This window comes from Pararge aegeria, chromosome 15, assembly GCF_905163445.1.
Source record: "Pararge aegeria chromosome 15, ilParAegt1.1, whole genome shotgun sequence".
Classification (NCBI taxonomy): domain Eukaryota; kingdom Metazoa; phylum Arthropoda; class Insecta; order Lepidoptera; family Nymphalidae; genus Pararge; species Pararge aegeria.
The window spans coordinates 14,142,057-14,247,428 of record NC_053194.1 but is presented as its reverse complement, the minus strand read 5'-3'; the positions used below and the strand labels follow the sequence as shown (position 1 = coordinate 14,247,428).

Here is a 105,372-nt window from a genome sequence, read left to right as displayed (position 1 = left end):
ACTTTTCTATAAGCTTACGTTTAATACAAACTTTGAACTTTTTAAGAGACATCTCCAAGATGTCAATTGGTAGTTTATTGTAGAATTGTATGCAATTTCCTTTAAACGAATTATGAATTTTATGTAACCTAGTATATTGCACTGTAAGTTTATTCTTACTTCTAATGTTTAAATTATTGCAGTCACATTTTTTCTTAAATTTAGAAATGTTTTTATGAACGTACATTAAATTTTCAAATATGTACTGACTATACACTGTCATTATTTTAAAATCTTTAAATTTATCTCTCAATGACTCTCTCGGACCCATTTTGTAGATAGAACGAACAACCCTCTTCTGCAGCACGAAAATAGTGCTAATATCAGCAGCATTCATCATCATCATCACATCAACCGATAGACGTCCACTGCTGGACATAGGTCTTTTGTAGGGAGTTCCAAGTTCCACGATTCTGAGCCGCTTGGATCCAACGGCTACCTGCGACGCGCTTAATGTCGTCTGTCCACCTCGTTGGGGGTCGACCAACGCTGCGCTTACCAGTACGGGGCTGCCATTCCAGCACCTTGGGACCCCAACGTCCATCCTTTCTCCGAACTATGTGCCCGGCCCATTCCCACTTAAGCTTCGCGACTCGTTGAGCTATGTCGGTAACTTTGGTTCTTCTACGAATCTCCACATTTCTGATTCGATCGCGTAGAGATACTCCGAGCATAGCTCTCTCCATCGCCCGCTGAGTGACTCTAAGCCTTCTTATGAGGCCCATAGTTAACGACCATGTTTCAGAGCCATAGGTCATCACTGGCAACACGCACTGTTCGAAGACTTTCGTCTTCAGGCACTGAGGGATTTCTGACGAAAAGATGGCACGGAGTTTCCCGAACGCTGCCCATCCGAGTTGGATTCGGCGGTTCACCTCCTTCTCGAAATTGGACCTACCTAACTGGATCGTGTGTCCTAGGTATACGTATTCGTCAACAATTTCGAGTGCAGTGTTCTCAACGATTACTGGTTGAAGCGGAACATGAGCATTAGACATAATCTTCGTCTTGCTCATGTTCATTCGTAGGCCAACCTGTTGAGAAGCTCTGCTGAGGCCATCGAGCATCGTATTTAGGTCTCCCTCTCTCAGCAGCATTACCCCAAAGTAAAATTCCATATGACATAATGCTGTGAAAGTATGCCTGTGCTAGCCATGCTGGAGATTTTCTTAATTTTATATCATCGTTATACCCTGTGCACAAGATATCCTCTATTCACGGCACTGCTATCAAGACCATATCGGCATATATTGTATCCCTTCGCTATAGTAATGCTATTTACCTATTTAGGACCTCTGATCAAGGCAAAAAGGCTAGCAACTAGATAAAAGAGGCTTCAGTGCGCCACTACTACATTACATCCACTACCTACTTTCTCTCGGCAAAAACTTTTAGCATTTGTTGTTATTTTCGTTCGACACAAACGAAGTAGATTTATATTTTGAAGCCACATTTTTGCCGCGTTTGTTGCTTGTCTTCTGTAAATTTCTGTGGTCAGGTTTGAGCATTTCATATTTTGAAGTGTCGCCATTCACAGGCAAGGATTTCTGGAGATAGAGGACAAAACTTACATTTTATGTTTTTATTAAAAGCAAAAGATCCAGCAAAATTCCTCGACGGAAACAAGCAAATCACTAATTATCTAAAAATAAACTGTAATAAAAAGAAATGTGAATCCTACGTATGAACTCTCGTAAAGTTATGTGACATTAGAATGTGTAGTTGACTCGTTAGTTTTGGATTCCGGTCCCAAGAGTACAATTTTGCGTGAGCGAAAAATAAACATACCGAAATGGCACATAAAAGCGACATTCAATTTTATAGGTAAACTACCCTACAAAAACCCTCTCTAAGGACCAACAAAACAAACTGGACCCGTTATGGACTCAGGTATTTAATATTAGTACGGCAAGTTTGCTCAAAGGTTTCGTGCCGGTTTTTGCCGTTCAAATGTGTACATTCCTTGAGTTATTAATATTGTCTGTTCTGCGTGCCAGACCAAGGTATCCTCCTGGGAATTTTGGCCGCAGTTGTTTGCCGACCAATTAAAAACACTCTAAACGCCGATAGCTCATTGGTGGCCCTATCAGCTTCGTTGGTTTCGTAGAATTGATTGTGAGAAGGTCTTGATGCAGATTCTGTTGTTCCCAAATTTCCAAAATAAATTACAGGTCATATACCTAACAGTTCTACGCTTTTCCACGAAAAACAAAGTGGAAGCTACGTCACAGGTCACTACTGTGTTTTTAACATTGTCATTTGTTATTACTATTGATTTAAAATCATGCTGTGTGTTTTGCATGCTATGATATTATGTTATCGTTGAAATAACTTTTTTTTTAATAACAGCCAGGTATTTCGTCGATAGAGTGGCCTATCGCGCGAGTCTTTTCCAATTTTGGCGGATAGCAGCGTGGCGGAAACATGCCACCACAGTTGTTAGGTATAACGATTTTTCTGTATCATTTCATCGAGTAGGTCACCATACTCTTCACGTACGTTTTCCTTCAACCTTTGTCCTTATACTGTAACTAATACTTAACTAAGCAGCATTAAATTATGTTTGGGAAACACTAACCAAGCGGGCGAATAGAAATACTGGGTGGGCGAATAAAGTGTTCCAACAAGTGTGGATGTGGTCTCGTTGTCCCCTTGCTATTTCTAATATCGAAAGTTAAATTGGGGAGGTAGTTTAAAACACAAATAAATACTCATGTGCCCAGTCTGCCTTAAGTTTTTAAGATTTGTAGTCGCCACAATACATTCGCTCACATAGTATTTAAGTAAGTCATGTTCGGTAGGTAATTATGATAGCTTTAATACAGGCCATTCGTTTACTACCACGGTAAATTTACTTTAGTTTCATTGAGCGCCCACATAGCAATTTTAAGAAACAACGAAGTATATACCTAATATCGATATTTTTTTTCAAGGAAGTAAGTTATAATATATTGATAGAATAAAAGAGGTTTTGATTATTTATGGCCACTGGAAATAAAAGAGTCGCGGTAAATCAGAAAGTCGATTATTATTGCCATTGTGACTCATTTCGTGTGGGTATCTAAGTATTTATTTTAATGGAGGACTTGGCTGGTGGAAATGTTACATTATTTTTTTTATTTAAATAAATTAACTGAGTCTGAACTTAAAAAAGGGTTATTTTTCGGCTAGAATTAACAAGCATAAAGCTTTCAAAGGTTCATTGCTGATTTCTTAAAAAAACTGCTAGGTAAATCCTAAGACCCGAAATTAATAAACAATCCACTCCCTAATCTTCGGATCGCAGTTTAAATGTAATAGTGTTATCCTTTATCTTTTTCCCTGACGATAAAATTAAGTAATTATTTCTTTATCTTTGCCCACTGAGAAGAAGGGAAATATATGGTTTATTCATTTGACTATAAATATGTACCTGTTTTAGAATCTGCGAGTAGAACCATTTTAAAACATAACCATCTTCTTTTCTTACACGCATGGCTTGGATTTAGAACGCCCTCCCAAATTATGTGTTCATATAATACAGGAAAGCGCGTCCTATCCTAGGCCACATCTGCACATTCCATCAGGTGAGATTGTGGTCAAGCGCTAATCTATACCAATAAAAAAAAAAATCAACTAGATTCACATAAATAACTTTAACTTATTAATTGTCCTTGTTTCTATATTAAGGCTATCCTTAATATACTCCCATAATTAAACAGCAAATCGTACCCGGAATCGTATTTGTGCAACCTTTTTACAATTTATAAAACAACGATCGTTTTTTTATACAAACAACGATCAAAATACTATTTTAGACTCGTTTCAAATGCTCTGCTGTATCAAATTGTTGGAAAGCAATAATTACTTTAAGTGTATAAAGCAATTTACTATGTACACACGCAAACGAGTTTTCTGAACAGTAAGTAATGACTCGTGACAGCGTAGTAATTCTGCTGAAAGAAAACAGTATGGCGCTTCATTTCATATGTAAGACATGAGACATTAAACACACGAATAAGTCCCCCTACCTATTATATTAGTTAAATAAGAAAGATTAATACAACACACTAGTTTTAACAAAAGTTTTACCGCGCAAGTCCGAATTTGTATTTTATAGTTTGTACCGTCAAAGTGTGACTTAGGTTCGGAGCGATCGCACGCCGGTCTTCGAATACACTTTCGTAATTTGTTCTTGAAGTTTCATGTAAGAAAAATGCCTTCATGGTGGGACTACTTGCATTTTAACCGACAGTACAATAATAAGAGAAACTTGGAGGAGGGTTTGTTTCAAATCGCGTCGCAGACTTGCAATATACTTGTAAAGGTCAACAACACGAACAATATTAATTTGACTAGGAACAACCGGAGCGACGAGTATGGTTGCGCCGGACCCCCCAAAGGGAAAAGTTCCATGCAGATTTGCGTGCCGAAGTTCAGGAAGAACTCTATTACTTCGGGCTGTAATCCCGGACTATCCGTGAGTAGTTTTATTTTTATTGTTATTTTAAAGAGTTGTGCGAATGTATTTGAATCGAAAACTCGTTTATTTTATGTAGGCTTAAATATATAGTTTCAATTAGAAACACGTAATAATAATTACAAAGTAACATTAAAATTTACAAAAAATATAACTGTTCAATTATTGGAATGGTACCCGAAATGCTGGCTCTATTGCCCAACATCGAAAACTTAATTCTGACTGACTTAAACATTGATAAATAATGTTAAATATTTTTTCCTTGGTTGGTGAGCAGATCGGTTTTTGAACATTAGTTACGCGTTACCGACGCGCAATGCACACTACGAAACGTTTTTACCGCGAATAAAATAAAGAACATGCATTTAGTATAATTAATGAGGGTCCTCCAGTTCGAGGGAAGCCAGTTGCTAAGGTCCAAGCTGGTATAAGTTGGCGGCCTCAATCAAATGAGATTCGAAAAGAATTTATGCTCTCCATGCTCAGTCCACCTAACTTCATAGCTTATTATTTAGGCTGTGAGTAGATGATAACAAAAAAAACCCGGATATGTTTACAGTGTGTTTTTCTTAGACCGGCACGTTTGGAACCTTCCTAGCTTTAGGTTTAACGACGTCAACTCAACATTATAAGAACATAATATATATATATCTTAATATATATAAATCTCCTGTCACGATGTTTGTCCGCGATGGACTCCTAAACTACTTAACCGATTTTAAATTAAATTGGCACACCGTGAGCAGTCTGGTCCAACTTAAGAGATAGGATAGCTTAGATCTTTAATTATAGTCGCAATTTTATTTTATTGCAAATTATTTGTCTTTAATTAATTGACAGTCACATGTTATATATATATATATATATATATATACTACTATACTCATTTAAGGCTTAGCAATACTGAATACTTTTAAAAATAAAATCAAACGCAGACGAAGTCGCGGGCAACAGCTAGTATATATATATATATATATATGAACGCTTCATAAGTGTCTGCGATGGACCTAAATAAAGACTTTTTGAGTTTGAGTTTGAATAAATATTCAAACTCAAACTTAAAAGTAACTAAATATATAAACATATAAAAACTGAAACGCTTTTTGTTAGCCGCCTACCGATACATTCTACTAATTATCTACCGATACGTTCAAATGAAATAGGTAGGAATTTGTAGTTAATGAAATACGCTTAATAACATTGGGTATGCACATTCAAAGAATGCTTGTAACATGAATGTTTTAAAGTTTAATAGTTTTACGATCAAGTCAAAGTTTGAACAGCGCTGCTTAGTGATATAGGTACTACATTTTAATTTGTAAATTAGTTCTTGATTCCTATAAAACTGTAGACAGTAGCTTTAAAAAAATTGTAGGATTTCTTTGTTTTCCTGATATGTTTCATGAAGCCGTGTATGATAAATATTTTTTTAAATCCCGCATGAACTCAACAGCTCTTGAATAAAAAAAAAGTACAATAGTGACGTTGACAGCAAGGATCGCCAAATTTACGCCTGTCACATGTCTGTCGTGAGATACGTAATCACCTTCCCGATGTTTTTCTCTACGATGTATGCTATCTCAGTGCCAAATGAATGGTTGAGCCAAAGATAGTAACACACATTCACATTTATAATATTAGTATGCCTAATTCAAATGACGTAAAAACATTAACTTAGTGTGGTTGTATTGTATGCAAAACGCAAACAAATGCATCACACTGTAGAGGTACAAAAACATACAGTGTAGAGGGTCTACAATGATAGCGTAAACCTCGTAGCACCACCTCATGGCTGTTGTAGTGTTGCTATGAGGTTAACGCTATCATTGTAGACCCTCTACACTCTTCAGCCATAATCGTAACTTCAATCATAAGTTGCAAAAACATGTCAAATTATAGATGTTAAACAAAAAATCATAAATGATTTTTAGCAATACACAAAATATGCCAGTTTTAACATTAAACTAATTAAACAATATTAATTATATATTAATAAGATAACAATTCAAATGGCAATTATGTACATTTTTACTTCTTTATAATGTCCAATTCTCTATAGCCATATTAAATTTAATTTTAGAATCTATCTTATACTAATATGAGTGATGATCTCAGGAACTACCGGTCCGATTAGAAAAATTATTTTAGTGTTGGATAGCTCATTTATTGAGAAAGGCTTTAGGCTATATATATATATCACGCTACGGACCAATAGGAGAATAAATAAAATAAACATACTACGAAAATACACACATCGCTACCTAGCCCCAAAGTAAGCGTAGCTTGTGTTATGGATACTAAGATGACTGATGAATATTTTTATGAATAATATACATAAATACTTAGAATAAACATATAAACACCCAGACCCTGAAAAACATTTATGCTCATCACACAAACATTTTCCGGTAGTGGGAATCGAACCCATGGCCTTGGGCTCAGAAAGCAGGGTCGTTGCAAACTGCGCTAATCGGCCGTCATGTTTCAATATCGGGGTTTTTTTTTCTTTTGAGAGTTGCACTGCGTGCGCTGTGTAAACGGTTAAATTTTCGATAAAATACTTTTACCGTTCTGTCCGTTTCAGTTAACGTATCCCTTTAAAAGTTGTAAAAAAAGTTGGCGATAGCATATATCTATAGATATCTATCTTCAAAGGTTGACTTATACGCGGACGAAGTCGCGAGGGACAGTTAGTGTATTTCCATACATAAAGGAGTTTTTGTATAATGACATGGTTTTTGTACTAGTATCGATGTTTGAATGATTAGTGGTTTAGAGTTCGGCGCTTTTGTTGGACCGATTTAGATCCCCGGTACGTAATTTGCACGATTTTAATGAATTTTAGGTTTACTTGTATTAACGGTGAATGAAGACATACTTAGGAGACTTGCGTCCGATTTTGAACGGTTATGTTAAAGTTAACATAACCGTTCCTCCAAATTAGACTTATAATGACGACGGAGTTTTTGTACACGGTTTGTGTATTAGCATCGATATTTGAATGATTAGTGGTTTAGATTCGGCGCTTTTGTGGGACCGAGTTAGATCACCGGTACGTAATGTGCACGATTTTATGAATTTTAGGTTTACTTGTATTAATGACGAATGAAGACATAGTCTTGCGTCCGATTTTGAGGTTTCTCCAAATTATACTAAATTCATGTTCATTAGTAATAACGATTACCACACGAATTAGCATGCCGTGCAAGATGAGGTTATTGACTTCCCCCTCTGGTACGGCAAGGAACAAACATCGTTAATTCTATGGGAGTTTTCTTACGACAAAACTCCGAAATTTGTGATTGACTCAACGCCTACACGCAATCGTTAGGTAAGCTTAGCGAGGGGATATTGGATAGAAGGGGCCGTTACTTTGCGGAAGTCCGTTGATATACAGTGAACATCTAGGTTCATTATCCGCGGTCCATTAACGTCCAACTGCAGGCCTCCTCTTTAATAGTAAATACGGTTTTAGAGCTTAGACCCACCACGCTGCTCCAATGCGGGTTGGTGTGCTTAAACGAATACGGTCACAAGTTAGTGATAATAACCGGGCCCGACGGCTTAACGTGCTCTCCGAAGCACGGGGGCTGAAACCGCCCACTTCCTAACTCTGGGCTGGTACGTTACATTATTTGGCATGACACCCAGCTGATCTGTAGTTCAACATGCAAACCGCTAAATCCTCGCGGCAGTCAATCATCAAGGTTACATTCTTATCATCATCATCATCATCAACCCATTACGGGCCCACTACTGGGCACGGGTCTCCTCTCACATTGAGAAGGGTTTAGGCCGTAGCTGCTGGCCAAGTGCGGATTGGTAGACTTCACACGCCGTTTAGAAAATCATGGAGATTTCTCAGGCATGCAAGTTTCCTCACGATGTTTTCCTTCATCGTTTAAAGTATGTGATGTTGCAATTGCTTGAATTGAAAACGCACATAACTCAGAAAAGTCAGTAGTGCGTGCCGGGGCTCGAACTAGGTCTCCACGAAATGAAAGCCGAAGCCTTACCCACTAGGCTATCACCGCTTCTTACAATACCCAAAAACCAAGCAAATCGGTACCGTGCAATTTGCTATTCATATTTCTTACTCTACGAGGGAAAGAATAGAAAAAACATGGTAAAAAGTCAGAACAATCAAGTTAATAGCAGTGTGAAAATGCCATTTGGACACTCCATGACAGCTCACAAAGACTCACTTTGGGGCTGATTTTCATCTTTACTAGATAAAGATATTTCTTCCCTCTAGAAGATAATGAGAGGAACAGAGAATGTGTAAAAAGAATAAAAAATGTGCAGAAAGCTCAGACCCTCACAGGGTTGTAGCGCAGGAAGAATAAGAAAGGGAAATTACAAAGCATTAAGAAAAATAGACCTTGCTTATGGTTTTGGGTTATAAAAACACTTTATTAATAAATTAGCAAATTCTGCTAGCTGCAAGTTCGTAAGGTTTCGTTTCAACTCTTGAAAAAATCGTTCCATCACTGGGAATGAAAGGAAGGCGTTAAAAACACGAATTTATGTTAATTAATTTCGTACGGACCTGAAATAACACGAAAAGGTTATGTTATTACTAAAATATATTTACGCAGTGCATCTCGAACACACCCAGGAAAACCGTAAGGATTCTTCCAACCACACAGCAAAAAAAAAACGACCTGGATTACAAAATTTATGAGCTCGCCGATAGCAAACATAACCTGAGGCCAGGTGCTGAACGTCCTTGTAAAAGATGCAACACCGCGCGTAAGTAAGTCCAGTACACTTTGAATGTCCATCGACAATAAACGATACACCGGATACGAATATAAAAGATAAGATACGTCGCGAGTGATAATCTGAAGGCTGTATGCTGCTTCTCTAGTGTTGTGTGTTGGTGTATGAATTGTTGCAAGCTGCTTCGACTAGAGGTGAACGACCTGCTTAATATTTTTTGAAGTTTAGAACTGTTTTTTGTCATAGCGTGCCGCGGTACCGTTGCCGGTGTATCGATTTTATACGTGGAGTAAGACATCGCGGTCGCTGCATACACTTCGGCCCCAGCCGTTTGACCTTGTTCCAATTATTTTCGTATTAGGCCTTTTGTGTTCGTTTTTCGGGAATACCATGATGCTCCACCCACTACTTAGTGCCATTGATACACGAAACCAGTTTTTGGGCTACTGAAGCCGTTGTATGTCTGTTCATCCGTCTCTGTGTATGACAGTCCTTTATCTCAGAGATGGCTTGAAGTACCAATTCGAAACGAATACCTCCAGTAGCAGAAAATTTCCAACCTACAGTTAAACGCAATGAAAGATAAACCGAATAAAATTATGTGCTTAAACCGTCCGCGTATTGTTGAGAATTAAGATTCTATTTATAGCGCAAGAACTAATTGTGCTTCTAATGGCAGCTGGCATTTGTTGATCGGTTGTTGACCATTGCTAAGTTTTTTACCAACACATGTCTAGGTAGGTATACAAAAGAACTGTATTTCAAAAACTATAAGAGAAGAAGATAACTTCTTATGGGAGGATAAACCGCTTCCTTACGTAACGGGTTACGGCCTATCTGTGTGGTTTCCCTTTCTCTCCCGCATACGGCATGGGCAGTGGTAGGCAGATGGTAACTAAGATTAAGTTATTAAGTTAATACATAATTTCTCAAGTTAATCAATTTCTATATTACATAGATTTACAGACTAAAAAAATACATAAATAATTGAATAAAATATAAATATATATTTACATAAATACACATACATAGACATACATACACATATAGTATTAACATATTTATAGTGACAAATAGTGCCTCCTTACACGACTTTTGAAAATTGCAAGAGACTTGGAGCGTCGAATGTCATCATGTGCATTCCACAGCGTTGCCGCTTTTTCAGTTAAGGTCTCAGAATATTTACCATTACGTACGTGCTATAAAAATTTCGCCTCTGTTTTCATAGACTCCTTTGTAAATTGCATTATACTTCATAGTTACAGCTTCCATACCTTTGTATTGTGGTACAAAATATGGATTTATTTTAGTAATTACGTTTCTATGAAACTGTGTTTCTTCGGTAGCTTATATCAATAACGTATAGCTGTCAAAAATCCGATACTTTACCGTGCGAATGTAAATTGGCTTTTCTTCTTGCTTATGGCTCACACTTTGTTGTTGTATGTTCCACGAACGTATACAATTGATTGCTTGCTTGCATGAAACTTGGTGCTTAGGAAACTAATTACGAGCTACGATTTCTTGCTCCTGGAATTTGCCTCAAGTATTTGGGCTATTTTGTTAGCTAACGAGTATTTTGGCAGGTAATGTAAAGAAGTGATGGCCTAGTGGTTAAGGCTTCGGATTTCCTTTCGTGGAGACCGAGTTCGAGCTCTGGCACGCACCCTTGACTTTTTATTATTATTAAACTCTTTACTTGTATACCACAACATTAACATATATAAAATAAAATAAAAACAGAAACACATCGAAAGAAGTAGAATACAAAAGGCGGCGTTATCGCTTAATAGCGATCTCTGCCAGGCAACCTTTGAATTAGGAAAAAAAGAAGAGGAGAACAGACTGATGGTGGAACAAATTTTAAAATACATACATGCGAATAACTACAGACTAATACATAAACTAGTGTACACAAATAGTGTACATCAAAGTATATAATATAATTAATAAATAAAAATAAACTAATATATATAACTTTTCGGAGTTATGTGCGTTTTTTAATTTAGGCAATTTAAATATCACTCGCTTTAAACGGTGAAGGTAAATTATCGTGAGGAAACCTGCATGCCTGTTCTCCACAATATTCTCAAGGGCGTCTGAAGTCTACCAATCCGCACTTGGCCAGCGTGGTAGACTACGGCCTAAACCTTTCTTACGCTGAGAGGAGACCCGTGTAGGAGGCCGGTTAATCATTGGTTGATGATGATGAAAGTGACTTGGTGAACCCCGAAAGTGAAGCCGAAGTCCTAACCACACTGATTAGGACTTCGGCTTGACGGTGGCACAGAGTTCGAACCTTTAACTTTTCAGGAGTTATGGTAATTAGACCCTAGCAATGCGGGTTTTTACGTTAATTTTTTCTTACATACTGTGAGCTAGCGGGGTTTGAGAGGTTGAATGAATAAATGGATATACTTTTATTGCACTCCAAAAAAAGTACATAATAAAAAAGAAAAGTATCACAAAACAACGTATACAATTCGGTGGCCTAAGCGTTCCATAGCGATTTATTCCAGGCAACCAATGGCAAAGAAAACAAATACTGAAAATAGGTAGGTAGGGCATTTATACATACACGTAAAAAAGATTTAATTACTTAAATAAATATTAATTATGTATATACAACAATACTTGTAACTAAATTCAAATAAATAAATAACTACTAATATGAATCAAATAAATAAATGACTAAAATATGAAACTAATATATTATATAAAAATGTATGATATTTACTTAAAAATAATATAATAAATTAAATATGAAATTCCCTGTTTCACTTCTTTAAAGTTGGTACGGATTTAAAAAAAATCAAAAAAAAGACTTTACGGAGTTCATTAAACCTTGGCCCTCTAAATAATAATATGAGCACGATCTAAAGCCTTTTATACCAGAATTCAATTTGATGAGTGGACAATAAATATTTTTATTCACGTGCGCGATTTAATATATGCTTCAACGTGAACACGTAAATACATCATTTGGCGTTTCGTAGAAATCAAATTTGGAAAATATACTTTGACCTTTCTACTCGATGAAGAGTTGAAATGCTATTAAAGTAGTATTATGTAGATACTGTCTGAGCTGTCGCCCGCGTTCTTTGCCGCGTTTATTACGGTTATTTTAAAATGCCCGCGGGAACCGTTTGTTTTCCTGGGATAAACAGCCTATGGTACTCTCCGTTTATGCCTAAAACCAAGTTGATTGGTGTCTTAGTTAGGGTGAAAAGAAGGCCAAACAAACAAATGAACAAACTTTCGCATTTATAATATAAATAAGGACATAAAGATTACTTGAGTGTTCTACTATGTGTTGTTCTAATGGTAAGCGGGTGCAACTTCGGATCACGAGGTTGTTGGTTCAAAATTTTCGTTACCTGGAGTTAGGTTATGGCGTTGTACAACCCTGTGCCTCGAAAAACACATGGAATTATCAGTTCCGGTTAATTGTTTTTTTGTTTGAAATCTTTATTGCACACACACATTTATTACAAAGTAAACACATATACAGAACATCACATCATATATCATATACATCATACATCATACTGTTGTTTTTCACACTAACATGTGACAGTAAGAGTTTAATTACCCGCCAACCCGCATTGGAGAAGCGTGGTGGCTCTTGGCTCGTCTCTGTCCATCTGAAAGGGAGGCCGAAGATTTAAATACTAAAGACCAAAATGAAAAAAAAAACGCGGCTGGAGTCGGCGGCAACGTATCTGTACTAAGTATAAAGTGAAAGAAAGAATAAATAAATAAATATACTACGATAATACATCGCAATCTAGCCCCAAAGTAAGCGTAGCTTATGTTATGGGTACTATGATAGCTGATGAATATTTTTTTATTAATATAATACACATAAATACTTATAATATACAGATATTCACCCAGACACTGACAAACATTCATGTTCATCACACAATCATTTTTCCAGTTTTGGGAATCGAACCCACGGCCTTGGTCACAGAAAGCAGAGTCGCCGCCCACTGCGCCAACCGGCTGTCAACTCTTAGTGTGTCTTTAAATTTGATTTGTTTGTTATCTATGGTCGGCTCAACCGATGCAATCCCGGGCAATAGCTAGTTCATTATAAATTTCAAGAGGGAAGAATCGTTGACAAAAGCTAGTGATAATTTTAAACTATATACTGCTTGTTCTAAAGTCTAGGCTAATAGGACTTGTCATTATAAATTTCAAGAGCTTTTGTCTCCACAAGAGCACGTGTAGTACCATGGAAGCTTAGAACAAGGCTTTAAATTAAAATACCTTAGATCCGAGCCACGAATTAAAACCTTTTTTGAAATTATCATGTCAACCGTAGGACGTTCACTGCTGGAAATACTTGTAGATATTTTTAAGGAGTTCCAAATTCCACGGTTTTGTACCGCTTTCGTTTAGCGGCTTCCTGCGCTGTCTTCCATATTTAAATTATAAATTCGAATGTGTGTCTCTTTGATTGTTGGCTACCTGTGTTCAACCACTTTGGAAATGATCTTGTTTAAAACTTTTTCATACTTTCCAGTGGCTAGGTTTGCAATTATCTAAGCTACAATGAAGCGGTGATATCCCGGTGGGTAGAACTTTAACTTCACTTTCGGGGGCTTTAACTTTTCTTAGTTATGTGCGTTTTAAGCAATTCAAATATCACTTGCTTCAACGATGATGGAAAACATCGTGAGGTTTTCTCACGATCCAGCATAACAGAGAGCTCTCCACAATGTTCTCAAAGCTGTGTGAAGTCCACCAAAATTGACCAGCGTAGACCAGTGGACTACGGCCTTAAACCCTTCTCAGTGTGGGAAGAGACCCGTGCCCTTTAGTGGGCTTATAATTTTTTACAAAATATTGCTTGTCCCGATGCCTAAGCGTTGATGGTTGACAGCGACTCGTAAAATGTCGTCTGTCCCCCTCGTTGGGGAACGACTAACGCTGCGTTTTCCATCGCCGGGTTGCCATTCCAGCATGTTAGGGCCCCAACGTCCATCGGTTCTCCGAGCTATGTCCCCGCCATTGCGTCTTCAGTTTCGCGACTCGTTGAGCTATGTGTTGTTCTACGGATTTCCTAACATAACTGTCTCGAACGCCCGCCGAGTGACTCTGAGTCTTCTTATGCTGCCAAAAGTAAGTAACTTACGGATCTGAAACGTAGTCGTTTCAAATCCGTAAGTCACTGGCAACACGCACTGTTCGATGATTTTGGTCGTGTCGTAAAGTTTCGAATCCAAGTTTCAATCCGAGTTAGCCAATTTTTTATTAGCTGCTTCCAAATGTCGAAATGCAAAAGTTTATGTTTTAGTTTTTTATAACTGGTGTAGTAAAATAATTTTAAATATTTCTGTAGATTGCATAGATTAAAGAGGATTCTTCATATTATAGACAAACAACTATATACATTATTTATTAATAGTTTAAATTTCTTTCAACCTCATTCAACAGCACAAAGCACCTAAATGCAGTGTTCATTGTAACCTACATTTCTAAAGCAATTTGTAAAGTCTTTAGCGTTTTAGTTGTCTGACCTACTTAACTGAGAGCATCACGATTCACCCTGTTGCTACGAAATGTACCTCTAGGTAATTTGCTGGTATAATTTCGTACCGGATATCTCCCACGACGCTAAATGCCTCGTATACAGGCAATCCGCCGCAGCATTACATCGCCTTTAAGTACATCCATATACCTACATTCGGATATAAACTTGCAAATCGTAGCTTGCATGCGCCAGGGAGATCGCAAAAAAAAGATAATCATGAATGGTTGAAAATATATTATACAAACCAAAGGGAAGTTAAGTAGAGCATCATCAGCATTCAGTTGTAACTTGTATGATGAGGAATGCCAATCCTTCTCATGCCAGTTGAACCTGTTCGTGGCACAACCGAGCAAAGCGATTATATTTCTTAAGCCTAAAATTTTAAAAACGTTTGCGTAAAATGTTATAAAGTTAAGTAAGTCTATATAGCCTTTGTCCAGATTGTAAAAAGATTTGCGAAATCCCACTGGAGTAAAACATTCAAACAAAAAAACAAATAAGTAACAACACAAACCCTGTATCTTTGTTATTTGTAAATAAAGATATAGATATTATTTGTAGATAGATAGATAGATGAGATATGAGGCCTTTGCCCAGTGAAACATGAAAAGGCTGATGATGATGATCTTATATCGACGGCCGATTGGCGTCAGTTTGCAGCGACCCTGCTTTCTGAGTCCAAGGCCGCGGGTTCGATTCCCACAACTGGAAAATGTTTGTGTGATGAGCATGAATGTTTTTCAGTGTCTGGGTGTTTATATATTTATTCTAAGTATTTATGTATATAATAATTGTTTTATAAATATAACCTAAAATAAACTATTTAAAACTAAATAAAATCTAAAACGTCCTCGAAACCACCGCAGCGAGGCACAGTTCCTAAGATGCTGGCAGCATTGCCCCTTTGGATGGCCAAACTGATTCGTTCATTCATACTAATTTTTATGCATATTATTCATAAAAATATTCATCAGTCATCTTAGTACCCACAACACAAGCTACGCTTACTTTGGGGCTAGGTGGCGATGTGTGTATTGTCGTAGTATATTTATTTATTTATTAAAATTTTAATATTACTCGTAAGTCATTTCAAATTTGCTTCCGAGCTAGTGAACTCATAACCTTTTAGATTTCAGTCTCAGCCCTAAGAATTTAAGGTCGTAGCTCACTGATACAATACTGCAAGCGCACAGCAACCGCGATAGATGACACGGTGATAGTGCATTGGGTATTAGCTCGACTTCACATTCGGGGGGCCGAGTTCGAATCCCAGCACGCACCTCTAGCTTTACGGAGCTATGTGCGTTTTTTAAGTAATTAAAATATCACTTGCTTCAGCGGTTAAGGTAAAAATCGTGAGGAAACAAACCTGCATGGCTGAGAGTTCTATATAATATTCTCAAAGGTCGCACTGGGCGAGCGTGGTGGACTACGGCCTTAACCCTTTCTTATTGTGGGATGTGAGGAGGTCTGTAGTGGGCCGGTAATGCGTCGATGATGATAATAAAAGCAACCGCACAGCTCCACCTAAAATTGCTATGACTGCAATCTGTCCATGCGCTGACAGCTAGCAGATATGTTGTAGCGGCGATGGTTAGCAAGCTGTCCACGGAGCGTCGTGGGCACTGAGGCTGCTGGTAACTCAACGCGTCAATTTACTGCGAATGCACATCCGTGAGTATACAGTTCGCGGACCGCGTGCTTGAAGCTTGTGGTTATCAAGACGTAAACTATCAAGAAAGATTTCAAGCTCGCTTACCGAGTACTGTTTCCATTTTAACCATCAATAGCCTGTAATCGTCCACTACTGGACTGCTGGCTTCCAATGGGAAGTTTTGCCAAAATTAACACTGGGTGGATGGTTTGTGTTTAAAATTAAACAGATTTTCGTTTGCATTATATATGCTGTCGAAAGTGGTTAATCAGACAGCGGTTATAATTGCATACAATGCGTATGTCACAGCAAGTTTAAGATATGGTATAATATTTTGGGGTAATTCGTCTGATAGAGAGCGAATATTTAAATGTCAAAAGAAGTGTCTAAGAGCTATATGTCACTTGCGTCCCACAGATACGTGGAAACCGTATTTTGAGAAAATGAAAATACTAACTTGTCCTTGTTTGTATATTTATGAAGTTCTGATATTTATCAAAAAAAACAATCACTTGTTTACATATAGTGATAGCGAACGCAGGAAAAATAAATTATTGTATAAGCCACATTCCACAGCGTTATTTGGGAATAGTATTTTCATTATGGCGCCTAAAATATACAACAAATTGCCAGCGTCGCTGGCCAACAGAAGCATGAATCTTGTGGATTTTAAAGATAAGATAAAAAAATTACTTATTGGGAAATGTTATTATACCATCCAAGAATATTTAACAGACACAATATTATAGGTTTGACATTTACAGTGATTATAATTTGACATGAATAATAATATTTGTACTTTTGATATCACTCTTAAATTTTATTCTTATTTTAATAATATCGATTGATTTAAGATAGTATTATTATTGTATAATTATTGTACGATCATATATATTTTTTGCATGCCATCTAAGGCGGATTGTTTGTCCCTTTGTTTTGTGTACCTACCAACAATGTAATACCAATCTGCAAATAAACGATTTGATTTGATTTGATTTGAGGGTCGGCGACAACTGTATTCTGTACTTCCATCAACATACGGCACATTTGCTTGTTTTTGCTACCTGCACTTAAATATATTCAAAAAGCATATGTGACTGTTTGCGTGCTCACTTAGTGATGTGCAAACAGTGACGTGCATAGAGGGTATGCACAGGGTATGCAAATGGTATAAAATGAAGAAAATCTGCAGTAATAGTTACAAAGTACTATTTAAAAGTAAGCTTTTTATAACTCTTACAAAGCCTATATGCTATAGCTTTTATAACTCGTACTGGAGATTTTCTTCACCTTATATCATCTGCACGCCACAGTGTGCACAGCGGTGAGGTATAAATGAGCAACCGCTTTTATGTTTTATGGGGGAGTTTGAGTCGGCGGCGAGTTGGTATTTCTTGCCAGCAAATTGCGTGACTGTTAAAAGCTTATCTTCACAGAAGATTTTATCCGTCTACTTAAATATGTTAATGGTTTATTGTTACGTGAAATTCCTGAAACAGGTTATTCGACTATGTGGTACCTAATTATGCGGATTCTAAGTGGAATTCTGGATTCAATTCATTCCAATGCTTACTAGTATTATAAAAGCCGAATACCAAAGTGTGTTGTGTTTGTTTGTTGTTACGAATGTTCAGCTCAACCTCTCAACCGAACTTGGCAAAATTTTGCATGAAGATAGCTTGCATCCTTAAGATGGATATAGGATTCATAAACCTGGAAAAATTAACGATTTCCGCGGGATTTTTAGAAAACCAGCGCACGTCTTAAAGGACAACGGCTAGTCATATTATAAATCTAAAAGTTGTCTTTCTTCCAGTTTGTTACCAGTGCTATAAGTATATATACACTCAAAAAAATGCATAAATAGCTTGAGTCCTTGAGATGGGCATAGGAATCTTTGTAAACTGAAAAAACACACGGTAGGTAATTGCTTCCACGGGGCATAATAAATACCTGGTAAATAGATTTCGACTAACTTTTGGACAGGTATAGAGAACATAGAAATCGAATACTTATCAGTCTTGGAAAATAAACAATTCAATGAAATCATAATTTTCATATCAACCTAATATCGCCCCACTAAGGCCGTAATCCACCACGCTGTTCCAGTGCGGATTGGTTGACTCCACACACCTTTGAGTGCATTATGTAGAACTCTCAGGCATGCCAGTTTCTTCACAACGTTGTCCTTCCCTGTTGAAGCAAGTGATATTTTAATAGCTTAAACACGCACTAAATCCTAAATAATCCTAAATTGCCCCAACAGAGACATACTTATAAAAAACAAATCGACAAAGTTAGCACTACTTACTGTCTATTTCGTACTAACACGGCAGTACGAAATAGACAGTAAATGTTTTCCCAGTAGCTGCGCTAATAACCTGCAATTCTAAAGCCACGGGTACTTAGTAACGATGTCTCGTGCGGCCGTAAGTGTTGTGACCTATATTAGGTATGTGAGTGTCTTGTCTTAGTACTGTAATGTAGCAGAATCATTATACCATATGCGTCAGATAAGAATAGGTATATAGTTGTCACCATCACTTCAGCACAAATAGCGTAGGCCGCATGCAAAAATTATATCCCCCTATTATATCAACCGTGGGGCCGAGACCCTAACATTAAGTGATATCCTGTTGTTTAGGCTTCGCTACACCTCTCGGGGAGACGGATTTCGATCCCCGGATCGCACGTCTGACTTTCAACTGACGACTGACGCAATTCGGGTCCCGACAGTTACTACCCTACCGAAAAAGACGTCCCGCTAAGCTATTTAGTGTAGAAACCAATAACGGGTATGACCAAACCATGATACTATACTCCCTAACAGGTTAGCCTGCTACCAGCTTAGACTGCGCTTCCCGCCAGGTGAGTTCGCGGTCATTTGTAGTGGAATAAAAAAAAGGAAAACTACATGCCCCAGGTCTCCATAACGTTCTCAAAGTCGAGTGAAATCTACCAATCCGCACTTAGCCTGCATGGTGAACTAGACCTAAACCCTTCGCGTTCTGAGAGATGTTTGATAATGATGATTATATTCTCTGACAAGGGATAAAACCTGCCAAAGCACAGCAACAGGGAATAATAGAAGTTTACCCCAGTTATTATTTCCACTTGTGCGCCAATGCTCGGAGAGTTCATAAAGCTGTGGGAGAAACACTCTGTCTTCTGCCCACGTTAGCAGTGTTGGTGAGTGTCGATGGACGCGACTCTCTAGAGTACTCTATGCTACTGATAAAATCTACAAGGATCACCAAACTATCGCGGCAAACGCTCCCATTGGGAGAGGCCTTAAATCCAGCAGTGGATTGATGATGGTACCGTATGATAATCATCATATTAACCCATTACCGGCCCACTACAGGCCACGGGTCTCCTCTCGCAATGAGAAGGGTTAGGCCGTAGTATACCATAATGGCCCAGTGCGGATTGGTAAACTGCACACGCCTTTGAGAACATTATGGAGAACTCTCAGGCATGCATATTCCCTCACAATGATATCCTTCCCTCACAGTGATATTTACTTAAAACGCACATGATAACTTAGAAAAGTTAGAGATGCGTGCTGGGATTCGAACGTGGTTCCCCGAAAGTGAAGCCGGTTTCCTAACCGCTACCAGAGGTAGGTACCGTCAAGATAGCAAGAAAGCCGTCTAGATAGGGCAATCGTACCTACTTTAGGTCCGGGCGAAGGACCTCTACACCTTTTTTACTACTGCAAGTTATTATGAAAATTAAGCTTAATTTTCTATATGCCGTGAAAAGCAGGAGAATCTGTGGGGTGTAATTTATAATTTCTTCAATCCTTGTACTTGTACACCAAACAGGTCTTCGGCAATGTACCCTCTACGCACGCTTTGCTTCGACACCGGAGCAGCCTCAGGAGATGTTTACTTTACAATTAATAATTATTAATTGTAAAGTCAACATCTCCTCCGAATATATCATGGAATTCCGTAAAATATCGCCTGCTTCTATCCAAGACTGCTTGAATGTGTTTTCACCTGGTTTAAGTGATGTTGCAGTGTTACGGTAGCTGATCCGTGAGACAGAGGTGAATTAAAGCCATGCCCATAATTGGTTTTTCCGCAATATGTTACCGCTTGGCGTGTCGTCTTTGTCCGTAGGATGGTACTAGGTAGTAGAACTAGATGGTGTCTAGACAGCGTCGTAAGCATTTACCACGATCCCCAATTTCTGACATCATCCGGTCTTATTCGCAGTCATAGGGATGTACTGAAAATCTTAGTCCAGGAAAGCAAAACTGTCTGAATGTCATCCTACTTCGAAGTTCGAGCCTCAGAGGAGGCGCTTTCGGTTTGCCATATTCCCTCTCTCCCTACTGGAAACTCGGGGGTTTATACTGTATCCATAAGTTAATGGTCTCTCATTGCTGTTACAATATATAGTTTTTGTTAAACACAAAACAAATAACTGAATCCCATTCAGTGATTGCAATAAAAATCTATATTTCCCGTTGACCTATCTTTGAATTCGGTATGTAGGTCTATTGACACATGTGAAAAATTGTATTCCTTAAAGGAACCAACATCCAAGGCACGGATTCCTCAGTCCGCGAATCCGAATCGCACTTGGCTGGTTGTCTTTAAATCGTATTATGGAAATTGTAATCCATTTGTAAAGAATATTAACTCTAAGTAGTCGATTATACGTTCACATTTTTATAAGGTCTCCTTCGTAAAGGCCACCAGAGCCTGTAGGTCGAGGTCAAGGCTTGCGACCTGAGGCTTTTAGCTGTGTGGGTACTATATATCTGCTTGATAGTTCGTTTTATTAATCCATTATTTAAAGTGTCGATTTAATACCTCACCTATTTAATCTAGGAAAGATTGGCTGGTTTGGTAGGCTGTTTTAATTAGCAATTTTCTAAAGATAATTCTCTTATTCTCTCTTAACATTGTGTTAAGGTTCAAGGCTCTATTTACTATTTCATCATCATAGAAACATAAAAAAATTGCCAATCTTTGTATAAAGAGCATTGAAATTTCACTTTCCAAATTCGAACACAGAATCAAAGCAAAATTATTATAAAGGTGTCGAAATTGGCACGACCAAAATCGGAACCAAAATGTATAAAAATGTGTCGAAGTCTATGGTACAAAATTTATAGGAATATATCTTTAATGCTTTTACGCTACAGGTGTTGGTGTAGTAGAGCTTTTTGTGACAGATCTCATTCGAGGGAGTACTTCCGCCATGCTTACTTCTGCCGTCAAGCAGCATGGCTTAGTTCCGGTTCCGGTGAAGCGGTGCTATTGCGGGTACATGAGGCTTAAAACCTACGCCTCAGGAGATGCCACTGGGCGGCAGTTTGTAGGACCTGTTCCTTGTATGCCCTGCTCCATTTACAGGCTATGGTATTCCACTAACTGAAGATAGCCATCTCTTAGTCCATCAATTATTATTATAAAAAAAAACTCTATCATCCCTAAAAAGATAAAGCAATACTTACAAATGAAATAAACGTAAGTACATATCCATTCCACTGTAGTAGTTCAGCTCTTATCCAATTTGTTTCACTCCGATCTCGACGTTTGCTCGTATTTTCTCTGAACTCCCCGAGCCAATACATTTAACGTCAACGTGGGATTATATTTTTACAAGATCGCAAAAGAGACGAGATCCCGAAGCGATTGAAGTTTATTATCTTTGAGAAACATACCTGTCTTATGTTTAACCCCCGACCCGAAGACGAAGACGACGAAAGTTTAACTTTTATATTTCCATCGTAGCTCCTAAAGGAATGGATTGATTCTGATGCGGTTTTTTTCTATTTGCATCCTGACTTGTGAGAAATGGTTCCTAACATTAATTTATGTAGATACTAAACTATATAAATTGTACCTAGGTACCACGTGATATGAAGCGTTTGAAGATAAAGCTAATTTCGTACTTGACAAAAGAGTTGACCCATCTTTGAATACCTGGGTCGAAATATCGACAAATCCAAAATATTATCGTGATCGGTATGTACCCGTTGAAATTATACTTAAGAAATGTTGATTTACCACGAAAATCTTAGTTTAAAATCTTTAATTGACAAAAGAATGTTAGCAACTTTTATATGTACGATATATTTAAAATTTGGGGCACTGTTTTTACAGTGCTATTTACATGACATGGTAACATTGAGTTGATTTGATGCTACAGGAACGAGTGTTCTGTGTGGTGCCTAACTCCTTGGCAACTTGCAATAAATAACTTAAAAATATAGCGTGTTTGGGCTCATAAGCATCATTGAGACCATCTTAATGAGAACTTTGGCGTTGCGGTCTGAAGAGCGTGGTTGCAGTTGCAGTTGTTAGGTTGATGGACACGGGGCGGCACTTTGTAGGACGTATTTCTTGCCTGCAAAGTGTTGCTCTGTCGTGATGCGATGGTATTTTACTTGTCATTAAGTGCACCATCTGTTTCGGTCCGTCAATTATTATTATGAAAAAACTATGTTCCTTAAAGAGAATTGAGAATGGAATTTATACGTTTCTAGCGCTCCCGGCGAACTTCGTACAGCACATATTTTTTTTTTTCTTAATATTTACTATCCTATTCCGGTCTAAGAGGAATCCAAAAAATCCAATATAATAAAAATTAGTCCAGCCGTTCTTGAGTTATAAATGGTGTAACTAACATAACTTTCTTTTATATATATAAGATTTGAAATTGTGATATTTATAAATTTAGTATTAGGGATAGAGACTATTTTTGGGGGGGTGTCACAGCTATCCCGCTCCGACTAGCCTTGGAGGTACAGATAGTGTGATATGCAACTAATACTAATTACCCAATAGGTAGATTAGTGAATAGGTCTGGGTATTGTATGGCGATAATAAAAGGGGTTGGGTTATGTGGTGCCACGGTAGTCGCCCTTGACCGCTTTGGCATAACCTACTTATGTACATTTCCATATAAAATATAAACAACTGGTATTTCCCTAAAGTCCTTTGAACGCAGTATCTAATTACTGACTCACTACCTCTACTAAGTACAAAAATACTTGGCATCTTCCACACAGTTTTTCCGTCACCGCCATCATCTTGATAATATTTTGGATATATAATAAGGATTGCGATTTGATTCGTTAGTGTTTATTATATTCGATTTTAAATCACGAGGTCTTGCTTCCGATTCTCGGTTCGGGACAATTAATAGCTTTCGATTCCACGATCAAGAAATTCTTAGTGCAATCGCGGACACAGGAATTTCGAGCTGACTTCGGAGAACACGTTAAGCGCGTCTGTTCTTTGCGCCTGATCTTTTCCCGGTCTTCACAGATTTGCCGTCACATTGACAGATTACAAATCTTAAGGGATCCATCTTTGCTGTCAAACGTCACATTTGTATTTGTATGCAAAAGTGACGTTTGACAGCAAATATTGCGAGATTTACGCACGTTGCAAACCTGTTGTGGGATACGTAATTTTTCAGTGGACTAGTGTCAAGTGTGAACCTGTGTTTACGCACACACTTGTGACTATAATTTCGATAATCTCTGTGGAGACGGACCGGACCGGAAATCGGTCAGGGAAACTGTTTATTGATTCGAAGTGAAGTGGTTATAAAATTTCCCAGATTGTCCTTACCAGGAATATAACCCAGGACCTTAAGACTTATAAGACGTGAAATGACACAATCACTGGCACACCTGACTTGATAATATAGAATTCAAGTCTAATAAAATAATAAAATCAATCGATCTTTGTGTAAATGCAGCGTCAGACGACGAGGTCCCGCTGCCAAACTATTAATAGAATGTCATTTGAAGTTTTATAACTTTGCTGAATAAGTTGAAAAGTTTAATAAATACGTGAAAGTTTCTGAATACAAGCAGGCAACAACAATAAACTAATAAAGAAAACTTCAGAATGTGCAACGGGGAAGGTTATTTCAGAAAACATATAAAGTAATATATTTATTTGTTTGTTTTGAAGCAGCGTACGTTAATTCGTTTTGTACAGAATTGCACTCTCGCCGCTTCAAACCATTAAGGAAGGAGGAATATAACTATGGGAAAATTGGCCTTTAGAATATGCACACAAATACGAGTAAATATACCTGACAATTCATTTGTCAGTTGTAAATAAACAGCTAGGATGATACTGGGAAAGCTTACGAACTTTAATTAATCATATTATTATTTATTATTTAATTGACTTGAAACTAGAAGTAGTTTTAATTCCTTTAAATATCCTTTAAATTCTTTTGGTCATAAATTAGTGATCTGCATATCGTCTGCGAAAGGTGCAGAAGTCATTTGTGGGATTGAGTATACGCTTTTATAAGATGATTCCTAAAGTAATTTTGGACCTACCAATGCATAAGTTTAAAGAATGTGTTAAAACACATTTATTACAGCGAGGTTACTATACAATTGATGAATTTCTGAATGACAAGGTTGCTTGGAAGCATCAGGCTCCGCTTTCATCGCTCTCAATATAGAAAAATTAAGAAGAAGAAGAAGAAATACTTTATTGCACACAAACATCAGAAAATACATAAAATATAGAATAAACAACAACAAGAATTGTAGGCATGCAAAGGCGGCCTTATTGCTGCAAGCAATCTCTTACAGGCAACCTCTGACAGAAGGAAAAGCTGCAAGAGAGCGGGATAGTGCAATTATACTACATATAATATACATATATATTCGGCAATAAATAGACATACATATAATATAAATAAATATATAAATACATATATAATAAATATATATATATAAATACATACATAATTAAATAATGAAAAAAGAAAAATACAAAAAAAAAACACATTAATTACGATATTTGTTCAAATTACTTCACTCAAAGACAGATAGTAGTCTTTAAGACGACATTTAAATATGGGAAGGGATTGACTTTTACGGATGTCAGCAGGCAAATTATTCCAAAGAACAACAGCCTTAAAAGTGGAAGAGTTACCGAAGAACTTGGTTTTGCAAAATGGGAGTACCAGGCGGTTATCGTGCCGAGATCGGAGGTCAGTATGTGAGGCAGAATCAGAAATATAGCGAAAACGGTATTTAAGGTACGAGGGTGTAACTGGATTATTTAGGATAGAGTACAAGAATGAGAGGAGATGAAGTTCACGACGCAATCTGATCGGCAGCCATTTAAGTCTAACCCGGTACTCCGAAATGTGGTCAAATTTACTTATTTAATAAATTTAATTTAATGTTAAAGTGTAAAATGTAAATTGTTGATATTGCAAAAGAGCAACTGCTTAGTTTCTTGCCGGCTTCTTCTCGGTAGAATCTGCCTTCCGAACCGGTGGTAGAGTTACTACACACAGAGAGACTTGAAGTTTCAAAAGTGCTTATATTAGGCCTACATGAAATAAATTAATTTTGAATGTTTTTTTAAATTTTTAAATTTTTCGCCCTTCAAGTGCCTGTCTTTGGACGAAAACCAAACACGTGCGCACACTCGTGCTCTCCATTTTACTTCATGCGGCCGAAATATGCTTCTTAATGTATGCACAATGCTACGAATACCATGGACAGCATTTCAGTCCAATGCATCTATACTTCCCAAACTAAAAATAAAACAAGGCTCGATATTATTTGCCTCAGGTGAATTCTAGAGTACTTCAGATACAGTACTAGGTAAGATGGAGATCACCTCGAAAAAGTATTCTTAAGAGGGAAAGAAGAAGGAAAAAGATTACGTAGGCGCAGTCGGATGTGTTGGTCTGACCAGATTTGCTGCCGACTCGAACTACTATATACGATGCTTTCAAAGTTGCTGGAGATAGAAGGAAAAATCCGTTTCACCTGTGTTCTACTGAAAATAGAGCCTCATTTCACCTTCTTCGAGCCACTTTTGTAAGGTCGTATGAATTCTGTGGGCAGTCGTCCGAGACAGCTCTTACCGGTATTCGGTCTCCACTCCGGAACACGCCAGCCCCAACTTCCAATGATTCTATGACATAATTGGCATGCTGGATGGACTTCGATCTTTCGAATCTTGTGTAGCTCAAAATTTTCAAAGAAAGGTATAGGCTTAAAAAGCTAATGACAAATAATGAATGATCGTCCGACGTCCGAGTTTAATCGTATATCGCTAAACAGGCATCCGATTTTTAAGTCATTTGCCTGCACGTAGTATTCTTCCATGATCCTCCCATTAGTTTCAACGTACGTTAAGTTTTTAATGAGCCTTAGAGCTCAACCTCTCGCAGATCTTCCATACACGACTCACCCCCGGTGGCGCGCAATTGTTTTATAAAGGTTTCCAAGTTTCATCACTATATTTCTCGTTCAGCGGAAAATAACAGAACCGTAACTAACTAATTATATTGATTTACTTAAGTTGTTCGTTCTAAAAACCTAGATTTAACCTTCAAACGTGAAATTCAGTCAGGTTAACTTTAACAGTAGTCCAATAAAATGGGTCAAGCGATCAAGGTCAATCGACATTTAAACATTTTCCTATTCCGCTCCGAGTACATTTGTGCCGGCGAAACGTTGAAAACAAGTCTATTTACATCTCAACATCTAAATGACGTGGGTGTAATATAGCCACCGATTGTTTACGTCATCCTGACGTATTTTCAAGTTTTACTCACGGATACATGTATACTAGTCCTAGTATCCCATTTAGCCTCAAGATCATTGCCTAACAAAAGGCGCTCTTAATAAGACGTTCGCAGTCATTTATCTGCATGTTTCCTCACGAAGTTTTCCTTTACCGTTAAAGCAAGTGATATTTTAATTGGCTGAATTAAAATATCAATGATGCAATTTGAATAAAGGACTGTAACATTAACGTTTGTTTGTTGACTTATCATCCTTTCAATCTACGCTGCCATCGTTGTTGACAACGCCACAGTATCGAGCCTCCGTGAGGGTATCGCGTGCCGAGACCCGATAGGATGACAATCACGCAGTGGCACGTGCGAATGCCACAGGTACCCATATTGAAGTACAAGCTTTTGCCCGCGTAATTCGTTTACGTTTATTACGGTTTTAAACTCACAACACTTCCGACTAATTAACTCTTCAAACAAATTTAAAACGGTGTAACCGTTCGAGTGCTTTGATGCCAAAGTCAGATACAAATTTGCACCCATAGAAGCAGAAACACACGCACACACACAAACACACTCTCACATGTACACACACGCACAACGAGAGCAACATACACAGACAAAAACTCTGTCCCTCTCTTTCACACACACCCAGACACAGACACACACTTACTTAGACGCACAGACTAACTAACACCCACCCTCGCAAGCATACACACATGCACAAGACGCAAAATATAGCACCCCGTCGTTTTTTGTGTCGGGGGTTAAACTATCCATTAGGAATTCGAATTGCCTAGCACAGTTTTTCATATAGCATTTTAATACAGTGTTTCAACTATGTGACCTTTCATTTTAGAGGCCGGCTAATGAGTGATCGTAAAAAGAACAGCTATTCGTAGCGCTGTTAGGTTTTATGGCTAAAGTACCACCAGATTTCGCAATTGCCGTTGCTACGATATTACCATGAAACATAATGCCATGCATATTTAAGGGCAACATTATAATAAGGGTAGGTAATTACTGGCCCACTACAGGGCAGGGGTCTCCTCCCACAACGAGAAGGGGTTAATGCCGCAGTCCACCACGCTGGCCCAGTGCGGATTGGTGGACTCCACACACCTTTAAGAACATTATGAAGAAGCTTCATGCATGTTGGTTTCCTAACGATATTTCCTTCCGTTCAAGCAGAGATAATTATTTAATGGTTAAAAAAAAGCATAACTTAGTAATTCAGAGAAAAGTGAAGTTGAAGCTACCCACTGGGCTATCACCGTATCAATCGCTGACGGCCGATTGGTGCAGTGGGCAGCGACCCTGCTTTCCAAGTCCAAGGCCGTGGGTTCGATTCCCACAACTGGAAAATGTTTGTGTGATGACCATGAATGTTTTTTAGTGTCTGGGTGTTTATATGTATACTAGCTGACCCGCGCAACTTCGTCTGCACCTAGACAAAAACCTAGAAACTAATTGCAGCGCTACCTACCAGGTGGGCCTCTTTTATTTCCAAACTATGTTATTCGCGGCCTTACGTGTTATTCTATACCCTTCGCAACATCTAAGCGATAGGTTCAATCAGAATATTTTAAAACTGAATTTGCAGGTATATAATCAAGCTTAATATTTATATTACTTTATTTCTTTCGCATTTATAATATTAGTATTTAGTAGGATGATACACATGCATTCGATCGTTGTCCCATATGCCTCGCGACTTGACCTCTGTGAAGAGTTATGTCCTTTATCTCCGATAATATTTATAAGAACTTCATTAAAATTAGACAGAACATGCTTAATAATATACACTTTCGAATAAAAAAATAATTATAAAAATGGGTCGAAATTTAACGGAGCTATGAAGTAAAATTGATAAAAAGTTTCATCCTATTTCCCGGAGGAAACTTATTGTTTATCGGGATAAAAATAATTTTATATGTTGACCCGGTATATCAGCTACCCGTATACCAAATTTTATTTAAATCCGTTCAGTAGTTTTCACGTGATGCCCGGACAGACAGACGGACAAAAATTAAATAAAAATCTGTTTTGGACTCTGTGTCGATTATAAAGCATCCCCCGGTCAAAATTTTCAAAATATATTAAATATACAGAAATCTTCCAGTTACAGTTTTATTATAAGTATACATTATAAGTATTTATGTATGTTATTCATAAAATATTCATCAGTCATCTTGGTACCCATAACACAAGCTACGCTTACTTTGGGGCTAGATAGCAATGTGTGTATCGTCGTAGTATATTATTATATTAATCGCTATCAATGGCAAGTACGGTTACATGAAAATATTACATAATTTAAAAAGAAAATGGACTTTAACAATATTAATATTAGAAGCAAAAATAAACTAGTTGTGCAGTTTACTAGGCTACATAAAATTGCTAATTCATTAAAGGGCAAACGTATATTATTTTATAAGAAATTACCTGACTGAAATCTTTGAGATGTCTCTCAATAAGTTCAAAGCTTATATAAAACGTAAGCTTGCAGGAAAAATCCTATTATAATTTCAAGGATTACTTAAAGTATATATATATATATATATAATAGCTTGGGTGTGAATTGCTCTAACTTTATAGCTTAATATAAATTTACTGTGAGATGGTGATAAAAAAATAAGATTTCGGTCTGGGTCGGGGTGTTTGTCTGTATTTTATAAGTATTTATGTATATTATTCAAATTTAACATATTCATCAGCTCTCTTGTACCCATTACACGCTTACTTTGGGGCTAGATGGCGATGTGTGCATTGTAGTAATACAATTATTTCTTTATTTATTTTAGTTCAGCAGTAGACTGTTATAGGCTATTGCTAGGGAATTTTATAAAAATTGCATGTATCCGTTCAATTAAAAAATATATAAGTTTTGTAAATAGTTTATGTTTCAGTATAAGCGCCATAATACAATGTAAGCTCACCTCACACCTCAATGTGTAAATTATTCATCAAGGTGTCGCCTACAGTGTTGAATGTTTTTCATACATTTGTTATATACCACATTTCAGGCTTAACGCTCTTTTCTGACATATAAATATAATATATAATATATCCCCTTTCAAATTGTATGCTATCCAAAGGGCAATTTGCCTGAGAAACTTGCAGTTTAGTCTCTTTGGATCGCGAGGCCTAACGGATTCCGGTAAGCTAAAAGGCCGTCAGTTTTTGAGGCTTAGACAATATCATAACTTACCATCAGGTGAGATTGGAGTCTAGGACTGACTTGTAGTTACATATATCTATCATAGTATATATAAATTTATATTGCTATTTGTGTAGTTAATATGTAAATGTAGTATGTATGTTCATGTAAGTTTATATTACATTTCTTTTTGTTTTTTTGTTTTTTTTTGTAACTTACTTTATGCACCATCCATTTTCCACTCTTTTATCGGCTTCGTACGCTCAGGTTGCCTTTAAAAGATCACTTTTAATGATAAGGCCGCCTTTGCACCCTAGCACTAAGTACTATTACTGTTTTCCTTGTATTTTCCTTTTTTTGTTGTGTTGCAATAAAGTTTTTCTATTCTATTCTATTCTATATATTGGTTGTATTGAATGAATTAATTAATGAATATACTTTTATTGCACACCACAAAAATTACATAAGAAAATTACAATACAAAATACAATTAACGGCCTTATCGCTTCATAGCGATTTCTTTCAAGCAACCAATAGCGAAGAAAACAAATACAGAAAATAGTTAGGGGGTGCATATAGACATATACCCATAAAAAAAACATTAGAGCTAAAAGAACATCGTTTTTATATTGTAGGAGGATATAAGAAATAGTAAATGAATTATGTTCGCTAGAGCCTAAAAAGCCTAAAAAATCTTTGCTACAAAGTTCAATTCAATTCTTTTTTCAAGAATGATGTGCGTCTCATGTAAATAATAATCACTTGACTCATCAGTGAAGGGAAACATCTTGAATTGAATTTCAAAATGAATTTAGAATTTTGTTCTTCAAGGAAGTGTGAAGTCTTTCCCTTCTTATTCTGACATGAGACCCGCATGAATAGTAGTGTAATGGTAATGAGTTCCTAACACTGACCTCTATATATTTTTTATTAAAAAATTGGACTGGCTGGTCTTTTGGTCCTATGCAATTAATTACTGCTTTAATTTCGCCGCCATTTGAAGCACCACATACGAGTTTCTTCGGAACTAATAATACAGTTTTTTAAGTTTTTCTATTTTAGTTCGTAATTCTCCACTCTACTTCACCACTTACAACGCCAACATTTATTAATACATGTATAAGACAAAAAACGCATGCAGTACAGGCCTGAAACTCAGTTTTAGCAAAAAGTCAAAAGGCACCTAGTTTTTAATCACGGCAGTATTATGTATTTTGACATCTATATTATTTACTTTACTACTTTTTTTTCTGTATTATTATACTTTTACAGAAAAAAAAGTTGTTACAAAGATATAAATACATATAAAGAGAGTACAATTTGGTGGCCTTATCGCTACATAGGATTTCTTCCAGGCAACCAATGGCGTAAAAGGAAATAACATAGAAAAGAGGTAGGTGGTGCAATAAATAAGATTTGAAATTATACAAATATATAAATAAAATATATATATAATATATATATAAAGTATATAATGTAATATATAAAGTATTATAATAGATAATACTTATAGTATATAAGTTACTACCGTACAGATTTGTTTGGCTGACACACATTATAATAAATTGTAGGTAGATCGTATTAAATTAATTTTGAGCTGAAAATAATTGAAACTAAATTTACAACTAACTAAGTTACAATAACCAACGGGCTTAAGGTAGAAGTTGCAAGTTTCATGCCATAAATTTAACGGAAAACGTATAGGTAGCTCCCACGGGAAACTAAAATACACTGAAACTTTATCATCCCGGCTGATTTCCGAAGTAATTAAAACAGTTAGACTGCAGAGTTTTCTTTGCAGTTTAAAAATTTATAAAGATACCGAGAGCCCCTTTGGGTATTCTAAAGCGAATTCAATCTATACTTCCAGATATATATAAATATATATCTCTCAAAAAGTGGCAGCAGCTGACAAATCTGCTCAAATTTGTAATGACTACGTTTTTGCGGCGCTTGCGTTTGAGACTCTGGGCCCATGGTCTTCGGTCACGAAAAATCTTATTAACATCGTGTCCCAAAAATTGGTCTTGACAACTGGTAACCCACGAGCTGGCGCTTATTTAGATCAACGGCTAAGTTTACCAATTCAAAGGGCCAATAGCGCCAGCATTTTGGGTACCATGGGCATAAGTGAACAGTTACACGGCTTAATTTTTTTTGTAAATATTAATGATGATTATTATATATCTATACTAATATTACAATGAAGAATATTTTTTTTTGTTTGTACCCATTTGTGCAGAAAATTAAGGGGCTATTTAAAGCAAAAGTTCTATAGTACCATTACAGCATCGATCAACAAACAATTGAAGACCTAGGTAAATACTAACATTATTTATGTCATTCAAGCAATTGAACCGCAATTATGCTAGAATGTCATAGACAACTGTAGTAAATAAATAAATGGAAGCCTGGCGTGTAAACGCGTACGACATAATGACTCACGGGCACAGGCCAGAGAATTAATAACATACAGAAACCGTATACAAGACTAATATTGAAGTATCAAAAACCATTTCACTTTAGATTTTTCACTGTTTCTCGAACAAACGGTTAGTCACTTCGCAATTGAAATATCACTTGCTATTACGGTGAAGGAAAACATCGTGCGGACATCTGCATACCGGAGAGTTCTTCATAATGTTCTCAAAGGTGTGTGATGTCCACCAGTCCGCACTGGGCCAGTGTGGTGGACGGCCCACACCCCTTAACCCCTTCTCTTTGTGGGAGGAGACCCGTGCCCTGGGCCGGTAATGGGTTGATATGATGATGAATCTTTTTTGGTAATGTTACTCCGTATATTAGATAAAACTTAACAGATACACATATTTTTTTCATTTGAAAAGACGTACAGTATGTATTTCTCTAATTAATAAATAAATAAATAAATATACTATGACATTACACACATCGCCACCTAGCCCCAAAGTAAGCGTAGCTTGTGTTATGGGTACTAAGATAGCTGAAGAATATTTCCATGAATATAAAACACAGATTTACTTATAATATACAGATAAACACCCAGACACTGAAAAATATTCATGTTCATCACACAAACATTTTCCAGTTGTGGGAATCGAACCCACGGTTACGTCTCAGAATGCAGGTCCGCTGCCCACTGCGCCAGTCGGCCGTCAATTAAAGTCTATTAAAGTATTCTCAAATTCTCTATGTTTATTCTTTGTAACTACTTTTTTTCTTTGGTGTAGAATAAAAGTGTATTCATTCTGTCCTAACTATATCATAAGTGTTCTTGATTTAATATTTAACATAATAGGGTCATCAACATCAATAGCCTAGTATATTAGATTTCATTAGTCGTCTCGTACGACACGACACCCGGGTAAATGGGGGGCGAGGGTGACAATTGTATCCTGATCTGCCGCCACCACAATATGGCATATGTGGCCTCAAATAAAAACTTGTGTGTACTTATGTACCTACACGCGTTAGAAGTTATACTTCTTTGGCGTAACAAGATAAAAATCTTTTCAATAATTGTATCTTTCGCCTTATTCTACGTTTGTAAAAAAAACAACACTAACAATTGGACTTTAATACATTGGAAGTTTTATTATAACGTATTATCAAGTAAAACAAAGTTTATTTAAATATCACAAAAAAAAGCTACATAATGGAAGAAAAGGCCATAATAAACATAATTAAATTTGGAATACTAATAGACTCATTATCAGATAACCAAGTTTCACTCAACATTAAAATTTGAGATTTTTGTACAATTGAATCACCGAAATGAGCCCGCAGAATTAGACAATTGAAAGTGTACTGTGTCAAACCTTATAGATAACTTCAGGGTGTCGGTTTTTTGTGACGGTGTGCGCGCACATCGTAAAAATTTACTCTCATCATTTTTCCCTAACGCGCCAAAAGATGTACTTATAACTTCAAAAACAACTTTTTAACGTCTCGGTTGTTATTAGTAACATGTGATTATAATCTTTCAAAGCCACCAACCCGCACTGACGCAGAGTGGTGGTTCCATGCTCTTATAAAAGAAGAGGTCTTTACGAGGTATGAGAATAATTTAATTGATTAATTTAAAATAACTTCAATATATTTGTGGTAGTGTTCTATTAACAAAGGCTTATACAAATGTCGATACGTTTCGATTTGAATAGCTTAAATCGAATAATGCTCATCGGAAACTTCTTATCGTTAACGTTTCAATGTTGACGGCTCCAACTTACGGTGCACAATAGACGGAAGACTGAACTGAATATCGGGAGCTAAACTCGATAACAACTGTACCTTGTTATGACGGATGCTAAACAAAACTTGTGCTTTGTTATTATAAATACGACTTTATTATAGTTTTAGTATTATTGTAATTTTTGTTATTATTAATATGTATGTATATTCTTAGAGTTTTGCGCGCTATAAGGATTTATATGTGAGCCAATTCCTCATAATGGTTGCCTGGAAGAAATCACTATAAGTGATAAGGCCGCTTTTGTTACACAAATTAAATTGACTTGGGCCTTTGTTGTTTTTGTCTCTTTTATTTATTTTATTTATTTTGTTCGCAGTAGATCGTAGTAGCAGCATAGAGGAGGCTGCTGCCCGTTCCCCCATATGAGGGAGGGATGTTCACAACTGTATTCTAATCTGCCTTCACCACACGGAACATGTGAATGTGTATATGCCTTCATAATCATTCCCAGCTTTTTATGTCCCACTGCTGGGCATATATATCCTCTATCATAGAAGAGAGATATTTAGAGCATATATCCACAATGCTGTTCCAGTGCTGGTTTTGAAAGCTTTACGATTATTAGCACACTAACGGTCAACTCGTTACTCGTCCGTGTAATCCGTGTCTCAACTAATTTGAAAATAAAACTTTCCGGGATTACTTTGTTAATGATCATCTTAAGAGTTATCCTACCTATCTAGATTGGAATTTAAATAAGTGTCTATCAGAGGTTATTGAACTGAACATGTTTTATTAGAGTTGAAAGTTGTTTACTTAGCCCTAATTCGCACAGTCGACGACCCGAGAACACATATCGTTCAGTGCCCATCAACTTGGTATATACATATAATGTTTCATTTGTGTCTAATAAACGACGCTTTTATCTAATTAAAAACATAGTTTTGTCTTTTGTACTAGTGTTTAGTAGAGTTTGGCACTTGATTTAGATAAAAAATAGTTTATTTATATTACTGACTTCAACTTCACTTTAACCACATTACCGTTGTATAAAACGCGGACCTACTAGAGGGCCTTCGGGTCCTTTAGCGATTTGTACTCAGGAGGTTAGCTTATTACTGAGCCATGCCGGCAGCTAGAAACCTGGTCCGTAAATAGGCATCAATAGTAATAGAACGATTCTCTGGTTACAGAAATAAGACTGCTTTATAAAGAGACATATTGCTGATTTGACTTTATTAATTCGTATGTAAGCAATGTGTATGCTAGCATTTTAGGTATGTAACCGTTTTCTTATACATATCCTAGATTATTTTTATTCTACTTATAATTGAACGTACGGCACGTTGCCCCTGAAATTATTATCTCAAGCAGAACCTCGAAATCAGTTTCATGATTTATACGTTATTATGTCACCAGACAAAAATACATACTCTCTAGTTTATTCTATTACAAATACAGATTTTGCATTTGATTTATTAATTATAAATAAGTTTAATAAAATTAACTTTTATTGTTATCTGTTCATGCTGGTTACAATTTTAAAAACATTGTGGAATAGTACATATTAATAAATATATATGTTAATGTATAAGACCATTTGAAAAGGGGTACTAGGAGAACATGCGATAAACGTTACATCATTCGCATCGTCATCTCTAGCATCTTACGTAAGCTACGAAATGGCTACGACGTAGAGAACTTCCACATTCGAATGTATATTTGAAAAGGACTTATGATAAAGAAACGAAATAGTCTATTGTTTAATGAAAAGTTTCAAGGCGTTTTAACTTTTAGGACGCTGAAATACAGCTTATTCCTGACTCTGGAATATATTTGTATGGAACTATTATTATTATTGTTTATTTAATTCGCGATCGGGAAGCATTACATCACGATCTCATATTGCTATCTCTATCCATACTAAACTTGGGATTTGATGATATATATCTAACTACTAATATCTGCATAACTCGGATTTAAGTTACGAAATTATCGGCGTAAAATTAATTTTAAGGCATTAATTTCAAGAACAATTTTACGTCATCATCATATCAACACATCACCGGCCCACTACAGGGTACAGGTCTCCTCCCACAATGAGAAGGGATTAGGGCCGTAGACCACAACGCTGGCCCAGTACGGATTGGTGGACTCCACACACTTTTGAGAACAATATGGAGGACTCTTGGGCATGCAGGTTTCCTCTCGATACTTTCCCTCATCGTTGAAACAAGTGATATTTGAATTTTTTTAAACGCACATAACTTAGAAAAATTAAAAGTACGTGCTGGGATTCGAACTCGGCTCCCGAAAGTGCAGTCGAAGAAGTACCCACTGCGCAATCACCGCTTTTTAATTAGCTTATTATTTATTTAAAATTTTACGTGTACTTATTACCTTTAATTTCATAATGCATGCGTTCTCAAATTCTTATTTAAAGAAACATATATAAAATTGTTGGTAAAATTATGGAAGAGGAAATTTTCATACCACTAATTTCATATAGGACGCCCGCAGGTCGGCCGGATTCCATGTTATGCGGAGGCCACACCGCGGTGCGTTTTCCTTGCTACCAAACATCAGAACAACACTTCGTGTGAAGCCTCATTGTGCCTTTAATGAAACCGGCACCACGCTTTTCATACCAGAACACAGCAGTGCATATTGGCGGCAGAAATAAGCAAAGTGGAGTACTTCCCTGGATGAGATCTGCCACATATATCTCCACTACTATTAATACTAAATGGCGTGGTAAAGCGAAGGCCACACCTGCGACCTCAACCTGCATCTTCAGCGTCGTTCAAGTTTGCATCCTGCATGTAACTGCGTGTGTGTTCCGGCCTGGAGTGGTTTCCGGGTGAAAATGAAATGAAATGAAAATACACTTTATTGTACACCTAACAGAAATTAAATTATAAACAAAAACAACACAATAAAACACAGGTACAATGGGCGGCCTTATCGCTAAAAAGCGATCTCTGCCAGGCAACCCAATCAAGGAAAGGAAAAAACAAAAAAAAAACACAGACTTAAGGGTTAGGTTGTACACAAGAGAAGAGCAGTTAACAAATTAAAAATAAATATATATATCAATTACTATATCATACAAAGTACAAGCCAACAACACAAAGAAAAGTGACTCCGAAGCAAAAAAAAAAAAAAATGACGAATTAGGGTGGCATAAAATGTTTTTTAAGGAGTCTTTTAAAAATCGGTAGTGACTGCGCGCGCCTAATTTGAAAGGGGAGAGAGTTCCATAGCCGAACAGCTTCAACTGAAAAGGATTTAGAATAGAAAGAAGTACTATGGGAAGGAATTTTTAGTATAAGATTATCTTCAGAACGGAGAGAGCGACAGTGAGAATCACTGAGAAACTCAAACCTTTCTTTAAGATATGGAGGAGTAGCTGGATTGAACAGAACACAGTATAAGAGAGAAAGAATATGAATATTCCTGCGAAGGCGAATTGGAAGCCACTCGAGTTTGTCGCGAAATTCTGAAATGTGGTCATATTTACGAAGGCCAAATATGAACCGTATGCAAAGATTTTGAATGCGCTCGAGTTTATTAAATTGCTCCATAGTTAAATCAAGATAGCAAGTATCAGCGTAATCAAGAATTGGAAAGAGGAGAGATTGAGCTAGCGCAATTTTAGTTGGTATGGGAAGGAAATTACTTAATCGCCGAAGAGAACCTACAGCTGCAAACATCTTCCTGCTCACCTCACTAATCTGGGGAACCCAAGAAAGAAATCTGTCAAAAACAACCCCAAGATTCTTGACTGTGTCACTAAATTGTAATTGGACTCCATCAAAAACAACAGAAGGTAGGGTAGTCCAATCTATCCGTAAAATTAAATTCTGACTGCCTATTATAATTATTTTTGTTTTAGACGGATTTACCCTGAGTCCATAAGATCTACTCCATTGTATGACAGCTTCTAAGTCCTTATTTACTTGTTCAATCGCTAGGGGTAGATCTTGCAACTTAGATTGGGTATATATCTGTAGATCGTCTGCATACAGGTGGTAGAGAGAGGATAAATTCTGAGTAATTGAACTAATGAAAATTGAAAACAGGAGAGGAGACAACACGCCACCTTGGGGCACACCGGCATTTATTGGACACCATTCGGAATATGAATTTTCAATCCGTATCCGCTGCCGGCGGCCGTGCAAGTAACTATGAAACCAGTCAATGACACTAGGAGATATGTTAAGAGAACATAAAATAGTTAAAAGTAGATCATGATCAACATTATTAAAAGCATTACTGAAATCTAATAATGCTAATACAGTTACAGATTGATTATCCATCCCGAAACGGATATCTTCAGTAATTTTAACGGGTGGTATATATGTAAATGTATTTATGTGAAATTTAAATGGGACCATTTCGGAATACACCGCTTTCGACCAAAAAGAAAGAGTTGTAGTTGAACAAAAAAAAAACTGAATTAATAACCTCCTCCTACTTTCTCAATTTCTAACTTTCTTACTTTTCTCTACTGCAAGTTAAACAAAAAAAACAACTGAATTAATAACCTCCTCCTACTTTCTCACTTTCTTACTTTAAACTAACGCTAAGCGCATTGATGTAAGCGACAACGGCAGTGACAATTGACTTTCGATAAATCGTATTTGACGCGAATAACCATTAGTTACAGGTTAAAGCTCGGTCAAAGAGCCTCTTTGTGTGCTCACGACTACAAGAGCATCCATCAATCATGTTTATTTCGGATACAGCAAGTCAGAGGTTTCAGCCGCGAGGTCGTATGCAAAGTTGTAAATATTATTACAGAAAACAGCAGTTCCCGGTAGCCAGGGCAACGCGATTAATAACAAATTCAACAAATAACTTGTGAAGCGGCGGACAAAAATTGATGAATCATGTGACTAATGGGTATATAATAACACCTATTACTTATTTAATGAATGTAGTCGTGCTTCAATCTTACGAGTCTAGTATAAACATTTATCATTGCTTAATGACTGAAAATTATTGCCCGACTTACTATAATAATAAAAAAAAAAATGGCTAAATATTAGAACTGTAGTGGGAAAGCGATGAGGCCACGAAGAGAAGCAAATAAACGTACCATAAAAATATCACTTTATTAATTTACTTTATAAACTATGACAATATGAATTTATTCTTCACAACCTCGCATATCACTCAATGACCCTCCAGAGCACGACCCAACCCGCCAAGAAAAAAAACCCAAGTCTCCCGCTAAAACTCACAGCCGTCCAAGCAATTTGATTGGTTCCCGCCGTTATGCGTTTACCGGCGTTAACCAATCGGAGAATGACAACCGATCGTCTCGTTCAAAAATAAGATTAAATTAAAAAAAATCCAAACAAGTGGAAATTACAACGCTAGTTAAATTAAAACCTCCGTACCAAGGTGCAAAATCAAACCCTACAAAATGTTGATAAAAAACACAAAGGTGGAACTGCTAACTTGTAGTCTGATAAAGACAGGAAAAAATTTGTTTTAATACTTGCGTCTAATAAAACACCCTTTACAAAGCCTTAAGTTTAATAGCGACGTTAATCTGTCAAACTTGGCATGACATGGCGTTGTCAAAGCACATTACAATAGCAGATGCCAAATACATTATGAGCGCTGAGCCCTTACTATTTTATGGAGAACTAGGTGTGCCCTGCGGCTTCGCTCCCGTTAATTTGGGAGGCAGTGTACTGCTACATAGTCTACACCTATAGTCAAATATATATGAGATTTTGAGTTTTTTTCACAAACATTTTTTATCTTACGTAATTTTTTTTTGATGAAAAGTATACTATTTAACTTCTAATACCTCCAAGTTTATAAAAAGTTTCATGAAGATCGGTTCAGTAGTTTTCGCGTAAAAGCGTAACAAACAAACTTACATTCACATTCATAATATTAGTAGGGATGATGGGATGGATGCAATGCTTTGTTGCCTTTACGGTGTGCACCATTCTCGTGCCGATAGACGATACGTACTATACTCACTGTAATTAAAGCTACAATCATAACATTTACTTAGCAGGTGTACCCACTGTTTGCGCCCATAAAACCCCTAACCGCCGCCTCGTGTCATTCTACCGTTTTAATGGCATGAAATGATGAAAGTTCAACGAGTAGGCAGGGATAGAGATAGCTTTTATGTACCAAGCTGTATACTTACTCCATTTTACTAACTTATCTTTAAAAGGTCTTTCATGGTAGGGTGGAGTTAGCTTTTATGTAGCTAAATACTCACTCCATTTTTCTAACCTATCTTTAAAAGGTAAAGCATCTTTCATTATTTAAAGTAAATGATAAGTTACACTACAAATTGGGTTATGAAAAAATATAAAACAGACTTAGTTACATACTTTTTCCAATTATTTTGATATGAACTGAATAACAAATTTGAATACCAAATTGGACCGAATACCAAATTTGATGTTTAGTTCCGAAGAAGAATTTGATGTTTGTTTTGTTTTTTTAAAGTGTTAGTCTTACAACTTCCAAAAAGGGGCGAAAGGGCTACTACCTACAATGAGTACTACTGGATATATCTGCCATATGCGATCCAACATCGCTTGTTATTTATTATTTTTATTTTAGCTCTTTATTTGCACACCAATACACTGTTAGGAAATTAACGACGAACAGAAAGAATCACAAAGACTGGAGAGACTGTTCTACAAAATGACCTTATCCACCTTAGCGTATTATAACCATAGGATTATTAAATGATTAGATTAGTTACATAGTTTCATAAATAATAATAATAATAAATAAATATACTACGACAATACACACATTGCCATCTAGCCCCAAATTAAGCGTAGCTTGTGTTATGAGTACTAAGATGACTGATGAATATTTTGATAAATAATATACGTAAATACTTATAATATACATATAAACACCCAGACACTGAAAAACATTCATGTTCTTCGAACAAACATTTTCCAGTCGTGGGAATCGAACCCACGGCCTTGGACTCAGAAAGCAGGGTCGCTGCTCACTGCGCCAATCGGCCGTCAATATTGTGTACTCATCACAAAATTAATACATCAACTACTCGGATATTAGCAAAGTCTTGGCTTCCTCAACAGCGAGAACAAATAAGAATTCAAAGGTGAAATAACTTTAGATTGGTCTAATAAAAAATGCTGAAGAACTGAGAGCCACTTTGGAGTGATGAGCAGAGTAACTCGTGGTTTATAAATTGTTGAAAAATCCTTTTACGATCGCGAAGTCTTCATTCGCAAAACTACTATTGTAGTACTATAAACGTGCGCAGTGGGCCCAGCTTTCTCAGTCCAAGGCCGGCGGTTCGATACCCGCAACTGGAATTGCGTGATGAAAATGTTTTTTTTCGGTATCTGGGTGTTTATATGTTATATACATAATTTTTTTTTTATTATTTATAAAAATTTTCATCAGTCATCTTAGTACCCATAAGCTACGCTTACTACAAGCTACACTGACTTTGGAGCTACATGGCGATGGGTGTATTGTCGTCGTATTTATCTGTTTATTATTTATAAAGAAGGTAGGTATACTTACAAACAATAGGGATGTTAAAAATAAACTAGCCATTCAATGAACATTTATTTACTAAGTAATTATTATAATTATTATTACTTAGTAACTAAACGTTAACGCGTTGTAAAATCGACTTAAGTTTGTTTGTCAACGTTTTCGAGAGAGTTAATCTTATGTAAACAAAGTTCGTTTTTATAGAAATCTCTTACATTAAATGAGTCTATCTACTTATTCGTACTCATGTACTTTTACCCAAAAGTGTAGGAAGGTACCGAATTTAGTAAAGAAGAAATTTCATTAAGCGACTGTAGGGTCCAGGGACACGAACGACACTGTACAATTTTCTTCCAGCCACCTGCTTCTGTTCATTTTACTTTGGGCCAAGTAGTGATTATATTCTCTTTGCTTTGGGCTACGTTTACGCTAGGCTTAGGTCACAGTAAATATAAAGTAAATTATAGTATTATAATTATTAGTAATTTAGTAGGAGTAGTAGTCATGAGTGGATAGCGAGTGAACACGAGAGAATGGATGAATTTATATCTATCTTCGAATCTGGTGTAGCCAATGACCCTTGTATAAGCCAAATATAAATAAATATTTCTCTAACAGCATCAGAATCGATTTGTTTCCGTTGATGCATCAAGGTTAAAACCGTTTACCTATCATCATCATAACCACAATAACACACACACATGATCCTTACATACACACACACACACACACACACACACACACACACACACACACACACACACACACACACACACACACACACACACACACAAGAGTGGCAGTTCCAATCTGGCGGAATCAGGTCAATATTTTAAGAACTTTGGACCGGTATTGAAGCTCGATTTTTCATATGTTTTGCTAGTTTAGTTTTCCTTTTTTACAGCACTTCCTGGCATCCAGTCCATACACCCATAATTAGGGATGCGTGGAGGAGATCGCTGCAATCCATTGATGAAACGATTCGATTTTTTTATTTCTTCTGCTATATATTTTAAGAATGTTTATGTCGTGTGATAAGGATTATCTAACCATCTTAATACGTATAATCAAGACGATGCGTTCTATGATAAACCTACATTAATCAGACAACAGTTTTGTCAAAATACCAAGCGGATTTAAAAACAAAAAAGAATATTATGGCCATCTAATCAAAGGGTTTGACTTTTTTTTTTATTTTTACAAGTTATCTTGACTGCAATCTTACCTGGCAGTAAGTGATGATGCAGTCTAAGATGGTAGCGGGATAACCTGTTAGGGATTATGGTAGTCATATTCCTAATAGGTTTCTACGCGACATTGCACCGGAACACTAAATCGCTTAGCGGCACGTCTTTGTCGGTAGGGAGGCTACTAGCCACGGCCAAAGCCTTCCACCAGGTCATACGGGAGATAATATAAACATTATAAATTCCCAAATTGCCACTGCCGGAAACCGAACCCGGGACCTCCTACTACTAGAATAATGTACACTTTATTGAAAGTTGTCGTATATTTTTATTAATTTGGTTGTAAGTATTTATGCCAAATTATACCCAATTTAGAAAACGTTATTCTAAACTGGGTATAATTTGGCTTTTAATGTTTGTTTCAAACAAAATCGTAGATATTAAACTGCTTATAATATCCATGTAACACAAATGGTATCAGATATAACAATTACGCAAACGACTTTTGTTTACTGGTATATCGTAGGCTGTACTATTTGTGCATGATGACTCGATTATAAGGCAGGCGTCGCGTGTTAAGCCGCATTATATTTTTTTATAGCCGCAAAACTTGCTGTAATAGAAATAACGAGCTATTCGATAAGAGAGACCAGAAAAAGTCTGAGTTCTTTTTGGTTAAAAATCCCGTAGAAAACGTTCGTTATGCCGGGATTAACAGTTCCCAGAATGCAATTTAATCTGTCTTTGTCTAATTGACTTCCAATGATGGACATAGGTCACTGTCTTGTGCCGCTTAGGTCAAGCGGCTCCTTGCGTGACCACAGAAACCGTGTACAAAACTAATATTGAACCATCAAAAACTACTCAAACAAACTTTATTCAGCTTCCTCACATAATTAAACTAATGAAAACTAATTACTAATTTAACTATATACACTATATTAAAAACTGAATGCCTTATCTAAAGTTGCTTCAGAAGAAAAGGCTGCTACCTCAGCATTCAGCATGATGCTGCAGTATTTGACTACTACAGCGCTGATTTTCAGGTAAAGCCTTGATTGGCGTCACGGATTTGCTGGAAAGAGTTTAAGTAGATGCGAAGTGAATTTGACAAGGAGAGGATGTTTACGGAAAAATAATATAAAACAAGTAAAATAATATATATAAAATTACTAATAATTATTTTGCCTCTAACGTTATAAGCGTTCACCATATAATCTAGCAACATTCCGCTAGTGTGGAGTGCGACGTGTGCGGGGCGTTTTCACTACTTTTTGGACACAATGCGCTGCATACAATAAGGGCTGTATGAGGCTTCTGTATGTTCTTAATCGAATGCTGATGATATACGACCTCGTCAGGGGTGCGAGGTCGCCTCCACTACCTTGAGGCCCCAACAACTATCGGTTTTCCGAGCTATATGCCCAGCCCTTTGCCACTTGAGCCTTGCGACTCGTTGAGCTATGTCCGTAAATCTGGTTCTTTTACGGATCTCCTCATTCCTTGACTAAGAAGAGATATCTAACATTTCGAGTTTATGCATAATTTTACCAAAATCGATCAAACTGTGAAGCCGTGCACAGGTTAACAAAGACTATATTTTTAAATCTCCCTTGAACTTTACCCTGATACCTTTTCGGGATAAAAAGTATACTATAAACATTTCTAATATGCAAGCTATTTGTTTTATTATGTGCGAATCTTCATCAAGATCAGTGCAATGCCCAACCAAACATGGGTAATAAACAAACAAAAATAATAGTGTAGATAAAGTGTCAATTTTCAGAAGAGGTCTTCATTTTAGTGCGTGGAAAGCTTCTGTTTGAGGGAGGTTCTTATTTGACGACCTCCTTGGCACATCAGTAAGAGCTGAAGTTTCAAACTGAAGGTGCCGGGTTCGATTACTGGCAGGCGCAATTTTGGAATTTATAATTTCTAAATTTCCTCGTTTCTGTTTGGTGGCTTTACCCTCTTACGGAAAAAGACGTACAGCTAAGCGATTTAGCATTCCGTTACAATGTCGCGTAAAACTGATTAGGGCAGGGTTAAATATAACTGGCATACTACCTAACAGGCTATCCCACTTTAGACTGCATCATCATTTACCATCAGTTAAAAATTCAGAAAACTAACGGTTTCCACGGGATTTATAAAAAACTGTAATGAACGCGAACAAAACATCGGGCAACCGCTTGTTCGAAATAAATTAATTTAGATTTTTCTTTTGATACATTAAATTTTATTTATTTTGTTAAGTACAAGGGCGAATTGCGATATAGCAAGTTCCGGTTCGACTTTTGCGAGCGTTGCAAAAGAAAGACTAATTCTATACGATAATTTTTATCGGGGATTTATGTCACTACAGCACGCTAACTTTATTGTTATAAGGACATGGATTTAAGTGTTTATATGTACATACTAATAGCTAATGCCCTCGAGAGTTTTTAATAACAACTTAAAAAGAACTTTTTCCATTTAGTGTATCTCAAAAAAACGTTTTTTTAGGTTTAGTCCTTACAATTATTTAAACTCTGATTGGAATGAATTAAAAAGTATTTTACTGCTAAATAAATAAAGCTGTTTGTTTGAATGAGTATTAATACTGCGGTACTAATGTAAGTTGTAACCCACTATTGTTTCTACCGGCGATCTAATAAAATTTTAAAAGACAAAAGCTGTTATTGCGACTTAACTATTATATTTAGATATACTCCCTCGCAGAGAATAAGCTATACTTTAATCATTAACATTCACATATTTTTATGTATCATCAAAAGTTTTCTTAGCCAACGCTAAGTTATAAATTTTTAGACCAAATTTGTTACTTCGGATTACATTATTGCAATTTTTCTATAGCTCTCCAATTATTTTTAAAATAATATATAGCTTATGATCATTTTGCTTCTTTTGGCAAAGAAATGGTTAAAATCGGTGCAGTACTTCCGGAGCCTACGGGGTACAAAAAAGCAAAAATATGTTTCCCCTTTAAAATGTTATAAATTCAAAATTTCTTTATTCATGTAGGCCTGTCACAGGCACTTATGAAGCGTTCATAAAGTATAGATAGAAGAAAATAAAACTACCGCCTTCAATTCGAATAACAATAGTAGTACTACTACTGCTAATTACATTACTACTACTAATCTAAGAACAATGAATATGCAGTAGGTACGTAGTAGTAGAGCTTTTTCTGTCATATCATGAACTACCTCCATGATTTTTTTGCCGCCAAACATGCCGGTGTAATTACAGGTACATGATTCTTAACACCTTTGCCTCAGGTTGATGGACACATGACCATCTGCTTTGTCCGTAAATTATGACTATAAAAAAATAGTTTTTTATTTTTTTATTTTACTACGTCAATACACACATCGCCATTTAACCCCAAAGTAAGCGTAGCTTGTGTTATGGGTACTAAGATAACTGATAATTTTTTTTTTATGATTAATATACATAAATACTTATAAAATACATATAAACATAGTGAGAGTATACATCACTGAAAAACAATCATGTTCATCACACAAAAATTTTCCAGTTGTAGGTATCGAACCTACGGCCTTGGACTCAAAAGCAAAAGTAATAAAAAAAAATCAAAAATTAAAAGAAGTACGAAGAAGAGAGTATACGTTAAATAAAAGATGAGTTTTATTATAAAGTTAATAATATACTCGTATATCATGCAATTGAGCTAACTTAAGATATCTGGACAAATAAAGAATGACGAAGGATAAAGTGATTATACCGAACTGAAGCTATTAAATGATGAAACTAAAAGTTGTACCTTTGCCTTCTTATCTACGTGCAGTAAATAGGATTAAAGACCCAGGAAAGTGGATTGGATGACTAGACTAATTTGTTTTTGCATGCACTGCATACGTATACACACATGACACACACACATACAGCTGGCGCTTTGTTTACCTGAATGGGTTCTTGATTAGATTATAATCTACTAGGTATTCACCTGCGTTAACTTTAGGCCGGAACGTAATGTAATATTGGCCAATCGAATACCTTACTATACGTAAACTCCTTGCATACGTCCAGACATTTCTTAATTTTTCATTATCTCTAGATAGAGATAATGAAAAATTAAGAAATTTCGCATAGATATGCGACCTAATAACATTCTTGATAATACATTGTCGCTTTTTTTAAGGATTACGAATAATAGCAGACTTCGATTTGTTTTTACATTACATTCGTTCCTAATATAGCTTATTTATATACAGACAGGAGACAGGTTTTCTTAGTTATTTATTAACTAATTATATTTATGTACACATTAGCTATGACACATTTGACTTAAGGCACTTAAAAATTGCAAACGAAGTGAGAATAAAAAAGTGCACGAAGCGGCCCTGTAGGGTTTTAAGACTTGCAACTTTCTGAAATCGAAACCGGTCAGTCAAGTTAAAAGCTAGCTAGTTAAAAGCTGCTAAAAGCACAAAGTGACATATTTTGTTTTAGTTTTCTTAAATTACTACCCACTGAGCTTATAAAAAATTCATGAGCACTTTGCGTCTGATGTCGTTGTACGAAATTCCTCGCGCATAAAGCAAGCATAAAGTTGAAGTAGGACCCAGCCAAGTCGTTATTTGCTTGAATCTTTTACGATTCCATTTTCACATAGGTGAACGTGTATTATGTAGGTTTATCTTTTGTAGAATATGTCAATTCTTTATTTAGTCGTATTACTATGTTCCTATAATATGCAATTTTAAGTTTTTTATAAATTTTCTGTATAAGTTTTTCTAGAAATAAAACTACAAAGGCGCAAGGTACGAGTATATTGAAAATTTTATATAGCAAAAGTTTTGCGCTTACAGAGTCACGGATAGCCCCTTTGATTTATTGAGTTTGTCCACCAATCCACACTGGGCCAGCTTAGTGGACTACGGTCTAAACCCTCCTCATTGTGGGAGGAGACTTGTGCCTTGTAGTGGGCCGTAAAAGGGTTGATGATGAGTAGGTACACAAGAGTTAAAAGTGGGCACATAGTTTAATTAGTAGTTCTTTAAAATCAGTTCTAAATTCTATGCATTCTTATTGCTTTCTAACGTAACGTTTTTTCTGCCGTTTCTGTTATGAAACGTTAGAATGGAACGCGCTTACGGCGTCTGTGTTTCTCACCAATACGAAGGCTTTTTTCTTTTGTTTTCACAACTATAATATTTTATGAAATACGAAAGACGCACATAATGCTAAAGAATTTTCTGCCACTTTTTAGTAGAAGTAGAGCTATTTTTTTGACAGCTCATTCGGGGAAGTCCTATTGCCATGCTTATTTCTGCCGACAAGCAACATTGCTGTGTTTTTTTCTAAAGGGCGTTTATCTCGGTGGAATTACAGGCACATGAATTCAAATTCAAATTCATTTATTTCAAGTAGGCCTACTTTATAAGCACTTTGAAACGTCAAGTATGTTTGTTTGTAGTGACTCTACCAACGGTTCGGAAAGCAGAATCTACCGAGAAGAGCCGGCAAGAAACTCAGTAGTTGCTCTTTTCCAACATCAACATTTACAATCATTTTTCTATCTTGCGGGAGATGAGAGCGAGGCTCGCTGCTTCCAATCTACCTTGCCATTAAGGAATTCATCAAATGTATAGTAACCTCGCTGTACTAGATGCGTTTTTACACATTTTTAAATGTATTCATTGGTAGGTCAAGAATTTCCTTAGGAATCATGTTGTAAAAATAAAATCATGTATACTCAACCCCACAAAGGAGTTCTGCACCTTTCGCAGACGATATGCAGATATCACTAATTTATATCCGTTTCTGGTAAGTCGATTGGCATGAGGCTTAACACCTACGCTTCAGGACACAGGATGGCAGATTTTAGGAAGTGCTCCTTGCATGTCTTACCAAGTGTCGCTTTGTATCAAGACGATGGTTTACTTATAACAAAAAGAACACCCGGCTAAGTTTGTTGCGGACTTCTTATTGCAGGGCGCGTTTGGAAAGCTCGTAGCTTTAATTTTAAGTTTACGAATGTCGTTATCGCCATGTACTTACACATTTTGTATATAATCAATGCACCATTTTTATTCTTCTTTTCCTTTCTGGCCTCTTTATGACATATAGGTATATATTATATTATATTTATTGTTTATAAATATTCTATTATATATATTTTCTTTTGTTTTCTTTTTTTATGAAGTATGTACATTTTTGTAATTTATGTTTATTATTCAAGTATTACTTTGTGTACACCCTAACCCTTATTCACAACTTCATATATTCAATTTTATTTCGTAGGTTGCCTGGTAGAGATCGCTTTTAAGCGATAAGGCCGCCCATTGTACCTTTTCTCCTTTTTTTGCTAATGCTTGTTTTTTTATTTGGTGTACAATAAAGTGTATTTTCATTTCATTTCATTTTCACCAAAAGTGCCATCTATGTGCCTATTTCAATATTTGACTTGACTTTGACCTTCAGGGTGGGCCATTTGCTCGGTCCTTCAATTATTACTATGAAAAAGTGAACCTTAAGAAATACCAGAAAAACGAGTGTTGGTGTAAAAGCTATTGAATAAATTATAATATAAATCAAATAGTAGTAAGCTTTTTATTTATTTTTAATTTTTTCCACTACACGTTAGCCCTTGACTGCAATCTTACCTGGTAGCGGGCTAACCTGTTAGGGAGTATGGTAGTCATACCCCTAGTCGATTTCTACGCAACATCTGGCGGAACACTAAATCGCTTGGCGGCACGTCTTTGTCGGTAGGGTAGTAACTAGCCACGGCCAATGCCTCCCACCCGACAAAAATGTATTTGTTTAATTTATTTTATTATTGTAAGTAGGTACACATACATTATTTATACACTTAACCCACTTAAAGCCAAGGTTATACAAAATTGATTAATATACACGTAACATTATTACTTAAAAAGAAAAAAATAGTATGCTTAACTTGAGTATCTTCTAAGCAAGAGAGAATAGGCAAAAAAGCACAAATAAATGTGACAGTTTATTAAGTATTTTATTAACGGCTATAAAGTTTCAAAGCGCAAAAAAACAGCCGTATTACCCCCAGCCGATCGCTTTTACGACCCCAAATGTTTGCTACAATATAAATCTAGTTACTGATGTTACACTGATTGATATAAAAGCATCGCTTTTGTTATAAAAGTTAACATTTTCATAAAATGTTCGACTAGAAATCTTGTCTACATCAAAACTGTAACAACACAAATTCTTTTCGGAAACCGGAAAAGGAAAGGCATATCATAAAAGAATGACTAAGAAACGTAAGTAGGTACTTCTACTTTTGCAGATTCAGGACATTTTTGAAACTCAGTTTTAGAAAATATAAAAAAAAATCGCCTGTTTCACGGCACGGCAGTGTGTCTCATCCAGCCCTCATGATTTATCTACTTCCAAAATGAAACTTATGACCGTTTTAATAAAACAAAGGTAGTTTAAAGTATGACTTGAAACTCGTTCAAAAAATTGTGTTGGAATTCGAAACGAACAATTCAGCAGCTGGGCGTTTCCTGCTAGAAGCGTGTGTCAATGTCACGTCCCTAGGCATCCGTAAAATCTTAGAGTGAAGACCGTGAATTAGTATGAGCCGTGTATCAAGGGACTCCTCCGTGATCCTCTTGTTCGAGGGACCGGCGATTTTTTTTAAATATTTCTGGGGAGGTGGCAAAGGGCATGACAATTTTCATGTCAATTGAGAAATAGTACGCGGAAATACTACTATACTATTCTAGGAAACGCTAGTTTAAAAGTACATAACTACTTATAACTGCACTTACATGCTGCAAATACAATTTATAAGGTGCCAAAATTAATTACGTAAGGACAGTAAAATAGTTATGGCGGCAAAATTATACGGTGACTTGATAATAATAATTACCTACGTACCTAACTACCTACTGCATTATAATGTAGTGCAGCTCTGCAGTTACCTAGTTACCCGAGTATTTTACAGTTGTGAATAACATACCATCGTGTTTGAAATACCTACGTACTAACCACATTCACAATTTCACAATGCGGTGGTGGGTCAACGTCAGCTATTTTGCAGTTATATTTTTGCTGCAAAAGCGCTTACACGATTTGTTGGTATTATAGCAACATCAGGATTCTGAACGAAAATGCAGTTATTAATGAGTCGCATTAGGTTACGTGTTTTAGTGCCAAACACGAGTAAATTAGTTTTCAAAATTGATAAGTTATCTTTTTGTTCTTGCATATTATGTTGTTTAGCAAAATTAAAATGGTTAGTATTGTGAACTATGCTGTTTATTTTTTAAAAGTAGATACTTATTTTTTTAATCATGTTTAAATTGTGTACATAATATGCAGGTAAGCAGGTAAGGTGTTCTTTGGTTACCTACCGATGTGTTAGATCCTCATGTTTTTTTGTATAAGTATTGCCAGTTTGAGTGCTGGGCATTAATATGTTATGTTTTACTACATGCTGAAAATTAACAGGACTAGTTACTAAAGTTTTAAAACTATTATCGATGAAATAAACAGATCCCCTTTTATAAGTTCAATCCGCTTTTCTAACCGTTGAGCTTACTGATCTTAGCAATTATTAGGTCAGTGATTGCGTTATTTATCCAATTTATTTCCGAAGTGTTTTGATTCTATGCAATATTCGCATACAATCTGAAGTGGTTATAATTAACTAATACATACTTACTTTTTATAAATATATTATTCTTTCATATAAAAAAAAAAAAATTAACGCAAGTTCTAGACGTCTTTTGTTGACGTCAAGTATCACTTTTAGTTGTCATTTGTCAAATTGTTATTTCAGCTGTTGTCTGTGTCAAAAAATATGTAAATGTAAACAAAACGCGGGTCAAGGCGGCTGGCATTTGCTTTCCTTTGTTTATTATTAAAGTTTTTAACAAAGACCATAATTTGAAAGAGTTATATAAAAGTAACTTAAATCATTGATTTTATAAGCAAAACCAAGAAGCTCATGAATTGAAAGTGAAGAACATGGGTTATTTAATAATTCTATTCAAAAATTATTTAAACAACATTAATGTAAGTTTTTGGACTTTTTATCAAACGATTTGTTTTAATATAAAACAGCACAGACAAAAATTTTGTAGAACATGAAATTATCTACAAAAAAAAATTGCCCTTTTACTTTTTTCCCTAAAACTAGACATTGATTGGGGAAAAAACGATCCTAAAATTGACTAATGTTTTTTATTTTGCTTGCAGACTGTGCTAGAATCAGGGAGTGTGGGGAACGCGTCGTCATCTGATGAGGAGCTGGAACAGTGGGAGCAGATCTTCATGATGAGGGATGAAAACGGGAATAGCTATAATGACAAGTAATAATGTTATCTCTTAAAAGCTTTAATAAGTTAATAAGTAAGTTCTGTGTAGTTATGGCAAATCAAAATACATTTGTCACCACCCCTCACCTACCTGCTGGTATTGTTCAAGGTAACCAAAGGAATATTATATAGGATATCGCAGAATTCTCTGTGATTATGGGCAAACCACAGAGGATGCTACCTGATCTGTCTCATATTCCATTAGTCCCATACTATGACACTCATGAGAAAGGGAAGGGTGGGACAACTGTATTCTGGTTTCCCAGTATACCCTATAGATACTTAATCGTTTTGTGTTTTAGAAGAAAGAAGCGGAGCATATGGTGTCGACCTTCATGCATACCAGTTTCGATCGTGATAGCTCTGATAGTGCTGGTAGTGCTGGTACCACTGTTGGATCAGCCCAACATCGTGCAGGTGCTGCCCGCTACTGCTCACATCAACTTGCATTGCTCAGACGAGTGTAGGTTGGTGCCTACCTTTATACTATTCCAGTATTGATAGTTGTTCTGGTGCAAGCCAACATGACACAGGCAGCAATTTTAGGAAGCACAATTGACTTCTGAAAATAACATTCTTTACTAAACAATCTAGCATCTAAATTTGAGCAAGAATGCTCAAATTAGATGCCAGAATTATAGATAGGGTATTTCGAAGTACATTTTTTACAATTAAATAAACATCAATGTTGTTGACGCTAACAAAAAAAATATTTTACTATCAAGAAAATCTTATATAAAAAAACCTTGTCCTTTACAGCATGTTTGTCCTAAACAATGTAAACTTGCACATAGTTGATAATATAATAACGACTTATAAGTCATTATTATATTATAAACTATGTGCTATCTAGTACATGTTTACGTCTATTTGTATTTCTTTTAGCCATCAATGAATTTGCACATTTTATCCTAAAAGCACAGTATACAGCATAGTATTATATCTTTTGAATTTATTCCTCAAGTAAAGGTTTCATCATTCACACTTTTTATAAATGTTCATCCCTAAAGTAATGGTCCCTGTTAAGTAAATGGGGTAAAGTAAACTAGATTTTTATATTTTCTATGAATCAGTGTCCCGTTGGCGGTGATATATGATGGAGATGATGGGACTATATTTTAATAATTTTATTCATAATTTTTCGCATTTCGCATTCGCATCCACTTTTACGGGAACAGAATCCCGTAAAAGTGGATGCGGTTAAGGGGGACGATTAATATCTTTCAATATTTAAATATTAATACACATACTGTTTTGTTTTAGGTTATCATTAGTGGAAAGTATACCAGAGGGGCACATGTATCCTCCCAACTCAACTCACAGACGAACCAAGAATGCTTGGTTAGATCTGATAGATGAAGCTCAATCTACAATAGAGATCGCCTCTTTCTATTGGACGCTTAGGTTTAATGAATTTTATCCATATAATTCTTCTATAGAGGTAAGTTTCATTAAAATAGATTTTATTACTTAAACTGTAATTACATTTTAGCTTTTATTATTAATTGTTATATATGCAATTGAAATACGGTGATGGCCTAGTGATTGGTCTTACTTTTATAAATAAATATAAATATACTACGACAGTACACATATTTCCATCGCGCCCCAAAGTAAGCGTAGCTTGTGTTATGGGTACTAATATGACTGATGAGTATTTTAATGAATAATATACATAAATATGTACTTGTAATATACAGATAAACACCCAGACACTGAAAAACCATTCATGTTCATCGAAAACATTTTTCTAGCTGTGGGTATCGAACCTACGGCCTTGGACTCAGAAAGCAGGGTCGGTGCCCACTGCGCCAATCGGCCGTCAGACGAAATATTGATCGCCGGCACGCACCTCTAACTTTTCACATTTATGTGTATTTTTAAATTAACAAATAAATAAATATACTACGACAATACACACATCGTCATATATCCCCAAAGTTAGCGTAGCTTTTGCTATGGGTACTAAGATGACTGATGATTCCTGGCACGCAGCTCTAAATTAAGCAATTAAGATATCACTTGCTTTAACGGTAGGTTAATTTAGTCACTCTATTGACAAAGACGTACCGCCAAGCGATGTCGCCTAGAAAACGATTAGGTATGGTAGGTATGGGTATGGGTACCAGTGGGGTGCACAGAGTTTTTGATCAGGGTCAGAAGGAAGGTGCCATAAAATGGAAAATCCTTCGCATTTATGAGTTATACAAAAATTTTAGGGTAGGCAGTGCTTCGTCCGGGAGGTTTACAACGGGTTCCCCGGGCGTCTAACAAAGCCAACAAGAGGGACATGCCGTGGTGGTTTTTAGTTTGGGTATAACCCTTTAGAGGGGGGAGTCCCACATAACGTCCGTCCTGCCCGAGGGTCGGAGGTAGCTTAATAAAGCTTTTCCACCACGCCAAAAAAAAAAAAAGGTAGGCAGTGCTTTTGCGCGTATATGGAGTGCACGCCACTGATGGGTGAATGGGGATACCCTTTAAAGTGTAAGCCCTCTACCATCTTATAAAAGCAGTCAAGGGCCAACTTAAATTAAGGTTTTAAAAACAGCTACTTGCTCTGCTGCTTCAGACTAAGGAATATTGTGCCTTTAACTGAATTATGAAATTTGTTTTTAGGGCGAGCAAGTCTTCCAGGCCTTACTTGCAGCCGGAACTAAGAGAAAGATAAATTTGAAAATTGCTCAAAACTGGCCCACTAAGGCTAACCCTAATATAGATACTGAATATTTAGTTAAGAAAAAAGCTGCCCAGGTAAGCGTGATTCGATTTATATATATTTTTTACAGAAATCTAAAACTGAGCTACATATATAATAATAATGATAATATCATTTATTTCAGGCTTTACCCATAAAAAATTTACATCAGTTCAACAAGTACATCAGTTAAAAAATTAAATTTTAAATGCAATTAAAATATATACAGGTCAAAAGTAAATAAAATAAAATCCAAATAAACCTAAATCAAAATTTAAATTTAAAGAAGAAGAAATATACTGAAAAATGGTAGCTATAAAAACTTCTAAACCCTGATTTAATTACAAAAATCTTTTATTCAGACAAATAGGTGTAGTTGGTGGCCACGGTAGAAATCGATAAAAATTGGATTTGATTAAAAGACGATAAGATTTCTTTAATTATACAAATTAAATTTCTTCGTAGTCGGATTAATGGTAATTATAAATTTTAATCCAGTGATTATTAAGCGAAGAAAGAAATTAAAATTACAAAAAAAAAATAATAAAGGAATAATAATAAAAACCAATAAAAATATCGTAAACGCACAAATTCAAATTTCATTTATTTCAAGTAGGCCTAATTTATAAGCACTTTTGAAACGTCAAGTCAGTCTGTTTGTAGTGACTACCACCAGTTCGGAAGGCAGATTTCACTGAGAAGAGGCGGCAAGAAACTCAGCATAATGCTCTTTTCCAACATCATTTATAGTGTAACAGTCTTTAGAATTTATCTGTTCTGTGAGCTTCTCAGCAGCCTTGTCGTTAAGGAATTCATCAATCGTGTATTAACCACGATTTTTAAATGTGTTTTAATATATTGTTTAAACTTAGATAAAGGTAGATCTAATATTACCTTCGGTATCATGTTATAAAAGCATATACCCATCCCCACAAAGGATTTCTGTACTTTTCTCAGACAATATGCAGATATCACTAATTTATGTCCGTTTCTAGTAAGTCGACTGCCTCCTTCATAATTATTTGTTCACATAGAATACGTCATAATGTGTAGCTTTTTCCAACCCAATTTTTTCCCGCGTTCTTCGTCGAACTTATGTTGGTTATTTGAACCAGCACCCGAGAACCCGATCAGCAGGTCCTCAAAAATTACAGGTATTGGGAAGAAGAATAAACGACCAAATCTTACAGCGGAGTAAACGAATTTAATTCTAATTTTGGTATTTAAACTTCTTGATCATAAACAATATAAAATTATAGAATTAGGCACTTGACACACTTTCTAGTAACAAACATAGTTTTTTTTTTTTTTTAATCTATTTTTTTTTTTAAGGGACTTTTATAGGTTACCTATCAGCCCCATCGTTACACACAATATGAATCCAAAATAAACATAAATCTTAAACTACAACAATTTGAGAGAATCACCAACGAATCTATAAAGTTTCATTGCCGAAGTGCTCAACGGTTCGCTAATAATAGAATTAAAAATGCCAATGTTCATAAAATTTATATTCAGTTCGTAGGTTAGTGTTTCTCTCAAGCTGTGATTCCGAACACACGCCATTAGTAAGTGTAAAACATCATCTACCTCACCACATAAATCACAATTGGGAGAATCAACTTTCCTCATTAGGTATTTGAACTTGCCTAAAGGCATGTGCCCAGATCTAAGTCTAAATGCTAGAATTAAATTTTTCCTACTAATATTACTATTCATAAACCAGGGTATATGAGGAGGCTCAGATTGAATGGTCCTGTACCATATACGTTTATCGAGCGATCTCTCATTAAAATATTCATTCCAATTTTCAAAACAAATACTCTTGTATTTGTGCATCCACTGGAATCCACTGAAACTTTAAAGAAATTCCTTTTTCTTGATAATCTTTGATTATTCTCAAAATAGAATATGCTACAGATACCCCATTACAACCCGTAGTGCATCAAACATAGTTAGTTCACACTATCAGCTTAATCGTGCTGCTGTCATTGGCTTTGACATAAATTCCCCCCTCTAAAACGCCTAGCGTTGAAGAATCAGTTGAGGAGAAAAAGGGCAAATGCGAGTTAACGCTCTTCGCACTACTCCTCTTGCGGTGTGGATATCAGCTACCCAGGGCACTCCATCAGAACCTGGGTGAAGTTCAGTGACCCTGCCCAGGCGCCTGTTGAGTTTTTCATAAATCACGTGGGAACCATTTTTTTTCAGGGATTAAAGTAGCCTATATGAACTCCGTCCTTTCAACTAATTCTATGCCAAAAATCACTCCACTGCCGTAAATCCTCATTCAGCCATTATTAAACGCAGTGCATTGTGTCCAGAGACAGTGAAAACGCCTGGCGCATTTCTCACTTTACAGTTTACATCCGCGGAATGTTGCTTGGTCAAATTTGTTTCCAATTTTCCCATTTTATGTTGAACGCTTAGAAAGTTAGAACATGAGGTAAAATGTTTACTTTCAACTGCTAAACGGTATGAAGTGGCTACCCGTTTGTTTGAGAAACCCATCTAAAGTGGAGTGGTTTTATCACGCTTCGATATTAGTCGTGTACACGGTTTCCGTACGTTCTTAATTCTGTGCTTTTTTCTGCACAGGTGCGTAGTCTGAACTTCTCAAAGCTGTTGGGCGGTGGCGTATTACACACGAAGTTCTGGGTGGTAGACCGCTCGCACTTCTACATCGGCAGCGCGAACATGGACTGGAGGTCGCTTACACAGGTAGCTAAGTTTCAAAGACGTTCAAAACGTTTAGTAGTTAGAGCTTTTTGCGACAGCTCGTCCGAGGAAAAATGAAAATGAAAAAGTTTATTGAACACCAACAGTACAACTTGTTTGGTGCATATATTAATTAGGTACGAGTAGGTATTGTTATTAGACGAGCGATAACATTACGCTGAGCTTCTGTGTGTGTGCGTATGTGCGTGCATTTGTACGAGTGAGTGCATATATGTCAAGTATGTGCGCGTGTATATGTGAGCAAGTGATTCTGTCAATTATTAACTCTAACCATTATTTCTAGGTATAGGTTTATAACTGCTATACCCATGCCTATACATGCCTACTTGAAAGAAACTTGGGTAAAATCCAATTTTATCACAAACCTTAATACCTTTATACTACTATTACTTTACGATTCAAAAGTGCTTATAAAGTAGACCTACTTGAAATAAATGAATTGGAATTTGAATTTGATTCCGGTTATAAAAGGCAGTTTTTAGTTGTATTTTGGCCGTGTGGCTATCAGAGAAAAGGACGTATATCTCGAAGGCTTTTGTAACTTTTATATAATTTTATTATTGGATAGAAGCAGGCGTAACTATGCGGAAATCCATAATATGTTAAGAAAATTAAGCTTAATTTGCTATACTCCGCGAACAGCAGGAGAATAAGTGTGGTGTAATTTATAATTTTTTCAATCCTTATACTCTACAGTACTAAATCTATGTAAAGTCAACATCTACGGCCGACTGGCGCAGTGGGCAGCGACCCTGCTTTCTGCGTCCTAGGCCGTGGGTTCGATTCAGCCATTTCAGTGTCTGGGTGTTTATCTGTATATTATAAGTATTTATGTGTATTATATTCATAAAAATATTGAACAGCTATCTTAGTACCCATAACACAAGCTACGCTTACTTTGGGGCTAGATGGCGATGTGTGTATTGGCGTAGTATATTTATTTATTTATCTCCTGAAGATTCTCCGGTTTCGGAGCGAAACGTGCGTAAGGGGACATTGCCGAAGATCTGTTTGGTGTGGAGTATAAGGATTGAAGGAATTATCAATTACACCATACAGATTCTCCTGCTGTTCGCGGAGTGTAGCAAATTAAGCATAATTTTCATAATAATTTTAGGGATGATTTTTTAATTTGGAATCCTAAGAATTGGAATTTGATTAATATAAAACTTATGCCGTGGGTATAATGGGATATCAGCATGGCGTACGACGTGACTAAGGAAATATAACAACACATGAATACTGCGATCTCCCAACAGATCTGCCCAGCGTGGTATATGCAAAAAAGACTGCTTTAGTCCAGCCGTGTACTGCTAAGGACTATAGATGTTGATATACAATAGATAACTTTCAAAACGACAAATTTCTTCCTCAGTTTATTATACATACATTAGCGGACCCCAGCGCCATCTGTCGGGCTGATTCGTGAATCTAAGCCATCCAGGGTGCCACCCAAACGCATACCAAAAATTCATTCAAATCGGTCCAGCCGTTTAGGAGGAGTTCAGTGATATACACTCGCACACAAGAAATATATTGTATATAAAGATATACTACGACAATATACACATAGCCACCTAGCCACAAAGTAAGCGTAGCTTGTGTTATGGGTACTAAGATAACTGATGAATATTTTTATGAATATTATACATAAATACAGATAAACACCCTGAAACTGAAAAACATTCATGCTCATCACACAAACGTTTTCCAGTTGTGGGAATCGAACCCACGGCCTTGGACTCAGAATGCGGAGTCGCCAGCCACTGCGCCAGTCGGCCGTCAAAAATTATCTGGCGATTGAAAATTAGAGCTCAAACAAATATTTATTGGTGCCGCTTGGGTTGTACACAAACACTGCACTACACTAAACTAAATCGTCGGATCTAAAAGTAGTGCTGCCCATTTTACCATATATCCCGTGGATTGGGATGTCACTATTATAAATTGTTAATTATGTAAGTTTAGAGATTTCTTTATAACATAATTGCACGAGTTTATAATGGGGTTCCTAATATATAAGTGTCTTTTTCAAGTGTTGTAACAGCGTAAGCAGTCGCGTGCATAGAGGGTATGCACATGGTATGCAGATGATATAAAATGAGTTATATTAATACAGTACGAGTTATAAAACTTAAGGGTAGGCTTTTTATAACTCTTACAATGCCTACCCGTAAGTTTTAAATTACTTTGTAAGATGTTATACTGCGTACAAGAGAATAGCATGCAAGGTTTGCTCGCTTGCAATCGAGTAGTCGTTTTGATCAAATTCTGTATCGTCAAAGTAAAATTGACTTGATGTTAGTTATTTTAGAGTCGAAAATCCGGTACTCCTGGTTATTTTACAAACGTTCTGTCAAAGCCCGAGCTAAAGCATCGTAGACCATCCATCATCCATTTTACTGCGTTGTTCAAGTATTACCATACTCCAAAACGACTTCTCATTTGCGCTAAATTGTCTTCGTGAGATAGACATTAAAAAATAGTTTTGTTTGCAGGTCAAGGAGTTGGGAATACTCGCCTACAATTGTTCGTGTCTCGCTACGGACTTAGGAAAAATATTCGATGTGAGTTTTTAAATCCGAAATTTAAAAATGTGGATCAGGTTCAATTGTGGGAATCGAACCCACAGTCTTGGACTTAGAATGCAGGGCCACTGCCCATAGCGCCATTCGGCCGTCAAAATATTAGTATAGACTATAAAGTAATCTTATCGTACATATAAATAAACTCATCATAAAATTATAGCATACTTATCTTATGCATGATTGCATATAAAAATTTAGGAACAGACAGGATTTGAACGACTCTCTGGCAATCGCGACCTGAGCGCTCTTTACTTTATTTTATTTGATACTAGCTGTTGCCCGCGACTTCGTCTGCGTTTGATTTTGTTTTTTGATGTGGCATTAAATTTAGTTTTAGTTCTAAAAAAAATTAAAAGTATTCAGTATCGCTAAGCCTTTAATCAGGGGTTTGCTGCTGTCTGCTGAGGAGTTCTGTTCTCTATCTCCAACCACAGTTTGGGCAAAATTAAACACATATTATAACCTCTATAGTAGGTACAATAATAATTATTTAAATCGGTTATAATTTGTCGGAGTTATGGTGTAAAATCGTTAAGCACTTTCATCCCCTCTCCCAAAGGAACCGAGCTTAATGTTGGGATAAAAAGTATTCTATATTACTTCTAACACTTTCAAGAACATGTGTACAAAGTTTCATGAGGATCGGTTTAAGTGGTTTTTGCGTGAAAGCGTAATAAACAAACTTACATTGACATTTATAATATTAGTAGGGATAGGGATAGGGATAGGGATTGTATATAAAAAATTCGGAACCGACAGGAATTGAACGACTGTCTGACAATCGACAGTCGACCTGAGCGCGTACTTTTTTTTAAATTTTATTTGATATTTCCTCCAAATGTAGGTAGAAACACTATAATAAAAATTTCAAAATTATTGTGCATTCTAAATGGATCGTACGAGGTGAGCTAAAAATAACTAACATTTGATCACTGACGACGTTCTTGCGGTTGGCAATGACCAAGTTACTACAAGGTTTCCAGCCATTTACTATACCTATTACTAACGGTCCCCCGCGACTTTGTCCGCGTACGAGTCAACTATGGAGGGTAGAGGTAAGGAGAGTCATCTTATATGGGAGAAAAGTTGAAAAAGTGTCCAGTTGTTGCGCTAAATAACAGTTCAAAAATCCTCCACAATGGCGCTGGTGGATGCACAGGGTATGGTATGAATGTAGCAATCGTAAATGAATTGAAGTATGCAGAGTTAAAAAATTTAATGTCATTATCGACTAAAGTAGTTAATTATTGAGAATTTCAACAACTTACGTTGTACAAAATATTGTGGTAAATATAACCTTACATATTTATTATAACCAAACGTGCGTTTAGAGTGATTTTATTTCGTAAACAGTAAATAGTACGGTATTTATATTTGGCGCTTCTTTTAAGAGTTACCCTGATGCAAATGTGGCGCTATCCTAATTTAATACATTTTGACGACACTTTTTCATATACACAGATGACTCTCCTTACCTCTACCCTCCATAGAGTCAACGTTAAAGAACACAACATGAAACAACATGAACATGACGTGTCTAACATGTTATTGCGATTTTTAATAGAAATTTTAAAGGGGAACAATTCCGTCAAACACATTTGTTTGCGTAACTCTAACCTTTCAGGCAGCGCATGCAAATTAACTTCTATCTGTTTTCTTCCCGAGAGGAACATTTTTCCCTTTTTTTGCAACATTTTTTATCGATGCTACGTTTTCTTTGATTGTAGCTTGTTGTCTTATAGCAATATCCATCCTCGATAAATAAACTATCCAGCCCAGAATTTTTCTTTATATCAGAACTAGCTTTTGCCCGCGGCTTCGCTCACGTTAAGTTTTATTTTTGATTTGTTAAATTTACTACAAAGGGTTAAAAAAAGGTCTTGCTGCTTATAGAAAAATATGAACGGAAATTACTTAGAAAATCAGAAACTTTCATATAAATTTTGATCCCCTATGAAATACGTATTTCTTTATTATAAATCGAAAACCTAAAATCAAAGTTTAATTGATGTAGCTTGAAAAATAAATTGATAAATGAAGAATTTTTTACAAACTTTCATCCCATATTTAACCCTGATGGAATTTAAAAAAATCCTTTCCTAGCGGATGCCTACGTTGTAATAACTATCTCTGTGCAAAATTTCAGCCCAATCCGTCAAGTGGTTCGAGCTGTGTGTTGATAGATCAGTCAATCAATCAGTCAGTCAGTGACCTTTGCCTTTTATATATTTTGATAATATACAAGTTATCAGCTGCTCAATAAATATTTTACGCAAAAAGGGTAGGTTAGGTATACTTTCGAAAATTTGTGCAGTTATGCTGATAATGCGTTTGGTGAAAATAATTGGTCATATACAATTACCAATCAAGTAATCGGTGAGTACTAAAGCAAAAATGATAACTTTTAGTTTTTTAATCGATGAATCGATTTGAAATAAAAAAAAATATTTTCTAAGATTACGTTGACGAAACAGAGACAACTATTGCAATATCCTGTACAACCAATAGCTTGGACATGATAATTATTAATGATATTATCACTCGCGTCTAGATGTCATTAATGTTTTAAAAGATAAAATTTAATTTAAAAAATTGGTTGCCTGTAAAGTCGGTATACGGGCGAAAGTTTTACGTGTACGGTAAAATAATTTTAATGTGAATATTTATTCGTATAGTAGGAAGAAGGATGAAATAATAGTAACAATTTAAAACATTTATTTATACAAAGAATTATATTTAAAACATTTATAATTAAATTACAATTTATACAAAGAATCTCGCACTGAATTTCATATTAACAAAATTTTATTTTTACCTTTACACATACATACGTATTTATATACAAATATACATACAATAACTTGCAATACATTTGCGTACAATGAAACAGCGTTTACTACAAAGGGACGCGTGCCTTTCACTTTTTATGTCTGTCTCTCTCGCTCTTAGGCGGGCTAACCATGCCCGAGTGGAAGGGACGCGTGCCTCTCACTCGCTCTCATTGTGAGCGCATAACGTGAGCGGAGCGTAACGCAGTTTCTTGAAGTGTCACCCGGCAAACCAATTTATAAGACGTTGTCACGTCAAAAAAAAATTAGGGATTTTTATAAAATAAACTTCTTTCTAAAAATATAAGATAAAATTAAATTTATATTTTTAAAAAAAATGAATTAAAATAAAACGATAATTGTAAATAAGAAATGTGAATAATAAATGATTAAATGTAGATTAAAATTGTAGCTATATTTAATTAAAAATCGATTAAAATAATTTCTCAGCTTGAAATGACAGCTTAATTTATGTTATTTTTATTTATAAATAATAAAGACAAAAACAGGTTATATTGATAAAAAAAAATCTATTTCAGTTTCATACTCTATATTTAATAGAAGTGTGAAGTTGTTTACTCAAAACCTATTATGTCATTATTACTTTATAAAACTATTTACACTGTAACTTATAATTAATCTTACTTAAATTTGTATTGTTTATCGAAATTATTACTTACGAATAACTATTAATTAAATTTTATTCAATTAATTATTTAAATGTATATATATATATTCTTTTCTATTTACAATTTAAATTAACTATTTATTAATATTAAAGTCTTGAGTATACTTACTAATTAAGAGTATTATTGACTTTCATTAAATTACACTTACAATTAAAATTACAAATCAATTTTTTTAGTACATGATCATGTTATTTTAAAATAATAATTATAAGTTATTTTTTATTTTATTGCTTTATTTTTATTTTCAATAACAAATGATATATTTGAAGTTAGCTGATTTGCTTTTTAAATAAATTATATTTTTTTGTTTACAAAAGAAGGTTAGTTATTTCTTTTATTTTCTTATTTAATATAAGTTGTAAAATAACTCATTGAATTTAATGAGAAAACATTTTATTGCATTCATTGCCGCATATAAAATTGAGTTACATCAATGGACATAGCATGTTCGTTTTCTCCGTGGAAAAATACATGGTCATACCAATTTTTATGACAATCGGTTGAACGGGGCGGAAGTCGATACTTGACAGCGCCGCCTGGTGGGGAGTTACATCAATGGACATAGCATGTTCGTTTTCTCCGTGGAAAAATACATGGTCATACCAATTTTTATGACAATCGGTTGAACGGGGCGGAAGTCGATACTTGACAGCGCCGCCTGGTGGGGAGTTACATCAATGGGCATAGCATATAAACCTTCTCCGTGAAAAAATACATAAGCATACCAATTTTCATAATGATCGGTCAAATAGTTTCTGAGTTTATCGATGACATACATACAAACATCCTCTTTTATATATATAGACTAGCAGTTTCTGAGATTAACGCGTTCAACCAAACCAACTCGTCAGTCTTAGCAGTAGAGGTCGCTATGGGTCATTTGGCTAGTGGTACATAAAACTACGGATGCTGTTCGACTCCCGAGTTGCGCAAAAAATTGTTTGGTTCATATTGGAATTTTCTGTTAAGAAATTTCACAGTATGAGCCCGGAGTTAGGATATTGGAGTTTATTATTCTACTACAAGTTAGCCCTGGACTGCAATCTCTCCTGATGGTAAGAGATGATGCAGTCTAAGATTGTAGCGGGCTAACCTGTTAGACGTTATAATAATTCTTTATTTGGTAACTGACCAATCTATTAATTTGAATTTGATTTGCATTTCACATTATACATTGTTCATAATAATATCACAATAATCAAAAGCATTTGTAATGAAAACCCTGTTAGGGCGCAGCAATCGGGGTAGTAGAGATCATATAATAGCAATTGTGATGAAAACCCTCTGAGGTAGTAGAGAGGTGAGATTATATAACAGAATAATTAAAATACCGTAATAATTAAAAACTAAATCTGAAAATTACACGAGATATTAAATAACACAGGTTCAATTCGGCGGCCATTTCCATTTGACTGTTGTAGATTGTACAACGAGTGCATAAAACAAGTTATGTTGTACAATCTACTGTTGTAGATTGTACAATTCAATACTTCAATGTGCTCGTATACATACTACAATCTATTGTTGTAGATTGTACAACGAGTGCATAAAACAAATTATGTTGTACAATCTACTGTTGTAGATTGTACAATTCAATACTTCAATGTGCTCGTATACATACAATCTATTGTTGTAGATTGTACAACGAGTGCATAAAACAAATTATGTTGTACAATCTACTGTTGTAGATTGTACAATTCAATACTTCAATTTGCGCGTGCGCAGGTGTACTGGAGCCTTGGGGTGGCGGACGCAGTGCCCGCGACGTGGCCCCCCGAGCTCGGGACGGACATCGACATGGATCACCCCGCCAACTTGTCCAGCTATGGCGCCTACATCACCGTGAGTTTGCATTACGCATTACCATTGCATACATTTATTACACACTCACCAATATAAGATGTGAAGTACGCTTTTAGTTGTATTATATTTCAATTTACTTTACTTGTACCTATGATAAATAAATGAAATAAAAAAAAAAGTGTGTGTACTTAACACGCGTTAGAAGTTCTACTTCTTTGGCGTAGCAAGTATAATAATTAAATTTACTTTAATTTACTTTAATTTACTTTACTTGTACCTACCTATGATTAATAAATAGAATAAAAAAAATGTGTGTGTACATATGTACACGCGTTAGAAGTTCTACTTCTTTGGCGTAACAAGATAAAAATCTTTTCATTATCTTTCGCCTTATCACTAAATCGCTTAGCGGCATGTATGTGTCGGTAGGGTGGTAACTAGCCACGGGTAGAGCTTCCAACGAGACCAGAGAAGATTCAGAAATTAGAAACTCCCTAACCCGGGACCTCCAACTTGAGTTCACAGCGCTCTCCGTTGCGCCAGGGAGGTCGTCAAATAGAGGGCGTGTGTGTTCCAGAGCTCGCCGCCCCAACTTAGTACGGCGGGGCGCACGAACGATGACGACGCTATCGTGGGCATCATCGGCGCCGCAGAGGAGTTCGTCTACATCGCCGTCATGGACTACGGGCCCACGCTCGAGTTCTCGCCCAAGCTCAAGTACGTATGCCCATAACTCATCATCATAATTATTTAAACATTACCGGCCCACTTCAGAGCACGGGTCTCCTCAACCGATGTTTCCTTGCACCGTTTAAGCAAGTGCGATTGAACTGCTTCTATCTATCTTTCTTGAAGTGAGGACCGCTTCGGCGGATGCACTTCGACCCTCAAGGTTGTTTTGTACTCGCCCCGTCCATGAATCCCCCAAACCCTAAATAGCTTAAAATACCCAGTCTAAGAGTTTGGTTGAAGCATGACGGCCGATTGGCGCAGTTTGCTGCGACCCTGCTTTCTGAGTCGGAGGCCGTGGGTTCTGTTATACCTTTCCGATGCTACCCATATTGCTGACGACGTAGTAAGCCCCTTCACTCCTCTGACCAATGGGATACCTATTATATATATCTTAAAGCCTATTTTTCAGTTAGTCTGAAGGAAGCATTAATAATACACGGAGGTCCCGGTTATTTACATTCTAATAGTTATCTTCTTTGTTTAACTCCTTTTTGGTTATATTTTATTAGTAGCATCAATAAATCTTTTTTTAAAAAGACCTCAGCTACCCATCCTATAACAGTTCTATTCCCGCTACTGGAAAATGTTTGTGTGATGAGCATGAATGTTTTTCAGGCTCTGGAATGTTTATATGTATATTGCTATTTATTTATTTTTGTATATTATTCATAAAAATATTCATCAGTCGCATCGTCATAAGCTACGCTTACTTTGGCGCTAGGTGGCGCTGTGTGTATTGTCGTAGTATAATTATTTATTTAGGTTGAAGGCACGTAATCCCCTGGATGTGGATAGGCCACTCCCAAAAGATCCAATCGCTTCCTAGCCAACCGTCGGATTCACAAAGCAAATGCTCCATAGACTTAACGTCCTCGTTGCATGCCCTACATGTGGGGTAATCAATGCCCATTTTGAACAGCATGGACCCTGTGCCAAAGTGGGAAACATGCTTCAATTGGTCCCAAGAATTTCTTTAAGTGCCTTAGACCTTCTATTTTGTCCAATTCTGCCGCAGATTTCTTCTTGGCATATGTTGAAAGCGCCATGTTTTCACAAGCGCTACACATCGTTAGGACCTATGAATCTTTCTCTGTCCAGATCCCTGGCGAGCGAGCTCGACAGCCATCCCTCATTGCCCTATATTCCTACATTGCCTGGTACCCAAATAAGCCTTATTTCCCTTAAAACTCATATAACTTCGGAAAATTAGAGGTGTGTTCCATATATCGTATATTATTTATTTTGGTTGGTTATTACTTTTTTGGTTGTCATTAGATTCTGGCCGAAGATCGATGACGCGATCCGGCGCGCCGCGATCGAGGCCCGTGTGCGCGTGCGCATGTTGATCAGCTGGTGGAAGCACTCGCGGCCCGCGGAGGACCACTTCCTGGCGTCGTTGGCCGCGCTAGCGGACTCCTACCCTCACCTCGATATACAAGTGGTGAGTAATGTAGAAGTGATCAGCTGGTGGGAGCTACTACCACTTTTTGTGGAGCCGAAATTTCTTTAGAATCGTTGTGATTTGAAACTCGATGGAATGAAAATGCGTCACTATAAAGAAACTAACACATAAATGAACCTACAGGAGAGAATGAGATAGAAAACATTACACATTTCGTTTCCTATTTATCTACCATGGTAACTAAATAATATATAAATAAAGAAACAGACATATAAATTTAGAGTACAGAATGATATAGATTATTTTAGTTATCTTATCTTGTACACCAATCAATATTCTATGTAATCGTTCTCCTTCTTTATACGTGGTGTAAATGAAAACCGAAGTATTATTTCACAGACTTTACAGGTACATTGTGTACTGTCTCTGAGACTTATCTGTGAAATCGAAACGTTAATATTATTTGAGTAAACCATTGCCATAGTTTTTTTCTGAAAGGAATCAGATACGGCCCTAACATCACATGCAAAATTAAAATCAAGTTACTACCTTTACTTTATTAGGTACGCGTCGCGTAGCGTAGGTACTATGAGCGTGTCGGTCTTTTATCTACAATAGGGTTGTTATAAGAGAACACTTGTTTTGAATTCGTTTGTATGGAAAAAAAATATGCTTCTTTTAATATTATATATATATACACAGTGATTCGTTATGAAATATACTTATGCACCCTTCAACAGTAATTCGTAATTCAGTTACACGTTGTATATTCTAATACCCCTGATACTGTATATACACCTTTATGTCTACATACATTTCAGAAGATTCATTTCTACCGTGTGTGAATCAATCTGCCCTGCGGCTTAGCTCGTAAACAATTTTCCCTCGAAAACTAATCAAGGAATCGGGATAAAAGGTAGCCTTTGTTCTTCCCATGTCAAAGGCTACATGCATGCCGAATTTCATCCAAATCCGTTCAGCCGTTTTAGCGTGATTGTTTAACAAACATTCACACTTTCATATATTAGTAGGATAACTACCAAAATTTCTGCCGGACATGGAACCCCCGATACAAAGAGCACAGAATTCACTCTGCGCTAGGGAAGTTGGCTTAACGTGCTCTTCCAGGACAGGTAGTAACTGCTAGTCAATTCATCACATCAAGCCATTACCGGCCCACTACAGAGCACGGGTCTCCTCCCACAATAACAGGGGTTAAGGCCGTAGTCCACCACGCTGTCCCAGTGCGGATTGGTGGAGCTAGTGGCAATTTATTGATGGCCCATTGGCGCAGTTTGCAGCGACCCTGCTTTCTGAGTCAAAGGCCGTGGGTTCGATTCCCACGACTGGAAAATGTTTGTGTGATGAAAATTAAACATTTTTTCAGTGTCTGGGTGTTTATCTGTGTATTATAAGTATTTAATGTATATTATTTATAAAAATATTCATCAGTCATCGTAGTACCCATAACACAAGCTACGCCTACTTTGGGGCTAGATGGCGATGTGTGTATTGTCGTAAATATAGTTAATTTAAATAGTTTATTTTAGGTTATATTTATATTTTAAAGAAACAATATTACTATAATAAAGTATTGTCGTAGTATATTTATTTATTTATTTAATTTCCATTGCAGAGGCGATTCATCGTCCCATCAACCCCCGAACAGGACAAGATACCGTACGCCAGGGTAAACCATAACAAGTACATGGTGACCGACCGTACCGCCTACATCGGTACGTCCAACTGGTACGGTGACTATTTCGTCGATACCGCGGGAGTCGCGTTCGTGTACGAGCCCTACATTACAAATACAACGCGGGACATAAGGCAAGAGCTACAAGACGTGTTTGAAAGAGATTGGACCTCCCCTTACGCTGTTCCTTTGAGAAAGTTATAGCGAAAGCCACTGAATATTTCGATTTAAGACTTTTTGAGTGCTCTTTATAATAATAAATTTAATATTTACACTTGGAGTATCAAAAATGCTACAATAGGCGTGTTTAAACGAAAGTATTTGAATTCAAGATGTTACTCAATGGTCATTTACAAAACAATATTGTTTTTTTTATTCCACTACAAGTTAGCCCTTGACTGCAATCACACCTGGTGGTAAGTGATGATGCAGTCTTGAGACGGTAGCGGGATAGCCTGTTAGGGAGTATGGTACTCATACTTCAAATTGGTCACTACGCGACATAGCAACGTAACACTAAATCACTTAGCGGCACGTCTTTGTCAGTAGGGTGGTAACTAGCCACGGCCAAAGCCTCCCACCACACCAGGAATTATAAATTCCTAAAATACCCCTGCCGGGAATCGAACCCGGAACCTCCTACCTAAATTCATAGCGGTCACCGTTGCGCCAGGGTGGTCGTCAAAAAAATGACCTTTCGGAACCAAAGGTATTTTTTGACCTACCAATGCATAACTTTAAACAATGTGTTAACTTATTTATTAAATCGAGTATCCTAATGACAAGGTTAATAAAGCAACCGGTTTCACTTTGATCTACTAGTTAAGAGAATTGTGGTCACCAGAATCGGTACCAATATTGTTTTGTAAATTTATCATCATCATATCCCACTATAGGTCACTGGTCCCCTCCCACAATGAGAAGGTGTTAAGGCCGTCCACCACGATGGCCCAGTGCGGATTGGTGGATTCCAAACACCTTTGAGAATATTATGCAGAACTCTCCAGCATGCAGGTTTCCTCACGATGTTTTCCATCACCGTTGAAACAAGTGATATTTTAATAACTTAAATCGCACATAACTTAGAAAAGTGAGGTGCGGGATTCGAACTCGGCTCCCCAAAAGTGATGTCGAAGTCCTACCCACTGGGATATCACTGCTTAAATTGTAAATAACCATAACATAACATCTTAACATAATTCAAATACATTTGTTATGAAAGCATATACGCAAATGCAAAAATAATTTCTATACTTTACGCAGATAATATGCAGTTTTCACTAATCTAATAACAGTTGAAAAAAAGCTTTGTGATACTAAATTAAGACAAATTTATTACTACAACGTTTTGGCACAACGAAAAGCCATGAATCAAAAGAAGATAAATAAAAAAAAAACTATGTTACTTGGTAAATTAAAGAAATAATATGAAGTTATAGTTTTAGTAATAATACAGTCGTTAAAATTTTCCGCTTTCCCTCAAGTTTTGTATGGAGATAGATTGTAACCTTTTTCTGATGTGAAACATCTATAGGCGGAGGGTAAAACTGATTGTTGGCTTGGCGACACAGGCCGTGGCGACACATCGCCACGCTATACGATTGAATTTTTGTATTTCGTATGTAACAATAAAATTAATATTAATTTTGTAATAAAACAGTCATTATTAACCGACTGACAAAAAGGAGTGGTTATCCATTTGGTTGATTTTTTTTTTTTAATTTGTGGAACAGATTTGTAATGCTTTACATTCTGCAGATACTGCAGAATGAAAAAATAAAGCATTACAAATCTTACTTACAGAAAACAATTTAGATGTTTCACATCTGCCAGGCGTCCCGTGACGGCTCACACATTTTTTTTTTGTCATACGTGGGGAAATCCTAATGGATACCTCCGCGCCTTCTAACCGCCTGAAAGCGGAACCACGGGAACGAGATAGATTGTAACCTGGATTAACATAAAGGTTAAAGCTTTTATCCCGACCAAATGAACAGTTACAAAAATGCGGGTTTCAAATACTTTTTGACTCAGAAAATACGTTTTTCATGATGTAACATGAAATAAGACAATTCTGTGTGCGACTTATTGATTTTCCGTGTGCTGTGTGTTGACGTAGTTTTTATACCTTGGAAAAGTAAATTATGATATCCTAGTAACTAGGTTTGTAAATATGCCTTGATAGTAAAATATTGGAATCTATATATTTGACATGGCGTTTTATTTTTGTTTTTAACAGAAATAAAACTTCTGACATAAACATAAATTTGTAACACTAGTATTAGAGCCAGACTACCGCCAATAGTTCTGTTGCTAAGCATCATTGTTGCAGTACTTGGTTCCGGTCTAAAAGGCGTTGTTGCCGGTATAATTGAGACAGAGATACAGGCAAATGAGACATAAAATCTACGCCTCAAATTGTTAGACAAACAGCGGCATGTTGCAGGACGTGCTTCTTGCGTGCCCCGTGAAGTGTTGCTCTGTTTATAGTCTATGGTTTGCCACTTACCATAAAGTGGACCATCTGCTTGGTCTTTCAATTATTACTACTAAAAAAAAAGTGTTGCTCCTTTTATGGTTTTTCAATCATGAGTACTTACCCATTTTTGCGTACTCATTATTAGCGCATTTATAAAATGTTATTGTTGCTCATGTGTATTCTCAGAGGATACAAACTAATTTACACAAAGTAAAGAACTTCTCGCAAAAAAATTCTTTGTTCCAAATCCAAATGGTTTGTTTACTTATTTTGTGATCACTGTGAATTTAGATTCAAGTTCCAACGATCACAAATAAAGATTATTTTTAACATAATATCCATTTACTTTTCAAAATAGGTACCGTTTAAAAATATAATGATTTATGGTCATGTGATTTGATCTTATGTATAGGGCTATTATGGAGGCGTCAATACTTCCTGTTATTTTTCCCTTTTCTCTAGAATTGTTACTACCATCTAGTGTAAGAGTTCTGTAATCCAGTGAGATGTTATTACCCCTAGAATAACGTCAAGCGTCAACCACAGAACTAAAAACATTACAACATTTAAAGGTTTACCACAAAAATGGGAAGAAGTTTGTAAGCTAGAAACATTTCGCGGGTGTGAAGTGCGACGTTCTCGGGGCGTTTTCACTGTTTTTGGACCCAATACACTTCATTCAAAATGGCTAAATTAGGGTTCTATATGTTCTTAACTCTGAGGCATCAACATAAGACTACACACATGAATGTTCTTCAGTGTCTGGGTGTTTATCTATTTATTATAAGTACGTACGTATAATATTCATAAATATTCATCAGCTATCTTAGCACCCATGACACAAACTACGCTTAAATTCGACCTAGATGGCGATGTGTGTATAATTTTATTATATATACATATATATATGTTTATCGGAATATTATCGGTCTTTCTTTTATTTAATGTATTGATTACAACAATCAACATTACATACCTTTAATATAAATATAAACTCATTCCATTGACGGCAGTCAGGTTTAAACGCTTGTGCAATGTTTACATATATAACAACACAATACGCTATAGTTTTAATATATAACACGGTAATAACATCTCATTGGTATAAATGCAAAATATTATGTACTTAGTAGCATACATTTAAAGCTGTTGACTTTGTGATAATTCATTGAACATATCATTCGTATGAAACTGTATTCGTTAAGAACATAGTTAAGTTATAAATATACTTATATAATACACTTATGTCCGTTTTCACTCAACTTAGGCATCGCCTAATTAGAATGCCTAATGATTTAGGCGATTTCTATTGAAAAAAAAACGTTTCACCAACTCTAAGTATTGGTGAACGGTTGATGGATAGAATGCATATTAAGGCATTTCTATCAATCAATCAAAAATACTTTATTGCACACAAGAAAAAAATAAAAGAACAAAGGTACAAGTCATTTAAAGTTGTGTAACAAAGGCGGCCTTATCACTTATAGTGATTTCTTCCAGGCAACCATTATGAGGAATTGGCTCACATATTAATCCTTATAGCGTTGCGCAAAAGTCTAAGAATATACATACATACATTTTAATAATTACAAAAACAGTATATAATAAACATTTCCTACGTCGTTGTAAGTGAGAACGGGCATTATTACATGTACACAAGATACAAGCTCTCTGAGACATTACAAACTTTTAGATTGCTTGAAAGTTTACTACTATAGAGCCTACTGTGATTGCCTACTTCCGTCATCGTATTTGATCGCGTGAAAGTTAAGAACGAACGTTTTTTTTTTTTTTGTTTCCTTGTATTGTTTTTAAGTTTGTGCAATAAAGTATTCTAAATAAATAAATAAAACGATTTGCATGCAATCTAAACAGCGCCATCTAATGATCATTTAATGTTTCCCATGATTGTGACTAGATGGCGCTCTTTATATTTCATACAAATCATAGTTAACTTTCACGCAATCGGATAGACATAGGCACCCTGGTCGGTATAATATAAAAAGTTTGAATATCTAGCAATGATGTTTTGAGCAGATTTTTCTAAAGTTAGGCAATTCGAAGAATTAATTTGTCAGAATTCCTATGCAAAAACTGTCGAAATGTCAAATTTATTATTACGTTAAAAGTCATTTGAGGATTTACAAAAACTGCCTTTAGTCTAATAACAGTGGGCAAGCGTGATATGAACCAAAACAGGAGAGTTCGTGGTCCCCCGGGGACAGATTTTAGGGAGCGGCATTTCAATATTATTTTAAAATGAAAAGTTAGTTGACATACCTTCAATACTTATTTCCATCGTAAAATAGCCAAAGATGATTATGAAAAAACGCAATAAAAATAATACTGCTTTAAGCTGTAGTAGTAAGGAAAATAGGCTACAGAAACTCATAAACATATTTTAAATTTTGTTAATTATCCACTGAAGAATAACATTTGATACAGTTTCGAAATATTTTGCAGACTGATTTCTAGTTATAGTATAGCTATTTTGTTATACCGAAGCGCCAAATGTTTTTATAATTTCCATTATGTAATTATAAATTTACCTAAGTTAAACTTATCGAAGAGAAATTCAATAATTTGTTTGAAAGTCTAGAATAAGATGTTCAATAAGCAATAGCAATACAATATAATGTAAGACAATACGCGTGATATTTGACCTTAAAAATGTAAATAAAGACTACTTCTATCCTAAATATTTGTTTTATGCCTACCTTATCTAGTACGTTACTTTTTAATAGTAGAGAGCTTCTTGTGACGGGGAAGTGCTAAAACCGAGGTTATTTTTGCCGCCAAGCAGCAATGCTGTGTTCCGGTCTGACACGCCCATGAGGCTTTACTACGGCTGAGGTTTATTTTATTTATAGTCTTTATTTGCACACCAATAAAAATACAGAAGAAGAATAAAAGAAAACACAGACAGAAGCAGTATACAAAAGGCGGTCTTATCACTTTGTAGCGATCTCTTCCAACAACCTTAGGATAAGGAAAACAAAAGGATAACATACAGCAGGATGTGCATATTAACAAAAAAAAATACATACTAATAACTACAATCTACTACTTAAACTAGATTACACAAATAAAATAATACATAATATATTAAATATTAAAAAAAGAATATTAATAATAAAGTAATATATACTATAACATATTATAAATACATTAACAACAGTAAATATTATTACAAGTGGTCTTCAATGTAAACTATAGTGGTAGTATGTTTATGGACACAGAGCGGTAATTTGTGGGACTTGTTCGTTGTATTGCTGTTTGTAGGCCACGGTTTCCCACTATAAATATAACAGACAATAAAACCAAAGACTCACGCGTGTTTGACGACCTCCCTGGCACATTGGTTACTGGGGTTTATAAGTGGGCGGTCTCGGGTTCGAACCCTGGCAATTTGGGAAAACTTTCCCTGGTCTGGTCTTTTGACCCTATAACTAATGCGATTTAGCGTTCCGGTACGATGCCGCGTTGAAAGCGACAAATGTGACCTTGAAACACGTGCAAAGGCGGATAACAGTAATAAGGTGTAGGAATGAAACAATTCATACATATTTGTATTTTATTAACGTCAATGTACATACTTATTGCATAAAAAAGGAGATAAGCATTTTAAAATGTCTATGTATTTTAATACATTAAAAATGTAATGAATATTTGTATGTTTTGAATTTTCTTAGGAAAATATTTTAACAATAATCACATAGCATTATAAAATATTTAAAAAACGCACGGACTTTAATTATGTTATTAAATGTTGTAACTTGTAAATATGAGAATTTGCTAACTCTTGAATAATCTTTCCATAACCTGGAACAATACAATAACATTATTTTCAGCGGTTTTCTAATAACACAATTTAATGATTTATAGTCTGTGATAAATTGTAGACATCAATTTTTATTTTTGTTTTGTGCTGTTTATAGGCGATGGTTTTCCACATATCATCAGTGCCACATGCTTGGTCCGTCAACTATAACTATGAAAAAAAAAAATTAAAGTTGCTCAGTTTGTAGGCCACGGTTTCCCACTATAAATATAACAGACAATGATCTGACGCATAGGTGTTAAGCCGCATATGCCTGGTACACCGGCTACCACGCCCTTCAGACCGGAACACAGCATTACAACAATGCTGCTTAGCGGCAGAAATAATACATGGTAATACTTCCCCGGACAAGCTGTGTCACAAAAAAACTAGTTGGAAAATCTCTCTAATCTCTCTAGGCCATCGTGGCCGAAATCTGTCAGGAAATGTATGTAACAACACCTACAACGCACCTGTAACGCACGCACGCACACGTTACGCGTGCGTTGCGCTATCCTCCACGAAGTCCCTCGCCTCGTCCTGCGTGACGCACTCCACGTGCGACACCTTGTTCCGGAACTTGACGCCGTAGAACTTGTGCGCATGCTCCAGCAACTCCGGCCGGAAGGTGGTGGTGATGAACTGGGCGGAAGTCGATAGCTCGTGAATCATGTTCGCGATCGCTTTCCGGTGCTGAGCGTCTAATGCCTGAACATTTACGAACGAGCAAAACTTGAAGGCTGTTTATTTAATTTACAAATATATTAAAAGATGCATTCGAAAAAAATGGGGATTTATTAAAAGTTCAGACAAAAATTTGTAAATTTCATTTGTTTTCTTGTAGATTTTATAAATACGTTATTATAATATCATCATCATATCAACCAATGGACGTCTACTGATAGACATCAATACCACGGTATTGTGCCGCTTGGGTCAAGCGGCTCCCTACGACTAGCTTGATGTCATCCGTCCATTGCGTTGGAGGTCTACTAACGTTGCGTTTACCAATGCGAGGTCACAACTCCAGTCCCTTGGACCCCAACGTCCATCGGTTCTTAGAGCTATGTGCCCCGCCCATTGCCACTTTAGCTTCGCGACTCTTTAAGTTATGTCGGTAACCCTGGTCCTTTTACGGATCTCCTTAGTCCTGTATATCCTTGTATATTTCAATTATAATCCAAGCATATCTCTCTCTAACGCCCGCTGAGTGACCCTGAGCCTTCTTCTGAGGCCCAGCGCTCCAGAGGCATAGACTTTTGTCTTCAGGCACTGAGGTATTTAATATATATGTGTATATATTAAATATTTCGCCTATAATACGTAAAATATTAAGTGATGCGAACAAATCAACAGCGACAATAAAAAAAACTCAAAGATTATCAGGATAACGATATACAGTAATCCCATTTCTGATGATACATATTGAACTCAAGTAGCTGGAAAATGTATATATAATGTAGAAGAACATAAAATTACGTGTTGTTTCTGCATAGAATACTGTGCAAGGAGTTTTCTAAAAATTGTACTGTAATATTCCTTAGACAGTTGCATATTGCAATGCTTTTGGGATACATGTTTGCTAATAAACGATGTGACTTTTATATGGGTGATGCCAGCGTTAACAAATTTTCGATATTCGTATTCCTATACAACTTAAGACAACAAAAGTTCAAAGACACTTATGATTGTTTAGAAAAAAAGCATTTCTAAGCATCTTTACGCAGTTTAAAATGTGATGCGCACTCACCTGATCGATTTCGTCAAACAGATAGAAGGGGGCGGGATCGCACTTCTGTATGGCGAAGATGAGAGCCAACGCGACCAACGACTTCTGACCACCGGACAGTTGGTTCATCTCACGCATGTCTCCATCGCCGCCCGTGAACGATACTTTGATGCCCACGCCCGTAAACGGATCCGCATTTGCACGCTGGAATTCAATAATTTACAATAATTCATCAATAAATAAATAATTTATTAAAAAAGACACATATTGTATTAAAAGTACTTACAACTCACTATGTAGAAACATAAGTTACCTCAGCATTTTTACAACAATCAGTAAGAGCAAAAATTAACATCTATGTGTGTGCGTGTGGCGTGTGTGTGTGTTTGAGTTTTTTTGCGTGAGTGCCTTTGTTGATTTTATTGTTTTGATACGAGGCCGTACTAAAGCTACGAGGATACCGAACTAGTCCTGGTCTAACCAGGCCAAAACTTTAACCGGGTATTCTTCTTGTTTGTTTTAGTTTTATATTTTAAACTTGTAGACCAGCTGACTTTGTTTCAGTGATTGGCTATCAATAAGGTTACATGCTCACATCAGGGTTGACATCCTGCTCATCGGGCGCAACTTTCATGACGAGACTGCCTCGGCCCGTCGGCACCAGTTTTTTGAACACCTCAGTGAAGTTCTTGCTCACTTGCTTGAACGTGAACTGTATGGCTTCCAACTTCCTGTGCTCCAGTGTCTCGATCAGCTCTCGAATCTTCTCCCCTCTATTGGAATAATTCATCATTATCATCATCATAATCAACTCATTGCATCTCCCTCTCAGGATGAGAAGGGTTTAGTTCATACGCCTTTAAGAACATTATGGAAAACTCTTTGGCATTCAAGTTTCCTCACGATGTTTTCCTCCACCGTACTTACTTTTATAGCTTAGTCCTATGTCCTCTGTGGATAAGGAACTATAACTTTTCGGAATTATGTGCGTTTTAAACAATTAAATATCACTTGCTTTAACGATGACGGAAATTGTGAGAAAACGGCGCTTTTTAAGGGCGCATCAAGTCTACCAAATACGGAATTGGCCAGCATGGTGGACTCTGACCTAAGTTCTTCTTATTCTGTGAGTAGTATTCTTATATTGGGCCGGTATTGGGTTGATAATGTTGATGATCGTGAGTCAATATTTCCCCAAATTTTTAGTCAAATGGGATACAGGTTACTTATGGAGTAGGTATGTATATTTTTTATCCCTACTTTTATTAATACTTATGTCAGTTTACAGATTCCCCCTTATACGCGGCAACGTAGCCACGAATTGATGTGATTTTTTGCATAGCGATAGATTATAGCCCTACATAAGCTACTTTTCTCTCATAAAAAATGTATGTATTCTATGAAATAAGTCTAAAGCACAATTCAGTTATTATTTATGTATTTAGAAATTTCAACTAATTTATTGCGGTTAAAAATAAAAGATACAGTATATATTGGATAGAAGCAAGCGTTACTTTGCGGAATACAGTATATACTACTACAGATACTCATTAAAAATAACACATTCAAATGGTGACCTTTTGGAATACGATTCGCGCCATTAGATAAATGTCTACCCATTTTCTCGTCTCAGCTCATAGAAGTGGGACGACAAAATGGCAGACATTATCTCGACAGAAGTGATATATTCAAGGCAATTTATACACTTTGAATGACTTACTGAGACACCGAGTATTTTACTATATATTTCCTTCTTTTACTCAGCAAATTTATTTAGCATTTATAACATAAGTTGATAAATGGGGATACAATAAACACGCGAGCGAAGTCTCGGGCAGACCTGTAAGTTCTCATAAGTAGGCCAATCTGCCAAGTTCACGAAACTAAGGTGATTATTTAGAACGAAATGACTCGCAACGCGCTACTTCGATAAGTTAATGACAATGACGATGTACGTGGTATAAAAACCTTGCACAGACCATAAAACATATTATTTGAAATATAACAAGAAATGTATACGATTCAGTTATTTTTAAGCGTAATTATTTATTTTATTGTTACACCCATAATATGTAACGGATTAAGTGATGTGAGGAACTCGAACGACAATATGAAAAGCTCCGCAATTTTAAATCAGGATAACGATATTAGAACAAAACTGGATCCCATTTCTGATGATACACATTTAAATATAACTCAATTAGCTGTGAAATATGGATATAATGTAGAAGAGCATAAAGTGATAACTGAGGATGGCTACATCTTGTCTCTGCATAGAATACCTTGCAAGGAGTCTTCAAAAAACAATACTGTCATATTCCTTATGCATGGAGTTTTGGATTCCTCAGACAGCTGGATATTGCAAGGGCCAAATAACGCTTTGGGATACATATTTGCGGATAAAGGATACGACGTTTGGATGGGTAATGCCAGAGGTAACAAATATTCTAATTCCCATACAACCTTAGGCAGCAAAAGTTCTGAATTCTGGAAGTTTTCGTGGGAGGAAATTGGTGTTTACGACTTGCCAGCGATGATTGACTACATTTTAAGCATAACCGAGAAGGAAAAATTATATTACGTTGGACATTCTCAAGGCACCACAACTTTATTTGCAATGCTGGCTCTCAAACCTGAATACAACGCTAAAATTAATATGATGTTCGCATTAGCACCCGTTGCTTGGATGACCAATGCGAAAAGTCCTATATTTAAACTTTTCAATCCCGCATACAAAATATTTGAATACTTGGCATCAAGTATCAACACGTACTCGTCAATCGTAGACATTTTTAATAATATTCCAAAATTAGTATGCAATTTTCTACCAATTGGATGCGATAATGTATTGGAATGGATAATTGGGAACGATTATAAGTTTATAAATGCAGAACTATTGCCTGTTATCTATGGACATGTACCCAGTGGATCGTCTATACTACAGTTTATACATTACGGACAGATATATCAATCAGGAAGGTTTTGTCGTTTCGATTACGGTCCAAGCGAAAATTTGGCAAAATACGGAGACGTTTTACCACCAGATTATGACCTTAGTAAAGTTAAAGTACCAATAATACTCTTTTATAGCACCAATGATTGGTTGTCGGATTTGCAAGATGTTACGCAATTGTTTGCGAAATTACCTAATGTTTACGACTCATATAACATAGAAATGTTTAATCACATCGATTACATGTACGCTAATGTTGCTAAAGATTTAATTTATTCGAACATTATAAAAATCATAGAAGAATTTGAGTTGATTAATGATGAATTATAGAATAAAGATAGATGTCAGTGTCACTCATCAGAATGTATATCAAATGTTCAATCTCAAAAAAATGTGTTAGCTTTCACGGAACGCCAGGCCGATGTGTAACTGTTGATTGAAATTGTTTTATATTGTTAACGTTGATTTGTTATACTTTTCTTTTTTATGTACTTTGTATGGTATGCAATAAAATTATATTCATTCATTCATTCATAAGTTATATTCATAAAAGAAAAGATTACGTCAGGAATCAGATATAGCGTACTGAAAAGATAAAGCATTACACATTTTTTCCATAAAGTAATGAAAATTTATTACACTTTAAAAAAAAAAAATAGTTAATTAAATTAAAAAATTATTTCAAATATAAGAAATCGCGACATCTTAACTACGTATATTACATATATTCCATGATATAGCATGGCGATGCGTCGCGACGGCCTGTATTGCCACGCCAATAATCAGATTAACCCTCGCCTCACGTCAAAAAAAAATCACAGAAGCAACCATCTTGATGGTAACAAATTTCGTGGAGATCTCGGGCGAACGTCTTAAGCGAATTGTGTGCTGTCCATAAGTTGCTTTCAGTGCACGAAACACGTTCCTCTTAGAACGCTGATTTTTGTTTTACAGCTGAATAATTTAGAAACGCTTTTCCGCTGGATAAGTCCGACGATGGATAGATCTTTCCATGATAAAATGTCAAACCATATTTAACAAAAACTAGCTGACCCGTGCAACTTCGTTTACACCAAATCGGTTATTACCGGAAAACAAGAATAAAATGACATATTATATGTACATATTTTCTAAAAATGAATCCTAGCTAGATCAAATCGATCTAGCTAGGATTCATTTTTAGAAAAAAAATCGCCCCCAAAATCCCCTGTATACTAAATTTCATGAAAATCTTTGGAGCCGATTCCGAGATTCCTATTGCTCGTTTAAAGATATAAGATAACCATAATAGGCATATATATATATTAGTTTGACATTTCTAATGGAAAGATTACACCGCAGAGTTTGACACGACTCATGCTTCATCTGTAAAAAATCTATCGTAGGAAAAGTACCTAAATACACATTTATATATAATACATACACATTACATGAGCCACGTAAAATATAATGTGAACTGCCTCCCGCACCAATGGTAGATTCACTACGAAAAGACTGACTTGACTTTGAATAAGTGCTTATAAACTAGGCCTATTGAAATTTTAAGACATCAAAACAATTTTTTTTAGAAAATATGCATAAAATGATTGTTTATTACATGTAATAAATATGGCATATATGAAATAAATGAATTTTGATTTTTTTTTTTTTTTTTGAAGATGATAAACGTCGCCACGCCAACAGACGGTCTGAGAGTTTCCTTCAATTTTTTGTACTTAAAGCTTTTCTCTACTCAACGTCCTAAATTAAGAAATAAATCATTCCATTTTTTTTATTTTTTTTTAATAAATATGTATAAATGAATAAAACATACCCAATATCAAGTTCTTCTTTCCTCTTATATAACTTCTCCTTCTGTTCGGAGAAGCTTATGAACTGATCCAATGCCTTTTTGTTCACATGGTTGTACTTTTTTAGATGCTGGTTAGCCTTCTCCAACTCTTTGAATAACTGACAGCGAAACAAAAATAAATTCTATTTATTGTGTGTAATTTACGGCTGAATTAACGTGAATGTTTATTTATTTATTTAAAAGCGCAGAAGGGCCTTCTTCTAAACTCATTTCTGAACTCATTGTAAATTAACAACTCTTCTTTTAAAATAACAACACAAGTCAGTACAAACTCTCTCAAGACTTACCAACCCTCCTCATTCTGGGGGGAGACCCGTGCTCTGTAGTGGGCCATTAATGAAGTTTACCTGTTTCAAGGACAGCTTCTGGTATTTGGAATGTAGTTCCGGCGCGTTGGGTAGCGTGCCGAGTGCCGCTATTTTGTCCAGGGATTCCTGTATCTTCTCCCGCAGGAGCACTTCCTTGGATGCCATCTTTTCTAGACCCTTTGCGTCTTCCTCCATCTTGTCTTGGGCTTCTTTTTCCTTAAGAAATTGATTTAATTTAATTTTTAACTTTTCTGATTTATTAACACCCGTGTGTTTGTCTGTCACACAGACTGTATATGAGTGTGTGGGTGTCTATGTGGCATCGTATTTCCCGAACGGATGGACCGATTTTTATGTTGTTTTTTTGTTTGAAAGATGAATTAGTCGGGTTTGTTCAAGATGGCCGCCGCCACAAAATGGCGGATTCCATTTTTTCTTCAAATCTCTCAATATATTGGTATCGATTGAAAGGGCTTGACTAGTAGAATAATGTTAATTATATTGAAAGCCGGCTGTTGTACAATTTTTACTATATATATTTTGCTGGTAACCTGACATTCGTAGTAAGTGAGGTGGAGACCCCTATTTTAAGCACAATGAGCTACGTCATACAGCATATCCCTATGTTAGGGCATTGAAGATTTTAAATGAATTTAATTATATTTACACTACTTTACACTTTAGAAACGTCAAGTCTGTCTGTTTGTAGTATTTCTAACACCTATTCACGAGGCAGGTTCAACCGAGAAGGAGCCAGCAATAAACCCAACAGTTGCTCTTTTTAGACATCATAAATTTACAGATTATAAATAAATAAATAAATGTACTACGACAATACACACACCGCCATCTAGCCCCAAAGTGAACGTAGCTTGTGTTATGGGAACTAAGATGACTGATGAATAATTTTATGAATAATATACATAAATACTTATAATATACAGATCAACACCTAGACACTGAAAAGCATTAATGTTCATTACAGAAACATTTTCCAGTTGTGGGAATAGAGCCCACGGCCTTGGACTAAGAAAGCAGGGTCGCTGACCACTGCGCCAATCTGCCGTCCAAATCAAAATTGTCTATCTTATATATCATTCATTTGTCTATCTTGCGTGAGATAGAGACCCTCGTAGCTTTATTTTTACGTTTACGAATGTTGTTATCACCATCATCTCATTTCAAAAGTTTGTGTATATATCATCAAAAGTGATCAAATATAGGCCCAAATCAAATTTGTATGCCTTTTTCCTAATTTGACTTTTACTATACATACCTTATTCCTCCATTTGTCAAGCTCCAGTTTAAGGGCTTTCTCATTTTTGACAGCTGTTTGCACTTTTCTCTCGACTTCTTCCATCTCTTTATTGATCTGCCGTATTCTCTTCTCGGCCGCTGCCAAGTCAGATTTACTGTTGCTGAGGCGTCTCTTGCGATCTTCTACTGATATCTCTTGGAGGGCTTGCACCAATTCATCTTTACGTCTGGATAAATTACAAGTTTGATAGCAAGATACGTACATATTTTATTTATTTCAAACAATCACATAAAAAGTACCACATAAGTAGTTTCCACGCTAGGATTCCCTGTGTCGTGGAAATTACAAATCACAACATCACACATATTATACAACAAATTTGTAATAATTACAGTTTAAAATATTGGCCGCGCCATCACTAGTTTACTTACACATTAAGTTGTATGCCGATAGATTGTTGTGCAATAAAGAGAAAAAAAAAAACAAATTAAGACAGACAAGCGCGCTTTTTTATTTCTCTAATAATAACTGACGGACCAAGCAGGTTGCTCACTTGATTGTAGGTGGCGAACCTGTATATAGGGCAACTCTACGCATGTGTGCGAACGTGCTCTGTGCCCTATACCTTATGTGCCCGTAATTACACCGGCAACCACGCCCTTCACGCTGCTATAGCAATGCTTTGCAGCCGTAGAAATAAACATGGCGGTAGTACACAGGACAAGCTCTGTTAGTCAAAACTACTACCAAATCTACTTTTATATACCCAACGTATAACAATAAAGGTGAAAAAACTCTTTTGTATTTTATAGCTTACTTTTAGCCATTGAATTAACGGCTACGGAATCCTCATTTAACCAAAAGTGCATTCTGTCCAAACACAATGAAAACGCCCCGCGCACGTCTCACTTTACATCCGCGGAAAGTTGCTATCACACAAACTTTTCCCATTTTTACATTTTATCCTGCCCATACAAGCCGTACACACAAGCTGTGATTGCAGTCAAGGCAAAAATTTTCAAAAGCACATTCTAAGTTACCGTATCAAATTATTGGTGAGTAGATTCTCCAGTTTGTTCTTTGTGGCTTCGAGATTCATTCTCTGGCTGAACGCCTCTTTGTTCTCCTGCGTCAGTCTACGTATTGCGTCGTTCAGTTCGTCAACCTTGCCTTGATCAGCGGTCGAAAGTTGCTCCATCAACTCCTGTGGGCAATAACGTAACATATCAACCGATTTCTGGCCACCATAGCGCAAGTGTCTCCTCCCACAATGAGAAGGGGTTAAGGCCGTAGTCCACCACGCTGGCCGAGTGCGGATTGGTGGACTCCACACACCTTTAAATTAACTAAATAAATAAATATACTCCGACAATCCACACATCGCCATAGCCCCAAACTAAGCGTAACTTGTGTTATAGGTACTAAGATGACTGATGAATATTTTTATGAATTATATACATACATAAATACTTATAATATACAGATAAGCATCCAGACACTGAAAAACATTAATTTTCATCACACAATTTTTTTTTCAGTTGTGGGAATCGAACCCACAGCCTTCGACTCAGAAAGCAGCCAGCCACTGCGCCAATCGGCCGTATTTTAGAACATTATTTAAAACTATCAGGCATGCAGGTTTCCTCACGATGTTCTCCTTCACCGTTGCAGCAAGTTATATATTAATTACTAAAAATAAATTCTAGTGGAATTAAAAACAAATGAAGCCAGATTTTTACGGGCCTGCGGATAACCTTACCTGATGCAGTTCAGACTCCAGACCCTCTTTGGTAGCCTGCATGGCTTCAAGGCTGGACCGACACTGGGCTAGCGAGCGCTCTTTGGGTCCGCGGAACCTCTCTATGGACGCCAATTCCTCCTTCATAAGTCGAATGTCAGCTTTCACTTTGTCAAAAATGTCCCTGATGGCAAATTTACGTAAAATTAATAACAATACTTTTGAATATTCATCATCATCACATCAACACATTACAGAGCACGGCAGGCTGATTACGTATCTCGCGACAGGCTTGCGAGAGGCGTAAATCTTGCAATCACTGCTGCCAAACGTCACTTTTCCATACAATAAATAAACAAAATCATGAGTACCGCGTAAGGTTTATAGGGTCTTATTAATAAACGTGGCATAACGTCGGATAGTCGACGAATTTAGTTATCGCCATCAACAGACTTCTATGTCATATTTAACATGTACGCATCAAAAGTGCCATCTATGTGTCTATTTGAATAAAGGAATATTTGACTTTGACTTTACTTGGCTTTTCCCTGCTTGGTTTCCGTGCGTTGCATTTCCGAAACGATCGTGTTGATACTTGTTTCCGTCTTGTTGAGCTCTTGCCGTAACGTACTCAACTCTTCCTCGAGAGTTGTGATTTGCTCCATCAGTTCCGATCTGGTCTTCTGCATTTCCAAACGAGATCGGGACTGGTTGAAGTAACCTCCAGTTAGCGAACCTTTTGAAGAGACCTAAAAAAAAAAACTTCGGATGTATGTTCGCTTTGTGAGAATCCTGACAGATCGAAATTGAATGGTGAACGATTAAAATATATTCACTCATTCATTCATCACACGAATTTTCAATAAATTATATTTTATTGCGCAAAATTTTGTTTTCTGTAAATATAAATAAATTAACGGTTCCTTATGTCTCGCAATAATTCGCATATGGTTTTTTCTATTTTTTTAATTTTGTTTGCCTCAATACAGGGGTGGTTAAAAAAAAATAAAGCAAAATCTTAAGAAAAACAATCTTCTATAATATGAGAATTGCCTCTTTTAACGTGTGGCGTTCTGTAGTTGGTACGAGGTGTTTAAAAAAATAAAAATGACTATTTCTTAAATTTTACATCTCTCTTACTTACTGTACTTGTTCTGTACCCACAATTTGGCAAAAAAATAAATAAATATTATTAAAATGGCAGACGGCTAACTTGTCAGGGGTTTTACAGTTATATTAAATTCGTACCCCCAATGTTTAAAATCGATTGACAATATACTCATGTAACATACCTGGTCTCCCTCTAAAGTAACGCAATCCAGATGGAACTGCTTGCCTAACTCCGTGGCACACTCCAGATTCCTGCAGATGAGGGTCTTGCCGAAGATATACTTCATCGCTTTGGCATACTTAGCATCGTATTTCAGCTTTTGAACCATGGCTATTGCGTTCTGTGAATAATATAGTTTTAAAAGTTTATTTCACTTTGTAATAATTAAGCAGCGTTTTAGCGGCGCTTGCGTTTGAGAACTAGGCAATGCATTAATAAGTAACGCCTAATCTAAGGAGATTTCTTGGCATACATTAAACGTTCACCAATAGTTATCACCTAAGAGTTGGTGAAACGTTTTTTTTTACTATTAAAACATCGCTTAAATCATTAGGCATTCGATAAGGCGATGCCTAGGTTTAGAGAAAACCTGTAGCAGAGTCCCAAGTGTGAGATTTTCTACCTACGTATACTTATTCGATCGCGTGAAAGTTACCTCCGATTTATATGGTAACGAAGAAGCGTCACCTAGTTAAAATATTGGGAACGTACTGTCACTAGATGGCGCCCTTTAAATACCATATAAATCGTAGTTAACTATCACGCAATCGAATAAGTAAACGTGGGTAGAAAATCTCACACTTGGCACTCTGTACCTATGGTAATCGAAAACGGAGCATTTTGTTTAGGTGCTGCTAAATGAGGTTGGAACTTAAACTATTAATAATCTATGTAGTTTCTGACAGATATGTTACACTTGACCATATTTCTGTCTAAATATGGCTATCCGTTTTACGTGAATAACAAAAAATTACATAATTAAAAAAAATTACTACAAAATATCGTTAAAGGTATTATTTTTAAACATTTTCTGATACATCAAAAAATACTACTACATATATACTTATGAAGGCATTATTGAGTGTTTGTTTGTTTTAGATTTCTGTAATTACTACTACTAATATTTTCTTTATAATGGTTAATAAAATTGTAAAAAAAAAATCGTAATTAAATTACCCTGAATCCGACGACCCCTAGAAATCATCAATAATAAAAAAAAGTAATGTCTCGATCTTAATCAAGGTCACTCACATTGTCGTTAGGGTACACCATATCTCTGACTTGCAATCGGTTCAGGGGCATGAATGTCACTTCTCCTGGCAGACTCTGTCGGTTCATTTCCTTCAAGATCTTCGTGCCCACTGTATCTGACTCCACTATGTGGTGGAACAGCCTGTTGCCTGCCGTTACCTGAATATCAAAGATTATTGTAGTGCCAAGTAAACCATAAAAGTCGATATACTTCCATACCGTTCGCTATTACGCAGAAAACAATACAATAGCAACGAAAGAACCTAGAAATTTTTAAAACCTAGTGATTTAAAATATGTTATAGAAAACATTTATTCATTGTTATTTTTTTGTTAGTGTTACATTACATGCAGTGGCGTGCACTTCATACATGCACAAAAGCACTGCATACCCTAAAAATGAAATATAGCTCGTATAGGAGGAGGATTTTTTCCATTTTATGCAATTTTCCTACTGTATACATACCCTGGTAAGAAATCCAGTGCACGCCACTTATTATATGTATGAAGTGGGTTTTGTTTTTCTCAAATTTTGGTTTATTTTTATGTTACTTTGTGATTAATTAAATTACCTACTACACTGGCTATTTTTTTAAATGACTTAAGGCAGCCCACACACGCAATAATATCATTGACAATATTCTGAATAATGTCAATAATATTGACTTATTTCCATTAGCTACTCAGAAGTTACATCGTTCATTGAAAAACCTGTCAGGAAAGCATTATATCGAGCTATAATCGATCATAATCACCTCGACAGCTGTATAAATGGTCTTGTCGCATGTGAAGTTCTCTATAACAGGTCCATAGTACTGCGTGGCTATCTTCGCCCATTCACCGCCTCTCTCCTGGAACGTTTCCAGCACTTTGCGCACACTGTCTCTTCCGTTGAGGATTGGCTAGAAACAATGAAAGTTTTTAGTGTTCCGTGTTAAAATGTATAGTTCCACCGAGTCGGAAATAGCGAATACAATGATTAATTTAAAAACATTACCTTTCCAGCCATCGAGCGTAAGGCTTGGTCGGCCTTAGCCAAATCTTCTTTTAACGATGACAGATTCTGTGTTAATGTTGTCTCTTTCCGCCACAACTCACTGAAAAAAAAGAATTAAATAGGTAGAATACGGAGGGCAAGTAGAGTAGTGTAGAGTTTATCACACGACACGTAGGGTTGGAACAATATGTCTTCATCAAGATTGAAGACAGAATTATTGTATTTTAAGGATCCATACATATATCGATTAATAAAATTACGTAATTTGTGTTTGCATGAACAATTTTAAAGAAAACTTTTATAATGTCATCTGTAACTTCAGGCGGCGTTTGCATCAACAAATGTTAAACAAATGTGAAAATTCATATTTTTTTAGAAATCACAACTAAAATATGAGTATATAATGATAATGATGGAAAGGTAACCGTAAAAATACTCACTTCCTAGCACTCTGTTCCTGATCCTTCCGTTTCTTGCACTCGTAATATTGTTTGTTGTGCTCATCTATGGCCACTCTTTGTCTCTCCATCTCTTTGGTGGTCTCCTCTATACGTTTCTCTAGTTCAGTTAATTTGAGGGCGTCGCGGCGTAAGTCTTCCCGCAACTTTGCTTCGTGGTCCTTTTTATCCTTTATTTGTTTGCTTAGAGACCTGCGGAAAGGTGTTATATATTAAGGTTTGCGTATGATTTATATAGTTAATAAAGTTACTTTTCATCTTAGAGTTATTTTAAGATGTTCCCCACCTTTTATACGCATTAATTATGGGTTGTAACAAAATGTCAAAACCGCCCGGATAGGTTTCTACCTACCGTATCCATATCATAGACGTATAGTCCCCTCCCGGGACGGCCAACTAGCTCGTTATTTTATTTAATATGTGGGAAATAATCTGCTATTAAGGGCAAAGTTTATATATATAGGATTGTGTCAATAGTAGAATGTCAATTCTTGGTAAGAATTAAAATTCTAAGACGAATAATGACGATTGAAAATAACCTTTTAAATTTTTAATTATTTACGTCGTGGAAAGCGTAAGCGTTCGACCTTTTTTTTATTTTTTTTATTCCACTACAAGTTTAGCTACTTCTCGATCCATCTGTCTCTATCCTGCTTGGAGATGAACTGCTGTAGTTTTAGCTCGTTTAAAGGAAACTGTGCCTACATAAGCAAGAGGAAAAAAGATAGTCGACTCGACTATATGTTCAACTTATTTTCTTCTCAATCTATCAATCTGTGTTTTCACTGTCGTCAAACTTAGGGTTTCATTGTACTTCTAGCTTCTTCCGCAAACTGATGCATTATTTAACTTACTTTAGCTCCTTCTCGATCCATCTGTCTCTGTCTTGCTTGGAGGTGAACTGAGTGCCGCGTCCCTGTTTCGCGTACAACTCTTGCCGCTTCTGTTGGTTGAGCGTCAACGCGCGCGTACACTCTTCCTCGCGGGCTTTCATCTCTTCGTATTTCGGCTTTAGTTCTTCCAGCTCGCGTTCTTTTTCGGATATTTGCTGACGTAAGCGTTCGAGCTCCCCTTCGGCTCTTTCCTGCAATGAATAAGTTTTATTTATTGTTTCTTTTCCACCTTTTTATTCGCTATATATTAGCTTCCCCTGTATGTATGTTTGTAACCGACTCCTTTGGACATGATTCGGTCCTCCCTCTTCAAACAGTCCGATTTCGCTCAAACTTCGTAGATATATTGAGAACCGATGAAAATACACTAATTTGATAAAATTATTTCATTTTTCAATTTGCTAAATAAGATTTTTGTTAATTAATTTAATTTTCATCTATAGTCGATAAGGCAGTAATTTCTGAATTTTCTCTGGTCTGGTCTGGTCTGGTGGGAGGCTTTGCCGTGGCTAGTTATCACACTACTGACAAAGACGTGCCGCTAAGCGATTTAGTGTTCCAGTGCGTTGTCGGGTAAAAACCGATTAGGGGTATAACTACCATACTCCCTAACAGGTTAGCCCGCTACCATCTTAGACTGCATACTCACATACCATCATTTGAGATTGTAGTCAAGGGCTAAATTATTATAAATAAATAAATAAATAAATATACTACGACAATACACACATCGCCACCTAGCACCAAAGTAAGCGTAGCTTGTGTTATGGGTACTAAGATGACTGATGAATATTTTTATGAATTATATATACATAAATACTTAGAAAATACATATAAACACCCAGACACTGAAAAACACTTATTGCTCATCACACAAACATTTTCCAGTTGTGGGAATCGAACCCACGGCCTTGGACTCAGAAAGCAGGGTCGCTGCCCACTGCGCCAGTCGGCCGTCAAATTCAATTGTAGCGGAATAAAAATAAATAAAAGAAAGCCCAATACTTTACGAGTTTTGGTCCGATCCGGGATTCTATCTCAGGACCATGCGATCCGTAGTTCTACATAATATGACAGAATGACGTTAATGAGGTTGAAAATACGTACCTTAGACTTGTTATCGCCATCGACGTCATCTGTTAAGTCCTTTATGGCCAGTTCTAGTTTAGTCTTTTCCCGCAGTAGCTGCTGTTGTTCAGTGGACAGGATGTCTTTCTCTTCGCGGGTCGCGGCCACATCTTTACGGGCGTCCTTGAGTTTCCTGTAGGGTACCATTACAAATGAGAACTGCTGGAAGAAGCTGTGAGAGCCAAGTGCCGTTGAATAATGAATACACTCTTATTGTACACAAAAGTAGTAGTATGTTACGTGTTTGAAAAGTACTTATGCTTGTGGTATTAAATTTTTTAACCAAATCCCACCATTTTTAACCATTGTAAAAAAAATTGAACGGAAATATTTTTAAAAATAGGTTAAGAATTTGATTAATATGTAAGGCGTATTATAATATTAACGATTATTTTTGTGAAATTTTTTAGTTAGTGTCTAAAGTTTAAATGTTTAAGTGTTATAGTAATTTGTAATATAAACTCTAAATATGTATGAAAATTGCACGCCAGAAAGTGGCATACTGTTGGAACTAAAAAAATGTACACAGTTATAGCAATAAAAAAAATTACAAAATGTATTATTCCATTCTAAAGCAAAAAGAAGTAACAGAGATACACATAGAGCAAGAGAGTACAATTCGGTGGCCTTATCGCTACATAGCGAATGCTTCCAGGCGACCGAAGACGCAAAAGGAAAAAGCATAGAAAAGGTGACGCAATAGATATAATCATTGCACAAATATAATAATATATATGTATATATACATATACTGTTGGAGGAATAGTCAGGATACGACATCGTGGAGGGGACGACGCGTATTTGTGGTGACGAGGTTATTAAAGTCAGTGGGCGGTTCATTCGAGAGGATCTCGTCGTATCGTTTACTAGTTTAAGCCCTTTAAATAATTACTTAAGAAAATGAAATTAATTATTTAATTACTTAATAATAAATTAAGTTAATTATTAAGTTTGTATGCGTGTAGGGTTGTGTTTGTGTGGAATGTCGTGTCTGTGTAGAAGGTTGTGTAGGCTCTTCACTAACCTGTAAAAATTTACGGACTATCCTGCAAGTGTTCAGGATTACAGCTTTATGAAGTGATACATTTTTTTTTTTCAAATTCTAAATTCCAAGTTCATTTATTTCAATTAGGCCTAATATAACCACTTTTGAAACGTCAAGTCTGTCTGTTTGTAGTGACTCTACCACCGGTTCGGTAGGCAGATTCCACTGAGAAGAGCCGGCAAGAAACTCAGCAGATTGCTTTTCCAACATCATTTTAAAGTTTAACAATCTTTCAATTTTTTCTGTTTTGTGAGAGTTGAAAACGGGGCCGGATTCCAAGCAACCTTGTCATTAAGAAATTCATCAATTGTTTAGTAACCTCGCATAAATGTTTTTTAACATATTCTTTAAACTAATGCATTGGTAGGTCCAAAATTACCTTAGGAATCATATTATAAAAGCGTATACATACTCAATCTCACAAATGACTTCTGTACCTTTGCAGATGGCACAAATTTATGACCATTTCTTGTAAGTCCACTGTTTATATACACTTTTTGTTTATAAAGACTAATATGTTGTCTTACAAATACTATATTATTATAAATACACAAGCGGACCCCAGCGCCATCTGTCGGGCACAACACCCAGGGTGCCACCCAAACGCATACCAAAAAATTCATTCAAATCAGTCCAGTGACATACACACGCACACAAGAAATATTTATATATAAAGATTTTGAAGCTACAGTAAGCATACTTATTTCTTTAAACTTCTCAAGGAGGGATTGACGTGATTCAAGTTTATATATTGATCGTACAGCTCTTTTCTGCAATATTTGTTATCTCATTTTCATTACAGAACAATAGACTAATGTGTTGTCTTACTTGTCTTACACTATATTATTATAAATACACTAGCGGACCCCAGCGACATCTGTCGGGCACAACACCCACGGTGCCACCCAAACGCATACCAAAAAATTCATTTAAATCGGTCCAGTGACTTAACCAATTTATTACACTTTATAATTTTATAATTATTACTAAGTGCACTCACTTGTTGGACTCCCGCACGTGTTCTTGCGCCTCCCGAACCATGTCGGCGTAGTGCTGTTGTTCTTTGCCGCTATTGGCGCGCATTTTTTCCAGCTATAACAAACACATTATTTTTCACACATTTAATAACATCATCCCGTTACCAGCCCACTACAGGGCACGTGTCTCCTCCCACACTTAGGAGGAGTTAAAGCCGTAGTCCGCTGGCCCAGTGCTGATTGGTGGACTTCACACGCCTTTGAGAACGTTATGGAGAACTCCCAGGCATGCAGGTTTCCTCACGATGTTTTCCTGCACCGTTGAAGTAAGTGATATTTTAATTACGTAAAACGAACATAACTTAGAAAAGATAGAGGTGTGCGCTGGGATTCGAACTCGGCCCCCCGAAAGTCGAAGTCCTACTCCCTGGGCTATAACCACTTCCACATTTAATTATATTCTATCATAATTTTCTTTTCAATTTTAAATCAAAAATCATAATTTTCTTTTTAATTGTTATTAGTGTTTTCAGCTACACTTAGAGAGGAATTATCAATTTTGTAAATTTTAAATGCATATAAAAATTACTGGAACAGACAGGATTTGAACCTGCGACTCTGGCAATCACGGCCTGAGCGCTTTAACCTACTAAGTTTACTGGGAAATACGTCATTCCGAGTCTATTCACCTGTTCAAACATCGCTTAAAAAATTATTACATATCTAACATTGAGTATAGTTTAAGTTTATGATAGCATATATATCTATTCTTTACAATAACGTTTATACCGGTATTTTTGTAGTTATTATGTAAATATAGTATGTATGTTCATGTATGTTTATTTTACTTTTATGTGCTTTAGATACTTTATACAACATCCGCTTTCCACCTTTTTATCAGCTTTGCACGCTCAGGTGGCATACAGCTTTTAAAGATCACTTTTAGTGATAAGGCCGCCTTTGCACCTTAGCACTAAGTACTAATACTATTTTCCTTGTATTTTTACTATTGTGTTGTGTGGCAATAAAGTTTTTCTATTTGATTCTAAGTTTTAGCTCTCCTATCGCTGATGCAACTAGTATGTACCTTTTGAGCTGGTATTCGAACTCTGTCCCTCGAAAGTGAAGTCGAAGTCCTACCCACTGGGCTATCACTGCTTCTAATTCTATCTGAATTCGTATAATCACTATTTAATTCAGTGGTGAGCGCTGTGGTCCTTATAACTGGGATGTAAATGTGTAATTTTTTATTTTTAAATATTTTCTGGTATGGTACTTTACCGACGGTCGTTCCTCCTTGAGATTTTGCGTTCCGGTACTACGCGGAGTAAAAAACCGATATCGGTTTAGATTAGCTCGCTGCCATCTTATGTCTGCATAACCACTTACCACCAGATGAGATTGCAGTCAAGGATTTTTATCACATACGTACACTTTCTAGTTTCTGCTTATTCTCCCTATGCTCCGTGTCATGTATGATGAACTCCAGAACACGCCTCGCGCGATCCCACTTCTGATATTCTTTCAATTCTTCTTTCTCTTCTTCTAACGTTTTGAGGCGCTCTTCTATGGTTTGAAGGAAGTCGTTGATTTTCTCCACCTGAAAGTGAGATTTATTTAATTAAAACCTTGGTTTTATTCAAAAAAAGGTTTCTCTCTAGCTTAATTAATGTCAAAAGGGTTTGAATATATAAGTTTGGCGTCATGCTTACACGTCCTTGAAAACATAATGGAGAACTCCCAGATAGGTTTTCACGTCCTTTTTTCCTTCACCGTTAACACAAATGCTGTTAAATTGCTTAAAATTCACATAAATGCCAACCGGCTGTCTAGAACTATTACTTAACACGATCACCGCCGTCCATGAACATCTGCAGCACCAGAGGAGTGACCGGTGCTTTTCCGGGTTTTAAAGATTTTTTTTCCACCCCTATTGTTACGTAATGGTGTACTTATGAGCTCTAGTACTACTACTATAAGTCTTCGTACCTTGCCAACAGTCTCCTTGAGTATAGTAACAGACTCCTCTCTCCGTTCATCATAGACCCTGGTTCCCGCTACCTCTCTTAACAGCTTCAGTCTATGGGAGTCTGGTGCAACTGCCATTTGATTGATCTGTTAGTGAAAACTTGGTAAGAACTTTGATGCTGTTTAAAACAAATAAAAAACTTTTTGTTTAAAATATTTTTTTTATCTAGTCAAAATATTATTAGAAGAAAATATCATTTAAAATAAAACATAAAACTGAACAGTTTTTTCTGTGTGTTTGCTCGTAACTTTGGGTTATGAACTACGTATAATACAGATTACTTACGTTGTTCAAAGATAAAAAATAGAATGGCGAACTACATAAATAGTAAAAGTACTACAACTTGCAACCAGACAGTAATTTCTAAAAAAAATTTTAAAGACTCGACTCAAAACTAGATGAAACGATTGCTTAATTCATATTTTTTTGAAATAATAATCAACAAGTAAAACTTAAAAATAATCGTATTTTTACACGCGTGTGTCGTCACACGAGCGAGCTGTGTACACAAAATCAAAGCAAGCATTACAGACAGTTTTTTTTAATACCGATATTATTTTCGATTCATTTCCATTATTTGAAGATTTTAAAAAGCAACTATTCATCCGATCGCTTTCTGACAGACTTGATGTGACCGTTTACAAGCCATTTAAAAAAAAATATATTTTTAATGTCTGTTTTTGGGGACATTAACCGTTGTAAAAAAAAATATTTTTTATGCTTATATGAATAAGCATAAGCACTATTATGAATTTAAAACAAATACTGAAAATAAGTGCATATTCCTTGCGAAGATGGTCTAAACTTTGAACTTACTTTTCCTTGTTTGACAATATAGTACGGGTTCGAATTAGAAAGGCCGGCGCTTTCGAGGAGATTCAGTACTTCAGAGCGGGGCACGACTTTCTTGTTGAGGAAGAACTGGTCCTTCTTTGTACCGATGACGCGCCGTAGGAATATTTCATCTTTTTCAATCTACAACATAAAATACAGTTTTTTAATTCTATATTTCTATTAAATTGCAAATGCAAAAGATACTAAAAATAAATCAGTTGAACAGTTATAATTGGCATATGCTATAGTTGAGAAAGGTGCCACTAATGTAGTATAGCAAAAGTAAATAAATCAACGTGCATTCATTAGTACGTAGTGATTAGTATTTTCATTGTTTTATCAGTAAATGATATTTCGCAATCTGTTTATGGCGATTCGGTGTTTTGTCGCTATCGTACAAGTCAGGTTGGCCGAGTGGTCTAAGGCGCCAGATTTAAGCTCTGGTTCCCGAGAGGGAGCGTGGGTTCGAACCCCACACCTGACAAAGCGCAGTTGCTTTTTTATTTTATTTTTATTGTTTTTTTACAGTAATCAAACCGTTATACTTAAATACGAAAACGTAATATTTTGAAGTAAAAAAAAATTTGATTCTTATATTTTAAGATTCACATGTTTTGTTATGAATTCTTTTTCTTTAAATTACCATTATCGATTTTCTTCTTCAGGAGCTGCTCTTCATGACTATGTTGTTATGAATGAATGTTTTTGTAAATAGGGCTTAAAAAATAAATGTGGCATAAGGTTGAATGAAGAATGTACTTTTATTGTACACCACAAAAAAACAGTGTATACAATTTGGTGGTGCTACATTGCAATATCTTCCAATGGTGAATAAAAACAAATACAGAGGTTTTCAATATTTTTTGGTCCACTGACAGCAAGTTTAAATTCAAATTCAAATTCAAATTCAAATTCAAATTCAAAATTCATTTATTTCAAGTAGGCCTAATATAAGCACTTTTGAAACGTCAAGTCTGTCTGTTTGTAGTGATTCTACCACCGGTTCGGAAGGCAGATTCTACCGAGAAGAAGCCGGCAAGAAACTCAGCAGTTGCTCTTTTCCAACATCAACAATTTACATTTTGTATTTTAACATTCATTTTTCTATCTTGTGAGAGCTGAAAGCGGAGCCGGATGCTTCCAAGCAACCTTATCATTAAAAAATTCATCAATTGTATAGTAACCTCGCTCTAATAAATGTGTTTTAACAAATTCTTTAAACTTGTGCATTGGCAGGTCCAAAATCACCTTAGGAATCATATTATAAAAGCGTATACTCAATCCCACAAATGATCCCTGTACCTTACGCAGACGATATGCAGATGACACTAATTTATGACCATTTCTTGTAAGTCGACTGTTTATGTCCACTTTTTGTTTATAAAGACTAATATGTTGTCTTACAAATACTATATTGTTATAAATATATTTGTGTTAAAATAACAAGGTTGTGAAAAACAGGGCAAAACTATTCCAATGTTATACCACATTTATTTGAAAGGACCTAAATAGTCTCAAATATTCCTCAGCATGGGTTGGATCCTGTTTGTTTAACAACATCCAATTGTTTAGTTAAATTTAGATGTGTATGGACATCAGAATTGGCAGCAAAAATAAAACTTGGAGAGCAAATTAAAAATTAACCTATGTAGAATGAAAGCAGTGATAGTCTAGTTAAGTGCTTTAGCGTTAAGGTGCTTTAGTAAGTGTTTTAGCCTCTCTTTCAGGGGGCCAAGTTCAATCCCTGGCACATACCCTTAACGTGAAAGAAAACATAGTGAGAAAACCTGCACGCCTGAAAGTTCTCTGTAATGCTCTCAAGAGGTGTGTGAAATCTACCAATCCTCACTCACTTATTTTTTTATTCGTAAGACACACCAGGAATTTATTGTAACTACATTCATAAAAAAAAAATATGTGTTAGAATTACAAATTCAATTAGAGGCCACTTGGACACTAGGCCACTTGGCCAGCATGTTTGAACCCTTCTCATTCTGAGAGAGGACCTGTGCCCTGGAGTAGGCTGGTAATCAGTTGACAATGTAAGTTTTATATGCTGGTTGTGCCATATCTGGTCCTTTTTATATTTGGATAACTGAAGCATTTTAATTTTTAGAAATAACTCATCATCAGTGCATTGGTTTGGTAAAGTATACACTTTTTAGTAATACTTAATGCACACAGCCATATTTTAAGGCCATAATTATTAGATTGCTAAAAATATAATTAGTTACCGGTATTCTGTTGTCAGAGTTGTCAAATATAATCTCAACAAATGCTGATATCACCCGGGGGCCTGTACCCTCGTGTAAGAGGGCCAATCTTTGTTCAGGACGGAGGTGAGAGAACTCATCACTAAGTACAAACTGGATAGCTGAAAGAAAAACTGGTTTTTTAGTTACAGAAATAAATGCTTTTTAAATCAATTATTATCTTAGTGAAGTATTGGTAGCCTAGTTTGAATCCCAGCACACACCTCTAACTTTTCTAAGTTATGTGAGTTTGAAGAACTAACCACTTGCTTCAACCGTGAAGGAAAACATAATTAGGAAACCTATATGCCTGAGTGTTCTCTGTAATGTTCTCATAAACATGTGCCCCCCAATTTGCATTGGGCTAGCGTGTTGGTCTCACTATGGGAAGAGACCTGTGCTCTGTAGTAGGCCCGTAATGGGTTAGGACTTTGAGAGAGAGTTTCAGAGACCCTTTCAGAGAGTTTGATCTCCAGCAGATTCCCTGTTCTTAGGAGTTACATACATTTGGAGTAATAAAATATCACAAAAATCTGTAAGTGATGAAAAACAGTAATGAAACCTGAGAGTTATCTATAATGTTCTCAAAGACCTGTTACATCTATTTATCTGCACTTGATCAATGTGGTGGACTACAGCATACAGCCTTCTCATTCTGAGATGAGACCTGTGCCCTACAATGGGCAGATATTGGGTTGATGACAAAAAAAATCTAAATTTTGCTGTAAAAGTAGCTAATGTCTGTGTCCAAGTGCAATTTAATCAGACTTAATTGGGTTAATTCTGTGTGAAACATCTATCTTTTAGATAGGTTCCTTTTAGTTTTCAGTACAGTTCTACTTGTGGATACGTAAATTAAAACAAAGTTCTTACCGAAGAAGAAATTACTCTTCCCAGAACCATTACGTCCAACCACTACATTATGTCTTTTGTCGAAGGGCTCTACAACGATTTGTTCACGATAACTCTTGAATCCCTGAATTATCACCTGAAATAAACATAACACTTTGCAAACGACATTAAGTTTAATGTTTACACGACATAAACAACGGTAGTATTTTGTTAATGTAGTATTAGTAATTTCAAGACACGAAACATTTTCTTTATAGAAATTATTACCTGTTTAATATGCATATTTGTAACTTTTACACATAAAACCAACAACTTCAAAAAGTTCTACATATAAATTGCTGCTTTTTAATAAAATTCAATAGCGTTTCGCCGCCATTTCCTCTGACATGACAAATGACATTGACAACAACAATCAACAAGCCATTCTCTAAGTGTCAAAGGTGTCAACAGCACAGAACAATATTACTCCAACAACAGGCAACAGATCTGTCCAACAAATTTTTTAACTTTATTAACTTGGCTCTGAAAACGCCACAGAACATTTTAGCCACAGAAAACCCACAGAAAAGTCTGTAGTCTTTAGACAGTCATGTGCACATAAATAAATAAATAATTTATATAAATAATATTCTAAATAGAGCATTTAAAAAATATAGGTACATTGAAATACAGGACAATTTGATCTATAGTTATGCCGTCTCTTGAAAGAAGTCCGAGTTACATTGAATTCATGAATAAGCTATTTATTTTCACGGAGAAGGCGTACAGATGGCGTTGTTTATTTTCTCTTGCTCGGATTAATTTAAGTTTTTAGTTGAGTATTCGACTGCTGTATATTTAATAATACCTTGTATTTCAAATAATTTGGTAATCTGCTCTCGCGACATAAGAAGAAGGTGCAGTAACACCAGGCGCAAAGAATATAATTTTAAATAATATAGGCAGAGGCACTCGCATGAGGCGCAACCCGTGACCCGACGACACGCGACGTAGCAAAGTGAATTTTACGTTTATCTTTGTATTTTGTTTGTATTCGTCAAAAATGTTGTCGTGTGTGCGGGCACCATAAGAAGTTTTCCGCGTCAAACCAATGGGTTATATAATAAATTAATTTAAATTTGTAACTTTCGTAACGTTCTTATTAAAAATTGGAACCAACTCATTGGTGTGGCGCAGAGCGATAAAAGACCTGACTGCCGTCGTTTCCTCGTTTCATGGAGGCTGGGAAAGTCGCTTGTTAGACATGCCACGTATGTTCATACCCTAGCTACATCTCCCATCTCACCTTCTCAATACTGGCTGCGGCTGCTACTTCTGGGTACTTAGTCTCTCGCGCCGTGGGGCTAGCAGCTCTTTTTTCTTGGCTAAAGAATTGTTGGTTAGGCCATTCAAAGGGACAGCATCTGGATTCAAACCCTCGTTACGGTGGTATCGAAAAAGTTTCAGGTTTGAGGTGGTGCTGTAAAACTGAGAAAAAAGTCTAGAACCAATTTTTGTACATTAGGTATTAATATTCCTTTATTTTATTTTATTCTGCGCTTGATCTGACGTTATCCAGACGTAGGTTTTTACTACGATTGCGGGGTATACGGATAAAACCCATGTCCAAGATTTCCTTCCTTCCCCTCCCCCATGGCAAAGAACCCTGGGGCTCAACTTTTGGCGAGTTTCGCAATTAGCCTAACTCTTCGGTGACGCTGTAGGCTGTCACAAACTATAGGTGGTTCTTAGCTAATGCCCATCCCAAACAACAACCTTTAGTATCAAACTAAATATGAAAGGTTGGGCCTTAGGGTAGGCACATGAGTGAGCTAGGTACATATAAAATTTAGTCCAGTTGGTGGTTACAAAAGGAACTATAACTTTAAAAACAATCCAAATAAACGATAATCAAGTTTTGATTGGGCATTCTTTATGGAAGTTGGTACTAAAAATTATTAAAGGTGAAAGTTGAATAACCACTTGTGCATGCAACTCAATATCCAGTTTAGTGACGTTTGCACTAAGTTTCGCAGAATTTCACGAGCGAGATTTATGTAAAGGTTAAACAATCGTTGGTTAAAACGGAAGACGTTATGAAAATGTTCCAAATATGGTCTCATAACCACCTGTTCCTTCTTCATTTCAATCTCAGCTCTTAAAGAGCTTCATAAGAAGGCTGAGATTAACTCAGCGAGCGATAGAGAGAGCGATGCTCGGAGTGCTACGTGATCAAATCAGAAAATTGGAGATCCGTAGAAGGACTCGAGTTACCGAAGTAGCTCGACGAAATGCGAAACTGAAGTGCCAAGTCTCTCAAGGTCTCAAATTCCAGCACCTTGGCTGGAATTTGAGACCCCGTGCCGGCATCACACGACCTAGGCCAAAGTTGGAACTAGGCCTCTTTTATAAAGGAAGGGGAAATTGGACTGGATTTATAAGTATCTGTGTGTCCCTCACTGCCTTTATATTTATAAGACACACTTGTTTATACACCGCAGGGCAAATTATGACCTATATATATAATATACATATGTTCCCTAGCGAAAGACGGAAAACTTATAATAGACCGCTTTCTGCCTGTCTGTCGTAATAGCCACTGTCATAATTATGTTTAGTTGGGAGACTAGTAGAGAATGTGTGGATATTTAGGAGCCATAAGGACAAACACGACTATTCATTCATTTCATTCATATGAACCCCTTACCTGCCCACTTCAGGACATGGGTCTCTAACCACAATGATCAAGGGCGTAGTCCACCACACTGGCTCAGTGCAGATTAGTGGACTCCACATCCCTTGGAGAACATTATGGAAAACTCTCGGGCATGCAGGTCTCATCATGATATTTTCCTTCACCGTTGAAGCAAGTGATATTTTAATTGCTTAAAACGAATATAACTTAAAAAAAGTTAGAGTTGCGTGTTCGAACTCGGCCCCCGAGAACGATGTCGAGCTCCTGCTCACTGGGCTATCACCACTATATTAATTGATATACAAAAGATGAAGTAAAGAAATTTAAGTCAAGATCGCAAAAAAGGCAGCAACTTTCACGGCAGTCATTTAATTTTCGTATAGTAACAACTGTTAAGGTACCTGCTCTAAGTGACCCGTCCCGAGAATTTATATTTAAATAAGGAAAATCTTAAAAACTAATTAAATATTAATTTCGTTTGGTAAATTAATTAACATAACTCATGTTCTACAGAAAAGAAGTCAGAGTTCACTAAACCGGTTCGGGAAACACTTGCGTAATCAATCTGCATCCTCCTTAGAATTCAATTTAAGCATATTCGGCAGAAAATATAAACTGGTAATTTATTCAACAGCGTCCGTGACTCTGTCCACGTACCTACCATTTCTGATAGAATTTTCTCATTCAAATATTCATTATCTATTCTTTTAAAGTTTCTTATATAAAAACACAGAAATATTTTAGTAAAAAATAAGTTCAAACACATTGGTATCATCATCGTCATATCAACCCATTACGGCACACTATATTTCACGGGTCTCCATCCGCAATGAGTATAGGGGTTAAGGCCGTAGTCCACCACGCTAGCCTAGTGCGGATGGGTGGACTCCACCACTTCCGGCTTTGAGCACATTATAGAACACTCAGGCATGCAGGTTTCCTTACGATTTTTTCCTTCACCGTCGAAGCAAGTGATAGTTTAGTAATTAAAACGCACATAACTTAGAAAAGCTAGAGGTGCGTGCTGGGATTCGAACTCGGCAGCCCGAAAGTGAAGTCGAAGTGCTACCCACTGGGCTATCACCGCTTCTGAGCCAAAAGATGTGCTCAGACCGGTCTATATGCAAGAGTACGATAAAACAGATCAGACATTGTTCAAATAACTCGTTTGACGAGATATTGGAAAAATGTGACGAATGGGTTACGCGAAACCGACTTGCGAGTCTGTTGAGGTTTTTTTTTAAACTAATTATTAAATAAAAAATGTATTTTTCATATTAGTTTCATCTAATTCGGTTTGCGTTAACATCTATGAATCGTATGTCGCCACACCCACCTGCCTTCATTAAGTAGGTATAGTGGGCTATGAAATGAAAATACGATTTTAGACTCTTATTACCTCGGTTGTAATTCTAAAAAATAAACCGTAATTCATTATTGATCTTTTCTCGCGTTAGAATTTTTATAAATACTTAATCGACTTAAAAATTATAGATTGACAAATAAACTGTGATCCCACGATTTGAAATATTTTGTCATTTATATAAGATGTACGAATAAAACAGGCTTGCTTTGAGCTTGAGTTGCCTCGCCGCTCTTGAAGTGATAATGACATTGTTATAATATATAGGTATAACCTTGTAGTTCTAGTAGAGAAGATATAATTCATACCTTCATCAATGTTCTCAGTTCATTAAAGAATACAAGTCATGGAAATCGATTCATCTCGAGGTCTGTACAATGCGGGAATTGTTATGTGATTATTACAGGGTTGATTGGTTGATTGCAAGTAGGTTTGTGTTTTGCAACGATTTTTAAGTGTCAAGAACACATCCATAAATGGGTAAAACACATAATTAAACTCATAGTATCAATTATTTACAAAAATATTACAAACTTGAGTTATTTTTTTTTATATATAAGTACCTAAACTAGATGTTCCCCGCTACTTCGTTCGCATTTGGCTTGGTTTTTTTAAATCATGATGATAACGTATTTATTTGGCATGTTTATAGAAAACACTGCGACTACCCTACAATTGTTGTTATTGACTGAGTTTATAATACTTTTAGCCAATCAGAACAATATAGCGATCTGTTAAAGTTTGATGCCTGGGGTGCGTTACCGAGGCCTGACAAACAGCCAGGGAACGAAAGGGGCAAGTTGTGCATCGTAGACTGCTGAAGTGTGCTATATTAGTAGGTTGTAACGTTTGCGGTAGAAGCCGCGAGGTGTCGCCGAGGTCGCACTGTTCTAAACGCGTTTTCTATTTATTTATTTAGTTCGTCATTTAGGTGGAAACAATTATTGCATTTTTTTTAAACAAATTTGATTGCCATATAAATGGTAATTTTGTCGACCCTTATAAATAGACTAGATATAGTATGCCGTAGAATTTTTTTTTTGTTTTGAGGTTTTGTTGAACGTTCATCCCAAAATAGAGGTGGAAGCTTGCGATGAAGTGAATCGTAAAACTAAATAAACATAATCATACATACTTTCGAGGACAAAAATTTCGAGGATTTGCCAATAAAGTTGAGTTATACTTACTTACATAAGTGATTTAATCAAAATATGCATTTTAATTTTCTTTTCGCAGTGTCGGTTCTTTGATGGCCTATAATTATTATAATATGCTCAATTGGCGGTGCAATCGGAGGGCAAAGTTATGTAAAATTAAAGAAAACCCAAATTTATTTATTTCATGGAGGTAGGTAGGTAGGTAGTAGTGTCCTTTTATTTGAGTCGAATTTCAACTCGTATGTTGTAACGCTGCTGTAAGAGTATATTTTTTTTGACAAAACTATAAAGTTGCTTTGCTGAAAATTGTGTTTTTTTTAACATTTTAGTGTAAGAACATTTGGCGACGAAGCTCACTAGGTTGGCTAATGTTTATTTTAGTCCTACGCTATTTATGTAAGCGAAGTAATTTTTGCCTTCATAGCATTGACCCTCAAAACATAGAAAAACGTTAATTATAGTTGTCTGTTGTGTACACTCCTATTATTAGCTTTTATTTTATTACTAGCCTATTATTAGCTTTTATTTTATTATTAGCCTATTATTAGCTTTTATTTTATTTAACTCGGTTGGTCATTTGTCACTGAGTTGTAGCACTCTTAGGAATAACATAATTATTTGTAAATAATAAATAATTATGTAATAATTATTTGCAAAGAAAACAAGAAAAACAAACTCAATAAGGTCATCCTTTATAAACCCTTTATTTGCTTG

General features: G+C 36.2%; 2 protein-coding genes and 1 non-coding gene across 6 annotated transcripts; 2 read left to right on the top strand and 1 right to left on the bottom strand.

The window, feature by feature from the left end:
* Nucleotides 1–4,172: 4,172 nt before the first annotated feature.
* Nucleotides 4,173–70,128, top strand: LOC120629925 (5'-3' exonuclease PLD3-like). Of its 4 annotated transcripts, none has more exons than XM_039899009.1 (11): nucleotides 4,173–4,498; nucleotides 52,211–52,323; nucleotides 52,632–52,796; nucleotides 53,593–53,770; nucleotides 54,946–55,080; nucleotides 57,623–57,745; nucleotides 60,262–60,330; nucleotides 65,594–65,710; nucleotides 66,249–66,388; nucleotides 67,679–67,844; nucleotides 69,442–70,128. In XM_039899009.1, the coding sequence occupies exons 1-11, from the start codon at nucleotides 4,235–4,237 to the stop codon at nucleotides 69,703–69,705; spliced, it is 1,734 nt and encodes a 577-aa protein (XP_039754943.1). In that variant the 5' UTR covers nucleotides 4,173–4,234; the 3' UTR covers nucleotides 69,706–70,128. The 4 variants fall into 4 exon arrangements, with proteins under 4 accessions (XP_039754943.1, XP_039754945.1, XP_039754946.1 ...); XM_039899011.1 differs by lacking the exon at nucleotides 4,173–4,498 and adding an exon at nucleotides 51,143–51,245 and having other exon boundaries at nucleotides 69,442–70,126; XM_039899012.1 differs by lacking the exon at nucleotides 4,173–4,498 and adding an exon at nucleotides 51,552–51,570 and having other exon boundaries at nucleotides 69,442–70,126.
* A 5,572-nt stretch (nucleotides 70,129–75,700) lies between these two features.
* LOC120629809 (structural maintenance of chromosomes protein 3) lies at nucleotides 75,701–99,834 on the bottom strand. The gene is made up of 24 exons (XM_039898864.1): nucleotides 99,732–99,834; nucleotides 99,486–99,600; nucleotides 98,595–98,734; nucleotides 96,343–96,501; nucleotides 95,487–95,612; nucleotides 94,930–95,097; nucleotides 93,521–93,612; nucleotides 91,455–91,608; nucleotides 90,309–90,538; nucleotides 89,437–89,646; nucleotides 88,997–89,096; nucleotides 88,755–88,901; nucleotides 88,001–88,159; nucleotides 86,931–87,089; nucleotides 86,176–86,387; nucleotides 85,660–85,822; nucleotides 84,941–85,104; nucleotides 83,919–84,126; nucleotides 82,682–82,858; nucleotides 82,296–82,432; nucleotides 78,125–78,302; nucleotides 77,551–77,733; nucleotides 76,274–76,508; nucleotides 75,701–75,802 (listed from the first exon to the last, which is right to left on the bottom strand). Exons 1-23 carry the CDS (start codon nucleotides 99,744–99,746, stop codon nucleotides 76,296–76,298), a joined length of 3,609 nt encoding a protein of 1,202 aa, XP_039754798.1. The 5' UTR covers nucleotides 99,747–99,834; the 3' UTR covers nucleotides 75,701–75,802; nucleotides 76,274–76,295.
* Trnal-uaa lies at nucleotides 96,761–96,844 on the top strand. The gene has a single exon. It is a non-coding gene; the product is annotated as a tRNA-Leu (tRNA).
* Nucleotides 99,835–105,372: the final 5,538 nt, after the last annotated feature.

Coding starts and splice junctions, on each gene's coding strand:
- LOC120629809 (XM_039898864.1), bottom strand. Junction 89,647..90,308: donor TGGATCGAGAAGGAGCTAAA/GTAAGTTAAATA, acceptor ACCTTTCCGCAG/GTCTCTAAGCAAACAAATAA. Junction 76,509..77,550: donor TGTTTGACGAAATCGATCAG/GTGAGTGCGCAT, acceptor GTAAATGTTCAG/GCATTAGACGCTCAGCACCG.
- LOC120629925 (XM_039899009.1), top strand. CDS start 4,235: ATGCCTTCATGGTGGGACTACTTGCATTTTAACCGACAGTACAATAAT. Junction 53,771..54,945: donor CATATAATTCTTCTATAGAG/GTAAGTTTCATT, acceptor ATTTGTTTTTAG/GGCGAGCAAGTCTTCCAGGC. Junction 57,746..60,261: donor ACTGGAGGTCGCTTACACAG/GTAGCTAAGTTT, acceptor TTTTGTTTGCAG/GTCAAGGAGTTGGGAATACT.